Here is a 142,806-nt window from a genome sequence, read left to right as displayed (position 1 = left end):
GCCCGTGGGCAGAGATAGGAAAATACTGACCGGGTAAAGAACCAATCAGATTGCAGGATTCGTTACCGTGCCCTCTAAAAAAACAATAAATATATATATATATATATATATACACTGGTCTATCAGTCGGAAGTCAGTCCACGTTTGTACGTACGGCAGTAAGCGAACAAGTTAGTCCTTTAGTCGATAAGTTAGTCAGTCAGCCAGTCCGCCAGTCAGACGGTAGTCAGTCCATCAGTCAGTCAGTCAGTTGGTCAGTCAGTCAGTCGTTCGGTCCGACAGTTGGTCAATCAGTCAGACGGCCAGCCAGCCGGTCAGTCAATTAGTTAGTCAGATAGTTGATGGCTGAGTCATTCAGCCCGTCAATCGTCAGTCCGGACAGTCAGTCCGCCAGTAAGGCAGTCCACCAGTGAGTCGTTAGTCAGGCAGTCCGACTACTGTGTTATGCATCGATCAATTCGAAGCTTCAATATCCCCTCCGGGCATTTGAACTTTTGAAGATTAGCGTCTTCAAATCCCCCTCCCCCCCGAGCCAAACTTGTGCTTGAAAAAGCTCACGAAAGCAGGCTCTTTACCTTTAAAATCCTCCTTTGAAAGACGTGTATTACGTTAATAAAACTTGGCACTTGCTGTTCAAATGCCCCACCCCATCCTAAGCAAGGTTCAAATTCCCCTCCCCCGGCCACGGACTACATTCAAATGCCAGTAAGGTGCCCGGGGGATGCTGAAACTTCAAATTGATGAGCATATTAGTCACACTTCTGAGTATCAAACTGACTGAGCACCTTAGGCAGGAAAGCAGTATTAAGCAAATTATAACAACCACTGTAGAAATGCTGCTGAGAACGAGATCCAGGTGAGTTTTAGCCATAGCTTTCCTCTCTTTTTCCTCATCTCTAACTTCCCTGGCTGTGATTTTTAACGTTCCATTTACCTGAAAAAGAAATTTGACAGATTTAACCAAGGAAAGTTTCTGTAACATTGACAACTGGCCACTAATTTGCTGCATAAAAGAATGAATGTCGTATACTACCCCTCCACCCCTCAGCACCAACGATCTAACTCTTTATTATTTATAATTCAAGTTATTTGACTTACATCATATTCAATCCAAGTACAGTTGAAACGTTGAAGAGGAACAAGGACGCCACTGAAATTCATCTAGTGAGAGAAAAAACAGGAGGTGTTCTTTGAATCAAAGCTTTCCTTCTTAAATTTCGCTTTATAAGATGGATATGCTCTCGTAAAAAAGGTCATTTTAAAGAAAATTAGAGTGGGTTCGATAAGCTTTAGAGTTGAGTATGAAACTGATCAAATGATATCCCATGGTTCCTATCAGTACATATATTATTATTATTAAAAATAGGGGCATGTTGAGGTGAAAACTTTCTTTGTGGTCGATACCCCTGGGATTGAGAGAATAAACAAAAAGATCCCAACTGAAATGTGACCTTGAGGTCATTTCCCTCAAAAGGATTTTTTCAGACAGTATCAGTTTCCCTCGTACGTTAGAATTCGCGGGGGCCTTTTTTCTTTTGTGTATTACTTGCCTCGCCAGTGATGTTTCCCGGAGGAAGTAAAAGGGAGCTGACAGTATCACTTCCTGAGGACAGCTGGTTTGGATCAATCCTCAGATTAAAAACCGGTCGCATCCAAAAGGAAGTTACACCAGCAGGACCTGGGTCCATGTTGCTTTCTCCAACGTATGAACGACGATAGGATATAGTTACACTATAGGATACACAGAAGTATGCGAGAACAGATGCCATGAAAACATGGAATGAATAAGGAATGAGTCCATTCTTTATAATTCATCGCCAGAAATCAAGGAAATTTCGAGCCCGCTAACAATTATCAGCGGTATATCGTATTACACACCGGAACAATAAAATATCAAGAGAATTCAATATGGCGGCGATCACGGCTCTATCTGCAAAGAAGAGTGTTTCGTATCATGACTTATACAATTTGAGCACCGCAGATCTTCTATTTGATGAAAAGAAAAAGAAAAGAAGACCTGCAAGTAAATCTTTGGGATTTTAGTTGCCGTACAACTGCCAGGATCATTGCTATACGTATTTTCAGTCTGGTTTAAACTAGATTTTCTTTGCTTTACTTACTATTTCAACGATCTTAGAGTGAAACAAAACCGGAAGGTATGCGTCAGATTTGAGGCCCCGCAAATAAATTCCTTGATATCTTGTATTAATGACCAGCGCTGCGAGTACGTCTGCGAAAACAACAAAGACAGTAACAATTTAGTGACTTAAACAAGTTCGCCATCCATAGAAACCCACGTTCATGGCAAAGTTTCCGTACAATTTTTTGCATAGCTAGAAATTTTCCCGCTCCAGTTTGAAGAAGCAGGGATGGTGCAGTGATGAGAGCGCTCCCCGCCCACCCATATATGGGTTCGATTCTGGCTTCACATGTGGGTTGAGTTAATCAAGGTCGGTTCTCGTCCTTGCTCCGAGGGTTTTCCTCCAGTTTTCCTGGCTTCAAAAAAGCAACATTTCAAAACAGTAGACAAGAAGAGCCATCCAGTGGAATGTCCATTGCTAAATTCCTATTTCCTTATTCCCATTTCATTATTCATTCCCACTCCCATTTGTCCTGCATTTATTCTCATAATCCGGAACAAATGAAATTGATCTGATCACCTTCATTATCATTATCACATTTGTCACCATGTGAATTTTCGTCTTTGGCGATTAATTCGAATTGGTTGAAGCCATCTAGCTTTGGTGCTCGTCTACTTCGGTAAAAAACCCTTAAAAAAACGGTGATGTAGTGTAGCACCTTTAAAGGTGTGTGCCACACTTACCTCATCATCCTAACCGAGTTCGAGGTCGGTAGTATAAGTTACAGACAGAGTTTTTTTTCCGCTCCTGTTTATCAATCCGAGTAGAAAAACGGGGTTTCGTAACTTGCAGTGCGAACCGAGAAAGCGAGTTTAGCCAAGATTTCTATACTATCTCTGAATTCAAGTAGAGGTCCAAGATTTCAATTTAAACAAACTTTTGAATTAAAAGGGCTGTACAATGAAACACGACCCGTTAAATCACCCAATCATGGCGCACGCACTGACTTATAGATATGATAAAAGTTGGTTAAGTTTGTTACAATAATTATGAACAAGGCCTTTGGATGGCAGAAGTCTTATCAAATGTTGTTTATTATGTTACTTGCTTATTTGCATGCATGTTTTAGCTTTGCGTTTTCTTATTCTACAGTATGTTTCATGCATGCTTACCACTTCTTTAGGACAAAAGGAGTCTGAGTGAGGCTTGAAAACGTTTTCGGTTTGAGTTGTTTGGAATATGGCCTTAAGAGATAGAAAATATATATATATGAAAGGCTCATAATTCGCAATCCTATAAGAGGTCAATTAGAAAATGAACCCCTAGACAATCACTGAAAAAGGCTACCCTCTGAATCTGCATTTTGAAATCCAGTAAGGGAGCGGTCATTATTTATCGCCGGGGTGGGACAGGATTTTATGTCACAATATGATTCCCAGGCTCTGTAGTATTGCTAATGACCCCACCCCCTCTCACACTGGCAGTCAATCTTTTATGGTCCTCCCTAACATACTCTGTTAGCGACGACTAATTTCTCACCCTCCCCTTTCCCCCTGAAAAGAATTAAATTCCCAAACTCTTCCGACCCCTCGCCCCAAGGTGATTAAACGCGACTGGTCCATTAGAGGTTTATTTAATTCTTTGATAACTTGTGTAGATAAATCAAGCCTCTAAGGAAGACCTTTATTTGATTTAATAAAAAAAAATCCTATGCTCTTCGTTAAAATAGTAGGCGCGTATGTAACTTCAAACTGACAAAGAATGCGTAGTCTGTCATTTAGTAATAAATAATGGTAATAGGACCGAGTGGAGTCCAATTCGGTCTGTAGTCGTACGAGTGATTAACAAAATCGGACGAGGCGGGAGTCCGATTTGTCAATCACGAGTATGATTGCAGACAGAATTGGACGACACAAAGTCCAGTTACCAATTAATTAATCATAACCATTGCAATTTCCGAAAAAAAAAAAACATTTAGGACAAACATCTCCAGTAGGGACGAGGAGGTAGGTAAAGGAAATTACCCAGTTTTCTTTTCAGGGTAAGTGGTTGTTACTATAGTTATTGCGATCAATTCTGTGATTGGTGGATTTAGCTGAGTGGACTTAGCATGATTGGCTGCTTCAAATGAGCAAATTGTAATGGTAATGATTAAGGCTGAAATTCGTACCTGTGAGAAATTGAGCGCCGCCATATCGTTGGAATGGTTGACTGGATTTAGTAGGAGAGCTCCACTTTTAAACCAAAGACTCAGAGAATTAAAGAATAGTTCTTTGTTTGTAAAGTTAGTGGCTTTGTTCACAAATGCTCTTGTTAGTTCCAAAATGTTTGTTAGATTCATTATGGATAGCTGAAAGTGAATGGAAAGAAGCCTTATATTAGTTCCATTAAAATCAGTTGTTTACCCGATGAACTTTAGGACAACATGATTTATTAATTGCTATTCCAATTGAGTCATGTATCGCGTTTCAAACAGCCGCGGATTAGAATACAACCTATTAACCTATATAAGGATTAGAATACATCGGAATCAAGCTACTACATACTTCATGCCTGAATTCTTGACGAAGAGATTTTTTTTCGCAAAAACAGCTTTCTTTGAAACTCCACGCTGTCATACTACCATTTTGTGAAGAACAACGGCTCGTGAAATTTCCTGTGGTCCAATAAAAATAAACAAATGAAAAGCACGTTTCTGAGACAGAAACAATATTAATCCTATCTTAACACTCTAATGATGGTGATTCAAAGTCTAATTGAATGACAAATACCACCAACAGCAAATGCTGTAAGCCTACGCGAATGCCTGAGGCTGACAGCAAGCTCCCTAGATCTAATTCAATTTTGTATCGGGTTTACACAATGAAAGGATATAGTAGAAAAGTTACCACAAGCACTGAACACAGCCTGAACCTGGTGAGGAAAGACATTTACTGTCACTGGCCGAGGCGCATGACTGAGATTTCGATAAACGAAATGATAGTCAAAGTAAATTCACTTCCTTTTTACTATAAATTCGTTGAAACTTCGGTCAATGTTACTGACTTTTCAGGACGTGCTCTCCTCACCCAAGTGCACATACTCTTTTATCGGAGAAAAAAAATGCCATGTGAAGTGCACCAAGGCAGGAAACTGTTTTCTACGTAAAACTGGGCACTGCTTTTGACTTCTAGGAGTGATATTGTTTCCTTTTAACCCTTTTAATCCCAGAAGTGATTAAGATGTAACTTCTCACTGTAATATGCATTCACTACACAGAGAACAGGTAATGAGAACACTCAAACTTAACAGATGGTAAATGTTGCCTTCATCTCACACCAAATTCTTATAGCTTACTAACAAGGTAACGCGTGGAAGCCTAAGGGGAGAATTAACAATCAGTTCTTGGGAATTAAATTTGTGTTGAGTATTTATCACAAAATAACAATTTTTCGACGAAGAGTATCCTACCTCCTAATTCTGGATCCACCTCTGAACAGTTCCTTGCAACAATCTCATTCAGCGCAGTTCTTTCCCAGTACATATTGAACTTCGTGCAAAATGGACAGAAATCTGAAATAATTGTTTCGAAGTTCCTTTTACAACAGCTTTCACACAAAATATTCTTGGAAAGGCATGAGTGCCTTTTTTCCCTTCTATAATCAACATCTTCAAATTGCAGAATAGGATGTTATTCAGCACCATTATACGAGGAAGATCAAACACCAGTCATTATTTTTCGCCTGGAAAGTAGGAGGGTCGAAGGATTTCGGGGGGGGGGGGGAGGGAGGGGGAGGGGGTTCCAGGTGGGGGTCATGAGAATGCTAGGGACTTATGGGGTATCAATTAAACTTTATCGTAACACAACAAAAATTATCCAACACTACCATCTCCCCAACTAGGGTGATCAATGATGACGAGTCCCTAAAAATAAAGGTGTGCGCTCGACGTTAGTTGAAGGTTTACTGCGATCAAAAGCCAGTTTGGCGATCTTCCGCGCTCTTCCCTTTATATGATTTAACAGTCTGTTTCTTGTTACTGACATCACTTATACCTTTTTTTGGTTCTTTTTACTTGTTCTCTATGCTTCAAGACCATGGTCCATTTTAATTTTTTGCTCAGATTAGTTCCTTTCCTTTTTCATGGGGTATAGGAAGTATAACCTGATTTGCGCATATGGCTTTAAGCAAACTTGGAAGAGCTTTTCAAGTTCCTTTTTAGCAACATATTGTCATTCCTTTCCATCCTCAACCTTCGTCGTTTCTTTTCGCTTCTTTGCTCATTTTTATCTCTTTCTGTCTCGCAAAAGTAGTATTTCTTAGTCTTTATCATTTTGAAGAAAACGTTTTTGCATGTTACCGCTCAAATTGCGGTGACAGCCTCCGGAAACTCTCAAAACTCCAGCCATATTTCATCGCCGTGGGAGGGGGGGAGGGGGGGGGGTATGAAGATTTTGTAGTGTCACGTTAAAACTTACTTGATCCCCCAGAAGGCTCTTTAATATTCTTAGGATCCCCTCCCATCAGCAGTTCATTGGCAGTCAATTTTATTACAATCTCCCCTTTTATTTGCAATATTCTATTAGCGGCAACTGATCTCCCCTTCCATTCCCGTCAGAAAACCACGCGATCGTACATTATCCTCCAAACCCCTTTCTCCAGACGAAAAATGATGACTAGTTCCCAGGTCTCAGTCATTAGTATTTATACTTACACTGAACGCATTCTCTTTCGTCAGACTCGTCTCTGCAGTCTGCTTTCTGATCACATCTGTCGTTAAGTGATCTTATCTCATCTCCGCTCTCACAGAGGTACAGTCTTTCATCAGATATGAGTGATAAGTTTCATATTCCTGAAAAAATGTAGAAACACAAACAGCCTCAAGAATTTCGGAACAGTCTTTTGTCTGAGGCAAAGCAGAATAATTATTTTTTGATGTCCACAGATCTCAGCGGGGACGTAAACAAAAGTAAATTGAAGGAGCATGTTTTTCTGGGCAAAAAAAATGTATGTCCCTTAAAGTCCCTATGACACGATGGGTGTCTCGATAGTTAGTGGCCCATGGAACTAACCTGTAAAAGCCCCTGTACATCGCACGTGACCAGATTCCAAGTAGCATCCAGACCTCACTCTCTGCATCTCTGAGCTGCAAAAGAAGTCAACTCCATTCTCTGTCCAGCGGTGGCCTTCCGGATGGGTTTGGTTCCTCCAAATGCAAACTAACAGAATGCAGAAAAGTCATTTACATGGGAATGGATAACTTAAATTTAGTGTGGTAATTTTCTTATGAATTGTGGTGGTAAACAAGCTTTTAGGTACAAAATACATAATAATTTGCAGAGAAAATTTGCTAGAATAATTGCAGCTCCTGTGATTACAGGATGAGACCTCTTTAGAAAATCATTGTTCTCCATTTTTACGCAGGTATTTGTCTTTACCGTCACAATCACTTGCCTTTACAGATTCCTCTCTTTACTTTCAAAAACGCCGCTACGTTACAATCCGGTTGACTACAGCGCTCAGTGTTTCCGTCATTGGATGTAATGACTGACAGCGTTTTAGAACACGAGATATCGCCATTGTGACAGTGACAGTAGATGCAGTCACCAATAGACCAGGTGCTTCCATTGATATATGTATTTGCATCCTCGTCCTGACACAAGTCATCTGAGAAACAAACCGTCAGCAGATAGAGACTTAAAAAATCTGCTTTGACAGGAAATGAGTGACTTTAGAAAAGGAATCTCCCCCACTCTCTCCTCAGTCTAAAAATAGCTTGAGAGTGATAACGTTTGAAATAGGGCCTACAAAGGGATACAGTCTCATTAACTTACCCTCTCTTAACTGTCGCTGACGTCTATGCATTGGTTTTATTACAAAGTTGCCCAACCTTTTTTGTTTAATAATTAGGACATTTTGCTCCGAGAGAGCTCACAAACTTTATGTTACACGTCCATTCTCGATAAGAGAATGTGACCAGGTTATAAAACAGAAGGAGTGCGGTCTTCGATAAAATTCGATTCGATAGTGATGGATTCAAAACATAGAGAAAGTCGATTCAGAACACGTAGAAATTAGGTCGTTTCGATACAGCCTAAGTCAGTTTGATACAAATTAGTGAAAGATAAATTTGGATGTCACGACGGTAGTTGTTCGTTGTCTCGGTATTATTATTGATCTCAAAGGTCATAGAGACAAACCTCAAATTATGTGTAAAATAACTTTTATATAACTACCGCTTGCCAGGGTAGTCGAACAACAAAGAAAGTAGTAATAACCTAAAATAAAGAACATCTGCTGAGAATGGAGAAGATTAACACAGCTTGAAAATGAGGATTAGATTTTTTAAGATGGACCAGCCATATCGAAGCCTCCTAGAAGTCGCTATTATCAATCAAACTTACCCGTTTTACAGGAGCCGTTTCCCGGCAGGCAACTCGGGTCGATAATGTCACACTGATCATCACTAGCTATCAACTGAAGTCCTCCAGGACACACCTTCATACCCCAGCGCACATGACTTGCAAGTTGTGGGAGTGCTACGAATTACAAAACGCGCCTTCGGTGAGAAATTGAGAGCAATTTTTCAATTAAATGCTGAATGCAAATTCGTAACAATACACTAACCACTTTGTGATAGGTCCAAAAAACTCGCACGTCGCATGTTTAAATCAAATGCGAAACAGTCAATCACTCGTGTCAATCAGCCGACGCTTATAGCATCTTGTCAATTATTACTTTGCATTCTCATTGGCTTATGCTGATGTTTACCTTGATTCTAACTGGCTGTTGTCATAACTTTGGTTTTCTTTTTTTCGAAAAGTGACAGATAATCGTTCCAAAAAGATCGAAACATTGATAAATAAATGGATTAGGGAAGGGAGAGCGAGAGTGGGAATAGTGCAGAGATGAGGGCGCTCGCCTCCCACCACAGTGGCCTGTGTTCGATTCCAGTCGTAGCTCCAAGGGTTTTCTCTGAGTCTTCCGGTTTTTCTCTATCGACAAAAACTGACATTCCTGATTCCAATTCGACCTGGAAACAGTGGAGAGGACGAGCCATCTTGTGCAATGTCCATTGCTAAATTACTTTTATTATTATTACTGTTATTGTCCGTTAAGTTCGCTTAGATTTAAAAATGAGGTAATTACAAAGCAAATGTCTTGTAAATAACTCCTTATTATTATTAATGACCTTATCAATATGAAAAGTGCATAACATCGTTTTCTTTCCAAACGGAACCGTTGTTCTCATTCGCAATTGGCCATGCATATCAGTTCAATATCAATAATATTTTACCTGGGCATTTCTCAGCACAACAGACTGCCCCATTGTAGATATAACAGGTTGATGGAGACATTTGTGGGCACCCTGTGGTCCGCTTGTGTCCTACAAAGAGGAATTGACACCCTTGGTAGTCCCAGTTGTCTCCTCGTGACAAAATGTGGCCACCTTCGACGGTTTCAATTGCTGAGGAAAGGAATATTTATTTTATGGATATGAAAAAATGACAATGTCAGGGGTAACAGGGTTGAGCCAAATTATAAAGAGTGGTAGAATACAGTAGTTTTAATTGCTCTGTGTTGTTTATTTTAAGAGAGTAGAATTGAGAATGGCCGGTTTTTACCAGTTTCCTCGAGTAAAAATAAAGCAATGAAAAAAATCAAGCAAAACTAAGCAATGTCAATTGTTTGAAAATATGATCGGAGACTGTTCATTTTGACCGAAGTCTCCATGGTCGGGAATGTCTGCTAATCCGTAAATAAACTTATGCTTAAATTATTTAATATTCGATTGAATTTTCCCGGCTGATACCGCACGTTTTGAAATATATATATGTTTGGGACCAATCGCGGAGTACTTCAGAGCCTTAGAGGGGAATCCTTTAAATTTTATTGTTTTGCGTTGATTTCAATTTCCGCCTGGGTCAACATTTAGAAGCCTTTTTTGATAAGTATAGATCTATTAAACGAATCCTGATGGTGTATACTAATTTGGTTAAAGTGATTTCTAAGGTAGCTCTCGACTTAAATTAAGTTTAACTCTTTAACCGTAAGTGTACCTTCACAAGATTCTCTCCTGGCTTTAATAAACTCCACAGCGTTACACCCTGGTTGTTCACAGGACTCAGTAAAAGGTACGTATGCGAAGTGTTTGCCTGGGAAGTTGACTTGAAGTGTCCTCTTGCATTTCAGACGACCTTCTGTACACTCGCAGCCCATGCAGTCGGACACCTGGAATGATGTTAGTAATGAATTCTTCACATGTTATTCGAGCTGACATTACTTAAAAAAACGCTAAGCTCTCCGAATGATAAATCAGTGTACTGCTTTAGTCATTCTAAGGGTGGAATTTTTGCAAGGTTTGCCATAAGTATGAACAATTACCTTCCAAACACCTTTTAGAATTAGAATCTGCCCTTCCTCATCGCGACAAATATCTAAAACAACAACATGGAACAGAAATCGTCAGTATTTATTTTTAATTAAGTTTGTCTCCGATGGTTTCCTTTCTTTTTCGCTTGAGCGATGGGGGGGGGGGGGGGGAGAGGAAAGGGGGAAATGGGGAGGAAGGGAGGAGTAGTATATGGTGTGGAAGATTAGTGAAAGTTCAGTTACTTGAAAAAGCCGGATTCATTAACTCACCATTCTGGCACTGCGCCTCATCAGAAGCGTCCGGACACTCGGCGACTCCATTACACACGTGTTCTTTCCTTACGAAGTCGCCACTGGAGCAACCAAATACCTCATTTAAAGCCTTGAGCTGAAAGAACACTGGAAAGAGAAGAAGCTTTTAACATGGAGAACTGCACTGTGTAAATGTCATTCGTTGCTTGATCAAAACGAGTCGCTCTCTCTACTGGCTCAACTTGGCCGAAAAGTAGTCATTTCCGATATTTGATTCGATAACTGATGATTTCTCACCATTACAATTTCGCCTCTTACCATCTCTGTGATTTCGCTCCACATCATTCAACTGATTAAGGTGGGAGTGATGTTGTTTTAAGTTAGGGGGCGAATTTGCAATGGAGCAAAATCAACATAAACCTGTGATTCAAATCGAGAGTAACTAAATGAAACTAGATGATAAATAACAAACAATTATATTTTATCATTGCAGTGATTCACCTCAACAACGACATTTCATTTCTTATTGACACCCACCCTGGCAAGCAGCGACTGTCCCATCCCCTGTTGGTAAAATATCGTTACTTGGCTGATGACACGGTATACATTTTCCAATTGGCTCAACTTGGAATAACCCATAATGGATAGTCACGTGATACTTCACACAGCTGATCAAACCATCCACGCATGAGCAATTGAAACAGACTCCTGAAAACCAGTGGGCACCATGTTCTCGCACCATGCCTTTCTCATCGGTGCAGGCTGGCCGAGAGAGCTTGGTACAGGTTATCTTTCCATAGCTGCAGGTACACTTAGTCATGTTGTTGCTAAGCCACTCATTTCCATTTACAAAAGCGTTGCCATGGGAATCCCAGCAGCCATATTCAGTTTTTTTGCATTCGACTTTAAGATTGGGTGCACATGTACATTTGAACAAAGGATTTGGGTTCCAACTCTGCCATACGTCATAACTGTTTCCTTCTTTGTCGCTGCAACCTACCAAAAATTCAGAAAAATGGGCGACCAAGTAGTTTACCGCGCGTAAAATTCTCGATATAGGCAGTCTCGGGTCACCTTTCTTTGCGTACTATCCCCGGTTATGCCATTTGTAACCATGAATGGCTTCGAAACTAAAAATACCTCAATTTATGGGGATCAAAGTGTTTTAGCAACGAATATGTAATGGAAGTATTTAGCCATGGGGAATCTGCTTTCGGCAGTTACATCTCTTCGGTTGTTTCTCTTAAAGGAAAAATCCATGATTTAACACCTGGGAGGACGAGATGAGAAGAACCTAGAGGGACGGGAACATATTTCAGGGGGAATCAAGGGGGCATCAGTCGACCCCCACATATTATAAAGGGGAGGACTAAAGAAAATTGCTTGCCAATCAATTGCAAACGAAAGGGGGACCATAAGAATATTATAGAGCCTCAGGGGGGATCACAACCAAATTCATCCTACTTCTTCCCTCTCCACGGCCAATAAATAATGACCAGTTCATAACTGGTTTATGTGTAACTCACCAGTTTCACCAGCTCCGCAGTATCGCAGGCTGCAGGAGTCTACACCTGTAGGAAAGTGTCCAAATTTGTACACAATAAAACCACTGCAGTTTTTCACTAACACCAAACTATACCAGTGGCAACAATCGTTATCCTTTATAAAACAGACCATACGCTGCACCACACCCTCCCCTTTAGTTGGATGTTTGCCATTCAACCAGCCAGGTGACAGAGTACCACAATGCATTTTGGACACGCAATGTGTCGGCATAACAGTCCCTGCGCGGCCAGCCAGCCTGTACCAGCCATTGGGTAGGTAGGCGTCACACTTCAAAGTGTTGTAACTGAAATAGTCTGCGGCTCTATCACGCTCGTTGAGTGTGTTGTAGTTGGTGCATTCATCGCCTGATAACAATTAAATAAACAAACGAGCAAACAAACAAAAAGTGATCGAAACAAACAATAGAACCAGTCGATATGAATTTTTTTTGTTTAGTTGAAACGTATAGTTTATCATTCTTTCGATTACAATGAACAAACTTGAAAAGTTTCGGCACAATTTTTGCCAACATGTTTCTGTTTAAAGACTGAACCTCGTGTTTCTTGGTTTAACGAAGTAAAAAATTATCTTAAATGGGATAAGAACTGAAATAACTTCATAAAGGTAACGGGGATAACTCTATTTAAAAGGTAACTCTTTTCCATATCGCATGTTCATCTTGACATCCATGAAAGCATCAAAGTTTGTAACAATGGCGTCAAATTGGGAATGTTTCTAACCTTTGAGAAAACAGTTACATTCCCAAAATTTTGTAGTAGAGGAGGCGTGGAGAAAGCTTGAAAATGTGAAAATACAATACTAGTGTACGTGTTCAAATTGAAATTTCACTCACAATTAGAAAATCAATCAATCCATCATCATTTTTGTTCTACCGTACTTAAATTACCTTGCTTATTCTTGATTGCTACTTGCCTCGTTGACAATGATCCTGGAATACAGAGAGAATCTCTGAGTAGATTTGTCCAGATTTTAAGAATTAAATTCAGTATCAGCAAGCTTTTGGGTTTAAACGTCGGATGTCAAGATAACTAACACCCATTCCTCTCCTGAGGGACGCAAAATGGATGAAACCTTCTCCTTCTCTCGATAAAGAATTCATTTTATATCTCAAACAACTGCAAATAACTTTTATGTTAGCAAAAAAGGCAAAAACAAAGTGCCTTAAATATCATGGTTATGATTTTCAAGTGGATAGCAGACAATGGAGGAAGCATTCTCATTGCAATCTCTGAGCGATAAAAAGGGGTCAGAGAATATTACATTACCTTCGATACCACCTCCACACACTCGAAAGGTAAAGCTTATACTTGAATTCAGGTCCAGTTTGTAAACAAAGAAGCCGTTGCAGTTCCTCACGAGTACGCTCACAGATGTCATGCAACAAACTTGCGACTTGGAGAGACATACTGATCGTGCTACTAAACCTTCATCTACACTTGGATGGTTACCCGCCAGCCATCCGGGAACGAACGTACCGCAGTGATCAGCGGGAACGCAGGTTGTAGCCATGCGCGTACCGGCTGAGCCATTGTATGTAAACCAGCCCGTTAACGAGGTATCGCTGCCGTTAACGATGTAGTTGGTAAAAAACCTAGATCTGCTTGCCTCGTTTAAAACTGTGTGGTTCCTGCACTCGATTGCTATAGAACGGGACAGAAAAAAAAACTAACTTAACATCGATCTTTTTGGTTTGGATGTCAGTGACCAAAACGAGAAATGACGAAGGGAAAAAATACATTTCTGATTCCCCCTACAACAGACTGCACCCCTTCCCATGCTTTTGAACTGAGCTAAAGAATGCTCTATGGCATGCCAGACCATTTTAGATGCATATTCGACAAATGTCCTCTATACTGCTACTATGTACGATCAAAACGATCAGGCATCTTAGTTCTCTATCACCAACTTGCTTGAAATAATTTCTTTTTTCTTAAGAATTTCGAAATTATATCTAATCGTTTCTCTTAAACCATAGTTTTTCGTTCCAAAGGGAATGAATTTTTATTTAACTGGCACAGCACCTTCAGACGAATTACGGAATTTTCTCTACTGAGAGGAAATACCAGCCTGCTTTCGATAATATTGTTCCAGCATTACTACAATATTCCCCGATTCCAGTACTTTTGGCAAGCTTAAGTAGTTTAAATCGTGTGACGTGTCCTGTGAAAAGCAGCTGGCTTCTAACTCTGTGAAAATGTTGAGTCAACTTAAGATACAATAAAAAGAATGGAAACAACGTTACCAGGATGAGGACTGGAAATCCCTTCACGTGAAGAAAGTATGGCCACAGCAAACAGTGCAATGAAGTGGTGCAGCATCTTAGCCAGTATGTATTATCCTAGGCAGTTTTAGGAAATAATTTTTTTTTTATCAAACAGAGAGAAAAAAATTTCCATACCTTTTAAAGCTACGAAACCTCTTTTTAAAGCGGAACTACCTTCTTTACACGAAAGTAGATTTAACTAAGGTGTGCTGAAAAGTTAATGCAGTACTCTTATCAACAGTAGTCTGAAACATCAGGTATTATGCAAAGTTTGCGAAAAGGGTTTGACCACATCGTACCCTTAAACTAATGGGTGAGTTTTTCCAATTTCTTTCAAACACGTACATGCATCTAACGGTGCACATGAAAATTCACTCTGGTTAGGAAAAGCGAGAACAATTTGTCCATGCATTATGGAAGATGTTTACGACGAGAGCTTGGCATACACTCAGTGGAGTATCATCAATGTCTGTTATTACCTTGTATCGAAGTTATAGAACGCAATGCTAATTTGGTAAACACATAGAACTAAAATTTTACCTGGTCAATACTTAAAGCCAACAGTTCCTTTTGAGGGTTTTCAACCAGCTCGTTCCGTGCAGCGCGACATTTATCCCTCTACATGTAACAAAGCCCCATTTGTACTTGAGTTAAAAACTTCGTATTATGCAACAGCTATTGTAATAAAATATTTATAGATGTTCAGGTTAAAAGCTTGGTACTTATAACTAAAAATTGAGCTTTTAAACGTATAAAATATAAGTTAGGTCTCGAAACAATCACAAATTTATATAAGAGTATTTTAATCAGTGAATAAAAAGCTTGGTTACATGATTAAATTTCAGGGTTTCAAGACAATTTCTTTCGTAGTACTTTGTTCTTAATATAAAATTCGCTAAATTTTGATATCCAAAATTTTTGTTCGTCAATTTTCATTAAAAATTCATATCTCGATATAATTGATAAGCCGAAGGCAGGCGATATTCTAGTTGCAAGATTTCCTCCTTTGAGGTTACTGCCATTTTTATCTGGTCTGGTCAATTGATCTTGTTTAAAACCGTGTTGGACAAATCACTTTACTGTCTGTCTGAGTATGGATGCAGTAAAACTTTTCAAACATCACGTCAACACGTCTTTCAATTTTCATCCAAGTACATTCTCGATCTTTTAATTCGTCGAATCATGATTAAGGGTTTGTTTAATTCATAACGGAAGAGAAAAACCGCAGACATAACGACTCAGATGATCCATGAGTAAACAAAAACTTTTCATTATGTGTGAATGACCAAATCACCTGCTGCCGACAAAGTGAAAAAGCTTTAGTAAAAGCGAAAATAGATTTTGACAATTTGCGATAAAAATTTCAACCGAATTCTGCATGAAATCCCTCTTGGCGAAAGAAGAAAAACATGACCGTTTTGCTTCATATAATCGTCTTGTTTCACATTTTGGATAATAAAAAAATGGAAAGATAAAATTGATGAATTACCGAAATGAGATGAGCGGAAAACGACGCAAGTATAATATTTATAACTTCCGCATACGTTTCTTCTTCAACTTTGTGCGTTGTTGACAGACGAGTAAAAAGTAAAATTCAGAAATAAGGAAATTAATCGACATAGTAACACTACTACCGCGGAAGTGACTGCGAGTTTGCGTTTATAATAACCATTTAGTACCAAACTGTTAACGCGCGTATCAGAGAATTTAGCCTCTCACCTTGCGTTATGCAAGGCAGGAGGTATAAAGCTTAGGGACTTAACCGAACAAATTATGTTAAAATATTCAGTTTTTATTTTAAGTCTGTACACCTTATCATCCAGGGAAAGTTGGAGAAACCTTTCGTTTTCCAGTTTTGGAGACTAAACAAGCATAAATTACCTTTGGGTTAACTTGATTCCGAGCGAAAGCGAAATGGAGCCAAAAGAAGAATCAATTGGTTTAATTTCCAGTTGCGTGTGGACACAATAGGATGTGAAACTCAAACAAAGATAAGATGGATAACTACAATTAACAATCATACATCATATCAAACAAAATAAATTGCTTCAAATTACACCGCACAGTTTGCGACTCTTATGATAAGGTAACATTACTGCAAACATTGACATCCAAATTACTTGCCTTCTTGTCTATGTGTGTGCATATGTCTCGTCCAAAGGGTCATGTTGGGCCAGCGCTTCCAAGTCCATGGTTCAAAGCTCTATATGTTTTAGATTGTTACACATTTTGTACAAGACAAAAACTTCAAGGGAACTGTACCATTATCAAACTTGAAAACCATTTTGATTAGTTTCATTACGGGAAGAAAAAAACTGGTTAATGTAGGCAGCAAGGAACATGTTTACAAAACAGGATAACAATTTAAATCACCGTATTCAATCAATAACAAAGAAACTACGTTCAACTTTGTCTCTGAAAATTGAAACTGAAACAAAAAATACAACTGTTCCCTTTTCAAAAGAAGATAAGTCGAAATATTCCTCCCGGGTGAAGTGTATTTCAAGAAAAATTGCTTGGGCTTCGAAGGATTTCAATCAGTTAGGTCCTTTGAGCCCCCAAAATATGGTTTCGTTGCTCAGTTGTAGCATGTAGTATTTGACAGGTCACGCTCGAACATCGTCGAAACTTGAATATATTCGGGCTTCTTCTTCTGCAATTTCTTGGGTTGTGATTGTAATGAGACATCTAAAGACCGGTTTGCTTTTGAAAAAAAGCTGAAAAGAGAACGTAAACTAAAGCAAACAATGTTTTCTACTACCTTTACAAGCTAAGAATCCCAAGAAGGAAATAAGGAAAAATTATCAATCAAACAGAAGCAACCAAAAATTATGAAACGATACGGTGCTGTGACATTACTGAAAACTTCTTTTCTCTTTAATGAGATTTTTCTGTCTGCAGAAGATCTCGCGGACAGACTTTTTTATATTCGTATAAAAAATTTTCAATTATGGATTTCTTCTTAATTTATCTCAGTTGTTTTTCCAAACCCATGGTAAATTTCGAGCACGGAGACTCGGTGCGCCAGGAATGCATTCCGAGTGTGGAACTAGTTCCATTTTCTGAGCAGGCGCAAGGTTAATAATTAAGTTAGAAAAGTTAACTGCATTTCAAATTTGCATGCAATGCAGGTGGTTTTGCGCACTCTGATTGCGTTGCATCATGGTCGTAAAACAAAAAGCGAGTCATTAGCATCCTGTTGCGGTCGAGTGAACATCTCTGGTGGCAGCAAGATAGCGCGAATAAACGTGGAATGTAATAGGGATTCACTCTCTGTTGCCATTCCCTCGAAAGTTAAAAAGTGTTGGCAGGCCTTCGCGACTCCTGTTACTCCACCGTGACAAATTCGTTGTTAGGAGGCGACTGAAGAGATTCAGAAAGAATCGAAACTGCAGCCTTGTCCAAGAATCTTCTCATTTGGCAGCATCAAATTCGCGAGTTATTTAACAGGGAATCAACCCTTGACATGCAAACTCATTACAAAGAGACAGCAACCTTCTAATATACGAACTATTTTTCATGTCAAGCACTTAAAGCGTAAATACGGGATTCGCAAAAGGAGAAGCGTTACGGCTTCTAAGACCAAATTCGTCACGCTCAACGTTTAATTAAAAAACATACAGATTTTCAAATATGCTTAAAAGAATAGAGAATACCTATAATAAGTTTTTGATAACCGTATCTCTGGAGTTATCTTCTTCGGGAGAGACAGTATACTTGAAAACAAAGAAAATAGCGCGCACACATGAAAATATTACCTTTTGTAACACAATCTCATTCGGCTTTGCCAAACCTCAAAAACATACAGACAGGGAAATTACACCTTAAAACTAACCCTTACTATCACATTGCAAAGGAAAGTCATTAAAAGATACCTTAATAACAGCTAAGTTTCAGGTCAGAAGATTTAAAGGCGCAAGCGAATGGCAAGAGTCTCACAAGCCTATCAACACCTTTTCACGATCGACTGCATTTTGCTTTCCGGCTTACCCGGCGTGTCGCCGCGTGCATTGTAGAGTTATTCAGTGGTCAAGTGACTTCTTTCATTGCTCTATTTCAACTGTCCTTCATTCAATGATCAAGATAGTAGATTCACCATACAACACTCGCGATTAGTTAATTTGCTTTTACTTGGGAAAGTAGATTTACTACACAATTGAGTGTACGATAGTAACGCTGTGTAACGCAACAATAGGCCTTTTATTGGTCATAATCGGTCTCAAACACTAGCACTTAGAATGCGCTAAAGAAGGATCAAAGTGGCCATCCAAATCTTTGAAAGGCTCCAAACTACGACGTACATCAAATTTGACCTTCTCGAAAACTGGTCTCAAATTACATACTAAAAAACTGTGATTGCGTTTGTCCTTGAGAACCATAGAATACGCGACAGATACGTACAAAAAATAGGAATTCGCCAGGACTTCGGACTTCTTCGGAAGGATAGATCTTGAGTTCGGAGCCGACCAATAACGAAGAGTCCACGCCAATTTGCATATCCCAAAGTGCCCTCAACAACTCGTTTCTACGCTATCACGTATCCACGAGTTAAAAACGATGTGAATCATAAATTTTTGAAGCTTTTATGCAAACTTCTTGTAAATCTCTTAAAATCATCTGAGATAAAGAGATAAATTTTTTTCTGTAAAGTTACATCAGGCATAGCTTGAAATAGCTCTGGTGATTCAGTTCCTTATTTGACTCCTATGAGTGACTTAGACAGAATTTCTTATTACAATATCAATAAAATATCAAGCACGCAGGCGATGAGAATAAAGAATCATAGGGTAGAAAGTAAGGAGAATTCTGGCCACTGAGATCTTTGGAGTGAAGGGGTTAGTTGCAGTTAAACCAAAAGGCTTTATGTCTTCGTTCCATTACCACCTGTTCCGCCCAATTATCGTGTTGTTAAGGTGACTCCATAAGGTACTCGCTCAGTGTTGGTGCGCGTGTCAACGTATTGGTTTTCCAAAAAACTCTGTTTTCGCTTTTCTTGGTCATTAAGAGCCATCCGAAGGTAATGAGCAAGGTTCGGTCTATCGTTTGCTGTAGCAAATATTAAGAAAATTATTTTTGGTAGTAAACTAAGGCTCCATGAAGGGAGGCGCTTGCCAGCGATAATTTGGCTTTGTCTTTGATTTTCTTCAATTTTCTTCGGTGAAATCTCTCAAAATTTTCACATTTTGTGAAAATTGTCCTGCCGATCATTTAAAAACCGAAAAAAGGGGTTTCAAAGGCACTTTACTTGCTTTTTACAATTTTTTGTTTTCTTGCTCAATCTCAAATTTGGTCTTATGAATTTTTTTTTTTTTATCAACAGGCACTAGAAAGAACAAATATGTTTAACGGTCCAGCAAATCTTGGGTCGAAAGATCCCTATTTTCTTTGTCGCAAAACATTACGTAATGGAATAGAAATTCGCCAAGATCGGTATCTGAGCATGCGTAGACTTTCGAATCTGTCGCCTTTTGGCAATCTTTCGCACGGTGTTTTCTTTTCGGTTGACCTCTTTTTCAGGCGAGATGGCCTATGAATATTACGGGTGCAGTTGCTGGAAATCCAAGATTCCATCACATATAAACTGTATTGTGTTCAACTGTTTTTAACACACCTTTTCGAATAACAATCGCGCGATTGTATCGAGCTCGTGCCATGTTCGCACTCAGATCTCGCGCGGTCATAAAACTCTGTGGAGACAGCTTAATCTTAACGCAAACATGGATGTTTTTAGCATAAACACCACGAAATTAGTGCTGACATAAATTACGCAGTGTCCAGTTTTTTAAATAACTGAAAGCTACTAAGAAGATATCTAAGCGACAGTGAGAATAATGAAAATGTGAGAAAAACGAATGAGGAGATGAACTTTGTTCGTTTGTCTCACGGTAGAGTCACTTTTGATGTAGATTGCGACGCTTCGACTGCAATACTGCTAGTCTTCGTCAGGCGATGAGATAGATTGTTTATGTGTCGCTATTTGTAGCACATTGGTTCGCTGTTATTGGTGTATTTCGATCCTTATTATTATTCCGGTTGTTAGATGTTGTTCCCTCACAGGTCCTCTTAAATCGGTTGTTGTTTTGTTTGACCGTGGGTATCCAAGCTTCGGGAATGTCGATTCCGCTATCCCTATTGATGTAGTTGGGATGAAGACTTATATGGATAGCCTCTTTGACCCTACGTCTGTTCCAGTGGGGGTCACGATCAATAAACTTAATCTTGCTCCAAATAGGAATACGCCCCTTTTCGTTAGCGTGCTCCGAAACCGCAGAGGTCTGAGTACGAGCAAACCGTATGCATCTGTCATGTTCTTTCTTCCTTTCTCGCATTGATTTCCCAGTTTCACCGATATAAGAGTTTATAAACTAAAATATTTTATGAGTTAGCTGAGCTCATACAGTTAATTATTAAAGCATTAAAAGTGAAAAATTTAATTTGCAAACTTAACCAGCGACCAGTAGTGCATCAGCTGAATTCATTGTTTGTCTGGTCTTCCCGGATTGCGTCAAATATTAGTGCATGACAATGCATACAAAGATATAAATTATTTACCTCGTGCACTAACCTCTGGGGGTTATACACTACCGGAAAGGTATCTAAGACAGCGCACAAGAGCTTGCAATCACCGGTTCGAGACTTCCCTGACGCGCCTGGACGAACAATGTCGAACTCCTCTGCGGTTGTGTAATCAGTAATGCTGCTGGATTCCCGGGGACAGGGAAGTAACGGATGAGGCGATATTAAGTAGGCGGAGACGGCAAAGCAGAAGGGGGGAGGGGGGGGGGGTGCAAAGCATGTCTTGTTCTTTCAATCGTTTGCTTTCAACAGTTCTCGAATAATCTTGCCAAAGGCAAATTTGTCAACCCAAAATACGTGAATATTTATTCATTTATCTATCTAACTTTGGGAACCGGTGAAAAACACTGTAAATTCGAATGAATCACTAGGGCTCTCTGGGCACTGGTTGCTCATGCATGGTAATCTGTAACCTTTCAGAATGGCGTGGTGAGAGAATCAACTTGAGAATTTTCAAGTGAACAGCTGGAGGCAAAACTTTATCTTTAATGAAAGCAGTTGGACGGAGTATTTAACACTGTATGTACAGTGGATGGACTCTGTTAGTAGCTAAAAGATTCTAATAATTACAATAATTCTTGTTCATTTTCCTACATCATTAAGCTTTTATTAATAAGGTTTTTATTTCCTTATGAAATAGCTCATATCCCACTTTGCCTTTTTTAAACATTCTTTAATTATCACTCACTAGATTTATAGTGTGCTTGCTTGAGGTGCGTTCTTTCTACAAAACTGACCTCCTTAAACAGCACTACTACGGAAAAAAAACTTGTCTTTGTTCAATGCAGCCAGTAGCTTCATATCAAGGCTTGCAAATAGGTTAAAAAACTGAATTAGCTATTACGAAGCTAGTAGGAGCTTTTTTTTTTTTTTATCAAGAGACACCATTAAACCTTAGTATCTAAATGCCTCATTCCAGCAATCCCTGGGCGTCGCCCCGTGTTCGCTCGGTCATTTATCGAATCTGAAAGTTGAACATAGAAAAGAAGAACTGATAAAAAGATTGCTGAAAAACCTGATATTCGTAATTTCTCCACCGGCACCCAGGCCCAAATTCCACATACATTTGTATAGGGAACACTTGTTAATGGAAATTCATTTCAATTAAGTAATCGGAAAAGAGGAAAGATCACAAGTCTATAAATAATTAAAATACGTGGCAAGTATAAGGTGTGGGGGGGTTTTGGAGGAAACATATGGTTTTCAGGGGTACGGTCGTCACCAACAGAGTATAAAGAAGGCTATAGAAAATTGACTACCAATTAATTGCTAATAAGGACGGGGGTGGAGTGGGGTGGGTGGTTCTCTTGAGAACATAACAGAGACTTATGGACGATCAGGTAACTTTTATCGTGACACAAACAAAATTCTCCAGCGCCTTCCCCCCGACGATAAATAATGACCGGTCCCTGGTGTAAAAATAGTCTAGAATAAGGTGGATCCGGATGAGATTAAAAAGACAGCCAGAGATAGCCAGAGAGAGGGAAAGAGGAAAAGGGAAAAGAATAAGAAAGGATAGAGAAAAGGGGGAAAAAGTGAAAAGAAAAGAGAGAAGGAAAGATAGGTTCAGTGAAAAATCCCGCCCGCGGAAAACTTATTTCAACACTTCACTGCTAGATATATCTGTCTCGTGAGGACGCACATTCTACGACCTAAACGTATATGGCAACAAACGCTTCTGCACGGTACAAGACAGCGTAAAGCAAGAATGAGCTAATAAGAACTAATACCTCCAGGTGACAACTGAGTAGTTGTTGATACAATAGATGATCTCCCAATTTGGGTCATCATTCCTAATCGTGTCCTTCTAATGGATCTAAGCAAACTCTCTCTCACCTATTGTAACAAATAAAGAGACACTGCAATAAACGCTGCAACAAACAAGTATAGAAAATTCTATTTAAAGTTCTGAGTGCCGTGGTTTTATCGCATAAACCATCAATTCAGAGAATCGCCACAAGGAATACAATAGAATACGATATTCTGCATCAAACTTACACCAAAGCTGCACAAGTAAAGTTGGAAAATACCTGGTCATCCAAGAAGCCATGGAAGATACAAAACACCAAACCCTATAAGAATTAAAAGGAACACGAATGAGGCAAGCTTGATCAATATCAGCAACTGTGGAGCACATAGAACCGTGAGTACCTGAGTCGAGTTGAGTATGATGAACAAATACGCAAGGACTTCACTCCAGTGGATGAAAAACCCCAGCAGCCACGTGACGCCCAACAGGGGCATTAGAGCTGCGATGCTCCTCAATCCTTTTCTGTAAGATGAAAGGAAACTTTAGGGGGACGATCACTAGGGGAAGGGGGTCGGAGAATGTTTTGGGGGTATCACATGGTTTTCAGCGGGAACGGAAGCAAGATCAGTTGTCGCCAATAGAGTGTAAAGGGGGGGGGGGGGGGGAGACTGCCAAACCCTCAAAGAGTCAGGGAACCACTGCTGAAGTTTATCCCAGTTTCTCTGGAAACGGAATGTAGGAGAGCATTGCTTTTTCAACTGGACAGTCCATTGCAGGTTAGCCCCCCTTGCAATTTGTCAAGTTTTTCTGAAGTTCATGAAAGGAGAGAGGCTCCGCAGGACTTCAGTGTCTGTCCCAGGAGCAAAAAAAAAAATGACGCGGTCAGGTTTCAAAACCAGACCTCCAGATCCACAGTCCAGCACATTAATCAATCAGGCGCTATAGGAACACACTTGTCCATTTGTTAATCCCAAATACTTCTAAACACCATTTCCTACTCCATGCGCACTTGGGAAAAAACATATTTGCCACTTTCTATAGGTCCTTCGCGAATACCTTGGTTAAATGCATCTGGTTAAAAGGCATTGTTAATTAAAAAAATCACACATACAATACAAATCTGACTTTTTTAATCGATCGTTAGCAAATTGAAAAAAAAAAGGAAACAGGAACGAGAAAACAAAAGAAGAAACTTACCTGGTCTTCTCTACATTATCAGTCTGATATTTTTTCGATATCTTGGTGAAGATCACTCTCAGCAGAATTACAAATATCACAACATTGACCTGGAAATGAAAAATTGAAAAAAGTTTGACTTTGAAAAAAATTCTGATTGGTCGTTTGAAGAACAGAAAAAGCTCGATGTTAGAATACTTTTGGATCAAAAGTCTTAAAAACAAAACCCAGCCACTTAAGTCGAAACGGCGCAGCAGAACAAAGGAAATTATCAAAAGAGCTAAACGAGAACTCAAAAGGTCTTCATGGTCATTATTTATTTATCGCCCGGGGTGGAGTAAGGAAGGGGGGGGGGGGAGGTCCGGAGGACTTTGTTTGTGTAATGATAAATTTACCTGACCCCCTAGCGATGTAATATTCTCATGATTCCTCTCCTGTTAGCGACGACTTAGTCCCTTCCGTTACTCCCGAAAGTTATGAGATCTCCTAAAATTCTCCACCCCTGTCCCACCCCAGTGATAAATAATCAATTGTCGAAGAAAAAAGCTGAAATTTTCAAAAGACATTCAAGCAATGACTTCAAAGTTGATTTGGGAAAGAAATTTGAGCTTACCAGGAGAATTGCCAAGATTGGTCCTTTATAAAGCCATTCACCGTCATAAAGCCAGCACCTTGAAAAGATAACAATATTCCAATATGACTAAGTAAGGAAAAAGGAAAGCGGATCAATGCATTTAACTTATTTACTAAGAACGTTCCGTTTTGATGCAAAAAAGGAAAAAACAGTAATAGAAAAATTGATAGAGAAGAGTTTGTGAACCAAACCTTTACGATCCGAAAAAATTAAAGAAACAGACATTCAAAACATTATAAATCAAGCACATGGGCCTCTTAAAAGAAAAGGCGTAGCTGTTAAAAGAAAGAGTTAATGGTCCTAATCGAGGAAGTTGTAGAGTTATACCAACCTGTCACGTATAATCTCCGCTGAAAGTTTCAGTGATCCACACATGACGTCCTTGTAGTATGTCTTGCTCATATCATATGTCACAGGTCTGATGGCTGCTATTAGACCCACAATAACAACTGGTAGACCTGTGGTCAAAGGAGGTTAGTATACTGTGAAATCCCAGATTAAAGTACCCCCGGTTATGGGTTAATCTGATTGTCAACAAAAGATTCCTTCCGGTTATGATCCCCATGTCTAACGGCAGTAATGTTGCAGAACTACTATATGTGGACACACCGCACTAAATGTCGCGTCAAACACCATAGAAAGAGAAAAACCATGATAACACAACACACTACATTATATAAGGTAAGACTGAGGTATAGCATCTAATTTATATTCCTCTTAGTAGCCTCGTTCTCACGGTCTTTACTGCAAGTTATGAACCGAGTTCTTTCCACTCGGACTTTTGGCCCAAGCGCTAAAAAAACGGACTATAGATTGGAGCCAAAAAAATGAAACAGGTTCTATCACTTACGGTACAGACCGAGAAAACGGGGTTAGTAAGATAGTTACTAAAACTCTGAGATTAAAAAGAGGGGTAAGATTTAAATTCAAACAACATTTTGAGTTTAGAGGGCGGTACAATGATTGATGGACCGCTAGGGTCCGTTGGGCTGAACAATCATAGTGCATGTGCTGAATGAGAGATGATGATAAAAGCTATCACCAGAGCCTTACCCCACCCGATGACAATGTATGTGATGTAGAGCTTGTGGACTGAAAAAACTTTCACCAGCTTGATGTAAAGATGAATTCCTTCAACCAACATCCACGTGAAAATAGCGGTGTGTGTTATATGTTGGAGGACAGCCATAGCTGAACATAATTTCTACAATATCATAAAGAAAAAAAAAAAAGAAAGGAATGTATAGGTACTTAAAATCAAACAGCCATGTTACTCTGGTTTTTCAAGCTGAAAAAAATTCAAATAAATCAAGGAGTATGGGCTCCTGCATGATTTGCTACAAGCTAATAAGGAAACAGTGTGTTCTTATTGTCTGAGCGGGAGGGGCGGACGGGAAATATTTGGCTCATGGTGACAACTTACGGACTTCGCTGCGCTTGGTCCACACGGCATGACGCGCAGAGCCAAATATTTTCCCGTCTGACCCGACCTTGCCAGTCGATACACATTTAAGCGTGAGACTGCCGTCTTTCTCGTTCTTCCTTTCTTCTTACATATTTTCATCCTCACATCTCGCGGGGACATACGCTGGGCTGTGCGACTTTTCCCAACCCTGCTCGTGCCATTACGTACATTTCTTATACCGGGATTTTTTTTAAGTGTTATCAGAACTAATAAGAATCAGGATCAGTTAAACTCACCGGTGTCTGCTTCCTGTTTGTAAAAATATATGAGTCCAAGATCATCAGCATGTAAACCAGGCATATGGATATTAAAAGGTTTTTATGAACAAATATTCTCTCGGAGTTTCTTATCCTGTGTTAGAAAAGAGGTCATTCTGTTAGCTTTATAGACGGTACTTCATCTTCAATTCATGTTTATGTTAGTAATTCAGTTGCAGAGTAAAGTTCAGCTGGTCAGATATATATATATATATATATATATATATATATATATATATATACATATATATATATATTAACTACTGGTCTATCAGTCGGAAGTCAGTCCACGTTTGTACGTACGGCAGTAAGCGAACAAGTTAGTCCTTTAGTCGCTAAGTTAGTCAGTCAGTTGGTCAGTCAGTCAGTCGTTCGGTCCGACAGTTGGTCAATCAGTCAGACGGCCAGCCAGCCGGTCAGTCAATTAGTTAGTCAGATAGTTGATGGCTGAGTCATTCAGCCCGTCAATCGTCAGTCCGGACAGTCAGTCCGCCAGTAAGGCAGTCCACCAGTAAGTCGTCAGGCAGTCCGACTACTGTGTTATGCATCGATCAATTCGAAGCTTCAATATCCCCTTCGGGCATTTGAACTTTTGAAGATTAGCGTCTTCAAATCCCCCTTCCCCCCCCGAGCCAAACTTGTGCTCGAAAAAGCTCACGAAAGCAGGCTCTTTACCTTTAAAATCCTCCTTTGAAAGACGTGTATTACGTTAATAAGACTTGGCACTTGCCGTTCAAATGCCCCACCCCATCCCAAGCAAGGTTCAAATTCCCCTCCCCCGGCCACGGACGACATTCAAATGCCAGTAAGGTGCCTAGGGGATGCTGAAACTTCAAATTGATGAGCATATTAGTCACACTTCTGAGTATCAAACTGACTGAGCACCTTAGGCAGGAAAGCAGTATTAAGCAAATTATAACAACCACTGTAGAAATGCTGCTGAGAACGAGATCCAGGTGAGTTTTAGCCATAGCTTTCCTCTCTTTTTCCTCATCTCTAACTTCCCTGGCTGTGATTTTTAACGTTCCATTTACCTGAAAAAGAAATTTGACAGATTTAACCAAGGAAAGTTTCTGTAACATTGACAACTGGCCACTAATTTGCTGCATAAAAGAATGAATGTCGTATACTACCCCTCCACCCCTCAGCACCAACGATCTAACTCTTTATTATTTATAATTCAAGTTATTTGACTTACATCATATTCAATCCAAGTACAGTTGAAACGTTGAAGAGGAACAAGGACGCGACTGAAATTCATCTAGTGAGAGAAAAAACAGGAGGTGTTCTTTGAATCAAAGCTTTCCACCTTAACTTTCGCTTTATAAGATGGATATGCTCTCGTAAAAAAGGTCATTTTAAAGAAAATTAGAGTGGGTTCGATAAGCTCTAGAGTTGAGTATGAAACTGATCAAATAATATCCCATAGTTCCTATCAGTACATATATTATTATTATTAAAAATAGGGGCATGTTGAAGTGAAAACTTTCCTTGTGGTCGATACCCCTGGGATTGAGAGAATAAACAAAAAGATCCCAACTGAAATGTGACCTTGAGGTCATTTCCCTCAAAAGGATTTTTTCAGACACTATCAGTTTCCCTCGTACGTTAGAATTCGCGGGGGCCTCTTCTTTGGTGTATTACTTGCCTCGCCAGTGATGTTTCCCGGAGGAAGTGAAAGGGAGCTGACAGTATCACTTCCTGAGGACAGCTGGTTTGGATCAATCCTCAGATTAAAAACTGGTCGCACCCAAAAGATAGTTACACCAGGAGGACCATGGCCCGTGTTGATTTCTTCAACGTATGGACGACTATCAGTTACACTATAGGATATACAGAAGTATGCGAGAACAAATGCTATGAAAACATGGAATAAATAAGGAATGAGTCCATTCTTTATAATTCATCGCCAGAAATCAAGGACATTTCGAGCTCGCTAACAATTATCAGCGGTATATCGTATTACACTCCTGAACAATAGAATATCAAGAGAATTCAATATGGCGGAGTGTGTATAGTGTTTCGTACCATGACTTGTACAATTTGAGCACCGCAGATCTTCTATTTGATGAAAAGAAAAAGAAAAGAAGACCTGCAAGTAAATCTTTGGGATTTTTCGAGGCAGAGCGATGAAATGATGTCAGAATTTTGATTTGCTTTAATTTAATTTTCGCGCTAAGGCTACTGAATTTGCATTCAATGCCTGGCATATTTTTATTCCGAAAAGGACTGAGAACTAATTTATTTCCCTGGAAGAACATAAACAAATATGGCCGACGATTCGAAGATCAGCGTTGCTCGTGTTTAACTATTTCAGTCATAGTTTTCAACATGGCGTCTCGTCACTTACTCAACATGGAAAATAAGGGATATTCTGGCGCGTTGGGAACTTTTTTGATGGGAGGAAATGGCAATTTTACAGGATATTTGGACGCTTCGAACTCTGTAGCAGTCAATTCGATCGAGAGCAGTTGACTTTATCGATGCACTTTCCGGTAATAGGCGCGTGTTTGGGATGGAGAACGACGGATTTTGAAGAACTGTAGGGCGACCTAGGTCAATGATCAATGACAAAGGAACTGGCGAGGGAAGTAAGTGGTTTTTATTTCTCGAGTCCCTGTGAGGTTTGATGAATAGCAGAATCAGTACTGAATGTCTCGATCGAGAGCAGACGGGACCATGAGCTCCTGATTGTTATATTTTAGAAATTTTACAAATTTCCATACAGTTTCTTATATTATTTGGACGCCATTATGGACGAAATGCGCAAGCGCGGCCGCCATCTTGTCCAATATTTCTGCCGATGTAATGTTCTTAAAACCGTGAGAGCATTTCCATGGGTATCGTAAAATAAAAACTAGATACTAAAAGCCAAAAGGGGAGAGGAAAATATTACGGGGAGACAATGAGAATTCAAGCTGTTTGGAGCGCGGGAAAACGCGAGTGATTTGTTACGATTGGTTTTAATGGTGATGTGATTCTGATTGGTTAAGAGTTTGGCCCGGGTTTCAAAACCAACCAAGGCAAAGTAAGAAAGGAGTAGTTAAATTCCAGATGACGCATGATTGCTAATTGCTCTGTCACCACAGAATGGGTTATTTTCATCGAAATTTACCTTAATTGCTGTACACCTTCAGTGAAACAAAACCGGAAGGTATGCGTCAGATTTGAGGCCCCGCAAATAAACTCCTTGATATCTTGTATTAATGACCAGCGCTGCGAGTACGTCTGCGAAAACAACAGACAGTAACAATTTAGTGACCTCAACAAGTTCGCCATCCATAGAAACCCTCGTTCATGGCAAAGTTTCGGTACAGTTTTTTGCATAGCTAGAAATTTTTCCACTCCAGTTTAAAGAAACAGGGATGGTGCAGTGATGAGAGCGCTCCCCGCCCACCCATATATGAGTTCGATTCTGGCTTCACATGTGGGTTGAGTTAAACATGGTCGGTTCTCGTCCTTACTCCGAGGGTTTTCCTTCAGTTTTCCTGGCTTCAAAAAAGCAACATTTCAAAACAGTAGACAAGAAGAGCCATCCAGTGAAATGTCCATTGCTAAATTCCTATTTCCTTATTCCAATTTCATTATTCATTCCCACTCCTATTTGTCCTGCTTTTATTCTCATAATCCGGGACAAAGGAAATTGATTTGATCATCTTCATTATCATTATCACATTTGTCACCATGTGAATTTTCGTCTTTGGCGATTGAGTCGAATTGGTTAAAGCCATCTAGCTTTGGTGCTCGTCTACGTCGGTAAAAAAAACCCTTGTAGCGTAGCACCTTTAAAGGTGTGTGCCACACTTACCTCATCATCCTAACCGAGTTCGAGGTCGGTAGTATAATTTACAGACAGAGTTTTTTTTCCCGCTCCTGTTTGAAAATCCGAGCAGAAAAACGGGGTTTCGTAACTTGCAGTGCGAACCGAGAAAACGAGGTTAGCCAAGATTTCTCTACTATCTCTGAATTCAAGTAGAGGTGTAAGATTTCAATTTAGACAAACTTTTGAATTAAAAGGGCTGTACAATGAAACACGACCCGTTAAATCACCCAATCATAGCGCACGCACTGACTTATAGATATGATAAAAGTTGGTTAATTTTGTTACAATAATTATGAACAAGGCCCTTGGATGGAATATTACTTTCAAATCAGAAGTCTTATCATATGTTGTTTATTATGTTACTTGTTTATTTGCATGCATGTTTTAGCTTTGCGTTTTCTTATTCTACAGTATGTTTCATGAATGCTTACCTCTTCTTTAGGACAAAAGGAGTCTGAGTGAGGCTTGAAAACGTTTTCGGTTCGAGTTGTTTGGAATATGGCCTTAAGAGATAGAAAATATATATATGGAAAGCTCATAACTCGCAATCCTGGGTCAATTAGAAAATGAACCCTCAGACAATCATTGAAAAAGGCTACCCTCTGGATCTGTGTTTTGAAATCCAGTAAGGGAGCGGTCATTAGTTATCGCCGGGGTGGGACAGGATTTTATGTCACGAGATGATTCCCAGGCTCTGTAGTATTGCTGATGACCCCACCCCCTCTCTCACTGGCAGTCAATCTTTTATGGTCCTCCCTAACATACTCTGTTAGCGACGACTAACTTCTGCCCCTCCCCGTTCCCCCTGAAAAGAATTAAATTCCCAAACTCTTCCGACCCCCCGCCCCAAGGTGATTAAACGCGACTGGTCCATAAGAGGTTTATTTATTTCTCTGATAACTTGTGTAGATAAGTCAAGCCTCTAAGGAAGACCTTTCTTTGATTTATTAAAAAAAAAGTCCTATGTTCTTCGTTAAAATAGCGCGTATGTAACTTCAAACTGACAAAGAATGTATAGTCTGTCATTTAGTAATAAATAATGGTAATAGGACCGAGTGGAGTCCAATTAGGTCTGTAGTCGTACGAGTGATTAACAAAATCGGACGAAGCGGTAGTCTGATTTGTCAATCACGAGTATGATTGCAAACAGAATTGGACGACAAAAAGTCCAGTTACCAATTAATTAATCATAACCATTACAATTTCCGAAAAAAAAAAATACATTTAGGACAAACATCTCCAGTAGGGACGATGTCAAAAGGAAAAAAATTTGGAAATTACCCAGTTTTCTTTTCAGGGTTATCAATAAAGGGAAAAATTACTGAGCGCTGATTGGTTGAGAGAGAGGGCATTTTTTTCTTAATCGAGGGCACTTTTAGTAATCAAGAGAGGGCATGATTACCTGTTAATGATTGGCTAATCCGTGGGCGCGTGATTTTCCTTCATATAAATTTTGCCCTTTATTGATAAACAAGTAATCCCATGAGACTTCGTACTATTAAGGATTAATTGCACTTGAGTTTTCAAAATTTTCCAAATTGCCCTCGTTGCTTCGCGACTCGGGCAATTTTGGAAATTTTGAAAACTCTCGTGCAATTAATCCTTAACAGTACTTGGCCTCATGTGATTACCTATACTAAGTGGTTGTTACTATAGTTATTGCGATCAATTCTGTGATTGGTGGATTTAGCTGAGTGGACTTAGCATGATTGGCTGCTTCAAATGTCCGATTACAGCCAACTGTCCGATTACAACTGTACAGAGTGATTAGTGAAATTTAAAACAGCTGATGCACCAATCACGTTTAAGCAAATTGTAATGGTAATGATTAAGGCTGAAATTCGTACCTGTGAGAAATTGAGCGCCACCATATCGTTGGAATGGTTGACTGGATTTAGTAGGAGAGCTCCCCTTTTAAACCAAAGACTCAGATAATTAAAGAATAGTTCTTTGTTTGTAAAGTTAGTGGCTTTGTTCACAAATGCTCTTGTTAGTTCCAAAATGTTTGTTAGATTCATTATGGATAGCTGAAAGTGAATGGAAAGAAGCCTTCTATTAGTTCCATTAAAATCAGTTGTTTACCCGATGAACTTTAAGACAAACATGATTTATTAATTGCTATTCCAACTGAGTCATGTATCGCGTTTCAAACAGCCGCGGATTAGAATACAACCTATTAACCTATATAAGGATTAGAATACATCGGAATCAAGCTACTACATACTTCATGCCTGAATTCTTGACGAAGAGATTTTTTTTCGCAAAAACAGCTTTCTTTGAAACTCCACGCTGTCATACGACCATTTCGTGAAGAACAACGGCTCGTGAAATTTCCTGTGGTCCAATAAAAATAAACAAATGAAAAGCACGTTGCTGAGACACAAACAATATTAATCCTATCTTAACACTCTAATGATGGTGACTCAAAGTCTTATTGAATGACAAGTACCACCAACAGCAAATGCTGTAAGCCTACGCGAATGCCTGAGGCTTATAGCAAGCTCCCTAGATCTAATTGAATTTTGTATCGGGTTTACACAATGAAAGGATATAGTAGAAAAGTTACCACAAGCACTGAACACAGCCTGAACCTGGTGAGGAAAGACATGAGGCCGAGGCGCATGACTGAGATTTCGATAAACGAAATGATAGTCAAAGTAAATTCACTTCCTTTTTACGATAAATTCGTTGAAGCTTCGGTCAATGTTACTGACTTTTCAGGACGTGCTCTCCTCACCCAAGTGATCATACTCCTTTATCGGAGAAAAAAAAATGCCATGTGAAGTGCACCAAAGCAGGAAACTGTTTTCTACGTACAACTGGGCACTACTTTTGACTTCTAGGAGTTATATTGTTTCCTTTTAACCCTTGTAATCCCAGAAGTGATTAAGATGTAACTTCTCACTGTAATATGCATACACTACTCAGAGAACAGGTAATGAGAACACTCAAACTTAACAGATGGTAAATGTTGCCTTCATCTCACACCAAATTCTTGTAGCTTATTCACAAGGTAACGCGTGGAAGCTTAAGGGGAGAATTGACAATCAGATCTTGGGAATAAAATTTGTGTCGAGTATCTATCACAAATAACAATTTTTCGACGAAGAGTATCAAAACATTTTTCCTACCTCCTAATTCTGGATCCACCTCTGAACAGTTCCTAGCAACAATGTCATTCAGCGCAGTTCTTTCCCAGTACATATTGAACTTCGTGCCAAATGGACAGAAATCTGAAATAATTGTTTCAAAGTTCCTTTTACAACAGCTTTCACACAAAATATTCTTGGAAAGGCACGAGTGCCTTTTTTTCCTTCTATAATCAACATCTTCAAATTGCGAATAGGATGTTATTCAGCACCATTATACGAGGAAGATCAAACACCAGTCCTTATTTTTCGCCTGGAAAGTAGGAGGGTCGAAGGATTTCGGGGGGGGGGGGGGAAGGGGAAGGGGTTTCCAGGTGGAGGTCATGAGAATGCTAGGGACTTATGGGGTATCAATTAAACTTTATCGTAACACAACAAAAATTATCCAACACTACCATCTCCCCAACTAGGGTGATCAATGATGACCAGTCCCTAAAAATAAAGGTGTGCGCTCGACATTAGTTGAAGGTTTACTGCGATCAAAAGCTAGTTTGGCGATCTTCCGCGCTCTTCCCTTTATATGACCTAACAATCTGTTTCTTGTTACTGACATCACTTATACCTTTTTTTGGTTCTTTTTACTTGTTCTCTATGCTTCCGTTTTAATTTTTGCTCGGATTAGTTCCTTTCCTTTTTCATGGGGTATAGGAAGTATCACCTGATTTGCGCATATGGCTTTTAGCAAACTTGGAAGAGCTTTTCAAGTTCCTTATTAGCAATATATTGTCATTCCTTTCCATCCTCAAACTTCGTCGTTTCTTTTCGCTTCTTTGTTCATTTTTATCTCTTTCTGTCTCGCAAAAGTAGTACTTCTTAGTCTTTATCATTTTGAAGAAAACGTTTTTGCGCGTTACGGCTCAAATTGCGGTGGGAGGGGGGTATGAAGATTTTGTAACGTCACGTTAAAACTTACCTGACCCCCCAGAAGGCTCTTTAATATTCTTATGATCCCCTCCCATCAGCAGTTCATTGGCAGTCAATTTTACTACAATCCCCCTTTTTATTTGCAACATTCTATTATCGGCAACTGATCTCCCCTTCCTTTTCCTCAGAAAACTACGCGATCCTACATTATCCTCCGAGCCGCTTCCTCCAGGCGAAAAATGATGACTAGTTCCCTGGTCTCAGTCATTAGTATTTACACTTACACTGAACACAATCTCTCTCGTCAGACTCGTCGCTGCAGTCTGCTTTCTGATCACATCTGTCGTTAAGTGATCTTATCTCAACTCCGCTCTTACAGAGGTACAGTCTTTCATCAGATATGAGTGATAAGTTTCGTATTCCTGAAAAAATGTAGAAGCACAAACAGCCTCAAGAATTTCGGAACAGTCTTTTGTCTGAGGCATAGCAGAATAATTATTTTTTGACGTCCGCAGATCTGAAGGAGCATGTTTTACTGGGCAAGAAATGTATGTCCTTAAAGTCCCTATTACACGATGGGTGTCTCGATAGTTAGTGGCTCATGGAACAAACCTATGAAAGCCCCTGTACATCGCACGGGACCAGCTTCCAAGTAGCATCCAGACCTTACTCTCGGCATCTCTGAACTGCAAAAGAAGTTAACTCCATTCTCTGTCCAGCGGTGGCCTTCCAGATGGGTTTGGTTCCTCCAAATGCAAACTAACATAATGCAGAAAAATCATTTACACCGGAATGGATAACTTAAATTTAGTGTGGTCATTTTCTTATGAGTTATGGTGGTAAACAAGCTTTTAAGTACAAAATACACGATAATTCGCAGAGAAAATTAGCTGGAATAATTGTAGCTCTTGTGATTACAGGATGAGAGCTCTTTGAAAAATCCTCGTTCCCCATTTTTACGCAGGTATTTGGCTTTGCCGTCAGAATCACTTGCCTTTACAGATTCCTCTATTTGCTTTCAAAAACGCCGCTACGTTACAATCCGGTTGACTGCAGCGCTCAGTGTTTTCTTCATTGGATGTAATGACCGACAGCGTTTTAGAACACGAGATAACGCCATTGTGACAGTAACAGTCGATGCAGTCACCAATAGACCAGGTGCTTCCATTGATATATGTATTTGCATCCTCGTCCTGACACAAGGCATCTGAGAAACAAATCGTCAGCAGATAGGGACTGTAAAAAATCTGCTTTGACAGGAAATAAATGAATTTAGAGAAGGAACCTTCCCCTCCATCTCTCTTCATGTGGTGTTTAATCTTACAGTACTTCCCCCAAGGCTATTTTTTGGCACACTTCCCTTGGAGATCCAGGCGGATCTAAAAATAGTGAATTCAATGTTGCTAATTCTGCTCACGTGCACATCCCATGATCCCACAAGGCTTCTATGCGTTCTTCAGTGATACATCAAGCAACACACTAAGTAATGTACATTGGTCTCGGAAGACCAGATACCTAAGTCTAAATATTAATGTAACTTAAAAGTGATAACTAGTCTCATTAACTTATTCGCTCTTAACTGTCGCTGACGTTAATAAATTGGTTTTATTGCAAAGTTGCACAAACTTTTTCGTTTAATAATTAGGACATTTGCTCCAAGAGAGCTCACAAACTTTATGTTACACGTCCATTCTAGATAAGGGAATGTGACTAGGTTATAAAAGAGAAGGGGTCCGGTTGTTTCGATAAAATTCGATTCGATAGAGATCGATTCAATACATCGACAAAGTCGATTCAAAGTCGTTTCGATACAGCCTAAGTCAGTTCGATACAAACTAGTAAAAGATAAATTTGGACGTCACTACGGCAGTTGTTCGGCGATATACCTTGCCTTTTTTAATCTGCATACAACGATCTGTCAATGACCTTTGTCTCGGTATTTTTATTGATCTCAAACGTCATAGAGACAAACCTCAAATTATGTGTAAAATAACTTTTATTTAACTACCGCTTGCCAGGGTGGTCGAACAACAAAGAAAGTAGTAATAACCTTAAATAAAGAACATCTGCTGAGAATGGAGAAGATTAAAACAGCTTGAAAATGAGGACTAGAATTTTTTAAAGATGGACCAGCCATATCGAAGCCTCTTAGAAGTCGCTCTCATCAATCAAACTTACCCGTTTTACAGGAGCCGTTTCCCGGCAGGCAACTCGGGTCGATAATGTTACACTGATCATCACTGGCTATCAACTGAAGTCCTCCTGGACACATCTTCATACCCCAGCGCACCTGACTTGCAAGTTGTGGAAGTGCTATGAATTACAAAACGCGCCTTCAGTGTGAAATTGAGAGCAATTTTTCAATTAAATGCTGAATGCAAATTCGTAATTGCTATGGTTTTGCTTAAATACACGAAACACTTTGTGATAGGTCTGGAAAATTCGCACACCGCATGTACAAGTCAGATACAAAACAGTCAATCACTCGTATCAATCACACGATGCTTATAGCATCTTGTCAATTGTTAATTTGCATTCTCATTGGCTAATGCTGATGTTCACCTTGATTCCAATTGGCTGTTATCATAATTTTGGTTTTCGTTTTCCGAAAACTGGCAGATAATCGTTCCAAAAAGATCATAAAAGTGTTGTTAATTCATTTGGATTAAAGAAGGGAGAGCGGGGAGTGGGAATAGTGCAGAGGTGAGAGCGCTCGCCTCCCACCACTGTGGCTCGGGTTCGATTCCCGTCCTTGCTCCAAGGGTTTTCTCCAAGTCTTCCGGTTTTTCTCCCTCGACAAAAACTGACATTCCTGATTCCAATTCGACCTGGAAACAGTGGAGAGGACAAGCCACCTTGTGGAATGTTCTATTATTATTATTATTATTATTATTATTATTAATGTTGTTGTTGTTATTGTTATGGTCCATTAAGTTCGCTTAGGTTTAAAAATGAGGTAATTACAAAGCAAATGCCTTGTAAATAACTCCTTATTATCATTAATGACTTTCTCAACATGAAAAGTGTTTAACATCGTTTTCTTTCCAAACGGAACCGTTGTTCTCATTCGCAATTGGCCATGCATATCAGTTCAACATTTTACTTGGGCATTTCTCAGCACAACAGACTGCTCCATTGTAGATATAACAGGTTGATAGAGACATTTGTGGGCACCCTGTGGTCTGCTTGTGTCCTACAAAGAGGAATTGACACCCTTGGTAGTCCCAGTTGTCTCCTCGTGACAAAATGTGGCCACCTTCGACGGTTTCAATTGCTGAGTAAAGAAATATTTATCATATGGATATGAAAAAATGACAATGTCAGGGGTAACGGGGTTGAGCTAAATTATAAAGAGTGGTAGAATACGGTAAGTTTAATTGCTCTGTGTTGTTAATTTTAAGAGAATAGAATTGAGAATGGCCGGTTTTAAACAGTTTCCTCGAGTAAAAATAAAGTAATGAAAAAAAATCAAGCAAAACAAAGCAATGTCAGTTGTTTGAAAATATGATCGGAGACTGTTTATTTTGACCGATGTCTCCTTGGTCGGGAATATATGCTAATCCTTAAATATTCTTATACTAAAATTTTTAATTTCGATTTGAATTTCCTGGCTGATACCACACGTTTTGAAATAAATATATGCTTGTATCAGTCCTCATTAATTTTTATCGCGGAGTACTTCCGGGCCTTAGAGGGGAATCCTTTAAATTTTATTGTTACCCAACCAAAACCTCTCACCCTTCTCTCTGGTTGATGAATAATGACCAGTTCCTAAGGTTTCCAAATAGTTGTGGATGGTTTTTGCGTTGATTTCAATTTCCGCCCGGGTCAACATTTAGTAGCCTTTTTTGATAAGTATAGATCTTTTAAGCGAATCCTGATGGTGTATGCTAATTTGGTTAAAGTGATCTCTAAGGTAGCTCGGCTTAAATTAAGTTTAACTCTTTAACCTTACGTGTACCTTCACAAGATTCTCTCCTGGCTTTAATAAACTTCACAACGTTACACCCTGGTTGTTCACAGGACTCAGTAAAAGGTACGTATGCAAAATGTTTGCCAGGGAAGTTGACTTGAAGTGTCCTCTGGCATTTTAGACGACCCTCTATACACTCGCAGCTGAGACAGTCGGACACCTGGAGTGATGTTAACAATGAATTCTTCAAATGTTATTCGAGCTGACATTCCAAAAAAAATAAACGCTAAGCTTTCCAAATGATAAATCAGTGTAATGCTTTAGTTATTCTAAGGGTGGAATTTTTACAAGGTTTGCCATAAGTATGAAAATTTACCTTCCAAACATCTTTTAAAATTAGAATCTGCCCTTCCTCATCGCGACAAATAACTGAAACATCAACATGGAACAGAATCATCAGTATTTATTTTTAATTAAGTTTGTCTCCGATGGTTTTTATTCCTCTCTTTTCCGTTTGAGCGATGGGGAAGGAGGGAAAGAGGAAAGGGGAAATAGGGAGGTAGGGAGGAGTGATATAGGGTGTGGTTAGATTAGTTAAAACTCAGTTACTTGAAAAAGCCGAATTCATTAACTCACCATTCTGGCACTGCGCCTCATCAGAAGCATCCGGACACTCGACGACTCCATTACACACGTGTTCTTTCCTTACGAAGTCCCCACTGGAACAACCAAATACCTCATTTAAAGCCTTGAGCTGAAAGAAAACTGGAAAGAGAAGCTTTTAACATGGAAAATTGCACTGTGTAAATGTTATTCGTTGGTTGATCAAAACGAGTCGCTCTCTCTACTGGTAGGGGAGGTAAGTGTGAAAAAACAATTGGCTCAACTTAGCCGGAAAGTAGTCATTTTCGATATTTGATTCGATAGCTGATGATTTCTCACTATTACATGTTCGCCTCTTACCATCTCTGCGATTTCGCTCCACATCCTTCAACTGATTAAGGTGGGTGCGATTTTGTTTTATGTTACGAGGGAGGGGGGGTTGCAATAGAGAAAAATCAATTTAAACCTGTGATTCAGATCGAGAGTAACTTCATGATAAATAACAAACAATCATATTTCATCATTGCAGTGATTAAACAACGACACCTCATTTATTATTGACACCCACCCTGGCAAGCAGCGACTGTCCCATCTCCTGTTGGCAAAATATCGTCACTTGGCTGATGACACGGCATACATCTTCCAACTGTCTCAACTTGGAATAACCCATATTTGATAGTCACGCGATACTTTTCACAACTGATCAAACCATCCACGCATGAGCAATTGAAACAGACTCCGGAAAACCAGTGGTTACCATGTTCCCGCACCATGCCTTTCTCATCGGTGCAGGCTGGCCGAGAGAGCTTGGTACAGGTTATCTTTCCATTGCTACAGTTACACTTAGTCATGTTGTTGCTAAGCCACTCATGTCCATCCACAAAAGCGTTTCCATGGGAATCCCAGCATCCACTTTCAGTTTTTTGGCACTCAACTTTTAGATTGGGTGTACATGTACATTTGAACAAAGGATTTGGGTTCCAACTCTGCCATACGTCATAACTGTTTCCTTCTTTGTCTCTGCAACCTAATAGAAATTCAGAAAAATGGGCGACCAAGTAGATTACCATGCATAAAATTCTCGATGTAGCCAGTCTCGGGTCTCGGGTCGGCCTTTCTTTGCGCACTACCCACGGCTATGCCATTTGTAGCTACTAATGGCTTCAAAACTAAAACTATCTCATTTTATTGGGATCAAAGTCTTCTAACAACGATGGAATGGAAGTATTCAGCCATGTGGAATCTGGTTTCCGCAGTTTTATCTATTTGGTTGTTTCTTTTACAGGAAAAATCCATGATTTATCATCTGGGAGGACGAGATAAGGAGGATTGGGGGGGGGGAGGCCGTCGGGAACGCATGGCTTTTAGGGGGAGTTAAAGGGAAATCAGTCGACCCCTATATATTATAAAGAGGGAGGTACCAAAGAAAATTGATTGCCAATCAACTTCCAATGAAAGGGGGACCATAACAATATTATAGAGCCTTAGGAGGGATCACAACCAAATTCATCGTACTTCTTCCCCCCCCCCCGGCCGATAAATAATGATCAGTTCATAACTGGTTTATGTGTCACTTACCAGCTTCTCCGGCTTCTCCACCTCCACAGTATCGCAAGCTGCAGGAGTCTACACCTGTAGGAAAGGGTCCAAATTTGTACACCATAAAACCACTGCAGTTTTTCACTAACACCAAACTATACCAGTGACAACAATTGGTATCCTTTGTAAAACAAACCATACGCTGCACCACACCCTCCTCCACAGTTGGATGTTTGCCATTCAACCAACCAGGTGACAGAGTACCACAATGCATTTTGGGAACGCAATGTGTCGGCATAACAGTCCCTGCGCGGCCAGTCAGCCTGTACCAGCCACTGGGTAGGTAGGCGTCACACTTCAAAGTGTTGTAACTGAAATAGTCCGCGGCTCTATCACGTGCGCTGAGTGTGTTGTAGTCGGTGCATTCATCGCCTAATAACAACGAAACAAACAAACAAACAAACAGTTATCAAAACAAACAAAAACAATGGACGATATGAAATTCTTTTGTTTAGTTGAAACGTAGAGTCGATCATTCTTTTAATTACAATGACCAAGCTTCAAAAGTTTCGGCACAATTTTTGCTAACACGTTTCTGTTTAAAGACTGAACCTCGTGTTGCTTGGTTTAACAAAGTAAACAATCATCGTAAATGGCATTAGATCTGAAATAACTTTATGAAGTTAAGGCGGATAACTCTTTAAAAGGGTAACTCTTTTCCATATCGCATGTTCATCTTGACATCCATGAAAGCATTAAAGTTTGTAACGATGGCGTAGAATTTGGGAACGCTTCTAATCTGTCTTACAAAATTTTGTTGAAGAGGAGGCGTGGAAAAGGCTGCAGTTATCAAATAGAATACTAGTGTCTGTCGTCAAGTTGAACTTTCACTCAGAGTTAAACAATCAATCAATTCATTATCATTTTTAAAGACTTTAAACTGCCTTTCTTATATTACCTAACTTATTCTTGATTGCTACTTGCTTAGGCGGCAATGATCCTGAAATAAAAAAAGGCTCTATTAAAATTTGTCCATATTTTATGAATTGAAGTCAGTATCAGCAAACCTTTAGGTTAAAAGGTGGGATATCAAGTTAACTAACACCCATGCCTCCCCTGAGGGACGCAAAATGGATGAAACCTCCTCCTCTCGATAAAGCATTCATTTTACATCTCAAACAACTGCCAATAACTTTTATTTGAATAAAAAGGCAAAAACAAAGTGTCTTTAATATCGTGGTTATGTTTTGAAAGTGGATGGCAGACGATGGAGGAGTCATTTACATTGTAATCTCTGAGGGTTTTCGTCTACAAATGCGATCGATGAAAGAAGTTCAGAGAATATTACATTACCTTCAATACCAGCTCCACACACTCGAAAATTAAAGCTTAAACTTGCATTCACGTCCAGTTTGTAAACAAAGAAGCCGCTGCAGTTCCTCACAAGTACACTCACAGATGTTATGCAACAAACTTGCGACTTGGAGAGACATACTGATCGTACTACTAAACCTTCGTCTACACTTGGATGGTTACCTGCCAGCCATCCAGGAACGAGCGTACCGCAGTGATCAGCGGGAACGCAGGTTGTAGCCATGTGCGTACCGGCTGAGCCATTGTATGTAAACCAGCCCGTTAGTAAGGTATCGCTGGCGTGAACGTAGTTGGTAAAAAACCTAGATCTGCTTGCCTCGTTTAAAACTGTGTGGTTTGTGCACTCGATTGCTATAGAACAGTACAGAAAAAAAAACAACTTAACATCGATCTTTTTGGTTCTCGTCTCATGAAAGTTTGGATGTTAGTGACCAAACCGAGGAATAGTAAAGGGAAAAAAAGGCATTTCTGATTTCCCTACGACGAAACGCACCCCTTTCCATGTTTTTTTTAACTAAGCTTAAGGATACTCTATGGCAAGCTAGACTAGTTTAGATTCATGTTCGACAAATGTCTTCTATACTGCTAGTATGTAGGATCAAAAACGATCAAGCGTCTTAGTTCTCTATTACCAATTTAAAATAATCTCTTTTTCATTAAAAATTTCGAAACCATATCTAACCGTTTCTCTAAAACCATAGTTTTTATTTCCAAGGAAAACGAATTTTTATTTGACTGGCGCAGCACCTTCAAGCAAATTACGGCATTTTCTCTACTGAGAAGAAATACCAGCCTGCTTTCGTTAATAATGTTCAAGCACTACTATAATATTCCCCGGTTCCAGCAATTTTGGCAAGCTTAAGTAGTTTAGATCGTGTGACGTGTCCTGTGAAAAGCAGCTGGCTTCTACCTCTGTCAAAATGTTGAGTCAACTTTAAGGTACAATAAAAAGAATGGAAACAACGTTACCAGGATGAGGACTGGAAATCCCTTCACGTGAAGAAAGTATGGCCACAGCAAACAGTGCAACGAAGTGGTGCAGCATCTTAGCCAGTGTGCATTATCCTGGGCAGTTTTAGGAAATAAAATTGCTTTTATCCAACAGAGAGGAAAATATTTTATACCTTTTAAAGCTATGAAACCTCTTTTTAAGGCGCAAGTACCTTCTTTACACGAAGGTAGATTTAACTAAGGTGTGCCAAAAAGTTAATGCAACACTCTTCTAAACAGTTGTCTGAAAGATGTGATCAAATCCTCGTCGCAAAGTTTCGTGTCCAGGGTTTGACCTCATCTTACCCTTTGACTCATCGGTGAGTTTTTCAATTACTTTCAAACACGTACATACATTTAAAGGAGCGCATAAAAATTCCCTCTGGTTAGAAAAAGCGAGACCAATTTGCCCATGCATTATAGAAGATGTTTACGACAAGAGCTTGGCATATACTCAGTGGAGTATCATCAACGTTTGTCATTCTTACCTTACATCGAAGTTGTGGAACGCAATGCTTATTTGGTCAACACATGAAACTTAAAGTTTACCCGGTCAATACTATAAGCCAACAGTTCATCTTGTGGGTTTTAAACCAGCTTGTTCCGTGCAGTGCGACATTTATCCCTCTACAGGTAACAAAGCCCTACCTGTACTTGAGTTAAAAACTTCGTATTATGTACCAACTATTGTAATAAAATATTTATAGATGTTTGTATTAAAAGCTTGGTACTTATAATTAGAAATTGAGCTGTTAAACGTATAAAATATAAAAAAATAGGTCTCGAAACAAGTACAGATTGATTTAAGAGTCACTTGATATGAATAAAAAGCTACATTACGTGATTAAATTTCAGGGTTTCAAGACAATTTCTTTCGTGGTCCTTTTTCGTAATATAAAATTCGCTCCCTGAATTTTGATACCTAAAATTTTTGTTCATCAATTTTCATTTAAAACTCATATCTTGTTGTAATTGACAAGTCGTCTCGATTTCATGACGCAGGAAATCAATTAAACTCAAACGCAATTTTCCCAAACAAATATGCACAAACGCCGGGTAACATGAATTTTTTTTTTGCTCCATACGTGGGCTTCCATAACCTATTTTCGATTACAAGGGAAGCAGTGTTAACAATCAGCCCAATTGCTCCTGGAGTCGAACAAAAAGACATCAATTGCGTTGTTTATATAAGGTATCAACAGAGCGTCGGTTTAAATTGAAAACAAAACCTAAAATGCTAAAAGAACATTTTAAGTATGCTAAAAAACCTCACGGAATCGAAGGCAGGCGACATTCTAGTTGCAAGATTTCCTTCTTCGAGGTTACGGCCATTTTCTATCTGGTCTAAATTGTTTTTGTTGTAGATCATGTTGGGCAAATCAGTTTACTGTCTGTCGGAGTATGGATGCAACAAAACATTTCAAACATCAATAAGTCAACACGTTTTGCATTTTTTTTTCCTAAATACGTTCTCTATCATCCCACCCGTCGAATCCTGATTAAGGATTTGTTTGATTTGTAAATTCTGACGGAAGAGAAAAACCGCAGACATAACAGCTGGGATGATCAGTGACAAAAATTTTTTATGTGTGAATGACCATATCACCTGCTGCCAACAAAGTGAAAAAGCTTTAGTTAAAGCGAAAATGGATTTTGACAATTTGCGACAAAAACATTTCAACCGAATTTTGCATTATGTCCCTCTTGGCGAACGAAGAAACACAAGACAGTAAATTTTTTATCAAAAAGCTGAAAGAGAATTACCATTTTGCTTCATATACTTGTCTTGTTTTACAATTTGGATAAATAAAAAAAAATAGAAAGATAAAAGATATGAAATACCTAAATGAGATGAGCGGAACACGACGCAATGATCATATTTATAATTTCCGACCATGGGTCATCTTCGACTTAGTGCTTTGTTGAAAGATGAGTGAAAAGTAAATTCAGAAATAAGGAAATTAACCGACATTTGAATATTCTGCTCTTCAGTGACAGAAAAACTAAGTCTGTTCAATTACTACATTTCTCAGAGGCGTGAGAAGGTTTTTCCAGAGGGGGGTTATGGAGAGAGGAGTGGAGAACGAAGCTTGCGATAGCGTCTTGTTGGCACGTGGAGGGGCGCCACATCTCTACGTGAACCCTCCCCCCCGCTTAGTTACGTCCTTATTCGAGTAACTAACTGTTCCTGGCGAAATATTAAAAGCGATCGCTCCTCAGCCATAAGGGAAGGAGAACGTAGGTATATATCACGAAAGGTCAACGCTCGAAACGTCAGTTTCAAAACTCTTTGCGGAGGCCAATTTTTATAATATATACTACCGCACAGTGCTTCCAGGGATATCAGTTTCCACATTTACATATTTATCTATAGATGAAGGAAAAAAAAGAAAGTCCTTTTTTTTGTCTATTAAACTATAAATGAAAATAAAGTATTTTACATTTGAATTTATTTGTTGTTAGGCTACGGACTTCGCTAAAGAAAAATGTGGCGCTCGTTCTTTAATGCTGACGAGGTATTTCATGAATCCTCATTTTGTCAAAAAGCAAAGGATAACATCAATTTTTTAAGATAAAAGATCTTGAGCGGATAAAAAGCAATTATCTTGGCTAAAAGCTAAAACAAATTCACTCAGTTTTATCGTATCCAATCTCTTAAAATGCCATAATTAGATTCCTGGCTACTTTTAATCATTTCCCGTTGAAAATTAATATTCTCCATTAAAATTCAAGTTCACTGATTGAATGCGGGTAGTATTTTTCACAAAAATATTTTCATGCTAAAATACGTCTTTTTAAGTCATACAAAAAATGAAATAGTACATCTTTTTTTTTAATCATATTGCTTTCACTTGACTTTGGTTTGATATTTTTTCTTTATCACCTAAATTTTATAAAATTTTCGTATCACTGCTATATTATGTCAAGTAAGTTAGGAAATGAAAAAGTTATACCAAAGAAAAATATATGTTTCAACTAGTTTTATAGATATTATTGGGACAAATAAATACAAATTATATCTGAGGAATTAAGGGAATTTTGATAAAACCTTCGGGAAAAGAAGTGTATATCAAAGTTGAAATAATACCACTTTGGGTAAGGATATCTGGAAAAAATCAAAGTTGTAAAATTAAGAATTCTACTTGTTAAATTAAAAGCAATAAGAGAAAGCAGTGAAATTAGCCGGTGTTTCGGAGCTTTTTTGCAAAAGGCTTTCGGAAAAAATCAAAAATTCTACTAAATAAATTAAAAGCAATAGGAGAATACTGTCAAATTAATCAGTGTTTCGGAAGTTTGTTGCACAAGGCTGTCGGAAAGAGCTTAATTTCTTCCTTTACTCGTGAAATATCCAGAAAAAAAAATTCACAGCTATGCACGATTGAAAACGAAGGGTCATTGGCATCAGTTACGAGCTATTGTGAAAATTAGCGAAAAACATCTGAATTATTGGATCTTGAAGCTTCGTTCGGCAATGACGAATTTAAAAACGAAAACCCTGACGTATCTCTAAACAAAGCAAAATTTGTATGACGAAATAAAAAAACCCGATACAGCAAAGAGTCGTTGATGAAACAGACGTCTAAAAAATAAGTCGCGAGCAAATTTATCGCCTACCTTCAAAACTTCTGCGTTTGTTTTTGCATGGACTAACACCACTACTGCGGAAGTCACTGCGAGTTTTCGTTTATAAGAATTAATTAATACTAAACTGGATAGCGCGCGTATCAGAGACTTTAGCCGCTCACCTTGCGAGGCGGTATAAAGCTAAGGGACTTAACTGAACCAATTATGTTAAAATATTCAGTTTTTATGTTTATTCTGTACACCTAATCACCCTGGGAAAGTTGGAGAAACCTTTCGTTTTCCAGTTTTAGAGACAAACAAGCATAAATTACTTTTAGGTCAACTTGATTCCCAGCGAAAGCTCCTCCCTCAAATGTATGCAAATACGAAATGGAGCTAAGGGAAGAATCAATTGGTTTAATTTCCAGCGGCGTGTGGACACAGTAGGATGTGAAACTAATACAAAGATAAGATGAATAAATACTAATAAAAATCATGCGTCATTTAAAAACAACATACATTGCCTCAAATTACAACGCACCGTTTGCTACTAAGGTATCATTAATGCAAACATTGACATCCAAATTATTGGAACCATGGTTCAAAGCTCTATATTTTTTGGGCTGTTGTATATTTTGTACGAGAAAAAACTTCAAGGAGACTGTACCATTCTCAAACTTAAAAGCAACGTCGATCATTTTCATTATAAGAAGAAAACGACTGGTTAATGATGCGGCAAGGAACATGTTTATAAAACATGAGTAAAATGCCTTGATAACAATTTAAAACACCGTATTCAATCAATAAGAAAGAGACTATGTTCAACTTTGTCACTGAAAATTAAAACTGAAACAAAAAATACAACTGTTCTCTTCAAAAGAAGATAAGTCGCAATATTCCTCACGAGTAAGGTATATTTCAAGAAAAATTGCTTGGGCTTCAAAGGTTTTCAATCAGTTAGGTCCTTTGAGCCTCGAAAATATGGTTTTTTAGCTCATGCAGTATGTGAGAGGTCACGTTCGAACATTGTCGAAACTTGATTACATTCGGACCTCTTCTTCTGCAATTTCTTGGGTTGTGATTGTAATGAGACATCTAAAGACCGGTTTTCTTTTGAAAATAAGCTGAAAAAAGAACATAAACTAAAGCAAACAATGTTTTCCACTACCTTTATAAGCTAAGAATCCCAAGAAAAAAATAAGGAAAAATTTTCGATCAAACAGAAGCAACCAAAAATTATGAAAGATACAGTACTGTGACATTACTGAAAACTTCTGTTCTCTTTAATGAGATTTCTCTGTCTGCAGAAGATCTCGCGCAAAGACCTTTTTTATTTTCACATAAAAATATTCAGTTAAGGATTTCTTCGTCGCACGGATTTTGACACTTTCGCGCAGCTCGGAATGTTAGGAATGCCGCTTGCGTCCCCTCATGTTTTAATGTGTACTTTTTCTTATGGACATCTTATTTTAGTATCTACTTTTACCAGCTGACATTTGAGAAGATCAAGTCCACACTGCGGATGATTTGAAACATTGTAGGCAAACCCTAAAACTGATTAAATTTTATTTGATCAAAAACATGAAGGGTAATAGAGGAAATTAACCGGCACAATTCAAGTTTTCCTTCTTAAGTATTCTGTGATGTTTTTTCGATCATATGGTGAGGTTTACGTACGGTTTCCCTCATTTCTCTGTCTTCTGATTATTTGTTTGTTTGCTTTCCTAAAAATCTTAACTATTGTTGCCAACAAATGCAAGGCGCTCATAAAATGTGTACAGTTTTTAACCCTTTAATCCTTCAGAGTGACTAGCATCTCAGGAGCTTTCAATATCACCCCTGAATCAAACATTAAGGTCATGAGCGTGAAAGAAATGATAATCAACTGAAGAACCTCTTGATTGTTAGACAAATTCTCCTTGCCAGCACATTAGGAATTGTATAGAGAACAGTATGGAGAATATGCATGCTGATGTTAGGGTGTTGGAGTGTTAGGGTGTAAAAGGTTAAAAACATCGTGTAATCCGTATATGTGGAGTATTGCTTGAATACATAATTGCAGTAAGTGCAAGTGCCTAATAGACATCTTTCTATGGTCTTCTACTCTTCCACTTTGGAGGGTGCCTTGTGTACAAAAAAAAATTGAAGTTCAGTGCCTCTAGTAGCTTTTTTGGCAACAAAGATCAACAAAGAGCAGCAGCCACACTGAAAAATATTTTTAAAGATACCTCTACAATGGTAATTAAGTACACACAACTGATGATGATTTAATGTCAAGCATTAAAGTATGATTGTCAATTTGCTTTTCATTACTTGCAAACAGCTTACTTCTATCAGCTTTGAAAACTTCTGTATCCCTGCTTTCCAAGAAGTTTCCAGCAATAGGTTTTCCATTGTAAGTGTTTCAAAACATTAGATTCTCATCACATTTTTTATTACATTTGAAAGCATCAGAATATTTGAATCATTAAAATATAATGAAATCCCCATTTTAACCCTTTAAGTCCCTTCAGTGACCTAAACATAAATTATCCTTACACTATCAATATAATATCAAGCAGACAAGTAATGAGAATAAAGAAAAATATCAATTAGGGTATTATTGGTTGATCCAAGTCCAAATTCTCTAAACTAACTTCACATTAAGTGTATGGCAGACAGTAGGGGGAATTACTAATGAAATTTTGGGAGTTAAAGGGTTAAGACACATATGGTAATATATGTACCAGAAAGACAGCGAGTTAATATTACATTATACTCTAGTAAAGTGTTCTTATGTAGAATGAAGTTTCAATCTCATTGAAATAAAGTTGACTTCACAATTCAGATTTTAGTTAAAAGAAATGCTTAGTATCTCTTTACAAGGATGAAAAGGGAATGACACATGAATTTAAAAACAGTAAATACCAAACACTTAAAGATGGATTTTAAAAACTACCAAAATGTGGCACATCTTCTCACTGAGGTTTTAATCATTAGCTAGCACACAGAGATTTGAAAAAGGCTTTGTGAAAAAACCAGGCCCGGGTTGTTCAAATCTGGGTTGAGATAACCCAGGGTTAGCATGGAATTTTATTTCAGGTCTGAAAGCTTAAAAGAAAATTCAGTTCAAATCTTTTTGCTTGCAATTTGATCATTGGATGTTCTAAAAAGAATAGGGAAAATTTTCTCTAAAAAGGCTTTGGAAAAAATAAATATAAAAACCTGCATCAAAATTTAACCCAAGGCTAGCACTAATCGGCCTTTGAACAACTGGGCCCAGGGCTATAAAATTAATATACTGATGTTCTCACCTGCATTCAGTCTGAAAAAGGAGCTCTGCAACACTTCTGTCAGTTTATCTTCTCACCCTTGAATTAAAACATAAAGTTTGATTATTTTTAGGCAGGTTAAGTAGGAAATTAAAAGAATGGATATATGTCACATAAAAAGAAACCTCCTACTATAAAATAAAGCAGAAGCACACTACCTATATGTCTATGTTTTTTAATACAGCTATAATAGGAATTTTTTAATCAATTATCTACATATGTATACCGGGTGCTACATACGGCCGAAAAAGCAGTTTTATTCGAACCCTCCTCGTTGAAGGGTGCCTAGTATATCAAATAAATCAAGTTCAGTACTTCCAGTGTCATAGGCCGGGCTTTTGGGGCTACAAAATAATAAAACAATCAACAAATTATGCTAGGCTTATTTATCGAGAGTCAATTAAGTATAGTTTCCTAAAATCGTATGGAAAGTTTAAAATGTGCTTCACTTGTGCTACATATACGGATTCATCGCTCTTAATTACTGATGAAATTCCAAGAGTCTGACTAAGTAAATTCAAAAGAAAATATCCAAGCGGGTTACAGTAATAGTTCACGAATTGTAAACTGATAATGTGTCAACAAAACTTAAATTAAACGTTCTTAATTACCGATGAAATTCCGAGATTGTACTCAAATGAATTTAACAGAAATATCTAGGAAGGATCCAGAAACGGACTCCCAAAAACTGCTCTTGAATTCGAAAACTGTAAACAACAATTAATTACACTAACCATGTGCTTACCAGCGTGCTTGTGTGCTCAAATTGCCAGGACCCCGTTTAATTACACGATCACAGCTCGGACGCGTCTTGCAAGATTGATTCCTCAGTTTCCAGCATTAGGAAAAAATTATCGTATCGCTAGCATGTTGATCATAACCCGAGCATTAAGTACGCCTCGAGATGTTGAGCGAAGAGAAAGAGGCTACATGTTTTGAGAGACAAACCATTTCTTGACAATATTGTCAAAATCAAATTACCGCGTCAGACTTGATGTAAACATGATCATCGGTGACTCTACCTCAATACATTTCAATTTTGGAAAAGGCTACTACTTCTTTCTTTGGATGAAACAACAAATCTTTGACAAAGCGCGATTTTTTTTAAAATGAATAATGTAAACCCTGCGACAGCTAACTGAAGAGAGAATGATATAGACTTGCGAACACCGTTTGCTATCATTTGAAAACCTACTAGGCAAAACATAATCCGTAAGATAACTTCATTTCCCGTAACACCACGACTGTATGAAAAATTCCAAAAGATAAGACAAGATATAACTTAAAGAATACGAACACTTTGAAATGTTATTCGAGCGATGAACCGGCGCGACGGTTTTAAAACGATGAGTGCAAAAGTCATTGTATTACTGAAACGTGATTTGAATTATAAACTGAGGCTGGTATCAAACGAAGAATGGGGAAAAAAGGTTTGAATTTTTCTGGGCCTTAGCGTAAGAGGAAACCCAGATAAGACACGACTTAGCTTACCTCCTCTTCTTTCGCGGATCCTTTGAGGTTCGCTTCCCTTTGTTGATGACCCCTTTCAGTTTGTTTTCTGAATCTCTTCGTATTTCATTCTCACGTGGCTTCTGCTAAATATTCACCTCTTTACTTATGCCTTCTCTTGTTCTCTTCCGCGTTCCTCTCGCCGTATTCTGCCTATTTTAGCGTCCTCTCTAACTTTCTTGTGCGTTTTTCTCGACTCGCTTTACGCCTTTTACCTTTTGCCTTCTTTGATTGTTGTCTCCTTCTTTCCAGCCTATTTCACCCAAAACCCTTTCTCCACGAACTTGAATTATAACAATTTCCTCCGCTTGACAAAGCTTTTAGCTCTGCCGGTATCGTTGCATGGCGAGTAGATTAAAAAATTTTAAAATACTGAGAATTACTGTTCAAACTACAACCTCACCAGTTTGATTTCCCGCTCAAAACGCGGGTGGCAAATTATTTGCTCACGCGGTTCACATCACCTAGCCCACGTGAAACCCTCGTGTAATGCCTAACCGTGTGCCCGCAGCACGCTGCACTAAGGCGCGGCACTAGAGCATACGCACTTCATTGTAATCTGCCGGTAGTTACGCACGCATTCGCGCCTGCGCATTAACTTCTCCTTCACCCTTCTATTACGTAATTGCTAAGATAGTGCCCGCAACGGTCCCCGCAACGCAGTCGGCCGCGCATGCTAAAAGTAGCTCCTTGTACGTACGGTCGTAAGTTCAAATTTTTTCGGTTTTAAGGTTACTGCTATTACTACGCTACGCACGCTGCGAGCTCCGCCATAAATTATTTACCTCGTTCACTAACCTCTGCGGGTTATACACAACTGGAGAAGTATCTAAGACAGCGCACAAGAGCGCGCAATCACCGGTTCGAGACTTCCCTGACGCGCCTGGACGAAGTCCCTTGCGGGTTTGTAATCAGTAATGCTGCTGAATTCTCGAGAAGTAGCGGATAAGGGGATATATTAGGTAGGCGGAGACGGCAGAGCGGAAGGGGGGGTGCAAAGTCATGTCTCGTTCTTGAAATCGTTTGCTTTCAACAGTTCTCGAATAATCCTGCCAAAGGCAAATTTGTTAGCACAAAATACGCGAATATTTAACCGGTGAAAACACTGAAAATTCGGATGAATCACCAAGGCTCTCTAAAGACTGGCTGTTCATGCATGGTAATCTGTAACCTTTCCCAATGGCGTGGTGAGAGAGCCAACTTGAAAATTTCAAGTGAACTTTATCTTTTAATGGAAGCATTTGAACGGAATATTTAACACTGTATTTACAGTGGATGGACTCTGTTAGTAGCTAAAAGATTCTAATAATTACAATAATTCTTGTTCATTTTCCTACATCAATAAGCTTTTACTGATAAGTTTTTTATTTCCTTATGGAATAGTTCATGTCCCACTTTGCCATTTTTAAACATTCTTTAAGTATCAGTGACTAAATTTAGTGTGCTTGCCTGAGGCGTGTTCTCTCTACACAACTGACCTCCTTAAACAGCATTAGTACGGAAAAAAACTTCTCTTTGTTCACTGCAGCCAGTAGCTTCATATTAAGGCTTGCAAATAGGTTAAAAGACTGACTAAGCTATAATGAAGCTTGTAGGAACTTTTTTTTTTTTTATCAAGAGACACCATTAAAGCTTAGTATCTATATGCTTAATTCCAGCAATCCCTGGGCGTTGCCCCATGTTCGCTCGGCCATTTATCGAACCTGAAAGTTGAACATAGAAAAGAAGAACTGATAAAATGATTGCTGAAAGATCTGATATTCATAATTTCACCACCGGCACCCAAGCCCAAATTCCACATACATTTGTTGGGGAAGACTTGTTAATGTAAATTCTTTCCAATTTAGTAATTGGAAAAGATGAAAGATCAAACGTCTATAAATAGTTACAATATGTGATAAGTATAAGGTCAGTCATTATTCACCGCTTGGGGGGTGGGGTATGGGGAGGTTTTGGAGGGAACATATGGTTTTCAGGGGGTACGGAGGGGGATATCGGTCGTCACCAACAGAGTGTAAAGAAGGCTATAGAAAATTGACTGCCAATTAATTGCTAATGAGGACGGGGGTGGGGTGGGTGGGTGGGTCTCTTAAGAATATTACAGAGACCTATGTAGGATCAAGTATATTTTATCGTGACAAAATTCTCCAGACCCCCACCCCCCAGACGATAAATAATGACCGGTCCCTATGTAAGTGTAAAAAAAATATGGAATTAGGTAGGTGCGAATGAGATAAAAAACGGCAGCCAGAGAGGAGGAGAAAGGGAAAGAGGGAAAAGGAAGGGAATAAGAAAGGATAGAGAAAAAGGGGAAAAAGTGAAAAGAAAAGAGAGAAGGAAAGATAGGCTCAGTGAAAAATCCCGCCCGTGGAAAACTTATTTCAGCACTTCACTGCTAGATCAGTCTCGTGAGGACGCACATTCTACGAACTAAACGTATATGGCAACAAACGCTTCTGCGCGGTACAAGACGGTGTAAAGCAGGAATGAACTAATAATACCTAGTACCTGCAGGCGACAACTGAGTAGTTGCTGATACAATGGATGATCTCCCAATTTGGGTCATCATTCCTAATCGTGTCCTTCTAATGGATCTGAGCAAACTCTCTTTTACCTATTGTAACAAATAAAGAGACGCTGCAATAAACAAGCATAGAAAATAAACGATTCCAATTAAAATTCTAAGTGCAGCGGTTTTACCGCATAAGCCATCAATTCAGGGGATCGCCACATGGAATACGATATTCTGCATCAAAATTACACCAAAGCTGCACAAGCTAAGTTGGAAAATACCTGGTCATCCAAGAAGCCATGGAAGATACAAAACACCAAACCCTATAAGAATTAAAAGAAACACGAGTGAGGCAAACTTGATCAATATCAGCAACTGTGGAGCCGTAGAACCGTGCGTACCTGGGTCGAGTTGAGTATGATGAACAAATACGCAAGGACTTCACTCCAGTGGATAAAAAACCCCAGCAGCCACGTGACACCCAACAGAGGCAGTAGAGCTGCGATGCTTCTCAATCCTTTTCTGTAAGATTAAAGAAAAATTTAAGGGATCGATCACTGGGGGAACGGGAACGGAGGATTAATAGCATCTGGTTTAAAGAGCTTATTAATTGAAAGAATCACACATACAGTAAAAATCTGACTTTTTTACTCGACCGTTAGGAAATAAAAAAAAAAACAAAAAGGAAACAGGAACGAGAAAACAAAAGAAGAAACTTGCCTGGTCTTCTCTACCTTATCAGTCTGATATTTTTTCGATATCTTGGTGAATATCACTCTCAGTAGAATTGCAAATATCACAAGATTGACCTAGAAATGAAAAATTGAAAATGTTTGACCTTGGTCGTTTGAAGAACAGAGAAGCTCTATGTTAGAGTACTTTTGGATTGAAAGTCACAAAAACAAAATCTAGCCTCTTTAGTCGAAACGGCGCAGCAGAACAAAGGAAAGCATCGAAAGAGTTAAACGAGAACTGAAAAGAAACAGAAATAAAGGTCTTCATGATCATTATTTATCGCCCGGGGGTTCTGGAGGATTTTGTGTTTGTGTAATGATAAATTTTCCTGACCCCCAGGCTCTGTAATATTCTCATGATTCCTCTTCTGTTGGCCACGACTTAGTCCTCCTCGTTACCCCGGAAAGTTATGAGATCCCCTAAAATTCTCCACCCCCCTCCTCCCACCCCGGCGATAAATAATCAATTGTCGAAGAAAAAAGCTGGACTTTTCGAAAGATACACAAGCAATGACTTCAAAGTTGATTTGGGAAAGAAATTTGAGCTTACCACGAGAATTGCCAAGATTGGTCCTTTATACAGCCATTCACCGTCATTAAGCCAGCACCTTGAAAAGATTACAATATTCCAACATCACTAAGTAAAGAAAAACGAAAATAGATCGATGCACTTAACTTATTTACTTGGAACTTTCTGTTTCGTTGCAAAAAAAGGAAAAAAAAATAGAAAAATTGATAGAGAAGAGTCTGTGAACCAAACCTTTACGATCCGAAAAAAGTAAAGAAACAGACATTCAAAACATTATAAATCAAACACATGGGCCTCTTAAAAGAAAAGGTGTAGCAGTTAGAATAAAGAGTTAATTGTCCTGATCGAGGAAGTTGTAGAGTTATACCAACCTGTCACGTATAATCTCCGCTGAAAGTTTCAGTGATCCACACATAACGTCCTTGTAGTATGTCTTGCTCATATCATATGTCACAGGTCTGATGGCTGCTATTAGACCCACAATAACAACTGGTAGACCTGTGGTCAAAGGAGGTTGGTATACTGTGAAATCCCAAATCAAAGTACTCCCGGTTATGGGTTAGTCTGATTGTAAACAAAAGTTTCCTTCCGGTTATGATCCCAGTATCAAGTCTAACGGCAGTAATGTTGCAGAACTACTATATGTGGACACACCGCACTTAATGCCGCGTCAGACACCATAGAAAGAGAAAAGCCATGATAACACCACACACTACATCATATAAGGTAAGACTGAGGTATAGCATCTAAGTTACATTCCTCTCAGTAGCCTCGTTCTCACGGTCTTTACTGTAAGTTACGAACCGAGTTTTTTTCGCTCAGACTTTTGGCCCAAGCGCTAAAAGCACGGGCTATAGATTGGAGCCAAAAAAATGAAACAGGTTCCATAACTTACGGTACAGACCGAGAAGACGAGGTTAGTAAGATAGTTAATAAAACTCTGGGTTTAAAAAGAGGGGGAAGATTTAAATTCAAAAAATATTTTGAGTTTAGAGGGCGTTACTGTGATTGATGGACCGCTAGGGTCCGTTGGGTTAAACAATCATAGTGCATGTACTGAATGAGAGAGATGATAAAAGCTGTAAACAGAGCCTTACCCCACCCGATGACAATGTATGTGATGTAGAACTTGTGGACTGAAAACACTTTCACCAGCTTGATGTAAAGATGAATTCCTTCAACCAACATCCACGTGAAAATAGCGGTGTGTGTTATATGTTGGAGGACAGCCATAGCTGAACATAATTTCTACGATATTATGAAGAAGAAAAAAAGAAAGAAATGTATAGGTACTTAAAATCAAACAGCCATGTTACTCTGGTTTTTCAAGCTGAAAAAAAATTCAAATAAATTAAGGAATATAGGCTCCTGCAAGATTTGCTACAAGCTATTACGGAAACAGTGTGTTCTTATTATCTGAGCGGGAGGGCCGAACGGGAAATATTTGGCTCATGGTGACAACTTACGGACTTCGCTGCGCTTGGTCCACACGGCATGACCCGCAGAGCCAAATATTTTCCCGTTTGACCCGACCTTGCCAGTCGATACACATTTATGCGCAGGACTGCCGTCTTTCTCGTTTTTCCTTTCTTCTTACATATTTCATCCTCGCCTCTCATGGGGCCATACGCTGGGCTGTGCGACTTTTCCCGACCCTGATCGTGCCATTACGTACATTTCTTATACCGGGATTTTTTCATAAGAATCAGGATCAGTAAAACTCACCGGTGTCTGCTTCCTGTTTGTAAAAATAGACGAGTCGAAGATCATCAGGATGTAAACCAGGCATATGGATATTAAAAGGTTTTTATGAACAAATATTCTCTCGGAGTTTCTTATCCTGTGTTAGAAAAGAGGTCACTCTGTTAGCTTTATAGTCGGTACTTCATCTTCAATTAATGTTTTTGCTAGTAATTCAGTTGCAGACTAAAGTTCGGCTGGTCAGATATATATATATATAAACTACTGGTCTATCAGTCGGAAGTCAGTCCACGTTTGTACGTACGGCAGTAAGCGAACAAGTCAGTCCTTTAGTCAGTAAGTTAGTCAGTTAGCCAGTCCGTCAGTCAGTCAGTCAGTCAGTCAGTTGGTCAGTCAGTCAGTCAGTTGGTCAGTCAGTCAGTCGGTCGGTCGGTCCAACAGTTGGTCAATCAGTCAGACGGCCAGCCAGCCGGTCAGTCAATTAGTTAGTCAGAAAGCTGATAGCTGAGTCATTCCGCCCGTCAATCGTCAGTCCGAACAGTCAGTCCGCCAGTAAGGCAGTCCACCGGTAAGTCGTCAGTCAGGCAGTCCGACTACTGTGTTATGCATAGATCAATTCGAAGCCTCAATATCCCTTCCGGGCGTTTGAACTTTCGAAGATTAGCGTCTCAGTCAAATCCCCCTCCCCCCGAGCCAAACTCGAAAAAGCTCACGAAAGCAGACTCTTTACCTTTAAACTCCTCCTTTGAAAAACGTGTATTACGTTAATAAGACTTGATACTTACCGTTCAAATGCCCCACCCCATCCCAAGCAAGGTTCAAACTCCCCTTCCCCGGCCATAGATGACATTCAAATGCCAGTATGGTGCCCGGGGGATGCTGAAACTTCGAATTGATAGGCATATTAGTCACACTTCTGAGTATCAAACTGACTGAGCACCTTAGGCAGGAAAGCAGTATTAAGCAAATTATAACAACCACTGTAGAAATGCTGCTGAGAACGAGATCCAGGTGTGTTTTAACCATAACTTTCCTCTCTTTTTCCTCATTTCTAACTTCCCTGGCTGTGATTTTTAATGTTCCATTTACCTGAAAAAGAAATTTAACTGATTTAACCAAGGAAAGTTTCTGTAACTTTGACAACTGGCCACTAATTTGCCGCATAAAGCACCAACGATCTAGCTCTTTACCATTTATAATTCAAGTTATTTGACTTACATCATATTCAATCCAAGCACAGTTGAAACGTTGAGGAGGAACAAAGACGCGACTGAAATTCATCTAGTGAGAGAACAACAGGAGGTGTTCTTTGAGTCAAAGCTTTCCTCCTTAAATTTCGCTTGATAAGATGGATGTTGGATGATGAATGCTCTCAAAAAAAAGGTCATTTTAAAGAAAATTAGAGTGGATTCGATAAGCTTCAGAATTGAGTATAAAAACTGATCAAATGATATCCCATGGTTCCTATTGGTACCTATATTATTATTATTAAAGATAGGAGCATATTAAAGCGAAAACTTTCTTTTTGGTCGATACCCCTGGGATTGAGATAATAAACAAAAAGATCCCAACTGAAAGGTGACCTTGAGGTCATTTCCCTCAAAAGGATTTTTTTTAGACATGATCAGTTTCCCTCGTACTTTAGAATTCACGGGGGCCTTTTTACTTTGGTTTTACTTGCCTCGCTTGTGATGTTTCCCGCAGGAAGTGAAAGGGAGCTGGCAGTATCACTTCCTGGGGACAGCTGGTTTGGATCAATCCTCAGATTAAAAACCCGTCGCATCCAAAAGTTAGTTACACCAGGAGAATCTTGGCTTATGTTGCCTTCTCCGGAGAATGGAGGAGGAATTTCACTATGGGATATACAGAAGTATGCGAGAACAGATTCCATGAAAAACAGCAATGAATAAGTAATGAGTCCATTCTTTACAATTAATGTTCTCAAAACCGTAAGAGCATTTCCATGGGTATCGTAAAATAAAAACTAGATACTAACAGCCAAAAAGGGTAGAGGAAAATATTATAGGGAGCCAATGAGAATTCGAGCTGTCTGGAGCGCGGGGAAACGCGAGTGATTTGTTACGATTGGTTTTAATGGTGATTCTGAGTCAGTCTCTCTTAATTGCCGTACACCTGCTAGGATCATTGCTTCGCGCATTTTCAGTCTAGTTTAAACTAGAATTTCTTTGCTTTACTTACTATTTCAACGATCTTAGAGTGAAACAAAACCGGAAGGTATGCGTCAGATTTGAGGCCCCGCAAACAAACTCCTTGATATCTTGTATTAATGACCAGCGCTGCGAGTACGTCTGCGAAAGCAACAAAGACGGTAACAATTTAGTGACTTAAACAAGTTCGCCATCCGTAGAAATCCACGTTCATGGCAAAGTTTCGGTACAATTTTTTGAATAGCTAGAAATTTTTCCACTCCAGTTTGAAGAAACAGGGATGGTGCAGTGATGAGAGCACTCCCCGCCCACCATCATAGCCCGGGTTCGATTCTGGCTTCACATGTGGGTTGAGTTAATCATGGTCGGTTCTCGTCTTTGCTCCGAGGGTTTTCCTCCAGTTTTCCTCGCTTCACAAAAAGCAACATTTCACAAGAGTAGACAAGAAGAGCCATCCAGTGGAATGTCCATTGCTAAATTCCCATTTACTTATTCCAATTTTATCATTCATTCCCACTCCCATTTGTCCCGCTTTTATTCTCATAATCCGGAACAAAGGAAATTGATTTGTTTATCTTCATTATCATTATCACATTTGTCATCATGTGAATTTTCGTTTTTGGCGATTAATTCAGTTTTCTTTCCAGTTTCCCTTTTCGTTTTCGAATTGGTTAAAGCCAGCTAGCTTTGGTGCTCGTCTACGTCGGTAAAAAACCCTTTAAAAAAACGGTGAGGTGGCATAGCACCTTTAAAGGTGTGTGCCACACTTACCTCATCATCCTAACCGAGTTCGAGGTCGGTAGTATAAGTTACAGACAGAGTTTTTTTCCGCTCCTATCTATAAGTCCGAGCAGAAAAAGAGGTTTCGTAACTTGCAGTGCGGACCGAGAAAACGAGGTTAGCCAAGATTTCTATACTATCTCTGAGTTCAAGTAGAGGTCCAAGATTTCAATTTAAACAAACTTTTGAATTAAAAGGGCTGTGCAGTGAAACACGACACGACCCGTTAAATCACCCAATCATAGCGCACGCACTGACTTATAGATATGATAAAGTTGGTTAATTTTGTTACAAAAATTATGAATAAGGCCTTTAGATGGAATATTACTTTCAAATAAAAAATCTGATTGTTAATTATGTTACTTGTTTATTCGCATTCATGTTTTAGCTTTGCGTTTTCTTTTTCTACAGTATGTTTCATGCATGCTTACCACTTCTTTGGGACAAACGGAGTCTGACTGAGGCTTGAAAACGTTTTCGGTTTGAGTTGTTTGGAATATGGCCTTAAGAGAAAGAAAATATATATATGAAAAGCTCATAATTCGCAGTCCTATGAAAGGTCAGTTTGAAAATGAACCCCCAGACAATCATTAAAAAAGGCTACCCTCTGGATCTGGGAACGGGAACGGTCATTATTTATCGCCGGGGGGGGGGGGGAACAGGATTTTATGTCACAATATGATTCCCAGGCTCTGTAGTATTGCTAATGACCCATTTCTCTCTCCGGCAGTCAACCTTATATGGTCCTCCCTCCTCCCTAATATACTCTGTTAGCGACGACTAATTCCCCCCCCCCGTTCCCCCTGAAAAGAATGTAAACTCCCAGACTCTTCCGACCCCCCGCCCCGAGTTGATTAAACGCGACCCGTCCATAAGGGGTTTCTTAAATTCTTCGATAACTTATGCAGATAAATCAAGCCTCTAGGAAGACCTTTATTTGATTTATTAAAAAAAAAAGTACTCTTAATTTTTTTTAAAAAAATTCCTATGTCCTTTGTTAAAAGAGTAGTAAAGCGCATATGTAATTTCAAACTGACAAAGAATGTAAAGTCTGTCATATGGTCCTAAAGGCTAAAATTCGTACCTGTGAGAAATTGAGCGCCACCATATCGTTGGAATGGTTGACTGGATTTAGTAGGAGAGCTCCACTTTTACACCAAAGGCTCAGATAATTAAAGAACAGTTCTTTGTTTGTAAAGTTAGTGGCCTTGTTCACAAATGCTCTTGTTAGTTCCAAAATGTTTGTTAGATTCACTATGGATAGCTGAAAATGAATAGAGGGAAGCCTTATATTAGTTCCAGTAAACTCAGTTGTTTACCCAATGAACTTTAAGACAAACACGATGACGATATTAACTTCTTTGTTCGTGCGAACGCGAATCAAACAAACTATTTCAATTACGGCATTTGATTCTTGGCCACTGTAAAGAGTTCTAAATCTGATGTTTTGCGCTTTAACCCTTCGTCAGAGCGAATGACAAATTCTACAAATCTAGATGGTGGCCGATTTATGTAAGCAACTCAATTAATAAAACCAAATCATCTTAGTTGTTATATTCCTTATCGTTTCTTTAGAAACTTACCGTCCCCCCTTACTACATGCAAAAACGAAAAAATTTGAAAATAAATCAAAAGCTTGATTTATTTATTTGCTATTCCAATTGAGTCATGTATCGCGTTTCAAACAACCGCGGATTAGAATACATCGGAATCAAGCTACTACATACGTTATGCCTGAATTCTTGACGGAGAGATTTTTTTTCGCAAAAACAGCTTTCTTTGAAACTCCACTTTGTCATATCACCATACGGTGAAGAACAACGGTTCGTAAAATTTCCTGTGGCCAAATGAAAATAAATAAGTGAAAAGTAGGTAAGCTATCTTAACAATCTAGTGATGGTGATTCAAAGTCTAACTGAATATCAAGTACAACCAGCAGCAAATGCTGTAAGCTTACGCGAATGCCTGACGAAGTAAGCTCCATAGATCTGATTGAATTTTGTATCGGGTTTACACAATGAAAGGATATTGTAGAAAAATTAACACAAGCACTGAACACAGTCTGAACCTTGGAATAACAACTGATTGGTTTACGTAATCCTCCTGGCGAGGAAAGAACAGAAATTAACTGTTACTGGCCGAGGTGCATGACTGAAATTTCTATAAACGGAATGATAGTCAAAGTTAATCAACTTACTTTGTACGATAAATTAGTTGAAACTTTAGTCAACGTTACTGACTTTTCGAATTCAGGACGTGCTCTTCTCACTCGAGTGATCATACTCCATGATCAGAGAAAAAAAATGTCATGTGAAGTGCACTAAAACAGTAACCTGTTTTCCACCCACAACTGGGCACTGCGTTTGACTTCTAGGAGTTATATCGTTTCCTTTTAACCTTTTTAATCCCAGAAGTGACTAAGATGTAACTTCTCCCTGTAATACATAAACTACCCTGAAAACTGGTAATGAGAACACTCAAACTTAACATGTTTGTTATGTTATATGTTGCCTTCATCTCACACCAAATTCTTGTCGCTTATTCACAAGGTACCACGAGGAAGCATAAAGAGAAAATTAACAATCAGATCTTGGGAATTAAATTTTTTTTCACAAAATAACATTTTTTTTCGACGAAGCGTATCAAAAAATTTTTTTACCTCCTAACTCTGGATCCATCTCTGAACAGTTCCTTACAACAATCTCATTCAGGGCAGTTCTTTCCCAGTACATATTGAACTTCGTGTAAAATGGACAAAAATCTGAAATAATTATTTAAAAATTCCCCTTCAAAACAGCTTTCACAAAAAATATTCTTGAAAAGGCATGAGTGCTTTTTCTTCCTTCTGTAATCAACATCTTCAAAGTGCAGACTAGGATGTTAGTCAACACTATTATAAGAGGAAGATCAAACACCAGTCATTATTTTTCGCCTGGAAAGTAGGAGGGTTGAAGGATTTCGGGGGGGAGGGGTTTTCCAACTTTATCGTAACACAACAAAAATCATCCGACACTACCATCTCCCCTCTCCCCGCCCCACCCACCAGGGTGATCAATGATGACTAGTCCCAAAAAACAAAGGTGCGCTCGACATCAGTTGAAGGTTTTTCAAGTCCATTATTAGCAATGTATTGTCATTATCAATCTATTGTCAATCCTTTCCATCCCAACCTTTGTCGTTTCTTTTCGCTTCATTCTCCTCATTTTTATGCCTTTCTGTCTTGCAAAACTAGTATTTCGTGGTCTTCATCATTTTGAAGAAAACTTTTTTGCGCGTTACAGGATGATACGGTTCAAATTCCGGTGACAGCCTCCGGAAACTCTCAAAACTCCAGCCATTATTCATCGCCGTTAGCAAGGGGAGGGGGGAGGTGGGAGGGCGGAGGGGTATGAAGATCACGGTAAAACTTACCTGATCCCCCAGAAGGCTCTTTAATATTCTTATGATCCCCTTCCATCAGCAGTTCATTGGCAGTCAACTTTACTAAAATTCCCCTTTCTATCTGTAATATTCTGTTGGCGGCAACTGATCTTCCCTTCCGTTCCCCCAGAAGACCATACGATCCTCCATTATCCTCCGAATCCCTCCCCCCAGACGAAAAATGATGACTAGTTCCCAGGTCTTAGTCATTGCCATTTACACTTACACTGAACGCAATCTCTCTCGTCAGACTTGTCCCTGCAGTCTGCTTTCTGATCACATCTGTCGTTAAGTGATCTTATTTCATCTCCGCTCTTACAGAGGTACAATCTTTCATCAGATACGAGTGATAAGTTTCGTACTCCTGAAAAAAGTGTAGAAACACAAACAGCCTAAAAAATATCGGAAAAGATTTTTGTATAATGCAAAGCAGAATAATTATTTTTCGACGTCCACAAATCTGAGCGGAAAGATTAAAGAAAAGTAGCTTGATGGAGCATGTTTTTAAGGGCAAAAAAAATGTATGTCCCTTAGAGTCCCTATGACACGATAGATGTCTCGATAGTTAGTGGCCCATGGAACAAACCTGTAAAAGCCCCTGTACATTGCACGTGACCAGCTTTCAAGTAACATCCAGGCCTCACTCTCTGCTTTTCTGAGCTGCAAAAGAAGTCAACTCCATTCTCTGTCCAGCGGTAGCCTTCCAGATGGGTTTGGTTCCTCCATATGCAAACTAACGTAATGCAGAAAAGTCATTTACATGGGAATGGATAAATTAAATTTAGTGTGGTCATTTTCTTATGAATTGTGGTGGTAAACCAGCTTTTAGGTACAAAATACATGATAATTCACAGAGAAAATTAGCTAGAATAATTGCAGCTCTTGTGACTACAGGATGAGACCTCTTTGGAAAATCATTGTTCTCCATTTTTACGCAGGTATTTTGCTTTCCCTTCACAATCACTTGCCTTTACAGATTCCTCTCTTTGCTTTCAAGAACGCCGCTACGTTACAATCCGGTTGACTACAGCGCTCAGTGTTTTCGTCATTGGATATAATGACTGACAGCGTTCTAGAACACGAGATAACGCCATTGTGACAGTAACAGTCGATGCAGTCACCAATAGTCCAGGTGCTTCCACTGATATATGTATTTGCATCCTCGTCCTGACACAAGTCATCTGAGAAACAAATCATCAGCAGATAGGGACTGAAAAAAATCTGTTTTGACAGGAAATGAGTGAGTTTAGAGAAGGAACCTTCCCCCGTCTCTCCTCATGTGGTGTTTAATCTTATGGTACTTCCCCTAAGGCTATTTTTTGGCACACTTCCCTTGGAGATCCAGGCGGATCTAAAAATAGTGAATTTAATGTTGCTAATTCTGCTCACGTGTACATCCCATGATCCCACACGGCTTCTATGCGTTCTTCATTGAGACGTCAAGCAACACACTGAGTGAATGTACATTGGTCTCGGAAGACCAGATACTTAATTCTAAGCTTGAGAGTAATAACGTTTGAAATAGGGCTTACAAAGGGATACAGTCTCATTAACTTATTCTCTCTTAGCTGTCGCTGACGTCTATGCATTGGTTTTATTACAAAGTTGCACAAACTTTTCTGTTTAATAATTAGGACATTTGCTCCGAGAGAGCTCACAAACTTTATGTTACACGTCCATTCTCGATAAGGGAATGTGACTAGGTTGTAAAAGAGAAGGAGTCTGGTCTTTTGGATAAAATTCGATTCGATAGTGATGGATTCAAAACATAGACAAAGACGATTAAAAAAACCTAGAAACTAAGTCATTTCGATACAGCCTAAGTCAGTTCGATACAAACTAGTGGAAGATAAATTTGAATGGTAGTCGAACAACAAAGAAAGTAGTAATAACCTAAAATAAAGAACATCTGCTGAGAATGGAGAAGATTAAAACAGCTTGAAAATGAGAACTAGATTTTTTTAAGATGGACCAGCCATATCGAACCCTCTTAGAAGTCGCTCTAATCAATCAAACTTACCCGTTTTACAGGAGCCGTTTCCCGGCCGGCAACTCGGGTCGATAATGTCACACAGATCATCACTGGCTATCAACTGAAGTCCTCCAGGACACACCTTCATACCCCAGCGCACCTGACTTGCGAGTTGTGGTAGTGCTATGAATTACAAAACGCGCCTTCAGTGAAAAATTGAGAGCAATTTTTCAATTAAATGCTGAATGCAAATTCGTAATTGCTTTCGTTTTGCTTCAATACACTAACCACTTTGTGATAGGCCCAAAAAACTCGCACGCTGCATGTGCAAATCAAATGCAAAACAGTCAATCACTCGTGTCAATCACCCGGCGCTTATAGCATCTTGTCAATTATTACTTTGCATTCCCACTGGCTAATACTGATGTTCACCTTGATTCCAATTAGCTGTTGTCATAACTTTGGTTTTCGTTTTTCGAAAACTGACAAATAATCGTTTCCAAAAAATGATAACATTGCTGTTAATTCATTTGGATTAGGGAAGGAAGAGCGGGGAGTGGGAATAGTGTAGAGGTGAGAGCGCTCGCCTCCCACCACTGTGGCCCGGGTTCGATTCCCGTCCTTGCTGCAAGGGTTTTCTCCAAGTCTTCCGGTTTTTCTCCCTCGACAAAAACTGACATTCCTGATTTCAATTCGACCTGGAAACAGTGGAGAGGACGAGCCACCTTGTGGAATGTTTTATTATTATTATTATTATTATTGTTGTTGTTATTGTTATGGTCCATTAAGTTCGCTTAGATTTAAAAATGAGGTAATTACAAAGCAAATGCCTTGTAAATAACTCATTATTATTAATGACCTTATCAATATGAAAAGTGCTTAACATCGTTTTCTTTCCAAACGGAACCGCTATTCTCATTCACAATTGGCCATCCATATCATTTCAATATCTATAATATTTTACCTGGGCATTTCTCAGCACAACAGACTGCTCCATTGTAGATATAACAGGTTGATAGAGACATTTGTGGGCACCCTGTGGTCCGCTTATGTCCGACAAAGAGGAATTGACACCCTTGGTAGTCCCAGTTGTCTCCTCGTGACAAAATGTGGCCACCTTCGACGGTTTCAATTACTGAGTAAAGAAATATTTATTATATGGATATGAAAAAATAACAATGTCAGAGGTAACGGAGTTGAGCTAAATTATAAAGAGTGGTAGAATACGGTAGTTTTAATCGCTCTGTGTTATTTATTTTGAGAGAGTAGCCGAACCAACAGGTGCTTTCCAGAATTGACCCTAGCCGGTTTTTACCAGTTTCCTCGAGTAAAAATAAAGCCATGAAAATGGTTTTTGCGGTGATTTCAATTTCCGCCCGGGTCAACATTTAGTAGCTTTTTTTGATAAGTATAGATCTAATGGGCGAATCTTGATGATGTATGCTAATTTGGTTAAAGCGATCTTTAAGGTAGCTCTCGGCATGAATTGAGTCTAAATCTTTAACCTGACGTGTACCTTCACAAGTTTCTCTCCTGGCTTTAATAAACTCCACAGCGTTACACCCTGGTTGTTCACAGGACTCATTAAAAGGTACGTATGCCAAGTGTTTGCCTGGGAAGTTGACTTGAAGTGTCCTCTTGCATTTCAGACGACCCCCTGTACACTCGCAGCCGAGACAGTCGGACACCTGGAATGATATTAACAATGAACTCTTCAAATGTTATTCGAGCTGACATTACAAAAAGAAAAGCTAAGCTTTCCGAATGATAAATTAGTGTAGTGCTTTAGTTATTCTAAGGGTTGAATTTTTACAAGGTTTGCCATAAGTATGAAAATTCACCTTCCAAACATCTTTTAGAATTAGAATCTGCCCTTCCTCATCACGACAAATAACTAAAACAACAACAAGAAATCATTAGTATTTATTTTTGATTAAGCTTGTCTCTGATGGTTTTTTTCCTTCCTTTTTCGTATGAGCGATGGGGGAGGAGGGGGGGAGAGGAAAGGGGAAAATGGGGAGGAAAGGAGGAGTGGTATAGGGTGTTGCTAAGATTAGTGAAAGCTCAGTTACTTGAAAAAGTCGGATTTATTAACTCACCATTCTGGCACTGCGCCTCATCAGAAGCGTCCGGACACTCGGCGACTCCATTACACACGTGTTCTTTCCTTACGAAGTGGCCACTAGAACAACCAAATACCTCATTTAAAGCCTTGAGCTGAAAGAACACTGGAAAGAGAAGAAGCTTTTAAGATGGAAAATTGCACTGTGTAAATGTCATTCGTTGGTTGATCAAAACGAGTCGCTCTCTCTACTGGTAGGGGAGGTAAATTTTAAAAAAAATTGGCTCAACTTGGCCAGAAAGCAGTCATTTTGGATATTTGATTCGGTAACTGATGATTTCTCAGCATTACAGTTTCGCCTCTTACCATCTCTGCGATTTCGCTCCACATCGTTCAACTGATTAAGGTGGGGACAATTTTGTTTTATGTTAGGAAGGGGGTTTATAAACCTGTGATTCAGATCGAGAGTAACTACATGACAAATAACAAACAATCACATTTCATCATTGCAATGATTTAACAACGACACTTCATTTATTATTGAAACCCACCCTGGCAAGCAGCGACTGTCCCATCCCCTGTTGGTAAAATATCGTTACTTGGCTGATGACATGGTATACATCTTCCAATTGTCTCAACTTGGAATAACCCATACTTGATAGTCACGCGATACTTCGCACAACTGATCAAACCATCCCCGCATGAGCAATTGAAACAGACTCCAGAAAACCAGTGGGTACCATGATCCCGCACCATGCCTTTCTCATCGGTGCAGGCTGGCCGAGAGAGCTTGGTACAGGTTATCTTTCCATAGCTACAGGTACACTTAGTCATGTTGTCGCTAAGCCACTCATGTCCATCTACAAAAGCGTTGCCATGGGAATCCCAGCAGCCACTTTCAGTTTTTAGGCACTCGACTTTAAGATTGGGTGCACATGTACATTTGAACAAAGGATTTGGGTTCCAACTCTGCCATACGTCATAGCTGTTTCCTTCTTTGTCTCTGCAACCTACCAGAAATTCAGAATAATAGGCGACCAAGTGGTTACCAGGCATAAATTCTCGATGCAGGCAGTCACGGGTCACCTTTCTTTGCGTACTGTCCACGGTTATGCCATTTGTAGCTACGAATGGCTTCAAAACTAAGTACCTCATTTTACTGGGATCAAAGTCTTCTAACAACGAAATATGTAAAGGAAGTATTCAGTCATGCGAAGTCTGGTTTCCGCAGTTTTATCTATTCGGTTGTTTCTTTTAAAGGAAAAATCCATGATCTATCACCTGGGAGGACGAGGTAAGGAGGATTTGGGAGGGGGGGGAATTAAAGGGGCATTGGTCGACCCCCATATATTATAAAGGGGGGGACTAAATAAATTGCTCGCCAATCAACTGACGATGAAAGGGGGACCATAACAATATCATAGAGCCTTAGGGGGGATCACAACCAAATTCATACTACTTCTTCACCCCTCCCCCTCCCCCCCCCCCCCCCGGCCGATAAATAATGATCAGTTCATAACTCGTTTATGTGTCACTTACCAGCTTCTCCGGCTTCTCCACCTCCACAGTATCGCAAGCTGCAGGAGTCTACACCTGTAGGAAAGGGTCCAAATTTGTACACCATAAAACCACTGCAGTTTTTCACTAACACCAAACTATACCAGTGACAACAATTGGTATCCTTTGTAAAACAAACCATACGCTGCACCACACCCTCCTCCACGGTTGGATGTTTGCCATTCAACCAACCAGGTGACAGAGTACCACAATGCATTCTGGGCACGCAATGTGTCGGCATAACAGTCCCTGCGCGGCCAGTCAGCCTGTACCAGCCATTGGGTAGGTAGGCGTCACACTTCAAAGTGTTGTAACTGAAATAGTCCGCGGCTCTATCACGTTCGTTGAGTGTGTTGTAGTCGGTGCATTCATCGCCTACTAACAATTAAATAAACAAACAGACATACAAACAGTTATCGAAACAAACAATAGAAATCGACGATATGAAATTCTTTTGTTTATTTGAAACGTAGAGTCGATCATTCTTTTAATTACAATGACAAACTTGAAAAGTTTCGGCACAATTTTCGCTAACACGGTTCTGTTTAAAGACTGAACTTCGTATTGCTTGGTTAAACGAAGTAAACAATTATCGCAAATGAGATTAGAACTGAAATAACGTCATTAAGTTAACGTGGATAACTCTTTTAAAAGGGTAACTCTTTTTCCATATTGCATGCTCATCTTGACATCCATGAAAGCATTAAAGTTTGTAATGATGGCGTAGAATTTGGGAACGGTTCTAATCTTTCTTATAAAATTTTGTTGAAGAGGCGGCGTGGAAAAGGCTGCAGTTATCAAATAGAATACTAGTGTCTGTGTTCAAGTTGAACTTTCACTCACAATTAAACAATCAATCAATTCCTTATCATTTTTAAAGGCTTTAAACTGCCTTTCTTATATTACCTAACTTATTCTTGATCGCTACCTGCTTAGGTGGCAATGATCCTGAAATAAAGAAAGTCTCTGAGAAAATTTGTCCAGATTTTATGAATTAAAGTCAGTATCTGCGAGTCTTTGGGTTAAAACGTGGGATATCAAGTTAACTAACACCCATCCCTCCCCTGAGGGACGCAAAATGGATGAAACCTCCCCCTTCTCTCGATAAAGAATTTATTTTGCATCTCAAACAACTGCCAATAACTTTTATTTTAGTAAAAAGGCAAAAACAAAGTGTCTTTAATATCGTGGTTATGTTTTGAAAGTGGATGGCAGACGATGGAGGAGGCATTTACATTGTAATCTCTGAGGGTTTTCGTCTACAAATGCGATCGATGAAAGGAGTTCGGAGAATATTACATTACCTTCAATACCAGCTCCACACACTCGAAAAGTAAAGCTTAAACCTGCATTCACGTCCAGTTTGTAGACAAAGAAGCCGCTGCAGTTCCTCACAAGTACACTCACAGATGTCATGCAACAAACTTGTGACATGGAGAGACATACTGATCGTACTACTAAACCTTCGTCTACACTTGGATGGTTACCCGCCAGCCATCCGGGAACTAACGTACCGCAGTGTTCAGCGGGAACGCAAGTTGTTGCCATGCGCGTACCGGCTGAGCCATTGTATGTAAACCAGCCCGTTAATGAGGTATCGCTGGCCTTATCGATGTAGTTGGTAAAAAACCTAGATCTGCTTGCCTCGTTTAAAACTGTGTGGTTTGTGCACTCGATTGCTATAGAACAGGAAAGAAAAACAAACAACTTAACATCGATCTTTTTGGTTCTCGTTTTATGAAAGTTTGGATGTCAGTGATCAAACCGAGAAATAGTAAAGGGAAAAAAAAGACATTTCTAATTCCACTACGACGAAACGCACCCCTTTCCATGTTTTTTTAACTAAGCTAAAGGGTACTCTATGGCAAGCTAGACTATTTTAGATTCATGTCCGACAAATGTCTTCTATATTGCTAGTATGTAGGATCAAAAACGATCAAGCGTCTTAGTTCTCTATCACCAACTTACTTAAAATAATTTCTTTTTTCCTTAAAAATTTGGAAACCATATCTAACCGTTTCTCTAAAACCATAGTTTTTATTTCCAAGGAAAATGAATTTTTATTTGACTGGCGCAGCACCTTCAAGCAAATTACGGCATTTTCTCTACTGAGAAGAAATACCAGCCTGCTTTCGTTAATAATGTTTAAGCATTACTATAATATTCCCCGATTCCAGCAGTTTTGGCAAGCTTAAGTAGTTTAGATCGTGTGACGTGTTCTGTGAAAAGCAGCTGGCTTCTACCTCTGTCGAAATGTTGAGTCAACTTTAAGGTACAATAAAAAGAATGGAAACAACGTTACCAGGATGAGGACTGGAAATCCCTTCACATGAAGAAAGTATGGCCACAGCAAACAGTGCAATGAAATGGTGCAGCATCTTAACCAGTATGCATTATCCTGGGCAGTTTTAGGAAATAAAATTGCTTTTATCAAACAGAGAGAAACATTTTCTATACCTTTTAAAGCTACGAAACCTCTTTTTAAAGCGCAACTACCTTCTTTACACCAAGGTAGATTTAACTAAGGTGTGCCGAAAAGTTAATGCAATACTCTTCTAAACAGTTGTCTGAAAGATGTGATCAAATCCTCGTCGCAAAGCTTCGTGTCCAGGGTTTGACCTCATCGTACCCTTTGATTCATTGGTGAGTTTTTCAATTACTTTCAAACACGTACTTGCATTTAACGGTGCGCATAAAAATTCACTCTGGTTAGGAAAAGCGAGAACAATTTGTCCATGCATTATGGAAGATGTTTACGAAGAGAGCTTGGCATATACTCAGTGGAGTATCATCAATGTTTGTCATTATTACCTCTCATCGAAGTTGTAGAACGCAATGCTAATTTGGTTAACACATGAAACTCAAAGTTTAACCGGTCAATACTATAAGCCAACGCTTCGTCTTGAGGGTTTTCAACCAGCTTGTTAAATGCAGTGCGACATTTATCCCTCTACAGGTAACAAAGCCCTACCGGTACTTGAGTTAAAAACCTCGTATTATGTACCAACTATTGTAATAAATATTTATAGATGTCTATATTAAAAGCTTGGTACTTATAATTAGAAATTGAGCTGTTGAACGTATAAAATGTAAAAAAAGGTTTCGAAACAAGTACGGATTGATTTAAGAGTCACTTGATATGAATAAAAAGCTTGATTATGTGATTAAATTTCAGGGTTTCAAGACAATTACTCTCGCGGTACTTTGTTCGTAATATAAAATTCGCTCCCTGAATTTTGATACCTAAAACTTTTGTTCATCAATTTTCATTTAAAATTCATATCTAGTTATAAATGACAAGTCGTCACATTACCGGCTTGAGGCAAATTTTGCGACACGATTTCATAAGACAGGAAATCAAAACTCAAACGTAATTTTCCCAAACAAGTATGCACAAACGCCGGGTAATATGAAAAATTGTTTGTATTGCTCAATACGTAGGCTTCCATGAACTATTTTCGATTACAAGGGAAGCAGTGTTAACAATCAGCCCACTTGCTCCTGGAGTCGAACAAAAAGACACTAATTGCGTTGTTTATGAAAGGTATCAATAGAGCGTCGGTTTAAATTGAAAAAAAAACCTAAAATGCTTAAAGAGCATTTTAAGTCTACTAAAAACCTCACGGAATCGAAGGCAGGCGATATTCTAGTTGCAAAATTTCCTTCTTCGAGGTTACGACCATTTTCTATCTGGTCTAAATTGTTTTTGTTCTAAATCATGTTGGGCAAATCACTTTACCGTCTGTCGGAGTATGGATGCAACAAAACATTTCAAACATCAACAAGTCAACACGTTTCGCAATTTTTTCTCAAATACGTGCTCAATCATCCCATTCGTCGAATCCTGATTAAGGGTTTGTTTAATTTATAAACTGACGGAAGAGAAAAACCGCAGTCATAACAACTTGGAAGATTAGTGACAAAATTTTTTATTGTGTGTTAACGACCGAATCACCTGCTGCGAACAAAGTGAAAAAGCTTTAGTAAAAGCGAAAATAGATTTTGACAATTTGCGACAAAAAATTTCAACCGAATTTTACATTATATCCCTCTTGGCGAAAGAAGAAAAACAAGACAATAAATTTTTGATCAATTAGCTGCTTCATATACTCACTCGTCTTGTTTTCCATGTGGGATAAATAAAAAAAAAATGGAAAGATAAAGGATATGAAAATAATACCTAAATGAGATGAGCGGAACACGACGCAATGATCATATTTATAATTTCCGACCATGCGTCATCTTCGACTTAGTGCTTTGTTGAAAGATGAGTGGAAGTAAATTCAGAGATAAGGAAATTAACCAACATTTGAATATTCTGCTCTTCAGTGACAGGAAAACTAAGTCTGTTCAATTACTACATTTCTCAGAGGCGTGAGAAGGATTTTCCGGATGGGGGTTATGGAGAGAGGAGGGGAGGAGGGGGGGAAAGGAAGCTTGCAGTAGTGCCTTATTGGCATGTGGAGCCACGCTAGCTTTTACTCTTTCTTACAAAGAGGGGCGCCACATCTCTACGAGAACCCCCCCCCCCTCGCTTAGTTACGTCCTTGTTCGAGTAATTGACTGCTCCTTGCGAAATATTAAAAAGCGATCGGTCCTCAGCCATAAAGGATGGAGAACTCTTTGCGGAGGCCAATTTTTATAATATATACTATCGTACTGTACTTCCAGGGATATTAGTTTCCACTTTTAAATATTTATCTATATCTGAAGGAAAAAAAAGAAAGCCCTCGTTTTTTGTGTCTATTTACACTATAAATGAAAATAAAGAATTTTACATTTGCATTTATTTGTTGTTAGGCTACGGACTTCGCTGCTCCTACATTTATCATTCAAAGAAAAATAAGTGGCGCTCGTTCTTTAATGCTGATGAGGTATTTCATGAATCCTCATTTTGTCAAAAAAACCCAACAATAACATCAGTTTTTAAAGATAAAAGATCTTGAGCGGATAAAAAGCAATTGTCTTGGCTAAAAGCTAAAACAAATTCGCTCAGTTTTATCGTATCGAATATCTCAAAATATCATAATTGGATTCTTGGCTACTTTTAATCATTTCCCGTTGGAAATTAACATTCTTCATCAAAATTCAAGTTCACTGATTGAACGTGATTAGTATTTTTCACAAAGATATTTTCATGCTAAAATACGTCTTTTTAAATCATGCAAAAAATGAAATAGTACACCTTTTTTTATCATATTATTTTTTCATTTCACTTTGGTTTAATTTTTTTCCTTTCTGATTTTAAATGTCAAGTAAGTTAGGAAATGAAAAATTTTTACCAAAGAAAAATATATAGTGTTTCAACTAGTTTTATAGATCTTATTGTGACAAATAAATACAAATTATATCTGAGGAATTAAGGAAATTCAGATAAAACTTTCGGGAAAAGAAGTGTATTTCAAAGTTGAAATAATACTACTTTGGGTAAGGATATCCGGTTAAATCAAAGTTGTAAAATTAAGAATTCTACTTGTTAAATTGAAAGCAATAAGAGAAAACAGTGAAATTAGCCAGTGTTTCGAAAGATTTTTGCATAAGGCTTTCGGAAAAAAAATTAGAATTCTACTTAATAAATTGAAAGCAATAAGAGAGTACTGTGAAACTAATCAGTGTTTTGGAAGTTTCTGGCACAAGGCTGTCGGAAAGAGCTTAAGTTCTTCCTTTACTCGTGAAATATCCAGAAAAAAATTTCACAGCTATGCACGATTGAAAACGAAGGGTCATTGGCATCAGTTACGAGCTATAGTGAAAATTAGCGAAAACCATCTGAATTATTGGATCCTGAAGCTTCGTTCGGCAATGACGAATGTAAAAACCAAAACCCTGACGTATCTCTAAACAAAGCAAAATTTGTACAGCGAAATAAAAAAAACCCGTAAAGTAGTTACGATACAGCACAGTCGTTGATGAAACAGATGTCTAAAAAATAAGTCGCGAGCAAATTTATCGCCTACCTTCAAATCTTCCGTGTTTGTTCTTGCATGAACTAACACCACTACTGCGGAAGTCACTGCGAGTTTTCGTTTATAAGAATTAATTTGTACTGGACTGGATAGCGCGCGTATCAGAGACTTTAGCCGCTCATCTTGCAAGGCGGAAGGGACTTAACTGAACCAATTATGTTTTTATGTTTATTTTGTACACCTTATCATCCAGGGAAAGTTGGAGAACCCTCTCGTTTTCCAGTTTTGGAGACAAAACAAGCATAAATTACCTTTAGGTCAGCTTGGTTCCAAGCGAAAGCTCCTCCCTCAAATGTATGCAAATATGAAACGGGGCTAAGGGAAGAATCAATTGGTTTACTTTCCAGAGGCGTGTGGACACAGTAGGATGTAAAACTCAAACAAAGATAAGATGAATAAATACTAATAAAAATCATGCGTCATTTAAAAACAACATACATTGCATCAAATTACAACGCACCGTTTGCTACTCTTATAGTAAGGTATCATTAATGCAAACATTGACATCCAAATTACTTGCCTTCTTTTCTATGTGTGTGCATATGTCTCGTCCAAAGGGTCGTGTTGGGCCAGTGCTTCTCAGTCCATGGTTCAAAGCTCTATATTTTTTGGGGTTGTTGCACATTTTGTACAAGGAAAAACTTCAAGGGAACTGAACCATTCTCAAACTTAAAAGCAACGTCGATCATTTTCATTACAAGAAGAAAACGACTGGTTAATGATGCAGCATGGAACGTGTTTATAAAACATGAGTAAAATTCCTTTATAACAATTTAAAACACCGTATTGAATCAATAAGAAAGAAACAACGTTCAACTTTGTCACTGAAAATTGAAACAGAAACAAAAAATACAACTGTTCCCTTTTCAAAAGAAGATAAGTCGAAATATTCCTCACGGGTGAAGTGTATTTCAAGAAAAATTGCTTGGGCCTCGAAGAATTTCAATCAGTTAGGCCCTTTGAGCCCCAAAAATATAGTTTCGTTCCTCAGTTGTAGCATATAGTATTTGGGAGGTCACGTTCAAACATCGTCGAAACTTTAATATATTCGGGCTTCCTATTCTGCAATTTCTTGAGTTGTGATTGTAAGGAGACATCTAAAGACCGGTTTTCTTTTGAAAATAACCTGAAAAAAGAAGGTAAACTGAAGCAAACAATGTTTCCCACTACCTTTAAAAGCTAAGAATCCCAAGAAAAAAATAAGGAAAAATTATGGATCAAACAGAAGCAACCAAAAATTATGAAACGATACGGTGCTGTGACGTTACTGAAAATTTCTTTTCTCTTTAATGAGATTTTTCTGTCTACAGAAGATCTCGTGCAAAGACCTTTTTTATTTTCACATAAAGAAATACTCAGTTGAGGATTTCTTAGTGATTTATCTCAGTTGTTTTTCCAAACCCATGGTAAATTTCGAGCACGGAGACTCAGTGCGCCCGGAATGCATTCCGGGAGTGGAACTTGCTCAATTTTCTGAGCCTGCGCGAGGCTAATAATTAAGTTACAAAAGTTAACTGCATCTCAAATTTGCATGCAATGGTTCTTGAATTAAATTTGACACCAGTCAAATTCGTGTTGGCTCGTTGATAAAAGGAGTATTCCTTATTTAAATATACACTTCTCTTGCAAAAAGTATGCATTCTTATTTTTTTTTATTATTTCTTCATCGATTATGTCTTTTTATTTACTGTTATTGCAATCACACTTGCGCGAGGTTTTGTACTGAACTTAAGGCTAAAGCACAGATCACCATGGGATATCCTTAGAGGATGTGGTTGACTGAAGGAATTTTTTTACATATCCACGTTCCTTACATAGCTTTCTCGGTCGTAAAAGCAGAGCTACAACTGAAGCCTAACCTCTTAACTGCGTACAAAAAAATAGAACTGGAGAGATTTCCATGGCTGAATGCTCTTATATAACAGCGAAACCCTATCTCTTGAATTTAATTGTTTGCGTGGACTTCTAAGCTAGACAAAACAAGCTGTCTCTAGTATGGATGTTTCGGTTTCAGGAGGAAGTTGACTGAAAATCTCCATGGGATCACCACTTGCCCGATCTCTAAATATTCGCACCTTATCGGAATTGTGGCAATAATTCGGATGGTTTTCGCTAATTTTCACTATAGCTCGTAACTGATGCCAATGACCCTTCGTTTTCAATCGTGCATAGCTGTGAAATTTTTTTTCTGGATATTTCATGAGTAAAGGATGAACTGAAGCTCTTTCCGACAGCCTTGTGCCAGAAACTTCCGAAACACTGATTAGTTTCACAGTACTCTCTTACTGCTTTTAATTTATCAAGTAGAATTCTAATTTTTTTTCCGAAAGCCTTTCGCAAAAATCTTCCGAAACACTGGCTAATTTCACTGTGTTCTCTTATTGCTTTCAATTTAACAAGTAGAATTCTTAATTTTACAACTTTGACTTAACCGGATATCCTTACCCAAAGTAGTATTATTTCAACTTTGAAATACACTTCTTTTCCCGAAAGTTTTATCTGAATTTCCTTAATTCCTCAGATACAATTTGTATAGCAATCTTCAAACTGCACGAATCAACAAAAATAGCGATAACAAACGAAAAGAGATTGAAGTAACCTCACAAAATTTCCTTCAAAGAAGTAATCTGAGCTACAAGGCGTGCTTATCGCATTTTACATACTTAAAAAATATTACTTAAAAAACATTCACGAGTTTTAAAAACGATGTGAATTACACATTGTCGAAGCTTTAAGGCAAACTTCGTCTAAATCTCCTAAAATGGTAAAGAAATCAATTTTTTTTCCCGTAAAGTTACATCGGGTATAGCTCCAAATAGCACTGGTGATTTAATTCCTTATTTAACTCCCATGAGTAACATAGACAGAATTTCTCATTATAATATCAATAAAATATCAAGCACGCAAGTGATGAGAATAAAGAATTTTCGGGTAGACAGTAAGGAGAATTCTGACCACTGAGATCTTTGTAGTGAAGGGGTCAGTTGCAGTTAAACCCCAGGGCTAGATAATTTTGCTCCGTTACCGCTTGTTCCACCCACGAATCGTGAACAATTATCATGTTTTCAAGGTAGCTCCATAGGGTATTTGCTCAATGTTGGCGCGCGATTTTCGTTATTAGGCTAAGGCTCCAGGAAGGGAGGCGCTAGCCAGCGATAATTTGGCTTTGTCTTTGATTTTCTTCAGTTTTCTTCGGGTGAAATCTCTCAAAATTTTCACAATTTTTGAAAATTGTCCTGCCGATCGTTTAAAAGTCGAAAAAAATTGGGTTTACAAAGGTACTTCTTCCCGCTTTTTTCAATTTTGTGTTTTCTTCCTCTATCTCAAATTTGGTCTCATGATTTTTTTTTTTTTATCAACAAGCATTAGGAAGGACAAATATGTTTAACGGTCCAGCGAATCTTAGGAAATTTCACCGAAGGAAAAGCGATAAATTTTACTCGAACGATCCCTATTTTCGTTGTCGCAAAACATTACGTAATGGAATAGAAATTCGCCAAGATCGGTATCTCAGCAAGCGTGGACTTTCGAATCTGCCGCCTTTTGGCAGTCTTTCGCACGGTGTCTTTTTTTCTGTTGACCTCTTTTTCAGGCGAGAAGGCTTATGAATATTACGGGTGCAGTTGCTGGAAATCCTAGATTCAATCAGATAGAAACTGTAACACGTTAAACTGTTTTTTCACACACCTTTTCAGATAACAATCGTGCGATTGTATTGAGTCGCCATGTTTGTTTTGCATGTTTGCTCTTTTCAGGCTCGTGCTTTGTTCGCACCCAGATCTCGCGCGGTCAAAAAACCCTGTGGAGCCACCTTATCGCTAACGCAAATATGGATGTTTCAGGCATAAACATAATTATTGCTGGCATAAATTACGTAGTGTCCAGTTTTTTAAATAACAGAAAGCTACTAAGGAAGATTTCTAAGCGACATTGATGATGATGCCTTAAGCAAACAACTTTGAGAAAAATGCAAATGTGATAAAAACGAACGATTTTTTTGGATAGCTGTTTTTCTGTTTGCCCTGTGAATGTCACTTTCAATCAGAGAAAACACATTTAAACGAAAAGAAAAATTTACAAAGGCCCGTCTTTAAATTAATATAAGTAAGGCGCAAATGGATTTTTCACTTCGAACTATTCAAAAGCTGACATGTTATTAATACCACTTCCCTTTGACAAAAATGGCAGCTGCGATATGTGCGAATCATAGTGTAATAATAGAGTGGATTTTAATTAAGAAAAGCAAATAAGAAATAAAATGTAGTTTAATCTGACAAACCCTCAAATACGTGAAAACTTTGGTTCGTTTTACATCGTTGAATAATGAGAAATTCCCAAGCCTGCGGTATCCTTTTCCTCAACTGGTATTGCTTCTTGTTTACAAGTTAAAGGGAAGGGTAACAAGTCGAAAGGTAAGACATTGTTTCTCGTTGATCATAAAGACTGAGAAATCGAGTAACTTTCATCAGAAATGTATCATTCTTTTCGAGAATCAAATCACATACAGGTTTTCTGACGGAAAGATTTCTTACAATCAGCTGGTTTTTTGACGGAAAGATTTCTTACAATCAGCTTTCAATCGAAATTACACGGTTCAAGAAAATTTCATTTCATTTTCGTTTTCATAATATCAATACCGATATTTCGCATCTACAATCATCCGGGTTAACATTCATCTCTTCGCAATCTCTAAAACGCATTTGATCCTTCACACAACACCGAACTGTGACTAGTTCAAAACAGCACGAAAGAAAAGGCAACGTTAAACTAACAAGAGATTTAAAATTTCCATAATTATTTTGATACCTAGCCGTAAATTGAGTAAAAACAAAATAAACTTCAACACTTGAAACTACGACAAACAGCATCAAAGAGACACAATGCAGCGACAAGAAATCTATTCCTTCACATTTTGATTAGATCCAAGAAAATCAAATTGTATGTTTATATTAATAGTCCGTTATAATTGATACCAACTTCCTCAAACTCAAGGGTCGGTGAGCTACGAAAGATGATGAATTTTTAGGTGTAGAACATCGAAAATTTTTAAGGCGCTCTGTTCAAATATTTGTATTCCGGAAGAAGACGTTTTCGAACCGAAAAAAAGGTAGTAACCATACGGAAGAAAGTAATTTCTTTGTCTTCTGCCGGCACAGAGATTACATTATTGTTATCACTTCGAGGCCTAGCCAAGATTGAAGCAATTCGTTGGAAAATACATCCCAGGTGACGAAGGGAAGACAAAGGATTCTGGAGATAACTGAGGGGGTTAAAAATGTAGATGTGTTTAATAAAGGGCATGTAACTGCTTATTACCCAGGCGATAATTTCAAAACGAAGTGCAAATTAACCCTGCTTTTACAGAAATGTTAACGACTCTGATAGACTACGACGAGACGTTTCTTTAACGTTAATATAAATTTCTCCTTCAGATGAACTAATTCGTCTCTATTGTAATTGAATCAAGGAACTCGCGGTCGAAACTCACTAGATCTTGTTTATTATTCCTACTCGAATTTTCGATCTCTAACTTTCACACCTTTCTTTTGTTGGAGTAACCTGTTTCGATCCAATTATAAACGGGCTTTTTCAGTTTCGCTGCACAAAGTCACGAGTCGAAACAAGTTCCTCTGGAAAATTTCTTCCGGTTAAGTCACTTTCGTAAACAGTTACGAAATTAACGATATGTTAATGTGGCACTTGGTTGACACAGATGTAGATCATTCAAACATTCTCGTTCATTCCCCTTCTTTCCGGCTCAGTGTGAATCCCAGCTTGACTTGCGATAACCAAAGAACTTCCTGGAAAGAAAAAATATTGAAGATTGACAGTGATACAGTTTAACATCGACATCGAAGAGCAACACATATAGACGATCATTAATCAAAACAGGTTTGATTTTTCTACATACTGAAAAGGGAGTGACTTATCCACTGAGAGCAAGCGGGGAAACATCACGGAACTAAAGCTGAGGTAAGACTTTACAGAGCTGGTCACTGTGGAACGTTCAACATGCATAAACGAGCATCTGACAGTGGAAAATTCTGCTTTTCGGTTTTAAACGCTATAACTCATTATACAGAATTTTCAAGGCATGTCAATGGATCGCTATGTTGAAAGGAAGAAAATTACTGAGAGACCCTTTCTGGATACTGTTCCACAAGAACAAAAGTCAATCTAAAGAAAAGGTCGATTCCGTTTTTTTCATATCTTTCGACTGTGTTTGTTTCTTAGCTCGAGTTATGGTTCCATCGAGTCATGGCGTCGTCGCTCGCAGGAGGTTTTCTACAGTTAAAAATTTAGCGAGTCGGGAGTGACTGAGAGAATACTAGAGGCAAGGACAAATTTCATCGTTCAAAAAGACATAGTTGAAAAAAATCAACGAATTTCACCGCTAACGTGAGAACAAAAAGAAAGTTTTGTTATGGTACATGAAATTTTCCTCTCATACAAAGTATACTCATGGAAAAAACATTCCAGAAAACGCAAATTAGACGAAGTAGCTCTTGGAAAACTGTTATTCTGGATGTAATGCGTCATGATAGGATTCAGCTAATCGTATCGTAAATGGAACGCAAGTGATCCGCTACCAAACACTTCGAATCTTCGCAATTCGGAAGAAAATAAACGATTAAGAAGATGATGACTCCCTAAGCGCAACATTTCCATAACAAAGCATTCGGGACGTTTGATTTGCACGAGAAAAAAGAGTGGTTGGATAAGCTTTAAATTCCCACTTGTGTCAAACGACAACAACCCGGCAAAATCTACTTTAATATGGTGATTCAATCAAAATGTGAGAGGTCCGTTCCCTTCTGTTTTGATATTGAAATTTTGATATTCCGCAAGTTTTATCTGGGTGTAAGCTAAGAGCTAGCGCTGAGATGAGATCATGGTCTAACCAGGCGTTGTGTAGAGGCTGTAAATAAATTTTCTTTTCTGGGTAGTATGGCAAAAAATTGGCCGCTTTTAGTACGCTGTCGATTGACCTTGGCTAAGAAAAAAAAGATTTCAAAATTTCAGTTAAATATCGGCTAATTATCTAGGACAGTTTTCTTCTCTTCTGTTTATTCAAGAAAGTGTATCACCTGCGCTTTAGTAAACTTGAATCATTGGACTCTATTTATAAAAGTTGAAGACCTCGATCGTCAATTTTGGAAGTCCTTTTCTCTGGGACACAAGGCATTCAAAGAAACTCTTTGAAGGAACCGCCATAATTAAGGGGTGCAAATGCTGAAAGCATCTTAAAAACGCATAAGTTAGCCCTAAAATCAACAGCAATCGGGCCTTTCTTTTGGAACAGTAGAACCCCCTGAAAAATAATAACTGTTCTTTCCTAAAGATAAATACTTTGAATGCAAAAATGGTTGAATTCTGAGTGGAGATTGTAATGACCTTTTAACGTCATCATCATGTGTTTTCCACATAGGTCTCCAGTTATCAGCGGAAATCAATTTTCATCAAAGGCTTTTCAAGATCATTGATTTATCTAGGAACGATTTCTCTATGCGCAAACAAATGGTTCGACTTCATCTGCTGTTGTTGTGGGTGACACTTCAGTTTGAACCAGGTATTAGCAACCCAAGGCGATTCTATCGACCCGGTAACGTAACACTGGGAGTCATCTTACCACTTCATGTGAAAAACCCGCAAGACAAATGCGGCGAGTTTTACACATTTGGACTTGGTTACATCGAGGCAATCATGTTTGCCATCGACCACATCAACAACGACACCAATTTACTCCCAAACGTCACATTAGGATTTGATATTCGAGACTATTGCGACACACCCGTTTTAGCCATGGAGACGGCGAACGACTTCGTTAAAAGTAATTACTTGAATGATTTATATGAGGGGCAAACGGAGTTAAAGATACTATTAGATAATCTAACGGCTCCCATATCAGCAGTCATTGGAACCGAGGATTCCAGTAGTAGCACTCTGGTTTCCAGCCTCCTTCAAGTGGCTGGGATACCAACAATAAGCCCGTTTGCGACCAGCGAGGAACTTAGTTCTCCTTACTATAGCACATTCTTTCGCACCATTCCCCCTGACGGAGAGCAGGCAAAAGCCATGGTGGATATTATAGAACATTACGGATGGACGTACATCGCAGCCGTCGTTATCGACCATTCGTACGGTCGATATGGGTTACGCGCTTTAGAGAGGGAAGCATACGACCGCAGGACGTTTTGCATCGCATTTTCTGAGTACTTAACGCATTCCGGATACAAAGGGAAAATAAAAGCGATAGTGAGAAAGCTCAAAATGGCCAAAAATATCAAAGTGGTTGTCCTATGGAGCAACTACGAGCCTGCCAAACGGTTCTTAGCAGAAGCGACCGCACAGGGATTGGAAGATCGAACGTTTCTAATTAGCGAAGCCATAGCAGTTTTAGAAGAGGTCCTACAAGAGAACTCTGCTATTCTCAAAGGAGCTTTGGGAATACGACCATATTTGTTCACAGATGAGCCGCTGGAGCAGCATCTTAGAGGAATGACGGTGAAAGGTACCAGATTAAGTGCTAACCCATGGTGGGAGGATTTTTGGACAAACCACCTTAATTGCTCGTGGAAAACTGACTCAAAAGATGCATGTGATGATGACGCAAAAGTAGACCAGGAGGCCTTTTCTAAAATACACAATGCCTTTATTCCTTATCTGACTGACGCTGTGTACGCCCTAGCTTATGCCATTGATTCAATATACAAATGCAAAGAGCCAAGTGGGCTGTCAGAGAAGGGAATATGTCCAAGCACACGATCTATCATCAAACCTAGAGACACCTTAAGGTACCTCAGGAATGTTACATTTGACGGAATCACGGGACGGATACAGTTTACAAAAAATGGCGATCCTTTCTCTTGTTCATACGACATCGTGAACTTTCAGAAACAAGGCCATCGATACGCAAATGTTAAAGTAGGGACATGGATCGGAGGAACACCCAATAAACTCACAATAAACAGCACACTAATCAAGTGGAGTGACCCGGAAGACTCCGAGAACCCGGTGTCTGTATGCAGCCAAAGCTGTCCTCCAGGAACTAAGCAAACCGCGACTGTATCTTGCTGCTGGGAGTGTATTAAATGTCCAGTCGGTAGCATCAGCACAGAATATAGCTCCCAGAACTGCTCCCAATGTCCAGAGCAACATATGTCTAGCGAAGAAGGTACGGCATGCCTTCCCTTACCGGTTATTAACATTACATGGAGCGACACTTCAGCGGTGATATTCACAATTCTAACAGCGGTTGGCTTATTTGGGACATGCATGACTTTCGCTATTTTCCTAAAGAACCAGGACACCCCACTGGTAAAGGCTTCCAATCGAGAACTGAGCTTCTTTTTGTTGTTCACCATCGCATTGTGCTTTGTGCTGACTTTGCTTCATCTCACACAACCCAGTAAGGTTCTTTGCTGCATTGTGTATCCATGGAGATACTTCGTCAGCACCGCGTGTGTATCAGTCCTGTTCCTTAAGACAAACCGTTTAGTGCAAGCATTCCAAACGAAAATTATCCCAAACTGGTTCAGGCACTACGTCGTGGACCCCAGACGTCAATTTCTTGTCGTCATTCTCCTCAACATAGTCGAAGTTATCCTCACTGTCTTGTGGCTTACAATAGATCCTCCACACGAACATCAGGAGGTACGACCACAAACACACGTCTTCCACACCTGCCTGCCATTCCGCACACGGGTCGGGATGATCCTAAGAGCCGTAATGTTCTCGTATTTCATTTTCCTTTCTCTAGCAGCCTCCATTTATGCCTTCAAAGCGAGGCACCTTCCCGAGAATTTCAACGAAGCCAGATACATCGGTTGCGCCATGTACGTTTTGCTGATGTCCTGGTTCTCATTTTATCCAGTCGACTCGTCCTTGGAAGGATTTTACACCACCATAGTTGCATGTGCCACAGCCCTGGTCACCGCATATGGACTGCTGCTGTGTATTTTCGCTCCAAAACTCTTTGTTATTGTTCTGCATCCAGAGCAAAACACAAACGAGTTCATAAAAGCGGAAATTGGTAAGTTTACGACAAGCGTTTCGCAAATTAAAATGAGGGTCCAACCCGCCAGTGGAATCGAAAATGACTGTTGTTGCTCAGTGACTGATGAGCATTGTTGCGGTAAAACAAACCTTTGAAGGACTCAATGGACAGAGCGAAAAAGTGAACCGCAACGTTTGGTCGTGGCGTTTACTTAATAATAGCCTTAAATCAATCATAAGCAATTTAAAACAGGGAAGCTGTGGGTTTTTATTAATTCTGTCGATACTCAACGAAAGAGTTATGATCTTCGTGCCAAAGTTTGTATTACATATTCTTAACTATCAAAGGGCAACGGCTAAGATCATTCAAGTTCGTAAAGTAGTTTTGCCCAGACAAACATGGTACAAATTCTTCTGCATTGTTTTTATTTGTTTGCTTTACTGCGCTTATCATCGCGATTTTTATTTACACTGGATACCTAAAAGATAAGTCTAGCTAACGAAGTCATTAATTACTCAGTCCTTTGACACCTGAGGGTAACTAGTAGCTCGTTTCTAAATGGGGTATTAATGCTGAATCAAGCATCAAGCTCATTCGAGTTAAAGAAATAATCGCAACCTTAAAGAGCTCTTGATTAATACTACAAAAAGCAGAATTGTCAAATTAAACCAAGAGAAATGAAGAATTGATGTGATAAGTCTCGTATGCAGTGTAAATCATCCTTTTGTTTCTAAATGAACTGTAACATTTAATCGTTTCATTTGAACTTGTTCATTTTCGGCCGCACTCCCTTTTCGCAGTAATTAACGAACAGTTTCGCAGTTTAACTGAATTTGGGTTGATTTACACCCTGCATCGGTATCTATAGTCTCCATACTGTCCTATTTACATTTCCTAAGTTGCTGACAAGGAGAATTTGTTGAAAAATCAGGAGCTTCTTTGGCCTTCTGTTCTTTAGTTCTCGTGACCTTAATATTTGATCAAGAGGTGATGTTTTAATGAGAAATTAGATGCCAGTCACTCTTAGAGGTCAAAAGGGTTAACGTTTGATCGTTACTGAGTAAAGATATGTAAAGAACCATTAATGTTATACGTAATTAATGATCCAATACTCCTTTTGGCCAGCAGTACTCCATGTCAAAAAATATAAGGACGTATCAACCAAATTCTACACTATAAAATTGCAAGATGCCGATACCTTTCACACCCTTCAGTTGGGACATATTATGAGTAACTTGGTCAACAATAAAACACCTTTATTTCTCTTTAAAAAAATGTATTTATGCTATGAACGGTAAAATGAATATATATATATTTTAATTTCCTTGTGATATTTTCAGTTCGCTAATGAGGGTGTAATACCAAATATCTTCACTTTTTCTTCTTTATTAGATGATAGCCATTTACCCCTTTCCCTGTACATTCATGAGTGCACCAAGTACGAAACATACACGAAACGACTTTGGTTTATAAATTTAAGACCAGTTTTACAGCACAGAATACCTTTCCGTTATCATTGCTTTGGGGTTTTACGATGCGTAATAATTTCGTTTGGTAAGGTATTCGGATTCCTCAATGTTTAAACACACTGTCAAATTCTGTAAGGTTCACGCAGAAACCATTACCGAAGTGTTTGTTGGCTCAACTGACTTCCCAGAATATACTCGTGAACGTATTAAGATACTAAGTACCCAAAATTTGTTTTGTCTAGCTGATAACGTGAAATACTTCGCAGGCATTGGCGTTTTCGAATGGCTTTTAAAGGAACCTTGGAATGATATCGTCGGCTTGTTTAAAGCTGGACATGTTGGGTTTCATGGGCCGGAATCGATAAAACAGTTGCTTGTAAGATACCAAACAGTCTCAGCCTGTCCGTGCATGGGTAAAGAAACAGCATGACAGCTAGGAGAAAGACAGGCATAAAAATATTTACATACCTCGAAGAATTATTCACACGGACCTCAAAACATTCGGAATGTGGAAGAAATTGGATTCAAGGTTATCGATTTGTGCGAATTCGTGATCTCCACAGTCATAACTGACCCGGAAGGTTTATCGGCACTACCCTCGATTATTCCGCAAAAACTTGGACGGCAAACGAAACCTTCACCAGATCGTTATGGTTTCGTTACAAATCCTTCAGTCACGGTAAAGATGGTCCAAGTGTTAAAACCAACGAGCTAGTCGGGAGACTCTTACTTCAAAAGTCTCAGGAATGATAGAGATAACTTCCAAGATAAAGAAAACTATTGCAAACTCGATAAAAGTGGAGCCAAAATCGAGTCAATTGCAGTAAAGGAAACTCGCAAGAGGGAAAATAATGTTAAATGAATGATCACTTAGTCGAAATAGTAATTAGGTTAGTAGCAGATCAAATTCACTCTTAAACCGTTACCTGACAATCATCTTAAGAGAAAAAATAGATGAATAAGACGTTCTTTGGCTCGCTTACTGCCGCTAATTTGGTTGAAGCCTCATTGTCGCTAACGAGACAGGGCCGATGAATAATAAACGCAAAAATCACACACCATTCTTCTTCCAATTTGAACTGTACGATTCTTCTCATTCAAGCAAATATGTTTCTTAAACTGCAGATGACAAATTCCCACTCACTCAAGTCTGGTCTTATGTGGAACTTGCGCCAAAAGGAGACACTAGCCCATAAGGTACCTATTGTGGCGACACATGATTACGTCGATGTCACAATGGCCCGCCATTTTCTTCAATAATGCGGGTTTGTCTTTCCCTTTCACAAAGAAAACTTCAACAAAGCTATGATTTGGTCGTTGAGTAAGAAACAAAAGGTGCGTGGGCCTCACTAAGATAAACACGTGGAAAGATTTAATTGTCACTTGTTTTTTGCATAATTGCCTTAACATTAAGTCTGCGTCAATTGGTTTTGTGGCACGCTTCAGGGGAGCTAAAAATTGACGATTTTTCTGTGTTCTTGCCCGTTGGATACCTTACAACTTTTAGCTAAAGAGACATACATTTCCCTTCATCAGCTAGGAATACTCGGAAGACACTAATGGATTTTGCTAATCCTTAAATTTGCTCGCTAATATCTTCGATGACCTTTTGCAAGAGAGGACAATTTACTATTTCGTGTGAAGCAAGGCGCAAATTAAATCTACATTTATGAGGACAATAACTTAGCACTTTTAAAGTCTGGTGGGCTGAGAGGAAATGACATTTGCCTTTGAGGAAAGCTTAAATCTCCATTTGTGACAAAAAGCGTGAAAAAATCCTTTCATAAATGTCGTTCGAGCATGTCGCCGTGGCCGAAAAAAAAAGTATCGATATTTTTCTACAAGTTAAGTGAATGACAATGATCCTCGAAAACTCTCGTTTCTTTCATTTTGAGAATTAAATGATTTTTAATAGCAATCGATACTTCTTGTATCCAAAAGATGATGTTTTCCTCGTTTTTTTTGTTTTGCTTTTCATGCACTTTCGATCTGAGTTCTCTTGGATGACGGCAAGTGTTCCTCATGCATCACAAATAAAATGACAAAAATTCAATTAAAGAGTCGTTTGTATCTTTCCTTTTAACAGTTGGTTTAGTTAATTGTCTTGCTGTGTCAAAGTTGATTTTACTTCAGGAGCAATATGCTTAAGAGAAATTGTTTTCTCTGCCTTAAAGTTGCTGACACCTGAAAAGTTATTGCCCGCGGCAACAATTGCGCCTTCGTGAATATATCCTATTTACACTTGCATATACATTACACCTTTGATAACATGAAGAACTTAGAGTCGCCATAAAGAAATGGGATCACGAATAGGCTACTTTAAGCTAAAAGTTCAATGAAAACACCTCATCCGTTCAACTCTACAAATTATTCTACCCATAAACGAATGTTTTTCACATATTGTGAATTGGGACGCAACAATTACGTACCATGGTATTTTTTTTTGTTCAAAAATTGTAAATGCATCATAAATTGCAAAATTGTGAATAATCAATATATTTTAATGTAATACCACTCATGATTTATATATTTTTAAGCTCGTTAAGACCAAATTTACGCTAATCTTTCATATTCAACTTCAGTTCTAACACATAACTTCTCGCTGAATTTCTCGTGGACATTGTGGTCTACAAGACCGACGTATATGCTTGCTCAACTGGCCAGATGTTGTAATCATCTTATATCCTTATGTTCGCCCCTCCGGTAACTTTATACTGATACAATCGATGTTTTTAATTCATTTTAACAATGATCTGCTTTAAAAACTTCTATCTTTTCTTTATCATAGAGTATTGGAGAATGTATCCTTGTCTTTTGTCATGATCAGGCTGTACAATTTTGCGCAAAAACAACATGATCACAGACAATCAAGAACTGTATTAGATTACGGACTAAAATTAATAATTGCCAACACTTTCACTATTTTTCTCGTGGGAAATACTCTTCTGCTCCGTGGCGGAAATTTCCCGACGCATTACGGCAACAATCGAAGTTACAACACCGGCTTCTGTAAAGTTGATACACGACAAAGCGCGCCCCTCATTTAACCACACCTTTACAGCTGATGAAGGCTTTCAAAGAGGAAATTTTACACAACTCGAATTAGTTAAACATTCAAATGTGCCAAGAGGATGGAAAGTGGTAATTCTCTGCGGTAATTATGGCACCTCTGGCCCACAAGCCTGAAATTTCCGGATGAAAGTAATAATTGTTTTTATTGAAGTCCATTTCGAGATTTGCCTCCCTGTTTGAACAACACGCTCTACAAATTTCCACAATCTTCTCTCTTATTCCTGAAGCGACTTGATATACTACTATCTCGACAACAAATCATTTCAGAATATTGCAATTTAACGATGAATTTAAAAGACTTGTTTGGAGAAAGCTTAAGAAAAAACATTGAGTCTTTTTGTTCTCGGAGTGAACAAGGCCGCAAAGCGTGTGCTAGAACACCATGTTACTATGACGATAAATGAATATTGTCAATTTGAGAATGATGGATGTCTTTGCCCCGAAGATTTGAGTGATTGTTTTGACTCATTGATGAGCGCTTGAAAATTTAGCTCTGGTAGTGCCTTTCTTGTTTGTATTTCTTAAGCCTTCCATGTTGCCACTTCGCTCAAATTCAGTCATGTTTTCGCGCACGAAAAATTAAAGGTTTATCGTGGCTTGTGCAGCTTGAGAAGTCCTAAAAATCAATTATGCCTTATAATTTCTCAGAATTCCCGATACACCCCCCACTGGCTTGCACCATTAGGCAAGAATTCTCTCGTGAGAAAATTCTGAAGAATTGTCGGTTTCGCTTTCCTTCATACTTTCACCGTTTGGGAACAGTTCGCTTCATATGAAACCATCGACTATTTGAAGGGAACATATTGGTTTAATCGGCGATTAAGGAGTTTTCATAACGTAACCACCAATATCACATCAAGATCTATGTCATGTTCAGCTAGTGATAACTAATGCTTCGCTGTTCGTGTCCAATTAGCACTTAGAGCTGCGTGTTATAATCAGAGTCATCTCTAGATACTGACTCAGTGCTGTCCCAAACACTGTGATATTTAAACCCCATTGCGAAAATGAATTTAGAAATTACCACATCAATAAATAACGAAGATTTACTATATCTAGCGGAGTCAAATATGCCTTAAATCTACAGCTGGTCAATTCGCTTTCTTGCTAATGTTATCTAACTTTCGTATTATAAATTCTTGTGCGATATTACCACAACATGTCTCACGTAATGAGGACCTAGCATCTTCGATCAAAGGAGTTTAACCTTTAATTCAATTTCAAACAACCTACAGTAAACCAGCGTAAAAAAAACAACAACTTGCCAAATTCTATTTCTTGTATTAATTTACACCTCCAGTTATAGACATTCCACCTCCGGATTCTCTCTTTTTAATGTACGTGTGCATGTCGCGTTAGGCATAATTCAGTTAATTTCGATTTCAACGATGCTTTTCTTCGCCGTTACTTTATTCGAATAATCTCAGCCTTAAAGACAAGGTTCACCCGATTTTAGAGAAAAAAAAAAGATCATTCGTTCAAGAAATGTAAGTTTGTGTTGCGTTTCCGCGCAATAATGATAATTTGAAATTGATCACGAACAACAGGGAAAATGAATCCATTGAGTTCTATTTTTCAAATAGCTTCAACAGCAGTTCAATTTCCTATTTATCCCACGCAAGAGTTAATGACTCTCGACAGTTTTCTGTCGGCAACTAGCCAAATTTTCAATGAACACATCTAACATGATCTCTCTGTAAAATAAACTAAAAGCGAACACGAAGTTTCCTGTATACCGCATCGTAGTTAATCTGTAATCTGTACAGAAGTCATCTCTAACGGACATGGATTTTTCATTAACCCCTACATTAAGTCGATTTTATTTCCATTGCACGGAGGCAAAGGCCGTAAATTGCTTTTAAAGGCCAGATCAACAAGAATTAACCAAGAAATTACAGGTTCAGGGAGATTGGACCGTAAAAGCGTTGATTTCGACTGCGTAAACGAGTTTTAGGCGAGTTCATGGTATATTCCATCGTCAAAAACACAAATTGTAAACATACTTTACTCATTTTTAATTGTGTAAGTTAGATCGCTCGGCTATTCGTCTCTTTGTGAAGGAAAGATGTGTCTTTGAAATTGCTGTGAAAGTGGGTTTTTAGAAGGAATGAATCTCGACTTTAAAAGAAAGTTGAGTTTTGATGGTCATGTGTTATTTCAAGAAAAAAATAACAGGTGGCAAAAACCAGAGGCTACAGCATATATAATATTTAGATTTAGGGTGCATAATTATACATCGAGAGCCCATGAAATCTTATTTTCGCAACTGGAACTCTCTCACTCGTGGTGCTTTATACAACTTTAACAAGTTACTTAAATACGTGAATGTGATTCAATTCGATTACGCCAGAAATTCTTCTATTATGGATGCTACATCCGAAAAATTCCCTTTTGCCTTGTTTCGGGTGCACAAATATTCATACAAACAACTGGCGTAAGAAAACCCCCCCCCCCTGAAATGTCTCGTTCTAGATGTTTCTGTAAGATGGTGTTCAAGCACATAAGGGACACTGATAGACAAAAACATCTACGGTTTTTACGTTAGTAACTTTTATTTCTTCTTCAATACTTTCTTTTTTTCAGCAAAGCCACTTCTGATTCATTTACAATCTTTATGTCCTGATAAAGGTCAGCAAATATATCTTACATATTGGTTATCTTGAAATTTATCTTTGTACAACTTTACACTAAGTGAATTTTCTTCTATATGGCTTTATAAATTGTATACACCTTTCAGTTTTCGCCTACTTGATCTCCTTAAATGCCGCTTTAAAAAAGATTTTACACTATTTGCACTCTTGTAGGCAAAGAATAGTTTGTACTGGCCTGTAACCTCATCCTCTGAGAAAAGCTGAGGTAAATGTTATTATGATTTTATAACAAGAAAGGTCCTCCAAACTAACAGGAATTAACAGAAATTAAAGGGAAGAAACTGAACGAAGAAAGTTCTCATCATTGCGAATTATCTCTACGAAGAATAAAAATACAAAGATGGATTTGAAGTCGACTAAAAAGATACTAATAAGATCCTAACATAAAACGAATTCACAGAGGTTCTTAGTAAGTAAGCACTTATCCTTGAGAAAAGAAGAAAAAATTTTGGTATCAGTAGAACCGCATTTCTTCGTGTGTGTGTCTTCAATGAAAGAGAAACTCTTTTTATTTCTTAAGTCAAGTTTAATATCTTACAAGTGAAATAAGAGTTCTGATCGGAATTGTTCTTTGGCGCCAGGGAGGATAATGGATTAATCCAGTAAGAAGAGATCACGTTCGATTAATTCTAAGTGCTAGGCTTTGGAATCGAACGTTTTGCGCCAAAGGCCGATGATAATTACCCGTGATTTCTACTTGTTCGTGAGAATTGTAATTTCCAGAAGATCAAACCAAATGTTCGTTTTCTTCCTTCTGCAGCTGACTGTTTATTCCATGGCATTCGCTGACACTTATGCCGGAGCTTTTAGCTTGTGAAGAAGCTTTTTCCTCAGCCTGTTGACGCTTCCATTTGGTCCTGCGATTCTGGAACCAGACCTTAATTTGCGTCTCGGAAAGACTCAAGAAAGACGCTAACTGCTTGCGTTCTGTGCCCACAATGTAGTGGTTCTTTTCGAAAGCGTTCTCTAGGTGAAGCAGTTGCGTTGGTGTAAAAGCTGTTCTGATCCTCTTCGGACGGCGACACGCCACAAATCCTGTAAAAATAAACGAAACAGTGTCAAAAAGATAAAACACGCGTTTTCAGATTTCACGCGGTTTCGTGCTCGTTCTTCCAGAAAGCAAATTAGTGTCTTTCTTTAGAGAAAGTGATAGAAAATTATCATTTACCAAAGTTAAACAAATTACAACCCTGCTGGAAAATGCTCTCTTATCTTCATCATGAGCGAAGTAGATAACTCATAATTGTATCTTACGAGAGAAGTCAAATGTTTTGGCAAAATTTGATATCAGTTTCCAAACTGTGAGGTTATCACTTTGAAGACAATAAACGGGATCGAAGTCTTTTTTCGGCGAACGACGCTAAAGTAGACAGTGGGTGGTAGAAACACTTGAAAAGCAAATCTCGCGGTCGCTAACTAATATCTAAGGAATTCATATTAAGAGCTAAAAGGAAAAGAGTCTGAAGACATCTTACCGCTATGCAGAGATCCGGCCGTGTAGCTACAGTTCAAGTCGTGGACGTAGCGATGACTTGACGCGCACGGATAGAACGAAAATGAGCCCGAGTTGTACGCAGAGAGGCTGTGAAGTGGGTGAGAATCAAATCGTACAGCCATCGGGTATTCTGTTTGGGATTTATAGCTCGCGTATGATTGTTGGTTAGAAGGCTGAAGAGCTGAGCTTGGCCGGTACATGGAGTTGATGAAAGACGACTGTGAACCTTCGTAAGCGTGCATCGTGCGTTAGAGATCTATCTGACTCTGGTATTTTTTAAGTTGTGGTTCGCGCTCCACCCAAGTTCAAGAAGAGTGACTTGTTCTAAGGAGCAATCCAATTATATATAGCTTACAATTTCATTATTATTACAATACATTGTTCCCATTTTCAATTAATGACTTGGAACTAATTAAAAGTATAAGCAGCCAAAAAATAAAAGCTGCCGGATACCTCATTGTAATGAAAACTGTGAAATTTAGAAATGAGCTTCGAGGTGAAGTTTCCAGCATCGAATAATAAACATTCGCCAATTTACGCCAGAACAAACATCTCATCACGATCAACAGCGCTTATGATCGGCTCATTTGCGAATTCCCTTTTATTGACGTCTTTGCTCTATTAAGCCAATGATAGCTGGAAACAGCTGATGAAAATTTTAAAGTGGAAGAAAATACTTCTTTCAAAGAAATAAAATATAAACACCATATCGAAAATTGGCGCGGTGTTTCGCGCAAATTTTCCACTTAACCAAGTCAAGTATGAGACAGGTCAATCAAGCCAGAAACAAATTAACTTGCAGTTACGACGTATCCGGGATTTGTAGTGTGCGTAAACGTAATAAAGGTGTCATGATTGTAAGATTGGAAAACGAGGATGAGAATAGGACGAGCAGAAACTGATTTGTCGAAGAATTGAATTTGATCAGCGATTCGTTTACTTTTTGTTTCGCTTGCTTTCATACGCGGTACGATGAATATTATCAATGAAAACCACCATATGGTTAATCGAAAATAGCTTCATTACAATTTAATAATCTCCCATACGAGCTGTTTGGAAATCCACTAAATAATGAATTTCACTTAAGCACAGAACTTTAGGGCATTAACGAGAAAATACGCTATTGTCGCGCTGGTCGGTTTAAAACTCTGAAAAAAAAAACGCGGCTCAAGAAATCATCACACCATGTTAAGAGATTGCGCTTGGCTAACTTCGAATTCTTAACCTATTAGCGTTCCACAAAAGACAAGCTTTGTTTGTTTAAACAAAGATGGCCCGTGGCTGATAAAGAAAGACATTCCGTCCTCGCAGTTCATTTATTTAAGCTAAGTAAATTTCAATTAAGAAATATCCGGTAGAGCTTTTGATACTTTGCCTTGATAAAATGAAAGTGTTAGAGCAAAATTACTCTGTTTTGTTCTTGCTCAGCTTCTTATTCAAGCAGTGCTTTACAAAAAGGAAAAAAATCTTGGAAGAACAAGAGAATTCTTCATTCATAAAATTTATTAATTTTCTTGGCGTGGCAAGACGGCCCTATATATCTACACATTTTTGCGGGTAGTTTAAGATACTTTCATGTGTCGTTTGAATTTCTGAGACAGGCAGGGTATTTTTGTTTTATACATAACAACAGCTCGCTTTATCATTTAAAACAGTGAGGTGTATCTCCCATTGAACACTTGTTTTTCAAAAACCCATTTGAATAGAATCGTCAAACTTTTTCGCACTTTTCGCTTTCAAAATTTAATGAGATTTAAAAAAACATTTCCCAGCCCTTTTAAAGCAGCAACGAAGTGATACCCTAATGCTCATGTAACTATGGATTATTTTTCTTTATGCACTTAGGCAGCGAGAAAAACTCTACTTTAAACTGTAGTCTAAACGATTCTTTCGCCTAAAGCTGCGGTAATTTCGACAGGATAAACACGATTATTACACGGGAGGTCTATACACAGCTAATGCGCGGGCAATACTTGTTATTTTGTCGCACTGCAAATGGAATATGCATTAGGTCCTAACTGGGAGCTTTACAGTGAGATCATCAGTATTAAAACTCGGGTAAATTGAGCGAGATGACCCGCTGTCGCGAGTAAAAAGATCCGATTGATTTAACCATAATGGAACTGAACTAAAACAAAACCGGGTGGTATTTGAGTGGATCCACGAGTGAAAAAATGCTTCAAAAGAAGTTGTTATTCGAGAAACACTGACGTGAGGAATAATAACCGTATTATATTTGGGCGATAAAGTTTTGATTTTAAGTACAAAATCGGTACAAAATCGAGACAGATTCGGCTTCAAGATGAGTTAAAAATTGATTTAATAATTGTGAATTTCATACTTTTTGTTCGCACAGGTGATGGGATTTTATTGCCAATCAATCACTACATCACGTCATGACGCAAGGTTTTTATTTTTTCTTTTGTGCAAAGTTCGCGGGCATTATCTCTTCCTCTCCTAGCCGTAAATGGTTGAGCGATTTTCAATAAAAGATTTATGATAAATACGCCTTTCTGCCTCATAGGACAGAAGATTTTTATTTTTTTCACCATGGGAAAAGACCATCTGGACTGGGCTGTTTCACAATCACATCCCCGTACATTTTTCATAAGCTTGTTTATACAAAATACAAACATCGTGCAAACATTGCCATTTGCCCTTAACATCATCGGCAAACGATGTTTAAAGTTTCCTAACGCAGAATAAAAAGGGAATTACATTTTGACGAGTCAATCTGGATGTCGAAAAGCGCACTATTGCCAGCATTAAGGACGCTACCGTCAGATTGGAATGTTTGAAAGCTTACGAGCTTGTTTTTTGTGGACAAAACTAATTTAAGCTGTCTCTAACCGGGTGAAATTTCTGGAAGTGGTATAAAAACACGAATTGAAATACTGAATTTTCACAGCTGTGATCAAATGAACATAGACAAAGACCAAGAACGTGTCGCAATTATCTTCTCTAAAAGATAAAATCAACGTTACTTCAAGTTCTAACCGGCATACGACGCTCATAGATAATTATCGTAGATAAAACTCGTGCCAGTTGAATTAGGTGTTCTCGAGTTAAAAACCGGTATACGTGTTTTCAATGCCAACCTTGTCGTAAAGATGCAGCGGTAAAAACATAACAACACTCACTTGCTTGAAACCGCCTTAGAAAGATAACTTGATCTACTGAAAAATTCTCATAACTGACACTCAAAGAAATATGTATTGTCCACTTTGATAAACTCATCTTTTCAACATTCACAATTTTTGATTTGGTCAATTTTTTCTCATACTTTCTTTTAAACTCTTAAAATCAATTTAGAACTTAACGATGGGCGAATTTTCACGTTTTTCCAGTTTCAAAAATTCTTGATAATCAATCGAGTCGATTTATTTTCCTTGTGGCATTTTTTGTACACTAAAATCCCGATTGCTATAGCCTCAGCTGAGATCTCTCATGTGAGAAAAAAAACAGAAATTATCACGCTTAAACTTATTAATTCGAAACTCAGCAAGCGACTGTCTGTGTTAGGCTAATACCATCCAACTTCAATTGGTCATCTGTGAAAAGCTGAATGTCGTTTGAAGTCACGTGACTTATGCTTCGTCCCAGCGTTCCCTTAAAATTCGTGCAACAGACAACTAAAGAAATCTGCAATAAACACTTCTAAACTCGAGGCAAATAGTCTACTTCTTTAATGCATTATTTTTATGAAATATTTATCCATTTCAGTTTTATTATCCTGTCTTAAAGTTCTGGCTGTATATTCTTAATAGGAAATTATCACTTACCTTCGTTTGAGTAAACCAGCTTTTTTCAGTATTTTGTTTCGAGGAGTATCATGCAAGCAATCGATTCAACGAAGCGCTGAAATCGATTATACACATGTTAATATATTTATATTCTTTTTATATTTTAATGTTGTTTTAAAAGAATATTTAGGTCCTTTCTTCAGTTGAAAATCACGGTCGTTCTAAATTAAGCTCCACAAGTGAAGTCTTGCGAAAAAGTTGCAATTATGAACATTTGGGAATCACAAGATTGAGCGTTTGGAACTCGGACGTTACCTCTTCATATCAAGCGTTTATTTTCACACTCTCTTTCAATTGCTCCTAAACGATGCGTTGTTACACAAAATTAAAACAATTCTCGTATTCCCTAAAATTATCTATGAATAGCAAGCTAAAATGTTATCCATTAAAACCATGTTAAATGATGTTATTGTTAAAAGTTACATTTGAGCGGTGTTCTTTCATATACTGCGGTAATGGCGCCCTGTCGTTTTATACAACTTTAAAGCGTCAAAAATTAGTCGGAAGCTTTCGAACTCGCTCAAAAAGTTGGCGTCATGTTATACTATCCGCCAGATTGGGAGTTTAAAATTTTAATCACCTGAGTAAAACTAACAATTGTTTAAACAGCAATGCAATCTTGAGCCGCCACATCTCACGATATGTTTCCTCAATTTTTTACGGGGAAATATCTTCGACAAAACACTCACATGGATTATCGAAAAGTTTCTTTGATTTGAAAGAACAATCCCCATTTTTTGAAGTTTAGTCTACTGTTAAATGTCTTGTTGTCATTAAGATAATAGTGACAGAATAATATAATATCATAATGAAAGTGGCCGCATATGAGATAGAAACAAGAAAATCTAAAAAAAACTAAGGCTGGCTGTTAAATGTTGCCACCCATTTCTCTCACACTTTGCTTTAGAGCTTTGTACTAAATTAAAGCTTCGTTTTTACAAGACATCTTGCTGTTTTCCCTCTGTTCGTATTGTTTTTCAGCTGAGAAACCTTCTTTTCTTGTTGCTAGACTCCTTGCCAGTGGTAAAACAAGCTTCAGTTTTGTCACATACAGAAAAACACGTGAAACCACCAGGGACATTAAAATGCCTTTGTTCCCAAACTGGGTCCTCATCTGAATGAGTTCTTTGTTCCGAAGGCCAGTATTGTTAGTATCAGCGTGAAAATGCTGCGTTCAATTGAGTTAAGTGCTTTATGAACGAACTTTTTCACAGAGGCTCTTGACTTGTGTGAGAAATGTAACTGATCTCTCAATGTTGAAATTTACCTCTGATTATGGCGTTCATTAGCATTAAAAAAGAGGAAACCTTTAAGTCGAGAACTGTAAACATATTGATATCCTCTTCAGTGCATGTAACTTCAACGTCTACAGGGGAGTTTTCATGTATCGATCTTTTGTCAATAAGACAAGATTACGGGTTTGTCCGCGACAAAGTGGTGGCTGTATTGTTCTAATAATAGCAAACAAAAAGACTCTATAATCAGCAACATTTGGTTGTATTGAGCGATCGATTGTTCGAATTCAGCATGATGACAAACGAACTCCCACGGGAATTTCTGTTGCATTTTAACAACTACTCAAGGCAAAGACCGAGTCGAGTCGAAGGTAAAGAGTCAGAGTAAGACGAAAGCGAAATATTATCTAGTGAACATATCTGCTATATATTTCTTCGTCAAAAAATTTTTTCTCTGTTTGAAGAGGGAAACGATTCACTCCTTCTTTAAAAGGGCTTAGGTAAGTTTTAAGATAAATTAAAGAAAACTATAAAAGTTTCTTGGCATGCAAAAGTTATTTCTTACATATTTTCTTTGCTTCGTGGTATATCATAATTATTTGTTTAGCGAAGTGAGTTGTGAGGTTTTCGTAGAAAATGCTTTTACACCACTCGGGGATCGAGTTGGTTACTTAGATGGCCTCACAAGAACCTGTTCTTGATTACTTTTAGAAGCTTCAAAATCAAACACACTCGGCTAATTTGTTCCCAAGTGTCCACCGATATCTGAGCATTGTCTAGTTCTGCTAAAAATTGGAAGTTGTAGTTGTAACATCCTTCTAAAGAGATGTACAGACATTTTTATAAAAATGACAAATTTTCAGGAAGACACATTAAGATTTGTTTAAAAATATAAATATATATATCATTATGATTTTGTACACTCCCAAGAATCTTAGCCAATCGTAGTCAGGAATGAAATATGGCATCTCGTAAAGGACTCAACCTGGTGCAGGGACAATCCCGGTGGGAGGGTCTGTGGGGTTCCGGATCCCCCTTCCCACCAGACCTATACTTCTCTGCTTATTTAGGCTATAGATTCGATAAAGAAAAGTTTGCTGTGTTCTTGAATTTGTTTGAACCATCTCCCTTCAAAAATTTTTGGCCTGGATCCGCCCTTGCGAGTGCGTGGGTTCGGGGAAAGGTACGCAAGCCCATATCCCCAAACAGCGACTGATAATCGAGCCTACCCTTGTGAAGCTACTCTGAACCAGTTGACAAAATGGCCCCACAAAGGGTTAAAACAGGTTTAGGGCCATAGAGCTGAATCGGCCCTTTGGGGCTGAAACAGGTCTTTTGAATAACGGAGCCTCTTTGTCAGTATTTGTTTCACCATATTTTACAAGATAGTGCCCAGTTTTATTTGCAATGGCAAGCATTTGAGAACTATTGTAGCAAATTCACGATTTGAGCGTTTTCTTAAACCGTACTTCCTTTTAAAAAGTACTATAAATATATTTAAAATTCTCACCTCTATAAGAAAGAGAAAGATTGTCGCTTTCGTCTTTTTCTGGTCTAATTTCTGAGGACGGAGGCCTCCCTTCACAACATCAGCTTTCTAAAGGTTTATACTCCAAGGTGCAAAAAAAAGCTGAATTCGTATCATAGAACGATTAACATTCCGTTCTCTACAATACCCAAGCGGGAGGTCTCTGTGAAAAAGTCCGGCCACACGAAGGTCGTCAATACAGACCAAACCCTCTGACTATGTTTGGTCTGACAGGTAGACTTCTCTGACTCAGTAAATATCCCCCCTCCCCTTCCAAAAGAGGTATTCCTCACCTTGCAAGCGCTCTTCGAGTCCATTCAGGTGGCGCACGTTACTGCTGACGCTTGCGTGACATATCCAGCTTTGCACAAAGTTTGTCGATGAATCCTTGAATGAACGAAACATAATCTCAATTCTTTGAAAAAGCGTGAGGACAAATAAACTCAAATCGTTATTAAAATCCTATTGGAGCTGAGCAAACATGCCCACAAGAGCGTGGAAACGTCACGTCACGCAGTTGACCTTTGTCATGGAAGGTCACTACTGATGTTCGTTCATTTATATCCTATGAGGAAAAGAATGAATCCTCAATAAGTTAAATTTATGAAAGTTCCCTTCACCTATCATTCCTTATATTCTATCCAAATTGTGCATTTGTACCACGGCAGTAACTTCTCCTTTCGTTCAACCCACGTGCTCATGGCTACGAAGTAAAGTGGCCCACGCTGATTGTTTAACGAGGTGAAATGAAACGCCAAATTCGTCTCAAAATTACGAAAATTGCGAATAATTTTCACCTGTAGAGATATGAAGACCTTCGCATAATTGTAATTTGAAAAACATCCTTAAATTCAACCACCAAAAGTTGCCTCAAGAATATCAACTGGATAATGATGTGTCGCTGTGCACGCAGACGAGCCGTGCGGGAATTGAGTTCTTATTCATCAGACTGACCCAAAATAAAGGGTGGCGGTATAAGTTTCCCGCCAAAGGTGCAATCTCGAGCTCAGGGTCATTCTGGCTCCCTTTCAGCGGTATGGTCGCCAACAAATGAACTCTTTTGTCTCAGATAATGTGCGATTCCGGTTTTATTGCGCATTAGTACGTTCTTGAGAAATGGCTTACGATATTTAGTAACATCACTGTTGGTCCTAGTAAAAACCTAACCACAACAAAGGGAAGTTAACCGTTTTGCCGTAAAATAGCTAAAAATTTTAGCTGTTATTTTCGCCCTATCGAGACCCTCTTTGAATATCTCTGAGTTCCTACAAAAAATATGACTTTATTCACATATGTTCCCGATAAAGATACTTTGATTTCATTGATTATACTTAAAAATTACTACCTAAATCGTTACTTTTTTAAATATGCTCTAACAGCCAAGTTAAAAATGTCAATTTTTGGTTTGAAATAAGAGAATAAGAACAGGGAAATTCATAATAGATCTTGTAAAACAAAAACCGACCAAAGTAATGCAAAACAACCAGTTTGGGCTGAAGAAAATAACACTGCGAGCCAATAACAATTCAAGGTAAAACAAGCAAACTGTTTGCAGCGCGAGAAAACGCGGATGAACACTTCTGAATCTGCTCGGCTGAGCAATAGGTGCGAGTATTCTGGACCAATCCCATATAAAAGTAAAGGAAAAACCAATTCAAAACCGAATATCGAGGGACAGCTCTCGACAGTCAATTGAAAATTACTATATAACCACCGAGGTGATTTCATTATTAACAGGACGATGAAAAGCTTTCGAATGATTCGTTTATTTCCTCGCCACATGATTTGTTGTGGAGTAAGATAAATATAAAGCGATGAAAATTAATTTCAAATGAAACTTTCAAATGTCTATAATATCAAACAATGTCCTGTTCACTGTCTTCAGGGTCTTCTTCGTCTGAGTCCGACACAACTGAAAAAAAAAATTGCAAATCGTTAATAAATTGTAATACGCCGACTGACTGACTAACTAACTAACTAACTAACTAACTAACTAACTAACTAACTAACTAACTAACTAACTAACTAACTAACATACTACTGAGGCCGGAGGGACGAACGAACAAAAAACCTGGTGATTGACCGACCGAGTGATCCACTGACTCACTGACCGGCCGAATTACCGACAGGCGGGCTGACCGACAGACTCGCTGCCTGGCCTGGTGCTATCTGCTTGACTGACTGACAAGGGAAACGAAATGTCGAATTAGTATAGTTTTTGTTGACAGCTTAAAGTTTAAAATTAACTTTGGAATGATACAAAATTCTTATAAAACAACATCTAGAAATAAGCTGTGAAAAACGTACCTGTTGACATAACATCTATTTCTCCTAAAACCATTTCAAGCTGATTGACAGTCTCTTTGGGGTTTCGGCGCAATTTGTCCTCTATATTTTCTTCATCGCTCGGCCTTCTCGCTTCTTTATGGGACACGCTTTGCCTTCTTATCTTAATTTCAGGTAAAGGTGCTTTTTGTTGCGTCCATGAGTTTAATATTTTATCAACCAACGCGACCCGCTTCATAGCACTTTGCCAAATGTCACGTAACCTTTCCTGAGCTTGTTGCGTGACTCCGGATTGCATATGCTCATGTCCTTCCTCGGGTAACCCATACGCATGGCGTGACACTTGGGGTGACTCTAATGCGTTCAAACTCAAATAAGATCTTTTATTCCTGCGATCTTTATCGCGCGAATACCTTTCTCTTAGACGTTTAAGTTCTGATCTGTTCCTCTTATCCTCTTCTTCTCTTTTCTTGTACTCTTTCAAGCTGTGGTCTATCTCAGAATGCAGTGTTCTGGACTGCAGTGAATTTATATTGTCTTTTAATCGCTGAGCCCTAACTGATTTATCTGTAGAATTGGCATAGATTCCTTTTAACCTCTTGTACACCATTGCTTCCTTTTCATTCATCGCTACGATCTCGTTCCTCTTGCATGCTGATGTTAATCCTGTGTTTGTCAGGCGGCTTATTGTTGGGTTTCGACGCTTGTGATTTGTGCAGCCTTTTGCATGTACATTAGTTTGTTCTGCACGCATTCTAGCCCATGTCTTGGCCCAAGCCTGCTGTCCTTTATCTCCTGTTTCGGCTTTAATCACAACTTTCCTGTTCCCCGGCCGCAGATTGTACTCCATTGGTGGAAGATTTCGCGAGTGCGATTCTGTGGTGGACACTGCGCGTCTGTTGAAGCCCATTTCTAAAGTAGACACTGATTAGGAAAAACACATCAAGTTAGGAAAAAATCTGCACGTTGCGGAGACGTTTAACAAATAGACTTGTCCTTATCTTGAAAATAATTAATAACTATCCACCAAAGAGGAGGTGGCTAGTGATGGACATACCATGAATAAAATTACCTTTTTATTTTCAGTTTTATAACAAATCCTGACAGAGCCTAAAAGACAGGGCAATTACGAGACTTCTTAATGGAGTAATCTGCCTCAGATTATCCCTCAGCATTTCGCCAGGTTTTCCATGACAATTCGTCGGTACCCTTTAGACCCTTTTTGGTAAAACGGCGCAAAATAGCAAATGGCGCGATAGTCGCGTTGGAGTGAAAAGCGAGGGAAGCCTGGGTCGGGTCGGGTAACCCGCTCCAAACCCGACTCGTTTTTTAACTCCTTTGCTACTATAGTGCTGTTTACTATCGTGATTTGTTTTAAATAACTGAACGCCTGAAACAGTTAATACACCCTTCATGCAAAAAGTTAAGTCAATATCACCCAGTGCCCAGAATTCGAGAAGGACCTTAACGCTCGGAAGTCAAGCTCGCTAACTATTTGGTATCGCGTCTCTCAACAAGCAGTTTGAGTAAAACCTTTCTTTCAGTCTTAGGATAAGAGGGCTTGGGTTATACTTACATCCAGCGGGCCTTGAATTAGGCCAGCTTCTTGCGCCAGTTCCCGGCACTAACATTGGACGTTGTCTTTGAAATGACATCCAGGCTTCCCGCGTCCCTCTTATCTGGTGATTGCGAAAGCTAAAAATGATAAAAAAAGGGCATGCTGTTAGCTCGTTCAAGATCCTCGCATTACATTAAAGAACAGTGAAGTGAAGGCTTATTTTTCGTGATCTCAGGTTGAAAACGATTCCTACTTTAAGCAAACAAGAGAATATCAACTGTTTATGATCTCTTAAAGGAGGTAAGACGGAAAAGAAAGAACATTTGTATTTCGCAAAAATTTTCATCATATCACTTTAGCTGGTCACAATGACAAGCTTTCTTCAACTTCTACAATTCCGAAAAAAATGTAAATACGCACATTAAACATTTACGTCAAAAATAGCACTTGAAACAGGTTAAGCAGGGCGTTACGGCTCACAGCAACAATTATGTAAATAGTTGAATCATACATGTCTTTAGCTGAGTTTATACTTATGATCTATTAGTGGACAGACGCATAAATGTCGTCTCCGTCAACAACATGTTACCTCTTTATCATATAAAACAAATAGATTCCATGCTGCCGCGGGTCTGCACAGTAACGGAAGACGTCAACATTTGGTAACAAAATCAGTGACAAAGTCGGCTACGTGTCTTGTGCTATTTTTTTGTCCATGCCACATTTTGACGTCATATTAGATCAATTTCTAACCCAGACACTGGGTTATGTGAAATCTATGTGTCAATCAAACTTTTGTCGCCTGCTTGCAGGCATTTGTACACCGAAGTGAAAATATTCGAACGAAGTGAAAGAGTCATGATTTGATAAATGGTGAAAGAGGAAGTACAATATTATTCATTGTTGCGGTTTACCCGTTGCCCTAAATGTAATACTTGAACTTACTAATTACAATAATTTTACTCAACCGCAAACGCGCTGAGCCATTTATTAACAATCTAAATGAGTGCTCCTCGTCAAATTTGCTTTTTTTAAATGTCTAATTGCTGAATACATTTAGTGAGAGAAAATTGAAAAAAAAATTTTTTCCATGAAACAAGGAAGTATCTCGCAAAAATGCATGTTCTATGTCGAATTTAGGATTCATTTCATTACCATCACTCGTGTTTCAATAAACATATCGACCTTAAGCACGGGTTTTCGTGTCAGGAACATGACAACATGCCGGTGGAATTAAAGAAATTGCAGGTAAAAATTCATGTTTTGCTTGGACCAGCTAATTCGGTGGCAGTTCGTTGTAGGCAGCTTGAACAATTTTTTGAATCCCAAAACAAGGGCAACTTTTGGAGACAACAACTGAGCAAAAACGAAACAAGTGGGCGAAGATCGTTGGTTGCAAATGGGAAGTCGTTTATCATCCATTAATCAGTATCTGCGGAAATGGCTTGGAAATTTGATTTATACATACATCAGTTGTCTTAGAAATATTGGTCAAATGGAGAGAAAAACAATCGAATGTTTCACTTGCGTCAACTTTTCGCACTCTGTCGGAAATTTACAGATTACTTTAACGCCTTGGTGTATATTAACTGTCTCCTAAGAGATTTATTGCTCTGTTGCAAGCAGATACATTTTTGCACGGAATGGTTCGTTCTCTCGTTTGAAACTAAGAAACGCCATCATCCGAGTAGTGTAAATCCCTCTTAGCTCGCCTGTAATTACTGATATATCAACAACGAATAAAATTCTATTGTTAACGTTTCGATAGACACAGCAGAATAAATATACCATCTCCTCAAAGTGTTTTTTGTTTATACTTCCAAAGGGCAAACATTTTCTTAACTGTAATCAGGCATTACTTAATGGCGAAAGACAGCTAAACAAGGAAGGAATGCTATCAGTGATCGATCATCGTAATTTACACTGAGACCTAGTTTCTATTTTGAGTTCAACAAAGAACGCATCGAAACTTGTTGGCTTTCATAACTTATAGCAACTCTAAAATTCTAAATTACTTACGTTTAGTTTCTTCACGATGTGTTACCATCATAGCGCGTTGCATCAATATTTTCACTGGTTTCCCACTGAGGTAGACTAAAAGTTCTCGGCTCGAGGAGTTTATGCTTTGTTTAACGTTTCAGCAATCGCGCGGCAATGTTTATTCATCAACAAGTGCATTGAATTACACATGCAAATTAGGAATTAGTGAAAATAATACAAATCATTCTTGTACCATTGACCGGCCACTCAATGAATCACTCACAAATCAGTATTCTTCTAACAATCTATGCTATAAAAAAAACCAGCCATTTTAGCAGTTCTGCCATCACCCACGTTATTCACCTAAAGCGCAGATATTACCTTTATCACAAGAATCTGGCAAAGAAAGTGAAACATATATTACTAAGAGAGGGCTCACCGTTTTTCTTTTCCTTTACAGTTTGCCCCAGTTTGAAATGCAAAATTAACCCTGAAACTCTAGCTATCTTGAATGTTTGAAACGCCGTCACTGAACAAAGAGCATTCTACACCCACGGCCAAAAGTGCTACAAGTCTCTTTTACCGAAGAATGCTAAGTTGATATCTTTAGAACTTCGGAGATAAAAGAGTAGATAAAAGAAAAGAGTAAATAGTTTTTGATCCCTCAGGCTTAACACGGTCTACTTCGCGCGAACATTTAGGGACAATTTGGTTTCGCAATTCCTTGACAACGGCGCAAGAGAGCTTTTGTCCAAAATCTGTTTGCAAACAAAAGATAGAAGGACAATTTTCTTATTTCGCGTACTGTAGTAATTGTGTCGTTTGTTTAAGAAGGCGAGTGGAAACGAGGACAAAATTTTGTCATGCAGCTGAACTTAATCACAACAGATTTGCTCTGATCTAGTAATCGCATATTTCTTTACTTTAAGGTCTAGGAGAACAATCAAAGGATAATTTATTTTTCATTACAAAAGGATGATTGTAAGATGCGGTTGTAAAGCTAGTTCCAAACCTATTAACCTTCAATCCTTTCATCCAAACCTTGGTAGCATACACTGATTTGATGAAACGAAAATTAAAAAAAAGAGTATAATTTACATTATGCTCCATTAAGAGTGGTCGAGTCTTTGGACTAAGGAATTCGAGGTAGCACTCTTTCACTTTAAACACCCTTTAACAGAGAACAAAATTCTTCCCAACATTTAGCTCAACAACTGGTGTTGCAATCTATATGTGATTTTACCATTACAAATTTTCATCTGAAACTGGACGAGAATTCTCTTACTACGCTGGATTACTTTGGGATAAGAGCGGTGTTATGCACACGCTGCAAAAGACATTTTCAATTTTTCATCAGTCGAAAAAAGGAAAGCACAATTTTATGTATAATGTTCTCAGGATAAAAAATAATTTCCTGTCGTTTACCTCTCTCCACGAACTTGCCATGTTGTCGAGTGGCCTTCCGACCAGTACGCCATTAATATACACAAGTTATTCAGTTGTCAAAACATCCCCGGACCCGTGCAAAATTATAATCGGATTAAAGCATTTCGGTACAGTCACTGACTAGACTTTCTTTTCACTTTTGTCTGGCGCTTCTATTAACGAATTGCTACAAGATAACATGTTATTTTGGGATTAAGCCTTGACAAACAGTCACAGCGACTTGAAGATTGTTGTCCTCCCTTACCGCACACTGAGAGTACTTACGCACATTTATCCCCTTACACCCTAATATCAGTATGTATATTCTCCATACTGTTCTCTATAAATTTCTTTAAGTGCTGACAAGGAGAATTTGTTCAACAATCACGAGTTTCTTAAATTGGTGATCATTTCCTTTATTCTCGTTACCTTAATGTGTGATTCAGGGTTGATATAGTAAGGAGAAAATAGATGCTAGTCGATCTTAAGGGTTTAAGGGTTAAACCGTCTATCAATATCTTCCATACAAAACGATTTTCACTGAAGTAAACTTTGTGAGTTAGTAGTTCAATAAAAGTAATTTAATAATAATAATTTTAGTCTACAAAGATCGATTTTAAGTTGCAAACTTTAGATCGCTCGCTATACTAAGAAAATTATTTCTTGCAAAAACCTAGTTTATCTTTAATGAAACGTGCATTAAGAAATTTAGGTGGATTATCCGAAGCCATTCATAAGGAATTATCATTTAAGTATAGCAGAGAAATTTGCCGATATCTACACTCTTAATCTCCACGGTATCAACGAGCGCTTTTCATTCAACTATTTATTTTTGTTTTCTCGTCACCATATTCCCACTAATAGCGTAACTACATTTTCTGAATATAAACCCACACTCCACCCACAATTCTTCCAATCGCTCTGACGAAGGGCTAACGCTCGAAACGTCAGCTTTTAAACTCTTTACGGTGACCAATTTACGTTATCAACCCAGTTGATAATACTAAACTACCCTGTTAAACTTTCACCGACGCAGCACCACAGTTTCTATAAAAACTTACCCCCTTTATCATTTAAGTATGTTTGTTCCTTAGAATGGATGTAAATGAATACTATAAAAACATCTGACGGCAAAGATCTAACTAACTACCGTTTGAAACTGAGAACTCTATTACAGAATTAGACAACAGTAATGAATACAATATGATCTCGTACGGATGTTTGCAACATGTTTGCAAACATGCCAGGAAAATCATATTGAAACAATTTCCGGCGAAATTCTCGAAAATTTCGTTTAAAGGCAGACTGGTTTTTGGAAATTCACTGAATTCAAAGCTTATTACAGTCCAGTTTATGTTAGAACAATAACGTAGTTCACTCATAACCAAATTTATTGCTAACCTTTTTTGGTCCTGTGGTTCAGGAGCAATCTTCGTTTTAAATTTTTTTTTAAAGTAACGGCTTCTGCTAGCATGCTAACACTCTTTCCTGTTCGTATAAACTCTGTTTTAAAACAGGATATCAGTGCTTTGTTGAAAATGTCTTAAACTCTAGATAAAGAGGATGGTGTTATCATGGCAACAACAACAAAGCGATACGGTGAAAGATCGTCAACTTACCGTCATTAAAAGTAACTTTATTGTAAGATCTTAACGAAAATCAACTGACCGACGTTCTATGGGTAAGGTCTTAAAACTCAGATGATGCCAAAATCAGGAAAATTCTTTAAAAAAATCTAGCCACAGAAAAATTTATGGGAGCAAACATCTGGCAATCCTTTCGACGTATTGCAAAGTGTGCGTTCCAGGTGCTTGGTTCTGCTCGCAGCCGCGTTGGGACTGGATGCCAATTTTTTTTAATTTCAAACTTTACCCAGTTTAAAACGAGAGACTGTTTTGTACACCAAGAAGAAAAGTCATTTAAGCGCCAGATTTAATTCACAACTACCGAAGAGCGAATACAAAAAAAAACAACAAAAACAATAACAGGAAGAGACTGGCTTCCGTCTCTCGGAGAAAACTTAACTGGAGCTAAAGCGATAAAGGAAATTAATTCTCGGAAAAACAAGGCCTCGAGATTGTGATACAGATAGATTCATCCTGTCCGAGAGTAACGAAGCAAGCAATTTTTAGTTATTAGTTTGACTGTGAAAGGAGTAGGAACCAATTTCAGTATGCAGAATTTAAAATAATACGACAAAAGAAAAACAAACATGCTCTGTCCACAGAACTCCATTAGAGCGAATTGTGCGCTCCTATACTTCCCGATTTTCATTTAATTTTAGATTTATTCCGTGTGTTCTCAGAACTGTGCAAATTATCCTAAACTGAGATCGATAAATGATAATTTATTTACGTGTACACGTTGAAAGCAGCCGTTTTGGGGCTAAATTCGGAACAAATAACCCACGCATGTACCATTGTGCTGAAAACAATAAAAAACCATCCCTTCTCTTACCAAATGATTACATGTAAACTGTGTACTTAATGGGTGATCATTGTCCCAAGAGAAGCTAAAAGTGATAAACGCAGTATGACTAACTTTGCCTGAAAAAGAGCGCTTTGTTGAAGCTTGCAGTTCATCAAAAATCCAGCAACGAATTATTGTTTTGAAGACCTGATGCGATTTTTGTAAATATCAACCCAGACACTTCAAAATGTCTGAAAAGGTTGGCGTACTTTATAGGACAGGGAAGGCTGCTCTTGTGCGAGAAGTGCGCGTCAGTCCGAAGCAATTACAAACTCTCCAAACCTGACAATATAATGTGAACCGTTACTGTTTTAAAGAAAGCAACCTACTTACTTGGGACGAACCGTCACGGCAGTGTGGGTTATTCTCGGCCTCCGAACTGCTTGCGACATTTCTGGAGAATTTGGTTCAACGTGAACAGACCAATGCGAAATTGGAGTTGCTTGCTTGCTCTAGTAAAGCGACACTTCGCCTCCCGTTTCTGGCTTCGACGTTTGAAAAAGACAAGGAACCTTCATTGTTTTCCCACGCGATTTTTCACCAGAATGCCCTCGAGCTACCACAAGTTTTATCATTTAATTGCGGTCTTATCAAGAATGAATCAAATGATATTCATTTCTCGTGGGGTCATATACATTTGATTGTATACGTCGTTGCCAAGGCAACAATAACAGAAGCACATGAAGACCGTTGACTCCCAGGGGAAGAAGCTCTTGAAACTTCAAAGAAAATTGTTTTCTCGCACAATACCCTTCATTGCGATCAAAATTGAATCACATTTTTTTTTCATTTGCAATCGGACACCGACGAAAATTTCAGGTCACGACACATGGATTTTAATGAGATCCGTACCTTTCCTGTGAATTGATTTACAGCCCTTATTGAAGCACAGAGCTTGTGATTACCTAGCCTTGATTTTGAAAAGTCTCAAATTGATTTGTACAACGGCAGCGAAAGGTTATTATCTTTTCATTGTTTTAATTTTCCGAGGGTATCAACAAGTCAAGTAGCGCAAGAATAAAAAAATGTTAACGACTTAAGTTTCAGTCCTAGTCACTCGGTGGGACGGGAACAAATTTTATGCTTTGTTTACGCGATCGACGCAGTTTTGGTGAGGTTTTGTATTTGTCGCGAGTAATACTTTTTTTGTTCTGTTATTTTTTAATTATTTTTTGATATATTTTTTTGTTTAAGGTAGCTCCGTTTTACTCTTAAACCCCTTAGAATGACCAGCATCTAATTTCTCCTTACAATATCATACCTTAATCAAGCATAAAGGTCACGAGAGTGAAAGGAATAATCACCATTTACCAACTAAACTCTTGATTGTTAAACAAATTCTCCTTGTTAGCAATCTAGGAGATGTATAGAAACAGTATGGGGAATATGATTACTTATGTTAGGGCGAGGATTAAGACTGAACAGAGTGAACAGAGAGGGTTACAATATTTATCAGTAGTGTTCAGTCTAAACCATCTTGAGGCGAAATCGTGCGTTAAGCTTCCCAGACAAATGCTGAATACTATCTTTAAACCGCAGCATTCGCGACGCAACTCTTAGAAAATCAGTTGTAAAAGCAAAGGCCACATTTAGGAATCAAAAGGAAGTGATAAATTGATAAATCGGATATCGGATTAAACGAGATTAATTTCATATCCGAGACATCGAGATAAAAATGCAGGCAATGACCAGTTCTCTGGCATGATCGCTGCATTGTGCAGATGTTCGAACGGAGAACAAAAGCTTGGATGGCGTCCTAAGCTTGAATTAAAAGGAAACTTCAGCATTTCTGATCGCATTCTACAAACATTTATACCGAGTTTCAAGAAAGCGACGAGAGAGAGCGAAGGCGATGTGTTAAAATGAAAAATACATTGTTCAATCGAAAAATGATGCGAATCGGAAGTCAGATTAAAAAGAAGAAAAGGGCGTTTAATAAAAAGTGGAAGGGTCGTTTTAATCAAATCCTCTTTAAAGGCAAGCTCAGGCTAACAAGTCTTCGTTAATGTTTTCGTCATTTTTGCACGCAAATCAATCGAAACGGAAGGGGCATAGAGAAAGGTCAAAGTCTTCGACACTAAATCAAGCCATAAAGATTGAACAAGCGATCAAGATTCTTTTCCGTATAATCGGATGAGACAAATGCATTATTAGCTTTCTCCTGTACAAAAATATATAGGTTCAGAGACTTAAAACATAGAAGTGGTTCACTGCAAATGAACCCTGGTACCAGAGGTAACCGACATATTGCAGATAACACACTAATCCCTACCCCTCCTCCGTCCATCACACGGGCTTGTCAATAAACGAGTTCCTGGCGAAAACAAAGTGCTCTCAGCCACAAATCAGCCTCCCGATGTTTTGTTGCAATAAGATGATATTATCTACCTAAAAGCTTCTGTTCCTGTAAGAATTAACGAGCGGACGGTCTTCTTGTTCACTGTAACTCCCAAGATCCGTTTGTAAAATCTCCCTACGATTCCCCAATCATTTTCTTGTAATGAGTTACGAGAATTTGGTGTTGGATCAAAAGAACAACTTTTACCTGATAAGTTTGAATATTCTCTTTACCTGTTTGCTGGGTTGTATAAGGATATTGTAGGGAGACGTTACATTTTAATCACCTCTGAAAGTTTAAGGGTTAATGCTATTTGGTCCTATTTCAGTGCTTTCGGGTCATTTGCGATGAGATCTTCCTTGTCATATTTCCGGCGCGAAAAGTGAAAAGTGACTATATAAGTGCCGTGCTTCAACTTTTAAGATCATAGAGTGTTGTTTGTCGTGTGAAAATTCCTTTCAAGGTTGTTCCCTTTTTCCACATCCTCCTTAACTCGAGACGAGAGAGGAGGAGAGGGAGATTACGATAGCCTTAGATGGATCGGAGCAGGCGTTGTGGTGCGACCCGTGAAACCGCGAAAAACAACGCGACTGGCGAGGAGTGTCGGTAGGGTGAAGGAAACTACCAAACCTCGCAGCATCACAGGTGGCATCGCGAAGCCAGCGAGAACCTGCTAGTAGAGTTAAAACTCTAAGAACAAGGTTTGCTGTCTGGTAAATTAAAAGACCTTCTAATATCAACTCACCCCTCATCCTCATTCTGCATTGTTTCACTGATCTCTCGCCTCTCGTGGTCTTCTGTGCCTCGAATGTTCGGAGCGATCAGAACAAAGCTGTAAAATAAATAATCACAAAAGATATGGTTAATTTGAGAAGCGTTTATATTCAAAAGCCCGGATTTTTACTAAATCACTTATCGATTGATAATGGTAATAGGACCGAGTGGATTATAGGCCAATTCGGCCTATAATCATACGAGTGATTAACAAAATCGGATGACCGCGAAGCGGGAGTCCGATTTGTTAATCACGAGTATGATTACAGACAGAATTGGACGACGCAAAGTCCTGTTACCAATTAATCACAACTCTTACAATTTCCAAAAACAACAAATACATTTAGGACAAATGTGCAGAAGAGACAACTTTGGAAATTCCCCAACTTTTTTTAAGGATGAGAGGTTGTTGCTATGGTTATTGTAATCAATTCTGTGATCGGTGGATTTGACTGAAAGGACAAAGTATGATTGACTGCTTCAACTGTCCGATTACAGGTGTCCTATTACAGTCAACTGTCCGATTACAGGTGTCCTATTACAGCCAACTGTCCGATTACAGCCAACTGTTCGATTACAGCCAACTGTTCGATTACAGCTAACTGTCCGATTACAGCCAACTGTCCGATTACAGCCAACTGTTCGATTACAGCCAACTGTCCTATTACAGGTGTCCTATTACAGCCAACTGTCTGATTACAGCCAACTGTTCGATTACAGCCAACTGTTCGATTACAGCTAACTGTCCAATTACAGCCAACTGTCCGATTACAGCCAACTGTTCGATTACAGCCAACTGTTCGATTACAGCCAACTGTTCTATCACAGGTGTCCTATTACAGCCAAATGTTCGATTACAGCCAACTGTCCGATTACAGCCAACTGTCCGATTACAGCCAACTGTCCGATTACAGCCAACTGTTCGATTACAGCCAACTGTCCGATTACAGCCAACTGTTCGATTACAGCCAACTGTTCGATTACAGCCAACTGTTCGATTACAGCCAACTGTTCTATCACAGGTGTCCTATTACAGCCAAATGTTCGATTACAGCCAACTGTCCGATTACAGCCAACTGTCCGATTACAGCCAACTGTTCGATTACAGCCAACTGTCTGATTAAAGCCAATTGTCCGATTACAGCCAACTGTCCGATTATAACTCTACAAGATGACTTGTAAAAAAATAAAGCAGATACTGCACCAACCACATTTAAGGAAATTGTAATGGTTTTGATTAACTGATTAATCAAAAACTACTGATGCTCGGTTGTTGAAACTACAGAGTCATCATGGGAAAAAATTTCAGGCCTTGGGGAGGGAAAGGGGGGATCAGTCGTCACCAAGAGAGAATGAAACGGGGAATAAAGAAAACTGACAGCAAATTTCAACCAACCTCCAGTGAGGGGGGGAAACAATGAGAATATTAAAAAGCTACATGAAGAGTAAATTTTTTATTGTGTCACAACCAAAATCCAAAATTCTACGACGACGAACCCCCCCCCCCCCCCCCATCCCCCTTCCTCAGGTGATAAACAATGGGGTGAAAAATATTAGGTTGGAATACATCACGAATCTATCAATACTTTCATTAGGCAACACAATGTTTCACAGGCTACTTGGCCGTCGATTCAAACTGTGTATTTATTAATTCGGTCTGACGAAAAGGTGTACAAATTGAAAAGGTATACAAACAATGGCTCTAACAAAGGGCTAACGCTCGAAACGTCGGCTTTTTTACCCTTTACGGTTGCTAATTTACGTTTTCAACTCAGTTGTTAACACTAAATTACCTATTTATTAATTCGCTTTGACGGAAGGCTAACGCTCTAAGTGTCAGTTTCAGAAACTCTTTACGATGGCCAATTGGTATTATCAATTCAATTCATAAAATTAAATTCTCTTGTTATACCCCACCGAAGAGACGCCACAGTTTCTTTGGTAACTTACGCTCTGACGAAGGCCTAACACTCGAAAAGTCGGCTTTAAAAAACTCTTTACGGAGGCCAATTAACATTAGCACTCAGTTAATAAAACTAAATTATTTTGTTCAAGAAAATATGATCACAGTTTATAGTCTCTTGTATAGTTATATCCCCAACTCACGAGACGCAACACTACCGCGTGTACAGATTTTTTTTTAGAAACTTACAGCGTTTCTGTATTGCCTATATTTGTAAAGATAGTGTCAGCTACTCGAAAGACGTTTCATAATTATTCAGTTTACCCTATTTTTCTGGCCATACGTTTCTCTGTCAATTTAAACAATTTCCTAAGAAACCATAATAAACAGAATTATTTGAAATGCCGTGAAGAATTTGATTAAGACCGCCTCCCTTTACCACAAAATATCGATTTACAAATTCTAGTGATACGTGTAGTCAACTCAGTTTTTAGACCTTGTAACTAAAGATCTATTAGGATATTTGTTCGAAATTACGAAATAAATCTTTCTAACCAAGCTGTATTTTTAACAAAAACGAAAACGAAATTCAGAGAAATACTATTCGCTGAAGTATCGTATTTGTCAGAGTTTCTGTTATGGAGCTACATAGCACAGAACAACACAAAACACGGGGGCTTTTTTTTAGGAAACTTCACAAACGCACCGATGAAATTAGCTCCTACTCGTACAATCCGTTATTTGCTGCAAAGATTTGTTTTTCAACTACTCTGTATTTTACTGCAATGGCATTTCGGCCACTTAAAGTTGTTTACGTCGATGGCTGCATTCAATTTGGAACCTTGAAGTGGATTTTAAGATTTTAGCAACTTAATCCAGTGATTTGCACTTGATCTCTGTTACCAAGTGACATTCTCCGACAAGGGTGGAAAGTGTCGTGATACATGCGTGTCGTAATATATTTTTCTCAATTTTTTTCTGGACTGCTTGACAACCTTCTGATTAATTTTACCAAATAAGGGAAAAACCACGAAAGCTAGATGCTTTAACAGACAGGAGTGGCAAGTGATAAAATTCTCTCACCGATTCGGCTTGCCAGAAGTTGAGCGCCGATTACTTTTGAAAGAAAATCTGGAAAACTTACAATAAAGCTAATTTTAATGATAAGATATCGTTTTAATCGAGGAAGATGTTTTGAAGTGCGTTGGGAAGTGCTTATATTATGGGAAAAATATATTTACGCGAACGACAAAAACCTAAAATTTAAAAACTTAATTTTGAAAATAATTTAATTGTTTAACTGCAACCATCGGTACAACAAAATTGCGCAAAAAAGGAGTCAAATGAATCTTCATCATTTTTACTAGTTAAAAATCTCAAAATTTTTCTCAGACCATTGGCTTAAGGAACATGACAAGATGAAGATAAAACAGAATGAAACAGTCGCTCAAATCAAATATACACGATAGTTGTCGACAGTTTTTCTTAATCTGTAAGATTATAGTTGTATAAAGAAGTGGCAATATTCACATAGATTTCCCTGTTGACTGATTTTATCCATTGGAGCCTCATGTTTCCTTCTGATAAATAATATCTCAGATAATCACTTACACTTGGCAAAAGAACGAGCGCCAAGTACTACAAGATCAATCGTTGATCAAAAAATACCACAAATAATTCTACACAGCACGTTAAATTTTACGTATTTGAGGTATTTCTATCTTTTGTACAAATAGCAATACCGCTTCTAACCATGATGCGCCGAATAAATTACTTAATCGATAACTTCAATTAAGGAGACAAATTTAACACTGCAATACACCAATTGCTCAAAAGAAAACAGTTTGTATGTAGGAGGTGATAATGCTTAGTGAACATTGAACTCAAATGAGTGTTAGTAATATACTTACAAGATGCTTAGAACACGCCAAAAATCCCAAAAACCTTGATTCACTGTAACCGCTGAACGAGAGTCAGAAACGCAATCGACAGCAAAATCTCCACAGCTCACAAGTTTGACTATCGTTGAACAAGATTAATTTAGACACAACTAGAAGTCGGATGTTGCGTTGCAAATAGCACTAGATCATAAATGATTGCAAAACAATCGAATTTAAAGCACCGTAGGTTGCCAGGTCAACAACACGTGGAATCTGACGGAGGATCAACTTTCGCAATTTCGTCCGAGTGATGAGTGAATTACATTTTTCCAATAAGTGAAAGGTCATATTAATTAAGAGCCCCTGGGCTTCATGCCAAAAGTGAAGAAGATTATGGTATAAGCTAAAAAGACGTCCATGTGACAAAAACAAGGGGGGGGGGGGATAAAAGTGAAAGTGAGGCGTGATGTCTGTTACAAAGAAATTTTATGTTCTACAGAAGAAGCAGTCGTTGTTTTTAAAAATGTTTAAATGTCATTATTTCTTGGCTGGGAGGAGGGCGCGGTTTGGAGGGTTTTGGTTCTGTTACGGTAAAATTTATCCGATCCCCCTATTAGGCGCTGTAATATTGTTACAACTCACCCCCCCCTCTTCGGTTGACTGTCGATTTTCCATAGTCCCCCCCCCTGTAGTCTCCTTATATTCTGCTTATGACTACTAATCCCCCTGGTTCTCCCCCAAAAAGAAAGAAAATTTGGGCAAACATAGGTTTTTGGGAGGGAAATTGAATTCAGACACCAATATACGCGGTAGAGCTACAACGGTGCAAAGTGGGAAAGAGAAGAGTGTGGAATATGTGAACATCTAAATGCGAAGTTATTAAAAAGGTTTTTGTCATTTAATTGCAATTCTGTTTTTTTGATTTCTTTATCGTTGATTCAGTTGAAAAATAACGTAAAAAGTATATCAAAAAGTCCCAATAAGTTTCAAGAGGCAGACACACTTAGGCGGTCCGTGATAGCTAAGACAGCTTTAACTTTACTACTGTGGAACTAGCTACTAAATTTGAGGATCTTCCGACTTACGACTTTCCGTCAATTACTTTGTGCACAAAATTACAAAAAAAGAAAAATACTACAGCTACTTCAAAAGTTACCAGAGAAATACGAAACCCCTCCCCTCAATACAAATGGATTCGGTGAAATTTACAAAACAAAATAACTCAGGTAAAAAAAACCCAACCAAAAAGGCAAAGCATCCCAAACAATACCTAGTGAAGTTACGGATCAATATCAGTATCTGGGCAACTGCCCACCTACCCCTCCCCTAAACCAACATTAACCCTAACTTGTTGTCAATTGACTGTTTCATTAAGTTAATAAAAACAGTTCAACTGTCTCCTAGATTGGAATACGATGAATTCCCATTCAATATCATTAAAAATGACATACACATTCACATAGAAAAACGAGGGAAACGGGTCACCACGTGTCAGGGTTTAGCCCTTTTCTCGATTCACCTAGTGTTAACGTGTAGCTCGTGCCCTATTCATGAGCCTTGCATTGGTCACTTTGCAATCTGTATCCGGGTGTTGAGGGGTAATAGCCTGCATGTACTCGCTGAACTGGGCCAGCGGACATGGAGACACGCGGCAGTATGGGATGACTCGTTCTTGGCCATGGTATAGCAGCCTTACGGCATAATCCGTGTTTTTTGAACTGGTAGTTTCCAGTAATTCCAGCTGAATCATGGAGGCGTACGGGCTCCATTTGCCGTCGCTGGCGTTGAAGGCTTTCAAGAAGGGCATAACTAAAGAAGGAAACGAACGCCATTAGAACCGATTATAACCTGAGCGGTCGAACCTAACCCGCGATTCCCGAACACTTACTAGGTGGAGATGCACTGACTAAACTCTAGCCCCCCCCCCCCCCCCTTTGCAGTTGATCCTCAAACTATTATTTTTGATATTCCAAACCGAACGTGAGCCAGGAGCTACCCACAGCAACGAAAACATTCGACCGTGATACGATCTCAGCCCGATGATGTCAACACCGCCAAGGTATCCCTTATCTTCGGATAATCAAAGAGCCGAAGACCTGATCTTCACTTGAGTATCTTACCCTCTTTTTCTCCTCAACTCCTGATCTTCACTTGAGTATCTTACCCTCTTTTTCTCCTCAACTACGACACATATTATTATTTTTTCGTATGAAACAACTCTACCGTACCTGTGGAGTCGTGGCCAGAATACAGATAAAACTTTCTCGCTTTACTTTCTTCCATAGCTTCTTGCATCGCCTAAGGAGCAATATAGTGTTAGTAAGATATTTTACCAAGAACCAGTCATTTGATTTATGGCGTTGTGTTCTAAAGCAAAATACGCAACATCGCGCTGAACCATCAAGAAGAGCAACGTTGATAATAAAATAATAAAATAAATAACAAAATAAATTGTGTCGCCCAGTAGGAGGGAAACGACTTCCCCTCAGAGCGAAACTGACTTCCCGTCCGGGCGAAATTAATTCCCTTCAGGGCGAAACTACTCCTAGGCGAAACATGAGCAGCCGTTGTTCTAAACGACCGGCTTCCTCAATTCTAACTACAGTGCAGCAAAGGTGTTCTCTTCACAAATACCAGCCACACTTCCTTACCATCCATATCTCGCTGATCAGAAATCCAATGCCTACTTTGGCGTGATCCTGTATGGTAGGGTATTCAAAGGTGGCATACCACATGTACTCTACTTCGCTGGCAACGCGCTCCACAAGGTCTGAGGATACACTGGTTGGGATGGGGAACCCATGACAAATGTGGACAAAAAGGCAGTCTGCTATGTGGAACAAACCCACGGGTGCTGCGAAGAAGCAATGAAAAAAAGGCATGTATAAAAAAAGATAGAGTCCAATTCGAGCCAAGTGGCCAATCAAGCCGGAGCTCCACATCCCAACAGAAACTTAAGCCGACGTCTCAGATAGATATCTTAAGGCCTGGCCTCCAAGCACCTGCCTCATTCCCCTCAGTTTCTCAGGTATGCAGCTCTAAATGAGATTTTTAACCACAACTTGCAGAGGTTTTCGTCCATGATCCGGGTTACACCGTCCACGTTCATCAGTTTAAAAAATCAAACACGTATAAAATACACTTAAGTTTGAGTAACTAAAAGTGAACAAATTTACAAGAAATCCAAATATGTTCTATGTATTAATTCACAATAGCACATCCTGCTGATTTAGTTAGTGGTTACCTTGTTTGCTGGGGTGAAGTCAAAGAGAAAGGCACAAACGTGAAAGGTATGACCAAGCTTGGGGCCAAATCCTCCACTCTCCCCCCCCCCCCCCCCCACATAGCCACTAAATAAGATGCCAAATATTTAAAAAGGAGGTTAAATGCATACAGAATTGAGCTAACTTACTTTGAAAGAAAAAAAGGGAATAAAGGACTTACTCAGTTTGTATGTGAGACCAAGTGCTTTTTCAACTTTGGCCATTAGTGGTTCGGTTATTTCATTGTAATGCTGTTTCCAAGACTCAGATGCAAAGAACTCTTTCCGATATTGATTTAACTTAGGGCAAAGACTGAAAAGGCAAATAATTGTAGTATGCATCGCAGGTGTTGTACTTTAGTGTTCCAACTCAGTAACAAATTGATAACCCCCCCCCCTTCCCCCCACAGACTACACATGACTCAAAGGGCAGATTATAAACGGAGCATTGGGGGGGGAGGGTGGTGGTAGGTGAAATACAGAAAAGAAACTGCAATAAGAAATATCTTGGACAGTGGGTGACCCAGGTAGACAACATTTCACTTATTGCCCAGTCCAACTAAAAAAAAAACATCCCCACTTGGCTCTGACAATGCTTATTCACAATCACACAAAACAGTTTCTTCCATTCCTTGATCAGATCCCCATCAGAGGTGACTACATCCTGTGACAATTTTCATTCATTAGAACATTCCCTGAAAAACTGCACCCTTAGGGCAAAGACTGAAAAGGCAAATAATTGTAGTATGCATCACAGGTGTTGTACTTTAGTGTTCCAACTCAGTAACAAATTGATACCCCCCCCCCCCCCACAGACTACACATGACCCTCACCCTAAGACCATGCAATCAGCTTAACTCTTCACCCTTTAGACCCTAAGAGTGACTAGCATCTAATTTCTTTCTACAATATCACTCTTGAATCACACCTAAAGGTCATGGAACCTTTTGATTGGCAAACAAATTCTCCTTGTCAGCACCTCAGGAAATGTATAAAGAACAGTGTGGAGAATATGCATACTGATGTCAGGGTGTAAAGGGTTAAATAACTCCCTGAAGTGATTAACATGCAACTTCTCCCTAAAATATCCATATAATCCAGTAAGCAGGTAATGAGAATATTCAAGCTCATCAGGTAGAAATTTTTATCTTGATCTAACACAAAATTCTTGTAACAAATTCACAAGAAAAGGTGGAGCAGATAGAGGAGAGGATTAACAATCAGATTTTGGGAATTAAAGGGATAAATAGACTGTTGTGCAACTAATCAATCAATTTTGAAATCACTTATACATCACTCACTTGGGATTTGGTTCTATGTCATCATATTCTCTGTCCATCACATTAATGTCGACGACTTGAGATTTGCCAGACAATGGAGCGGAGGGTGGAAACATACCTATAGCCAGAGCTTGAGCAGACTGTAGAGAAAATAACGTATTTTTCAAGTCTTAATCCTTTGACCCCCAAAAGTGATTAGCATCAAATTTCTCCCAAAAATATCACCCCTGAATCACACTTTAAGGATAGAGAATAAAGAAAATGATCGCCGACCAAGGAAGCCCTTGATTGTTACAAAAATTCTCCTTGTCAGCACCTTGGCAAATGTGTAGAGAACAGTATGGAGATGATGCATAATAATGTGAAAGAGTAAATTTTTAAAACCTCCTCTCCCTGATAGAAAGAACAATCCCTTACTTGACCTAGACAGGTGTGGTGGGTGCAGCCAAAAGTGAATCTCAAAAAGTGCACATGATTTCACATAAATTATCACACGAACAGGTATATTTCTAAACCCAAAGTCCTAAATGGGGTGTGATTGTTTCCCATGTTGATGCTATGCTTGGTCTAACTTAAAAGTTCTTCAAATCTAATCCCATACTTTGTCTGAATAAGCCAGACTTGGCTCCATAAGGCTAAAATACCACAATCTATGAAAATTCTCATCTTTAACAGGGCAGCATAACGAACAATTTTTGTCTTCAACAGTGTCAATTTTAGCTGAAGGCCTCCAATACTCAGTGCAACTGCAGTTTTCCTTAATGGCTGCACAGTTACAACATTACAGTATTTTTAGTTATTTATTACAGCTGTATGTATATTGAACATCAACAACGTAAAACTGAATATCTAACTTTTAAAATTTCAACTTTTTAGATTAAAGTTGGGACATACAGTTGCAGAGAAAACACAGTTTGACAATTGATGTGAATACTGAACTGACCTGTCTTGTTCTTGACATATCTGTGGAAATTGTCAAAACGAAAAATTAAAAATACAAATTGCAGAAAAAGTGCACAACAACATAATTTCTTGCATTTTCCAATAAACATTGATACTTAACAAACACATTTCAAGGTTACACTTTTAAATCCCCGACACCTATGCTTTTGTTATTCACAGACCCCATAGGAACCATTATAGCTGACCTCCAAAGTTATTTGCCTCTAACTTTCCCACAAGTTTTTCCAATCAAAAACAAAACTACCTCTAAAACAGTCACCATCTGTTTAACAAAACACTTCATAATTAAAGTAATTTGGGGAAAGAAACCCAGTATCAACATATACTTTTCACAAATTCTGGCTTTCCCACAATTTGTTTCAATCAAAGATGAAACTTCTTCTAAAACACTCACCATCCGTTCGAAAAAACACTTCACGGTTGGAGTAGTTGGGGGAAAGGAACCCAGTATCAACATATGCTTTGCGCAGATTCTTTCCATTATCCTCCTCCTGTTTGTATCCCTTAGAAGTCAGATGACCCAAACCACAATCACCTTTCATGTCATTACGACCAGGTATGTAAACTGTGTGTAATTTAAAAGAAAACAAGCATGCATCAAATTTATCATTCCTTCAAGGACTTCTTTATCTTTTTGTTATTCACAGAAAAAACTCTCAGACTGGTGTATATCATAAACTTCCGTTTACAATGAAATCATTAGACTGCTCAAGTGTCAAGATTTTTCCATATTTGAACAATGAAAATCAAGGCATGTCTTACAATTATCCAAATGCATTGATGATCCCTTTTTAAAATGGATATTCCAAAAAAATTAAATATGTGGAAAGTTGTTGAGCCCATTTTTAGATGGCTGGAAATTTAGAGACAATGAAAATTAAAAATGAATTTTAATTCACAAATGTACCCACTAAATAGCTTATAAATCAGCAGAAAGAGAGTTGCAATGGAGGTTGATAACATTAAAAAAATTTGGATTTGACATATGAACAAAATACAATATGCAATAACTAAAATATCTACCATCTCTGTAGATCCTGTCCACTGTTATATCATGGATGTCATGTTTGATGACAGGCAGAGAAGCAGATGTCAATAGGCAGTCCCACACAGCTGTGTCATTAGCCCAACAGGGAGCAGCTTCTGCTCTTGTTCTGTCACCGTGTCTGTTGTCAACAATGACAAAAAAGAGGAAATCAATTTGGATTGTAACAGCCTTCCTGAAATCAGTTAACTTGGGGAAGACTTGAGAAGATGAAAGATGAGTTTAGGGGGAAGGGGAGGGAGGGGGTATCATGAATTTTAAGGGGTGTCAATGATAATTCCATAGTGACAAAAATCAATCCCCCACCCACCCCCCCCCCAAAAGAAAAAGCTAGACATGATATCAATTAACACTTCATTTATAATACCTTATAGTTTTTTAATACTGATAAAAAAAATATATATTTCACTAAAGCACATAGAGTTTTAGACCTTAACAATTCGCAAAAAACACCCAAAACATGAAAATCAATTCTGAAAAATTCCTTAAATAAACTACCCCAGCCCTTGAAAAAAAATTAGTATTAGAATCCACCTAACATTAATTTAACTGGCAGTAGTGCCATGAAGTGCTTTTCAGGACCTTGTATGCCAGCCACTGCCATGAAAAATGGGTGACTTTGTATACTGGTCCAGACAGAGGTGCCTGTTCATTGAAGTTTTTTGCAAACACAAACTGTCCAATATGATTTGCAACACAAATTGAACTTAGGTACTGAAATTAGGGCGAATTAATTACAGAATCAAACCCAAAAGTATGGAAAGGTAATTTGGAGAAATTCTATTGTGATTTAGACGTTACGTTTTGAATTTAAGTTTTGTCGAATTTAATACTTTAGCCAACGACAATATTTTGTCACCGCTACTGTTTGCAAGTCTCGTGACCGGGAACATGAATCCACTTGCAAAACTTATTTCTAGATCGAGAGGTAATTGTTCTCAAAATGAAAAGAAGGGAGAGAGAGGGAGAAAAAAACTCATCAAACAATCGACAAATCAACCTTACACCTTAAAAGAAAGTTCAAGCCTATTGGAGTCTTAAAGTACAAACTAACCGTAAACTGATTGGAAAGGAAATAATTCGCGTTAAGGAATGTCTGCTTTTCCCTACAACATTCGGAGAAACAAACCACGTAATTTTAAAAATTCCACATCCAAATTTCAGGAAAATGAGGACCCGTGGAAATAGCTTGATGTAAATCTTGTAAAAGATTCGAAAGATTGGGGAAAAGAAAAAATTGTTTTGAACAAATGCGTGTATTAAAACTCACCTGATTATCACATGTACTTGTTTGAGGGTATATTCTTTTCCGTTGTCTCCCCTTTGCAATGGGGTGTATTTATAGGAATCACTTCCACAATATGGTAGAGTTTCCCAAGTTAGAGCACTATGGCTGAAGAAACAGCAAAGTATCAAGAAACTTCTCGCAGCCATGTTCTTTTTAACGCCCGACTGCTTGCGTGACGCTGTCTCCACTGCTAAAGGTGCTGAAGAATGGGGCGATTAAACGCAAGTTACTACCCAGTCTCTCACGCTCTAAAGATTATGAGACTAGACTTAAGGACTGGGGCATGCGGTATGTGGAATAAAGAAAAAATGGAAGTTTGTGCAACGTTCTTCGTTTAAGGTTAAGCACAGAAAATTATTTTGACTCGATTAAAACAAGATGAAGCCGTAAAATGGCTGATTCATGGCCAAATTTCTTTTGATTTTCTTACTTTCGATTTTCTTAATCACAGCACGTACCTCGCAATTCGCAAGTGCCTCCATTATGTTAGTTATGTACCTACTGTCAAGGGTATCAAGCACAACACTCAGCTGAACGATACGCGGATGAACGTTTCCTGGCATCTTATTTTATTCAATTTCCGTCAAAAATTTAACCACTAATCAAAACCAAGATGGTCATTTTCATCGGGCTGCGATGGTGTTGAAAATTAGAAAATTCATTTATAAAAAAAAAAGGCTAACTAGAGTCCAATCTCCATAGCAAATATGTATTAAACTTGTTAAATGAACCCCGACATTTGACCAAAAAAAAAAAAACTTCGTAAATTCCAAACAAAGGGGTAAAAAATTTGCGCGAACGAAAGCTTCAAACAAAAATTATCAACTCTGTAGAACAAACAACAAAAGTACGCGAAAAATGTCCACGTTAGTTTTCAATGTTAAGTTTAGAGATTTTTGACGTGTTGGCTAATTTTTTAAATCACGTTCGGCGCGCGGAAATATACAAATAATACAAAGGAGGGAGAGGAAGAGAAAAACTGTGATTTGCAAATTTAAAACCATACAGATTTTCTTCAAATAGTCTAAAGAGCAAACGCGAACGCCGCGCGAGAGTCACACGAGCGGCAAGGAAGCAAAAAAGGATAATATATCATTTTTCTCTCTCGCGCTTCTCGTTCGCTGACGATCGCTTGGGAAACCCAAAACACGAACATCTTATTTCTTTAACCGGGAAATGTGACAGGACAAACGTTTTCTTTTTTTCTTTTCTTTCCAGTGTTCAGGAATGGAGTGTAAACTACATTATATCCATATAATGAGTGAATTAACGCACAGGCCAAAAGTCGTTTTATGACATGCCAGCCTTTCCATGTTTTACTCTCACTGTATATGTGACACTTGTCTCAAACATCCAAAATTTTGATCAGAAAAAAGATTATACTATAGCATGCGTAAGAATTCGCGCAAGAATAGTAAACGCATTGAGAAGTTTCGTGACGCGCGTAGTGTGCGCGAAAATTCTCGCGCCCTTCTTCCCATTCCCTTCGCAATTTAAAGACGATAGCACATTTTACTTGTCATTATGCAGGATAAAGCACACTGAGATTAAACACTTGTTCGAAAACAGAACTTTTTATGCAGCAAATTGCGTAGGCTCTGATGAACTTAAGCTGCATTTTGAATAACGGACATATGTGGTACCTCTGAAGTGCATTACGGAGGGATGGTTACCTGAGCATAAAGTTATTAGCATACTGAGGTGCTTAGGTCATTTTTTCGGTTGGGGGAAGGTATAAGAGTCTGTCACACCGCTTTCCGATTGAAATTCAAAAACCAAAACCAGATAAATCGTAAAGGCCAATCATAGCGAGGAAAGATCTCACTAGGATCCAATAAGAAGCCACAAAGGACGCGTGTGACCAGGACGCGATTAAAGATTAGTTTTGCACACGATATTGTAGGTGAGGAGATAAGAGGCGTCGGCTTTGTAGACCGATCGACGAAAATAAGAAAAACCGATACTTGAAAGCGATTTTGTCTGTAGTCTGTAGTATTTCCCCTACTTTGACTTGCCGCTGCGATCACTCCGATTTTGGCTCTACGACCCTCTTTCGAAAAGCGCTCTGACCCATCATGCTGGTTACCAGAGGTTACAGGCTACAGTTTTCAATTGTGTCCCTTATGTGACATCTTTTTTAAACGTTCCACAGTATTTTGGTTACCAACTCGAACCTTTTATTAAGTGATAAATAACAGTCATGGAAGATTCTTTGCTTTGCACAAAGTTCGTTGAGGAAAACTATTAAAAGTCAAGAGCAGTCCTGTAAAAGAGAAAATTTGACGATCAAAAAATTTTTTGCCTTTGTCATTGTCTTGTAAATTAAATGTTAATGAATTTTGGTCACTCAAAAGGACATCAGAACAGTTGGCTGGGAAAAGAGCCTTTGTCTCTCAAACGACACTCGTGTAGAATGTTCTGCTAACTTTTTAGCGATCTCTGTAACTCAGGATGAATTAAGTTTATCGTACCTCAACACGCAAAAAAATATTATCTGCAGAACAACTTGCTCACACCGTCAAATCCTTTGACCTCCTGCCTTCAGTTATTTTCAGAAGCTGTGAGAAAATCCCTCACTGGGATGTTTCCCTCAAAGCGGAACAGTGCAACTATCTGAGTGATGTGGAGTTCGAGCTCTCTATGCATAACATTGTACTTAATGACCAAATTAGGCCCTCTTTTCAAACTTTGCACATAACAGGCGATGATTCAGTTAAGGGGACGCTCTTGTAAAATACCAAACAATTGCATATTGATTAAATGAAAGTAGACGGTTTTCTTATCTACGAGTTCCTTTAAAAAGGGCGCAGAAGTCATCGAAATACGATGGATGCATAAAAGCTTTTTTACAGCGAACATTTGGTAAATTTATCCATTACGATTTCTTACAAAAAGGAGCCATAACATTTGGAAAGTCAAAACTCGGTGTGGAAATTGGAATTATGTCAAAGATTTAACCGAAATAACAGAATAAAACACACTACAGAAGTAGCCGACCTACTTTTACAAATAAAAAACAGATATCTCTCCTGCCAATACAGTAGTTGATATTCATGCAGTCACTCAAGCCGATCTGTCATGTCGGAAATTGTTTCATTCTAGATAACCTACTTTGGATCGTGGAGATAAGCCCGTAATGTTATCCTTTCGTTTAAGGACTCCTGGATTAGAAAACTTATCGTGTTGTTGCATGCGGCGTGGTGCTCGTGGACTGGGAAAATTTTCCGAGACAAATATGTAGGTGTGTCTGGAGTGTATAGGGATAAACTTTGGCAAAAAATGCAAGGGAGAATTGTCAGTGTACGGTTTTTTTTTCATCCACTTCTAAGCGGTAGGAAAACAGATTCTTAGCCGGAGGATATTGAAATGGAATGTGCTAGAAAGTACGATGGAATATGAACAACACAGAGTGATTGGCAAACGAATATATATTACATGGTCACATTCCCTGGATATCTAGATCACTATCGGCTTTGAGTTCATCGAGGGCAAGTCAGTTTTAGAGATAAAACATTGAAATCTTAAATATTCGTCATATGTTTACAATAAGGATAAAGAAAATGTGTTTCGCTAGTAAAAGACAGCTGTGATATTGACCCAAACAAAGCTAAACTCATGTTGTTTCGCCAGAGACTTCATACATTTCTTAAAATAGGAGGCAGTTACTGTGAAGAGCTGTATGTTCACTGGCGTAAATAGCGACCGACAAGTCACAAAAAGTAATTGGAGATAAAATAAACAAATATGTTTCAATTTATTACCTGTTAGCAACACCGATTGAAATGTTCTTGCTGGCAGATTGAACTGAATATTTTGACTTGACCGTGTCCTAATAGTGGTTAAAACTTATACCCACCGAGTTTTTCGCAAACACGTTGGGAAACGCCCCAACATAATCCACTGGTGGATATAAATATACGTGTATCGTCAGTTTGAAATTTAGTCCGAAGAAAAGACAAGATATACAGAAACTAATGACTTGTCTTATAAACTTCTTTATTTGTGGAATAAACATGTATGTTATAAATAACATGGAAATTGCGGTTTAACCGAGATCACGCAAATCCAATGACTATTGAGAAGCTTTTCCCGCGCGCGAAGCTGCGGTAAACGCATAAATGTTTTTGGTATTGAATCTAACTACAGAATACTTTTGAAATATGTACAATTGGAACATAAGCACAGATTTACCAAGCTTTTAAGGCCACTTGAGGAAAAGCACCTATGACAGATTACATTTGTTGTTGTTCCATTGCCTCCACTAGCCGGTGATACGGACATTTATTGAACGATATAATTAGTTATCATTAGGGCATATTATCCGGGAAGTTCATACGGAGTAAAAGCTGTTTGTAGAGACTATCGCATCAGCGAAACCAGTGTTAATCTGTTCACCTTAAAAAGCCGTTAATAACTCCAAAGACTTTGACATTTCTTGAAAACATTAGAGGCCTATACGGTCATTACGAAAGTTGTTACAGATGTTCCGGAGCGTGAGTCATCTAATCGGCCTATATAGCTTCTAATAGTTGATTTCGTGTCCTATAAACTCTTCTATTTAACACTAACAAAATATTTACAAGAGAGAGAGGAAGTAGTGTACTTCAATTCGCCATGAAGCAATATGCTCACAAAATTAGGAGTTTCGCAGCCAGTGGTCAGTGTTCCGAATGGATGGAAAAGACATTAGCGCGGCGGTACCAACCTCTTTGGTATTAAATTAATTTTCCTTCGAGCCTTCAGCGCGTTTCTGCTTATCTTGTAAAGTGCTCTAAAGAACAAATTGATTCTAATTATGCTTTCTAGAGGTATTATCGTAATCGCTGTGGAATAGCGTGTCCGTTTCGGGTCCAAAATGCCGTGTCGTTAGTTGCCATTTTCGCACATGATGTTCCCCTTTGCGCTTTTTGCTTTTCCCAAGCTTTTCGAGTTCTTCGTCTCTCTTGAATTTTATCCTTCGATTCTGGAACCAAACCTTGACCTGCGCTTCGGACAGGTCCAATTCTTTGGCGATTCTCTGTCGTTCTTCTCCAACGATGTAGTGATTACCTACGAAGCGTTTCTCTAATCGCTTGAGTTGCTCTGCCGAGAAGGTTGTTCGTGCCCGTTTCTTCTTTGGGGGATACATGCCTGATTCATCCATGTCACCATATTCAGGATAAGGGTAAAAGTCTCCTGTCGAAAAAAAAAAAAAAAAAAAAAAAGGAAAATACGCTTGTTGAAAGAGATAGTGTTTCAGAGTTTTCGTTGAATGCATTCTTTTTTTCAGTTTGCGTTGCGTAACCATTAAAATTCCCCTGAAATGAAATTCAAGTTGGTTTGTGGAGCACGTTCCTCGTGATTTCTGCGTATATTTTCCTTTGGCACTCTAAACTTAAGAGCTGTTTTATCTCAAGCCAGGAAACAAGTTGTTTATTTACCTTTTCCGGTCAGGAATTGTTGAACAATTTTATTAATAGCTGAATTTTGAGAGGGCGGATTAATGAAACTGCAAAACTCCCACATTAACAAAGTTCAAATCGCATAGAAGATTGATATGACGTCGATAAAACTAAACATTTATTTTCTTTGTTTTACTGCCAAGCAAATTAATCACAGAGTGCATTCATGGTAATAACTGACCTTGGTTATTAAAATCAAAAGGAATTCATTTAAAGGGGAGATAAATGCTGGGCTATTTCTAAAGTTGCGCTGAAAACCCCTCACAAAAGCTGATCTTATTGAGACCCAGACGGGCGGCAAGTTAACCTGTGTCTTATTTTGTAAACTTGCTCAATTTATGAAATTGTAAGTGAGCCGTATAATTGGTGAGGAAAAAGATATCCCTTGGAATTAAGAAATACAGACCGAAGATTTCGTGCCCGATAACCTGATAAAACCCGATCCGAAACTCACAGCGCGCTGCGCGGTTTTCGACGACTCTCAAAGTATAGTTTAGTTTTCGATCTTCTCAGCTTAATAGTATTTTGAAGGACCGCAAAGTGACTTCATTTCATTCCTTTTCACGATAATTGCTCAGTTCGAACGCATGCTACTTTGATGAAGTTGTCAATCAGTTTTTAACGATACAATTCTTGCGCACGCTGGCGAGATTCCACAGCCGGCTATCACTGTTTAAATATTCCATCTAACAATTCCTGTTTGACGCTAGTTTACGGTTGTCTTGTCGCCTGCGTCGCCAACCGCTCTCTAACGTATACATCAATAGCGGGGTTTATTGGAGGTTAAACAAATCCTTTTGCTGTTTTACGATTGCAAGATAGCTGCGACAGCCGAATTGTTTGCGAGTGCTAATGTGGCTAGTGAAATTTGCGCTCAAATTGTAGGTTACACTGCGCGTGCCATTTCTAACGGCTAATTTACACCAGCAGTGTTTGACTTAGGGTGTCCCTAAGTGTGAATCGAAAATAAACAAACATACTGCAAAGGCTATGCAAATACTCAAAGAAGTTTTATAAACACATAAATAAAAACTACGACAACTATTAACGAGCATTTCGAGTTCAAATGAATTGATAAGTTTTTAAAGCGCGACAAATGAAACCAGGATGTCTCTCTGAGCAGTGCGTTTGATCAACTCAAAACAGGTTTTCTTAACACGCGCTCGTTCGTAATCAAGTAGAAAAGCACAACGATGCTTTTACCTGGGCGAGGGTGACCGAGGTATGGCAGATTCTGTCTCTGATGCCAAGAAGACATCCATGGAAGAGGCAAGCTTTGGTTGTTGGGCATATCAGGCATATAACTGGGGTAATTCATCTCGTTAGAGTACAGGACCTCTTGCAAGACTCGCGCAGACGGAACGAGTGAGTTGGACGCATGGGGTTGACACATCGAGAACGGTGGTGGCCTTGGAGAACTTGTGTTCATCCCGTAGTTTGGCTCTTCAAATCGCGGCGGAACCAGCGCAGGAATACTCATTCCGTGGTTCGTCTGAAGCATATTCGTGATAAATTTCACCACAAATATACCGACGTCAAAATAGAGGAACTGCAGTTATGTTTTGTTACAAGTGCACTGTGACGAATCCTGTGGATCTTCTGATGTGTCGATAATTTCTGGCTTTTAGCTACTTATCTTGACCATCACTCGGTCTGGAGTGCATTTAAGTCCAAGGGGGTTTTTAGAGAGAGAGAAAGCACCGCATTGGACAATCACATCCTCACGTCCTGCAATGTGTCATCGTCATGTCTTGATGAACGAGGCATAAAGTTGCTGTTCAAGATGTGTTGTTCCGCGGCTTGAAAACTTAATTAGCAGATCGCATTTCGTCTCGTTCGGTGTGGCGTGGCAGCAGCTGAAGGCCTTCATAATTGCAGTTAAGAGATAAGATAAGAGAGCGCTCTTTGTTTTTCTTCATTTACGACACTGTTTGCTTAGGGATGTAATCGGGAAAGATGTTGGACAAGCGTTTATTTTGCTCGGTCGTGGGAAAGTGGTAATATGTTCTTATTTCGTTTGCCGGAGCGTGCGAAATAGTTCAACACGTAAGAGCACGATAAATACTGCTAAACGAGTGTCGCGAGCTTGATCAGACCACCAACTTAGAGTTGAACATTGGAATAGCGAGAAAACTATAAACCAGATCGACATTTGTTTGCGTTTTTTTTAACAACCAAACCAAAATCACCGGCTTCTTGAGGAATCTTCTCGTCTTCTTAAGGGTCAACAAGCAGTTTAGAGTCATTTAAGTCAAGAAATCGGCTCAAAGCCAATCTCATTTCAAGCCATCTTGTCGTTCGTGATACCTGCGGTAAATACTGACAGAGCTGTTTATCCCATCCTATTTCGAGATCGAGACAACTCAAGTCGATGGTTATCGAAATCTGCTCGACTCCTTGGCAAAATATCTTTCAACGTCTTCCCACATCATTCCTCTCTGATCGATTTTGACCGCAACAAATCGCTTTGGGGGAAAAGTGCATTGCTGTCGGCCAGTCTCAAGAGTTTTAAACCGCTAGTGATAAATTGACCAGCCCTGAAACGGAAATCGCAAAGCCACGCTTTGTTCAGAAATTCTTTAGAAGTTTAATAAATTGTGGCTGTCGGTTTTGTAAAGAGGAAATTGATGTCTATTTTATCTTTTGTTCATTGGATCGACGTTGAAAAGTCACGTCTAAGCCTCAAACCACACTAATGTGTTTTTAAAAGTGTCCGTTTTCGCCCCAAGCAAAATGATGCAAAATAATTTCTTCCCACACGAGCGTTTTCGTTCCCTCTCAACTGTCCACAAAAGAGCGTTTTGATTTAACAATTCATACAGCTTGATGTATTTTCCCCTATCGGAAAAAAAAGAGCCTGGCTGAGAACGCAGATGACTGGGCGACTGTATGTTCTTAAAAGCCCAAGTTTTCAGTTTTCCACAAATAAAACGGAGTATTTTTAAAATAATGCGTTTTCAAAACATCCATTTTTAAAACTATTGGCGAGATTCTCCCATTCATCGGTGTTCTTTTTTTAGGATGTGGTGCGTTTGCCAGGCCGAAACACACCAAAAGAATATATTTTCCAACGCCTGAAAACCCATCAGTGTGGATCAGGCCTGAAATGTTTATGAATTAAAATTTCCGTTTACTTGAAAACCTTTCCTTGGCTTAAGCTAATATAACTTTATACAAAGGTTTCTGTAAACCTTAGCCACCAGCAGAAATCAGTGTCTATTATTAGGGAGTGTAAAGAGATTGTATACTTTGTGGACATGTCTTCATTTGAATGAACTGCAACTCCAACATGATGACCAATCCTTAATCTTCTCAAAAAACTTATTGCGTAATTGCTTCTTCTGAGCTCTATGGGTTCAGAATCATTTTGTTGAGGCTTTGAATTGTCCTGATTATGGGAAAGGAGGAGTTTATATTTAGTTCTCAGAATCGTGGCTGAGTTTTATCTTTCGTTTCTTATATGAAAATAGTTTAATTTGACTGCTTAAGAACATGCAAGAATACAAGAAGACGAAAAGAAGTTGTACACCCTCGGAAAACTTCTCTAAGATTTGAGTGGCTACATTTCCTAAATTTAGGGCCGCCCAAAAGAACTTCGCAAAGGGCGTCAAGATGTCCTCCAGGATATCCCTAGGCCGTTGCATTGCGTAAACGTCTCCTTCTTCTGTCAATTTTTTTGTCCGTTCAAGCACTTTGTACTTCTAAAAATTGCAAAATGACGATTTGTCGATTTATTTTGACCAAAATATCTCATGCTGTTTAACAAAAAAGACGTTCAAGTGCAATTCATCTGCAAACGACCGACATATAAATTTTCATTTATATCAGGACGACTGGTAACCCTCTTCCACACTTTTAATTTTTATCGTTAAATCAACAAAAAGTTTTAATTGTACGAGTGGGTATACTTCAGTTTGTCGAGGGGAATGAGTCTGTATTATTTATTAGGCGAAGAGAACCCACTGCTTCGGTTACTTGCCAAGTCGTGGTGGACGAGTTTGCAAATGCTTAGAGAAGCCCAGCTTTTCCATTCTTCATTTCGGTTTAAGTGTTATCGGCCCGTTATTATAACCACATATAATTTCTTAAGTCTTCAACTGGTGAGATATACATGTGTTCTAGCCGTATAATGCTGTCAGAAATAATTTTAATTGACCACACTCTACTAGTAACAATGTAACCCCAACAACCTTTGAAGCAAAATAACTTTTCATGACCACCTCTTAGAAAATCATGAATTTTTCGCGATGCCGAAGAAACAATGAGGACCTACAATCGAAAACTTTTCCTGTTTGCAAGAGACCACCAGCACTGAATTTTATGATGTTCATGGGTGTGTTCGTTTCGATTGAAAACAAAGAAAACAGCGGGTTTCTCGCCAGTATCTTCAACACAAGCTTTTGATTACAATTACAATCAATTAATATTTATTATTGATACATGATACATTAACTTCTATGATATATTAATCAATATGGCTGATAAGCGCTTTCAGAAAAAAAATATATATATAACGACGATCAGATTGCACACACACAAAAACGTTTCAGCTTCTCTCTGAAATAAAAAACAGAAACTTGGACAAAATTCATCTTCCTTACTGAAATGGCGTGCGATAAAATGAAAGAAATGTGATCGACAACATTTCCCTGACTTGGAGAGTAATATTTTCAGTGGGAATCACTATTAGGTCAAACGTATCTTTTTATCAATGATGGCTGGAACTAATTTAGACCAATTTTGTTTTGAATATTAAAAACAACGAGTTTTTAACCGTTTCTCTATCGTGTCTGAAGCGTGATCTATTATTGCTTCAAGTCTGCGGTTTCCGGTTTGTGACGGTCATACAGCATCCGCCTGCCTCGTTTCATTCTGGTTTTTTTTTTTTTTATTATTTTTTTATCTACCTTTTGTTTTTTGGGGTCGGTCATCATTTATCGCCGGGGGGAAGGGGGGGGGGGAGGGAGAGAGGAAGGCTGAGGGTAGTTCGGAGGATTTTTGTGTAACGATAACATTTACCTTAAGGCTCTGTAATTTTCTTCTGACCCCACTTCCCCCAACCCCCCCCCCAGTCATTGGCATTTAATTGGCAGTCAATTTCTGATATCCCCCCCTTTATACTATGTTAACGACCATCCCCCACCCCCTGAAAACAATGTGATATCCCCCTTAAAATCCTCCAAACCCCTCCCCTCCCCACCCCCACAGGTGATAAACAAGGACTGACTGGTACCTCAAGAGGTATATTCTTGGCGGACGAGAATGGCTTCATAACAAGAATGAAAGTGTTCGAATTATATTATTCCAAGTAACTAAGTGCTGATGTGCCAAGCAAAACGGTTCCTAAATAGATGTCGAGTTGAAAAAAGTATCAATTATGATCAGTAATGGGCTCCTGTTATGCCATGGATTTATGTTTATTATTGGGTGTCAGAACTACCTCGGGGGTGATAAAGACAAATTATTGAATTAAGCGATTTTTGTTGGTTGACCCGCCATCAATCCCTTTTTGACCTGGGTGGGCTCCAACAAGCAAGGTTTTAGTGCTCACGCGCGGGATGGTGGCGATCGCGCGACAGATCGCGCGAGATCCGTCACAGAAAGAGCTGCAAAGAATGCGATGAATAAGCGATGAAACCTCTAAACCTCAAAAACAATTGATACTCACTGTATTGATCAGTGATTTTATGCTCCTGAAACGTAGCTATGACGGTTATGAAATGTTCAGTTGGTATCACCGTGAATTTTTCTTCCTCGTGTGCTGCGCGCGTTGTACATAACACGCGTGCACGTCGTAAAGACAATGTGCGTGCAATAGATCTTCGTGAACAATGTCAAAACAAGTTTAGGGAGTCAGCGATTATTTTGAACGGAATACTTTGTGGTTTCTCTCTTTTTTAGGGGATAAACTTTTGGATCATTTATTTCAACATGTGCTCAAAGAAAACCACCTCATCAAATCACCTCACGGCAGAACTCCCGAGTCAAAAATTTATTTTTCAAAAAGAACATCAGGAAGTGGTCATCGTCTCATGACATTGATTTTACGCCAAGGAGAGCATGAACTGAGTTTCACACGCACATTCAAGTTCCACTGTAATCACGGTCGCCCTTGTTCAACTTTCACTGCTTAGATCAGTTTTTTTTTAACCTTTTTATTCTTAGCACATTGCCATGTAATAGGCGTTCAGTTAGTAAGACAGAGCGATTGTAGTAAGAAGCACCTGAGGGGAAAAAAAAAAAAAAGGGAAGCAGGTTTGAGTTGGGTCGCGCAAGGAACGCGACCTGACCCAAACCTTCCGCGTTTTTTCACTCCTCCGTTACCGTCGCGTCAAAAGTGGAAAGAAATTTCACTTCACCACGCGTATTACAAAATAATAAACAACATTAAATTAAAAAACAAACAAACAAACGGTGAAAATTTAGGATGCAAAAGGTTTCGAACTTCATCGGACAAAACGTTTCCGTCCCGTCTTTTCTTCAATTGCAGTTCAATCCGGTGGATTACTTGGGATTTTGTTCTCCTTTTTAAGATCAAAGATTTTTTTATCGAATTTATCTGTGAACCGTTTATTGCGTCTGTGTGGTATTCGCCTGAGGTAGTGGTGGTCAGTCTCATAAATCAAAATGTCACCATGTTTTACCTTTTGCCCGCGAGAGTAATGATGCTTGATTTAAAGCCGCGGGAAAGGCAATTTCATGTTTCAGTTCTACCGGCAGCCAGCTTCTATAAACATCCTGAAATCTGTAAAGGATACAATTGCCTACACTTCAGCCGAACCAAAACGAATGTCACGGAAGAATTTGATTGTTTTCCACAAACATAACGAGCACGTACATGGACAACAAGGAAATTGACCCCACAGGTGTTCCAAGGTCACGTCTCAAGAAAAAGCGTACGATTACAACTGTCTTCTTTTTCTCGAGACGTGAGCTTGGGACACCAATGGGGTCAATTTTCTTGTTCCTTGACTACTAAAGTGACTATGTACACACAAACGCGGCCCAAGCTCCAGTTGTGGGATGATCATCTTGCGTAATAAGCCTCATGGCGAAAATATAAAAGGAAATAGCCCTTATGGTTGTACGGGAATATTTAGGACTGCTCCGAGGAAGGAAAATACTGTCAAATTCTCGATAAAAATACCTCACGTTACTTCTAAAATGCATCGCTTGTTGTCTGACCGCTTACTTTTTTGAAACGAGGCCATTTTAGCGAGTTACGGGTAAGAAACCTAGAAATGGATAACTTGCTTAAAATGGCCTCATTGCAAACAAAGTAACCGTTCGCCATGACGTTTTAAACACGCAAGATGATCAACTCACAGCTGGAGCTTGGGCTTATTGTTGCACATTATAAAAGCTACAGATGGTGAATATTAAAGAAAAGAGGAAGTAGATTTTTTATTATCACTTAAGAAAAGCCGTTAGGCTTTCGAGAACAGCTTTGGTCTTTGGTTTTTTTTTTCTCTCAAGCGGCCGGGCTGTAATCGATCAAACCCAGGCGAACGTGACTCACCGCGCTTCAGCCAAAACAACCTTCAGATACAGAGGTTGTTTACCACCTTTTCTATTCTCAGATTAATTCCTTGTTCTAAGCGTTTATAAGAGAGAAATCATCTCTAGAAATTAAAAGTTCAGGGATCGAAACTACAGAACACAGAGGACAGTATAAATCTTCAGCTGACTTCAAACATGGTAGGCACGTAACCATTGTAGTGCGAGGTGGCTGAAAGTTTTAAAAAGTGCTATGTTATAAAAAAAATTGGTTTTTATCCTCTGAACATCTCTTTCCTTTTGCCAGCAAATCAGTGAAAGTATATCATGTAGCTTATTTTTAGTTTTCTTGATTAATTTTTTTTAGAAACTTTCAACAGCTGTTGTGGCGATGTTTCTGGTTCTCTGCGTTACACAAGCAATTGCTTCAGTGGTAAGCGTTTATTCTATGTTATGAAACGGTCAAAACAGAACGACCATTTTGGTTTAGTGCTTTCCAGTGATTTTTCAAGTGTCATTTCTCCTCAGAGAGATTGAAAAAAAACTCTCCATTCTTAGCTTAAGACTCGTTTAAATGGCGAGCGACTGGGAACCAGAGTTTACCGTCGCTTTTGCCTTTACGAAACTACGTCGGGAATTGGTCAGAGTACTAATCGCTTTGGGAAACCACCAGTAATTATTTACAATGTTTTACAGATTCCAAATGGGAAAACAATGGATGAGAGAATTTTGGCAAAGGAGTACAATCCTCACCCAATGGAGAGTGAAACAAAAGAATCAGAGACAGACGAGGGAAGAGATCTAGAGTATTTTCACGTTCCAGCTAATAACCAAGATAACCGAACTGCGGCCGCTGACTATTTAGTGGATTTCAAAACTGTAAGTTTTTAAGTCATTTAGTTTCCATTTAGTTTTACTCAGTCTTGAAAAAGCTATAATACGCTATGTGTACTTTTTGTTCGTTTGACTGCTGGATAAGTTTACCACATGACTGGTATTTTACGGATGCGTTGTAGAACGAGTTCCTTCGGCGCGTTGACAGAGACGGTGTTTGCTATCTTGGAACACTGCCGGACAAATTACCTAAACGAAGTAACCTACAGACTGCGTTGAGAGAGGTAAGTGAATTATAACTAGGAAATGTCAATTTTGGAAGAGAAAGATCAACGGTCACCTTGTAATAACTGTGATTTTCACTTCTACCAAGCAGTCAATTCCGCTAGCGGCCGTGGTCACCGTCACTTAGAGAGGAACCACTTGAAAAAAACTAAGGGTAATCTTTCAAATAGCATTTAATCCACCTAAGTAGTATTTTTGAGAGACTTTGTGTCAATCATGGCATGAACTGGCGTCTATTATAATAACCCTATTCTGTGGAACCTGTTTTTAGGGGTCAACCGGGGTGAACGCTTAATACAGCTTCGATTGTATTTGGGTTTTTTAACATCTGATGACTGAAGCTGAAAGCTTTGTAATAATTATGTGGTGAATATTCTCTTCTTTGACCTGTCGTATCGAAACATTCTTAGGTTTTTGATACTCCTCCTTCTCCGCAAAATCATAACATAGTGGGAGACTACTGGGTCGTGACAGAGAAAGTCGACGAGCCTCTTAGAGAAGAAATCCAAAAATTCTGTGATCCAGGTTTTCCAATCTATCGTGTAAAAAAAGTTGAACTAGTTACTGCTGATGAGGGCGATGGCGACGACAGAGGCACTCGTAGAGGTAAATGAATTATTCCAAAGGATGTGTGTTTTGTTTATCGCGATTGTGATCATAAATGAAGGATCAATCGTTTGTCTCACAACATTCAGTGCCTATGAATTGCAGAACGTAAACTTTTCCACTTCATTGCTGAAGTGCTTCAGGTGATGGCGGCATTTGAAAGGATATCATCGGAATACAGTCGACTCCCGTTATTGTGGACACCCTCGGGGAGAGGGGGGGGGGTGGGAGGGGACTTAGTGTCCGTAATAGTGAGAGTTCATAAGGCAAGAGCCGACTGAAACCAGGAAGTTACCATCGTTTATGACAAGCGTCGTTGAAAAAAGTTCAATTATCAATGAAATCTATGTTGTCAAGAAAGGTGGACTGCAATTTCAGAAAAGAAAAAAAGAACTCTCTAAACTTCTCTCGATCGCTCTCAACGTGTAGCTTCCTAAGTCATTTGGTGGTGACACCCAGCTAGTGTTTGGAAAGCACGGATTTATATCCCGTCGAAGCCTGTCTTTTTCATTTTTACTATTATAATTTCAGGTTTCTTCTCTGCAATTATTTAAATTACATTTCACCCGTAAGGATCCTTTCTTGACTTGATTTTTATCCGCAGGTCAAATGAGATAATGCACCGATTAATTCGAAGCTTCAACATCCCCCCCCCTCCCCGGGGGGCGGGTGGGGAATTTGAAGTTCCAGCGGAGTACACGTGTTTTGTCTTTCTTTCGCGAGCGAATGGCTTAGAAGAAAAGGTCAAAAAGGTCAAGTTTTTAAAGCTCGGTCAATGAGTAGAAAGTCACAGTCACAAAGTAATTTTGCCTTTCACAGAAAAATTGATTATCAAATCTAGCACTTGCGTAGGGCATTTGAAGACATTTTTAGCCCCGTGGGACGGAAATTTGAACAAACTAATCTTTAATTGTTTAAATGCCTAGGGAGAGGGGATGTTGAAGCTTCGAATTGTTTGACGCATAAATTAATAGGCAGCACTCTCGTTTTGTCTGCTTTTAACAAATATAAAAATCATGCCGATAATCTTCCCCTTTTTACAGTTTATGAAGGCGAACCTTTCTTCTCCTATTAGTGTTGAAGTGTAAGTGTAGTGCCTTAGAAAAATGAACACGATGATTATTAATTGCTTACAATTTTTCGTAATTCTCTTGGTTCGTTTTTGCTTAGCTAAGCTTAGTTTCCGTGTCTTCATTGCTTTTGTTATCTTTGTTAACTGGTCATGTATTGTGGGCAAGACTTAATTTCCCCGATCCGATGAAGTAGTGGTATCAGAGTTTTAGAGTGCCTTCCGAAGAATCTCGATATTAGTTTATTTTTTGGTGTTTCGTCCGACCAATGAGCTTTGTTAGGTAGGTGAAGGAAGAGCAGTAAAAATAGACATACACCTTAGTTAGATACAAACATGTTTAAGAGTGTTCTGTACATTTTTTTTACTTTTTACTTCATTTCAACAGCCAGAGGTGCTCCTCCTTCAATAGCGAACTTTGCACCTCTTTGCTCAAAATCTTTTCCCTCTGGTTGCGACCCCCACGTTTGGCTGTTAGACTACAAGATCAGAGGTCGGCACTGTACATGGTGGTTAACATGCAGCTTGGATTTTTACAAAAGAGGTATTAAATGTGATGACACAAAGTGGGATCATCAGTATGACTCTATAATCTGCTACCAGTTTCGCTGCCCATAAAGTCCTGGCACAGGAAGGGAACTGTCGTCGATATTTGTCTTTAAAACAAGCCTCTTTCAAATCATGTTTAATTCATCTTTGACTTCGCAATAAGCACCGATTTGCTTTCTTGACTCCAGTTCGCTTCTCGGCGATAACATTTTTCATTACTTTTGTAAGTTCAGAAGAATTTAACCAAGAATCCAGCCTCGGCTTTTCAAGGACCCAACTTGGTAATGCCTATTCAGTCTATTCAAACAAACGAGCTTAGACCATCATTAACCCTTTAACTCTACAAGTGACTTGCATCTAATTTCTCCTTACAACTTAAATTTACCCCTGAATCGCGCATTAAAGTTATGAGAATGGAGCTCTTGATTGTAAAACAAATTCTCTATGTCAGCACTCTTGGAAATGTATGTAGAACAGTATGGAGAATATGCATAGTGATGTCAGGGTGTAAAAAGGGTCGTGGTCTTTCCTTGTCTGAGTCCTTTAGCTGATCTTTTAAGTCCTTTTTTTTTAGGAAGTAGTTGGTAATCTATATGTTATTCACTTTGGCTTGTGCACAAACGGTGCTTGTGTTTTGTGTTATATAATAAGTTCAGTTATGCACGCATCCTGATTGGTTCTCACTTATAATCTATTATTGGAGGACAGACGCATAGATGACGTCATCGTTAAAACTTTTTTTTAATTCTTTATTATATAAAACAAATAGATTCCAAGTTGCCATGCGTCTGTTCAGTAATAGATCTGCGCTTAGTGTGCCACTTTTTTGTTCTTACCACATTTTGACGTCATCTGTGATCTATTACTGAACAGACGCACGGCAACTTGGAATCTATTTGTTAATTAGATGCTGATATTACTTAAATTTGCTCAGGAGAACTCATTTGATGTATTGCGAGATTAAAGAACCTGATTAAGAAAGACGCTTGTCTTTTGACTAGTAATTCCCAAAAAGTTACTTCCAGCGGAAGGTTGAAAGGGCCATCGATATTATGGAAAAGTGTGAAAAGCTTGTTTTGTTGTGTTCTACTCTCTAAAGAGATGAAGCAAGTTTTTTACTCTTTAAGGCAAAGAGGTTACGAAAGTAACCACCATTTTCGATTTCGGCGTTTCGTCCTCGCTCGAGTCGATTTTTGTCTTAAAATATTTGGCCTAGCTTCTCTTCCCTGAAAAATTCAATGGTTTGATAATTATGGTCTGCTATTACCGCGAAGTCACACAACCATTCCATTAAACTCGCATTTCACGATTAACTACTGTAGATGCTAAATGAGAGCTGAAAAGAAGAACTAAATAAGTAACAGTTTAAATCATAAAACGCGTAGAACAATATATACTTGGAGTGTTAGGAACTAGTGAGGATATCGGTGGCAGTTCGTGAAAATCAAGAAATTTTAACGAGACTTCCTAATTGTGTGGAGCCCAATTTTAACTAGTCTCCCCTATCAGCCCGGCTTCCCCGTGAAGCGGATATCTAGTCACGTCACGCAATGCTCGGAGTTTATTTCCTGACGTTCCCTTGAATTTAACTAATTTCTTTGCCGTCACTGGAACAATAGATTTGGCTTAGGTGACAGAACGTTGTATTTAACGGGGAATCGTCCCTTGACATGCAAACGCATTCCATAGAGGCAGCGACCTTCTAATACACGAACTATTTTCCACGTCATACACCAAAGGCGTGAACACGGGATTCGCGAAAGGAGAAGCCTTACGCCTCCTAATACCAAATTCGTCGCGTTCAACGTTTATCAAAAAACGTACAGAGTTTCAAATATGCTTAAGGAAGAGAGAATACTAAGAATAAGGTTTGGACAAACTTTTCTCTGGAGTTATTTTCTGCGGGAGAGACTGATACTTAAAAAAAAAGAAAATAGCGCGCACACATGAAAATATTACCTTTTGTGACACAATCTCATCCGGCTTTACCAAACCTCAAGAACATACAGATGGGGAAATGACACCCTAAAACTAACCCTTAATATCACATCGCAAACGGAAGTCATTAAAGGCCAAAGGATATCCTAATAACAGCTTAGCTTTCAGATTAGAAGATTTAAAAGCGCAAGCGAATTGCAGGAGTCGCTCAAGCGATCAACACCTTTTAACGATCGACTGCCTTTTGCTTTCCGGCTCACCCAGTGTGTCGCCGTGCGCATTGTAGAGTTATCCATTGGTCAAGTGATTCCGTTCATAGCTCAAATTCAACTGTCCTTCATCCAATGATCAGGGTAGTCTCTCATATACCGGGTTCTGAAATAACTAATAATTAACAGATAGGTGTAGCAGAAGGGTAAAGTGAGTGGGTACAGAGGATCAGTGAACAGTGGGCACAGAGGACCAAAGAAACAGA

The 142,806-nt window shown here is 38.7% G+C and overlaps 9 protein-coding genes across 18 annotated transcripts in view; 2 read left to right on the top strand and 7 right to left on the bottom strand.

Moving 5' to 3' along the window:
• Positions 1-15,173, bottom strand: part of LOC113670043 (uncharacterized) — a 21,001-nt gene extending 5,828 nt beyond the window's left edge. The window contains 22 exon segments of the mRNA XM_089193641.1: positions 786-934; positions 1,099-1,161; positions 1,551-1,731; positions 2,121-2,230; positions 3,254-3,325; positions 4,252-4,431; positions 4,628-4,737; positions 5,532-5,633; positions 6,774-6,911; positions 7,132-7,278; positions 7,514-7,726; positions 8,464-8,598; positions 9,357-9,527; positions 10,120-10,291; positions 10,445-10,497; positions 10,703-10,831; positions 11,222-11,680; positions 12,211-12,594; positions 13,137-13,178; positions 13,516-13,890; positions 14,493-14,588; positions 15,054-15,173. Coding sequence (XP_089049767.1) covers positions 786-934; positions 1,099-1,161; positions 1,551-1,731; positions 2,121-2,230; positions 3,254-3,325; positions 4,252-4,431; positions 4,628-4,737; positions 5,532-5,633; positions 6,774-6,911; positions 7,132-7,278; positions 7,514-7,726; positions 8,464-8,598; positions 9,357-9,527; positions 10,120-10,291; positions 10,445-10,497; positions 10,703-10,831; positions 11,222-11,680; positions 12,211-12,594; positions 13,137-13,178; positions 13,516-13,890; positions 14,493-14,568 — 3,461 coding nt within the window. The 5' untranslated portion in view covers positions 14,569-14,588; positions 15,054-15,173.
• A 6,382-nt stretch (positions 15,174-21,555) lies between these two features.
• On the bottom strand, positions 21,556-46,364 carry LOC113669982 (uncharacterized). Of its 2 annotated transcripts, none has more exons than XM_089195630.1 (31): positions 46,242-46,364; positions 42,606-42,701; positions 41,616-41,987; positions 41,221-41,262; positions 40,302-40,694; positions 39,292-39,750; positions 38,757-38,885; positions 38,497-38,549; positions 38,169-38,340; positions 37,311-37,481; positions 36,386-36,520; positions 35,202-35,414; positions 34,820-34,966; positions 34,492-34,629; positions 33,326-33,427; positions 32,419-32,528; positions 32,042-32,221; positions 30,626-30,697; positions 29,487-29,599; positions 28,020-28,194; positions 27,570-27,632; positions 27,257-27,405; positions 26,351-26,465; positions 25,703-25,853; positions 24,981-25,107; positions 24,629-24,686; positions 24,037-24,125; positions 23,241-23,361; positions 23,120-23,161; positions 22,820-22,925; positions 21,556-22,053 (listed from the first exon to the last, which is right to left on the bottom strand). In XM_089195630.1, the coding sequence occupies exons 2-31, from the start codon at positions 42,679-42,681 to the stop codon at positions 21,977-21,979; spliced, it is 4,350 nt and encodes a 1,449-aa protein (XP_089051756.1). In that variant the 5' UTR covers positions 42,682-42,701; positions 46,242-46,364; the 3' UTR covers positions 21,556-21,976. The 2 variants fall into 2 exon arrangements, with proteins under 2 accessions (XP_089051756.1, XP_089051755.1); XM_089195629.1 differs by lacking the exon at positions 46,242-46,364 and adding an exon at positions 43,115-43,426.
• A 5,973-nt stretch (positions 46,365-52,337) lies between these two features.
• LOC113669983 (uncharacterized) lies at positions 52,338-74,559 on the bottom strand. 6 transcript variants are annotated; one of them, XM_089195628.1, is made up of 31 exons: positions 74,403-74,559; positions 70,748-70,843; positions 69,750-70,124; positions 69,352-69,393; positions 68,428-68,820; positions 67,440-67,898; positions 66,926-67,054; positions 66,668-66,720; positions 66,343-66,514; positions 65,791-65,961; positions 64,875-65,009; positions 63,823-64,035; positions 63,441-63,587; positions 63,081-63,218; positions 62,094-62,195; positions 61,162-61,271; positions 60,519-60,698; positions 59,866-59,937; positions 58,686-58,795; positions 58,168-58,339; positions 57,705-57,767; positions 57,427-57,575; positions 56,511-56,625; positions 55,883-56,033; positions 55,157-55,283; positions 54,807-54,864; positions 54,243-54,331; positions 53,924-54,044; positions 53,804-53,845; positions 53,512-53,624; positions 52,338-52,713 (listed from the first exon to the last, which is right to left on the bottom strand). In XM_089195628.1, the coding sequence occupies exons 2-31, from the start codon at positions 70,821-70,823 to the stop codon at positions 52,659-52,661; spliced, it is 4,332 nt and encodes a 1,443-aa protein (XP_089051754.1). In that variant the 5' UTR covers positions 70,824-70,843; positions 74,403-74,559; the 3' UTR covers positions 52,338-52,658. The 6 variants fall into 6 exon arrangements, with proteins under 6 accessions (XP_089051754.1, XP_089051752.1, XP_089051750.1 ...); XM_089195626.1 differs by having other exon boundaries at positions 53,519-53,624; XM_089195624.1 differs by having other exon boundaries at positions 53,519-53,624; positions 68,428-68,823; positions 74,403-74,558.
• Positions 74,560-78,683: 4,124 nt separating this feature from the next.
• Positions 78,684-85,683, top strand: LOC113670073 (extracellular calcium-sensing receptor). 2 transcript variants are annotated; one of them, XM_027186157.2, is made up of 2 exons: positions 78,684-78,823; positions 81,841-85,683. In XM_027186157.2, exon 2 carries the CDS (start codon positions 81,918-81,920, stop codon positions 84,561-84,563), a length of 2,646 nt encoding a protein of 881 aa, XP_027041958.2. In that variant the 5' UTR covers positions 78,684-78,823; positions 81,841-81,917; the 3' UTR covers positions 84,564-85,683. The 2 variants fall into 2 exon arrangements, with proteins under 2 accessions (XP_027041958.2, XP_089051416.1); XM_089195290.1 differs by lacking the exon at positions 78,684-78,823 and adding an exon at positions 80,064-80,384.
• A 5,799-nt stretch (positions 85,684-91,482) lies between these two features.
• On the bottom strand, positions 91,483-93,411 carry LOC113670098 (homeobox protein EMX1). Its single transcript, XM_027186186.2, has 2 exons — positions 93,076-93,411; positions 91,483-92,635 (listed from the first exon to the last, which is right to left on the bottom strand). The coding sequence occupies exons 1-2, from the start codon at positions 93,335-93,337 to the stop codon at positions 92,328-92,330; spliced, it is 570 nt and encodes a 189-aa protein (XP_027041987.1). The 5' UTR covers positions 93,338-93,411; the 3' UTR covers positions 91,483-92,327.
• A 7,512-nt stretch (positions 93,412-100,923) lies between these two features.
• Positions 100,924-116,563, bottom strand: LOC113670100 (uncharacterized). Of its 3 annotated transcripts, XM_027186189.2 has the most exons (5): positions 116,305-116,563; positions 112,463-112,549; positions 103,524-103,642; positions 101,969-102,871; positions 100,924-101,573 (listed from the first exon to the last, which is right to left on the bottom strand). In XM_027186189.2, exons 2-5 carry the CDS (start codon positions 112,480-112,482, stop codon positions 101,518-101,520), a joined length of 1,098 nt encoding a protein of 365 aa, XP_027041990.2. In that variant the 5' UTR covers positions 112,483-112,549; positions 116,305-116,563; the 3' UTR covers positions 100,924-101,517. The 3 variants fall into 3 exon arrangements, with proteins under 3 accessions (XP_027041990.2, XP_027041989.2, XP_027041991.2); XM_027186188.2 differs by lacking the exons at positions 112,463-112,549; positions 116,305-116,563 and adding an exon at positions 109,713-110,137; XM_027186190.2 differs by lacking the exons at positions 112,463-112,549; positions 116,305-116,563 and adding an exon at positions 105,525-105,684.
• A 587-nt stretch (positions 116,564-117,150) lies between these two features.
• On the bottom strand, positions 117,151-124,311 carry LOC113670085 (counting factor 60). Its single transcript, XM_089196885.1, has 9 exons — positions 124,095-124,311; positions 122,803-122,945; positions 122,174-122,344; positions 121,760-121,779; positions 120,838-120,956; positions 119,719-119,849; positions 118,926-119,128; positions 118,503-118,572; positions 117,151-118,083 (listed from the first exon to the last, which is right to left on the bottom strand). The coding sequence occupies exons 1-9, from the start codon at positions 124,256-124,258 to the stop codon at positions 117,800-117,802; spliced, it is 1,305 nt and encodes a 434-aa protein (XP_089053011.1). The 5' UTR covers positions 124,259-124,311; the 3' UTR covers positions 117,151-117,799.
• Positions 124,312-128,091: 3,780 nt separating this feature from the next.
• LOC113670089 (uncharacterized) lies at positions 128,092-131,329 on the bottom strand. Its single transcript, XM_027186175.2, has 2 exons — positions 130,757-131,329; positions 128,092-129,287 (listed from the first exon to the last, which is right to left on the bottom strand). Exons 1-2 carry the CDS (start codon positions 131,052-131,054, stop codon positions 128,902-128,904), a joined length of 684 nt encoding a protein of 227 aa, XP_027041976.1. The 5' UTR covers positions 131,055-131,329; the 3' UTR covers positions 128,092-128,901.
• A 5,680-nt stretch (positions 131,330-137,009) lies between these two features.
• LOC113670088 (uncharacterized) lies at positions 137,010-141,374 on the top strand. The gene is made up of 6 exons (XM_089196884.1): positions 137,010-137,251; positions 137,418-137,483; positions 137,747-137,929; positions 138,067-138,168; positions 138,580-138,775; positions 140,233-141,374. The coding sequence occupies exons 1-6, from the start codon at positions 137,249-137,251 to the stop codon at positions 140,460-140,462; spliced, it is 780 nt and encodes a 259-aa protein (XP_089053010.1). The 5' UTR covers positions 137,010-137,248; the 3' UTR covers positions 140,463-141,374.
• Positions 141,375-142,806: the final 1,432 nt, after the last annotated feature.

Source organism: Pocillopora damicornis, chromosome 2 (genome assembly GCF_964200805.1).
Source record: "Pocillopora damicornis chromosome 2, jaPocDami1.2, whole genome shotgun sequence".
Lineage (NCBI taxonomy): Eukaryota > Metazoa > Cnidaria > Anthozoa > Scleractinia > Pocilloporidae > Pocillopora > Pocillopora damicornis.
This window is presented reverse-complemented; position numbering and strand designations above follow the sequence as displayed.

Coding starts and splice junctions, on each gene's coding strand:
- LOC113669982 (XM_089195630.1), bottom strand. CDS start 42,681: ATGCTGCACCACTTCGTTGCACTGTTTGCTGTGGCCATACTTTCTTCA. Junction 36,521..37,310: donor TTGTGCTGAGAAATGCCCAA/GTAAAATGTTGA, acceptor TGTAATTCATAG/CACTTCCACAACTTGCAAGT. Junction 23,362..24,036: donor GATAATGTAGAGAAGACCAG/GTAAGTTTCTTC, acceptor TTCATCTTACAG/AAAAGGATTGAGGAGCATCG.
- LOC113669983 (XM_089195624.1), bottom strand. CDS start 70,823: ATGCTGCACCATTTCATTGCACTGTTTGCTGTGGCCATACTTTCTTCA. Junction 68,824..69,351: donor AGCGATCAAGAATAAGTTAG/GTAATATAAGAA, acceptor TTTAATTGTTAG/TAGGCGATGAATGCACCGAC. Junction 55,284..55,882: donor ATACATTGTCATCGGGTGGG/GTAAGGCTCTGT, acceptor CTTTGACCACAG/GTCTACCAGTTGTTATTGTG.
- LOC113670073 (XM_027186157.2), top strand. CDS start 81,918: ATGCGCAAACAAATGGTTCGACTTCATCTGCTGTTGTTGTGGGTGACA.
- LOC113670098 (XM_027186186.2), bottom strand. CDS start 93,337: ATGCACGCTTACGAAGGTTCACAGTCGTCTTTCATCAACTCCATGTAC. Junction 92,636..93,075: donor GGCCGGATCTCTGCATAGCG/GTAAGATGTCTT, acceptor TTATTTTTACAG/GATTTGTGGCGTGTCGCCGT.
- LOC113670100 (XM_027186188.2), bottom strand. CDS start 109,771: ATGTCGCAAGCAGTTCGGAGGCCGAGAATAACCCACACTGCCGTGACG. Junction 102,872..103,523: donor TAATTCAAGGCCCGCTGGAT/GTAAGTATAACC, acceptor TTTCCTAATCAG/TGTCTACTTTAGAAATGGGC. Junction 101,574..101,968: donor AATAGATGTTATGTCAACAG/GTACGTTTTTCA, acceptor TTTTTTTTTCAG/TTGTGTCGGACTCAGACGAA.
- LOC113670085 (XM_089196885.1), bottom strand. CDS start 124,258: ATGGCTGCGAGAAGTTTCTTGATACTTTGCTGTTTCTTCAGCCATAGT. Junction 122,946..124,094: donor CAAGTACATGTGATAATCAG/GTGAGTTTTAAT, acceptor TGTTGACAACAG/ACACGGTGACAGAACAAGAG. Junction 119,129..119,718: donor TGGTCTCACATACAAACTGA/GTAAGTCCTTTA, acceptor GCTTCTTCGCAG/CACCCGTGGGTTTGTTCCAC.
- LOC113670089 (XM_027186175.2), bottom strand. CDS start 131,054: ATGCTTCAGACGAACCACGGAATGAGTATTCCTGCGCTGGTTCCGCCG. Junction 129,288..130,756: donor CCTCGGTCACCCTCGCCCAG/GTAAAAGCATCG, acceptor TTTTTTCGACAG/GAGACTTTTACCCTTATCCT.
- LOC113670088 (XM_089196884.1), top strand. Junction 137,930..138,066: donor ATTTAGTGGATTTCAAAACT/GTAAGTTTTTAA, acceptor GATGCGTTGTAG/AACGAGTTCCTTCGGCGCGT. Junction 138,776..140,232: donor CGACAGAGGCACTCGTAGAG/GTAAATGAATTA, acceptor TCATTTCAACAG/CCAGAGGTGCTCCTCCTTCA.